Source organism: Varanus komodoensis, unplaced genomic scaffold (genome assembly GCF_004798865.1).
Source record: "Varanus komodoensis strain SLA01 unplaced genomic scaffold, ASM479886v1 scaffold16, whole genome shotgun sequence".
NCBI lineage: Eukaryota > Metazoa > Chordata > Lepidosauria > Squamata > Varanidae > Varanus > Varanus komodoensis.
In genome coordinates, this window is record NW_025335468.1 from 7684582 (window position 1) to 7809643 (window position 125062).

General features: G+C 42.7%; 1 protein-coding gene across 3 annotated transcripts; it reads right to left on the minus strand.

The window, feature by feature from the left end:
• Window positions 1–413: 413 nt before the first annotated feature.
• Window positions 414–105731, minus strand: DUSP8 (dual specificity phosphatase 8). Of its 3 annotated transcripts, XM_044425731.1 has the most exons (7): window positions 105583–105731; window positions 82648–83050; window positions 64689–64827; window positions 17462–17628; window positions 16085–16244; window positions 12109–12232; window positions 414–11409 (listed from the first exon to the last, which is right to left on the minus strand). In XM_044425731.1, the coding sequence occupies exons 2-7, from the start codon at window positions 82876–82878 to the stop codon at window positions 10299–10301; spliced, it is 1932 nt and encodes a 643-aa protein (XP_044281666.1). In that variant the 5' UTR covers window positions 82879–83050; window positions 105583–105731; the 3' UTR covers window positions 414–10298. The 3 variants fall into 3 exon arrangements, with proteins under 3 accessions (XP_044281666.1, XP_044281668.1, XP_044281667.1); XM_044425733.1 differs by lacking the exons at window positions 64689–64827; window positions 82648–83050; window positions 105583–105731 and adding exons at window positions 32144–32303; window positions 34813–35068; XM_044425732.1 differs by lacking the exons at window positions 64689–64827; window positions 82648–83050; window positions 105583–105731 and adding an exon at window positions 32144–32536.
• Window positions 105732–125062: the final 19331 nt, after the last annotated feature.

Below are 125062 nucleotides of genomic sequence, written 5' to 3' on the forward strand. Positions count from 1 at the left end.
TCCATTTTATCCTCACAACAACCCTGTGTGGTAGGTTAGGGCTGAGAGTCAGTGACTGGCCCAGAGTCTCTCATGGCTGAGTAGGAGCTAAAACCTGGATCTTCCAAGTCTCCGTCTGGCACCCATTGCTATGCCAGGCTGACTCTTCAGTGTGTGGCAATACCTCTCCCTGCCTCCTTCCCAGTAGCTGCCATGGCAGGGCTGCAGAGTCGCTTGGATCAAATTCCTCAGGGATCCCCATTCATACCGATTGGCTACCCGTGCTGGCAAAATATTGTTTTGCCCTAAGCACTGTGCCCATCACTGTGTTCTTTTGCAAATGCTGCCATCTTTTCCCTTTTTGTCCCAGATTTTTCTTTCTCCCCCTCCGCTCCACACACATGCATCTTAAAGAAGAAAACTGACACTGGCTGTTAAAACATCTATTAGGAATTTATTACAACACATTGTTCCCAAATACAAAAGAAAGGAAAAGAAAGAGAGGGTAAAAAAGCACTGCTGTTTACAGCCTCCAGTAATAAATAACTACAGTCAAAGCAGGGGCAGAGTGCATCACTTCAGCCCTGCCAAGCAACATCCAAAGTCAGCATTCCTTGAGCAGGCAGAAGGGGACAATGCATTTTGGTTACCATGACTCATGAGAGAGGGGAGGGAACACACGCACAGACTGGATGCAAGATGCCTATCCCTACCCAGCCCTGTCCCACCCCACCCCGCACAGTACTCAGAATTAACTTCTGGAATACACAGATGTCCATTTTCAATCCCCAATCCAAGGGTGGTCCTCGCTAATGAATCGCCCCATCTGCAAACATCCTGTGCACCTCTTCTGTATAAGGACTTTCACAGTTCTGCACCTGTATGAGGTGGACTGACATTGCACCCCCTGCTTAATCTCTGTCCAAGAACGTTTAAAAGATAGGAGAGCTTCTGGAATAGAAATGTGGAACTGCAGACAAGAGAACAAAAGGGACTCTATGCATGCCTCCTGAGAAGTTAGGCTAACTCATTTTCTCAACTCTTTCCAAAAGAATTTTGAGCAGCAATAAGTGATGTGACAAACTGCGATGGGAAGTCCATATTCTGCACCTCCTCCCACAACCCATGCAGCGTTGTTGCTTTTAATGGCAAAACACTGTCTATGGCTGTTCTAAATGAATTCTTACCAAGATTGGTTAGGAAAGTACTGTGGCAGGAAGGTGACTTACAGGAGGCACACAGGCAAAAGGGCTTTCTCCATAGATGCTTTCTGCAATACTGATATTCATTTCCAATGCTAGGAAGGGAAACACTTGCTCCTTTCCTCTGTTAGCAATATAGGAATGTTGAGATAACAGTAACCAGTAAAAACACATTTGGCAGCTTTTGCCACCCCAGAGCCATTGACAAATTTGGGGTGCAGGCGGGAGATGGGAAGTCTCTTCCCAAGCAGCAACAAACCTCAGTTTCTTCAGTACAGTAGAGGTGTTTCAGAGTTGCTCATAATCTGGAACCATATAAAAATACCTGAAAACTTTTGGTCTTATTAGGGCTGTCATCCTAAATACATTTACTTAGAAGTGTTCCGCTGTAATCTGTAAGACTTTAGAATGGAATCACCTATGACCCTCTCTTGCTGTAGATGGGATTTTGACGTTTGCTAATGTGGAAGAGAAACCAGGAAGGGATCAGTATTTTACATTGGCATTATGGACTTAAGTCATGCAAGAAATGCTTTAAGCTTCCATTGTGTCAATGTCCTTACACCCAAGTAATCACTCTGGATCAGGCCAATCTAGATGTTCATAACACTTTGAACTCATAGGATTATGGTCATCCTATGCAGGGTGAGAGAAGCACTAAGGCAAAGGTTGCCTCTGCACTTCTTCCACCCTGCAAAATATCCAGGCAACCAATCTTTGCTCAATGTTATAGTGGGAGGGAAAGAAGCTGAGGCACTGCCAGGACATCTCACATCATGGTGCCACTGGTCTCCTCTGCTCCTCTCCCCAGCCCCAGAACACCCACTCAACACTTTCTCCAAGGTTGCATCTGTGACCTTACAGAAGCAGCTGGCGCAGCTGTTTCCCTACCAGCAGGGTGGAGGGAGGCTGTTTCAAACTCAGAATTGTAGTTCCAAGATTGGAGTGTTGTTTCCAGCATGAGCTAGGAGTCTGAATAATCTTCTGGCCATCCAGGTGCAGTCTAGCTACCAGAGGATTCCACTGTCGGTCTCCTGCAGCCTGTACAGACCAATGTAAACTGAACCCTAGGCAATCTAATTCGTAATGCAGAATGGAAATTCTAGAGGGCAGTCAAATCCACACAGGCTTTCTGATGGGATTTGGGGCCTAAATGCTACATCATTTAAACTGTTCCTGGCAGAAGCACAGTTTCTGGCTTCTGTTACTGAGGGTCAATCTATACTATAGCTACTGATATTGCAATGTGGCTTCAAAGGAAATGTGGACATCAGTTTCTTGAGGATGCAAATAATTTTTTGTTTTGAGTTCTTTACATTTGTACTACAATTTCTAGGGTTACCTGTGGAGAAATTCATCACACTGAAAACGGTTTGTGCTGCAGACATGCTCTGGGATACAAGAAACCTGGAACACATTGCTACTGTATCTCCTGAAGTACTACTTAACCGTATGAAATTATTTTAAAATGCTCTTTCTCCCTACAAACCTCAGTAGATTTGAGAAAGCTTCTGCTTATGGCAGCACTTTGCAGAGTCTACACCTCTCCAAACTCCACAAGCACAGATCCTTCTCTATCGCCTCTGAATCAAGACATCCAATGACCGGGCATGCCACAGTACTGACCAGCCTTTTCCTATGACTGGAGCCAGGGAAGGCAGAGATGGAAAAGGTCTGCATATACTCACAACAGAGAAACAAAGATCAACATACACAGAAGCAAAATTACATAATATAATAAATACTTAAAACTGTAATTCATACATTGCAATTACAACATTGATAGCTTATTATCATTAGCATTAGGATCAGGAGGAAAGCAAGAAAGATCTCCTTTTATAAGGGGTTGATGTCCAGTAGAGGAGACAGAGCACATGGGCTACAGGGAGAAACAAAAGGTAAAGAAATAATAAATAAAACCAGAGATCACACATGAGAGAACAGGTAGAGGGGCAAAGAAGCACAGCACAGACTTAAAACAAAACCCCTTTTTGTCACAAGCAGAAGATGCTGTAAGCCAGAAATTCACAATGTAAGTCCTGGGTGGTTTCAGCCTTCTATTTTTGCATATAAAGTGAAGTCAAAGTGGTACACTGCTGTTATTTATTTTTTAAGACACAGAGGTGGAGGGTTAGTGGCAGGAAAATGGCAGCTCTCCAGAATCTGCCTCCCACAGTAAACTACACCATGGTAAGGCAGGCTTGGATTTTGGGCTTCAAGATTAGTATTATTGACTCCTTAACCCTGTGTTTCCCACAAACATTCAGCTCTACATGGAGCTTGGCTTAAGTCCAGGTTGCAGCATCTGAGGATTGTTGTTGTTGTCCTTACCTTTAAACAAAGTTCAAAGCCCTTATTTGCATCCTGGAAGAAGCTTGTTTCACAGCAACACAGACAATCTAATATTATTCTGATTGCCCACAAGCATAATCTATTTGGAGTTCCCAGACTCCCATTTCTGAATTCATGCATGTGGCTTTGGTTCTCACTAATGCTGCTATTAACTCAAGTGACTATACTACAGACACCCATGAAGATCAAGGGTGGGCAACTTCTGGCCCACTAGATGATGTTGGATTGCAAATCAAAATAGCCATCTGTAAGCAGCTTAGCCTTTGGTGAGGGATGAAGGGTGCTGCAACAACTGGAAGGCCAGAAGTTGTCCACCCCAGTGTAGACAAAGAATTAACATACCAGACCTGGATGCTGCTGCTGATACTTCAGCATCAATGTGTTGGTTGACAAGAACCAGGGAATTAAATGATTATACTCGTAATAAATAATACTATGTTTTTTTTCAAGGTAAAGCTGTACTAAATTGATGGAGTTCTGACTCAGAACCTACAGAAGGTACATAGGTCAAGTCAACACACAATGACAGTGTACTGTGGGTTAATCTCCCTGTGAGGAGCTGTGGTGTATGCCAGATGCACTTATGAATACAGAAGCATGGGACAGGAATTACTGTGGCTTGTCATGTGATGCAACCCTGGTGAGTGGGGGTTACATGCAAGTTAAACCACCATTGCACACCCTGAAAACAAACCATGGGTTCTGCAAATGTTGTTCAACCCTCAAATAAACCCTGCTGGTCAGGCTCACATGACACAAGCCACACCACAACCCCAGCCAAGGCTTGCATATTCATAAAGATGAACATGTGCTGTGGCACCGGGGTGGTTAATCAACCCACAGGGCCTATCTGGCTATCTAACCAGGGCAGAGATGTCTGCTGAGCTCAGTAGAACAAGCTTAGTGGATTATTTCTATTTTCACTACAGGTGAAGATTCTCTACAAGGTACTGTTCCTAATGGTAAGGTAGCCCTATGTGGACCTGGTAAAAAGAAAATATCAAAGGTCAGCAAAAAAGAAAAACAAATTGATCCTTAGAGGGAGGACGCATTTTTTCACCATTTTAAGTGACTCTGTATTACCTGATGTTCTTCTCGCTCTGCTTGAAAATTACCAGATTTTTTTTGTCTATTTATCCTGCAATGTTCACAGAAAAAAGTTCCAAATGGAACTTTCAGCTCAGATTTCCTTTTAGCTCAGATTGGCCTGTTCCCCCAATCCCCATGAAACAAATTATCAGGCAGGCTCACCTGAATACCCACATTATCTCCCCTGCAAGACACCTTTTTATTTTGGGGTGATCTATTTCTCCAGAATGACAGCAGGTGACAGCTCTTCAAAGCCAGCAACTGTTCACTTTCTTTCCATACTGAACAGGTTTGTTGCTCAAGTGTGCAAGGAAGTGGCAGTGATGACTTAAGTCAGGTTGTGAAATGAACGAAGTTTTGTCTGACAGGATTCACAGTAGCACTTTTCTGTAATCCCAGCATGTAATCTTTTTCATGATTCTGTCCTTGGGGTCCTTGGAAAATCTGTACACTGGTAATACAGAATAGCTTTTTTAAAAAGTAGAGTCCAAACTGCAAATCTATGTAACAAAGCAGAGGACAACACTGAGAATATTCTAAGTTTAGAGCAGGCATGTCAAACTTCTTTTAGCTCCAGAGCATTCTTTGAAGCCATACTTCTGGGGGTGGGGAGACGAGATAGGGCCAGAATACTGACAAACTTCAGCTTAAAGTTCTTATTGCCAGTAACAAAGGCATAGGAGAGGCACTTAAACCTTTTAAGCCAGGAAAAGACCTGCACAAAATTTGGGAAACCATCAAGATTTGTGATTGAGGGAAAGGGGTGGAGCTAGGGAGGGGTCCGGCAGCCTGGGATCACCTGATGGGCAGATTTTGTCCCTTTGCCTGAGGTTCTGCATGCCTGGTTCAGAGTATAAGCTGAGAATTATAGACGTGGGCTCAGTTTACAGCTCCAAAGAACGGTACGAATCAGGCTTGCATTGCAGTGATGTCACAATACCTCACAAATTGATCCAAATGCCAAGGAACAGGGTCACTGCATCCACGTCATGGCCAAGGAGGTAGTGTTTTCCAGGCCAATCCCTATTACCATTTCCCAAGGATGCTGACGTGCATCTTTGAACCCATTTTATAAATCCACAAGGCATGTAAATAGCTATTTTTTAATCCCTTGTGTACTTTTGCAATAGAAGCTAGGGCTGCAATTTAGTTGCGGCAGGATGAAACCCTGGGGACGGACTGCCAAGCTTTATACATTTCATCCTTCTTGTTTACTGTGCACAATCTTTTTCCACTGTTTGTGATGGCAGTGCTTCACCTAGATCACAAACTGTTCTTCCCTGTAGCAGCATGTGTTCCCATCAGCAATAGGATGTTCTTATCCTGTTGGTCCCACAGAAAAAGAGGCACTGAAGAGATGCATAGAGCAGTTCTTAATGGGTAGGGCTGTGCAAGGAAGTTGGGCTTTGGGTGCACGGACTGCCATTTTCTACCTATCCTAATTGTAAATGCAGTTGAAGGAGAAACCCTTAATCACAGGGTTGTTGTGATGATAAAATGGGCAAACCCGCATCTGTGCCAGTATTAGCTTCACGAAGTTTGGGACACATATCCAACAATTGGCAGATTTACCACTAGGAACTGAAAAATCACTACTGAGCCACCCTTAAGCTTGGAGTAATATTTACTAGACAGACTGTCTCTCAAAAAGGAGTAGAATAGAGTATTTCCTCATACATATCAGGTGGAAGACTCAAGGAGCACATAACCAAGATAATTTAATACTGGTCAACATATCTGAACCACATTTTCTTGCCACAACTTTGATGCGTGCTTATAGATGAAATGAGGATTCTGAGCTTTTATCCCAGTGATAGGCAACATACGGTCCCCCTAAAGTTGTGGCATGGGCTGACTTACATCATCCTTAACCGGCACAGCCAATAGTGAAATATGATGGGAGTTACAGGCCAAAACTTCTGAAGGACCATATTGCTTGCTCCTGATTTGGCATCTGTGAACATGCAACCAGACTCCAGACAGATTGAACAACAGTTGAAGGGTATAATCTTCTTTGCATCCTAAGAGGGGGTCAATGGATTTGTTTTAATGGCTGAACTCCCAATGTATGAACCCAAATCTGCCCAGGTTCTCTGCCACACTACTTCCAAAACACTACAAAGGTCAGCAGGATCACTTCTGAGCTTGCAGCATCTCATTTGAACATAGCTTGGTAAAATAAGCATCATGAGGTCTCTACTGTGTGTCTTTGTAGAGTACATACAGCAATTTCTATAGTAAGGAACATAAAACCCTATGTAAAAGTGTGTTACTCTCACTCCCTGTGATTTTTGTTTGTTTGCAAGTTTTGAACCTGAGATTGTTATTTTTGTTTTGTGTAGGACTTATTTTTTAAATTACAATTCAACAAGAAAGTAAATGGGAAAATGAACTTAAAAGAATCTCAAATAAATTGTTTTTTTAAAAAGTGACACAAAGAACCCTGAGGTATTGGCTCAAAAAACCAGCATGTGATACAAAAGGAGCAAATGCAAAATTGGTTACATAAAGATGTGCTTTCAGCTTGCAGAGAGACAGCTCTGTGTCTTTGTTCCCAAAGGGTGAAGCAGCAATGCAAAGTCTCAGTGTAGGGTGTTTTTGAACTGATGCCTCTGCTGCCCCCATAAGGGAAGAAGTACAGCACAGCTAACAGAGCAAATCCATGCCGCCCCCTTCCACTCTTCCGTTCTGACCTGCTCATTTATTCTCCTGCTCTAGGATTCCATTTCGTACCAGTGAAGGCCAGTGTAAAAAATACAAAGATCCCAGTGGAAGTCTTTGAAAAATACTTCATGCAGAGGCTGTAATATTTCTTAATTCCTACATACCATATGGACCAGTAGCCCAATCATATGGATAGCCTTCACACCAGCAGTCACTGGGAGATGGAAACTCTCCATGTGATTGGACCCATCTGCACAGTTCGCTGTTGACCAATGTTACTACCCCTCTGGAAAACCATGCATTGCGCACAGCCATTCTTTTAAGCAACCGCCTTGTGAGGGACATAATATTGACTCTGCCCTAATGTGGGTAATGGAAACCAATTCTTGCTCCTTCCTCACTGGGAGCCCTCCTTACAACAAAGCACAAAGCCTTCCTCAACCTGGTTTAAGTTCAGCACATCTGGGGGACAACTTTCCAAATCCTCCAGTCAGCATAGCTGAAGATAGTGGGAGCTGGAGTCCAACAGATCTGGAGGGTGTTGGATGGAGGGCAGCTGAAATGGGTGAGCAAAAGTCTGCCAGTGAAGAATGACAAATTGTAAGTTACTTAACTCATTCTTACACTGGTGGTGGTGTGTTGAATTATCCACTTCTGTCTTGAGTTGGCCTACCCTTGCTCAATGTCTTTTGGCTTCATTTTAAAGAAGGTGCTGGATGAATCCTTTCTCTATTTCTCTGCATTAAAAAAAAGAAATCCTTGGCAGGAGGATTTATTCCATCCAAACAATTCCCAACAAGGAAAGTCAGGTGTGGCTTTTAGAACTAGATTTCTTGTGCTGGAAATATCCAAGCCAAGCCTCTGGTTTTCTCAAATACAAGACGAATAAGATCCATAGTCAAAGGGAACTGCTTACCAAAATGCTAAGAGGCTGTCGGATGATGAGTGCAGAAGGTGGGAACTGAGGATGGACTGCTGCATCCTTCACACTACAGCTCAAACACTACCTGTCCTTTCTAGGGCCTCCTGGCTTGAAAGGCTATTTAGTGTGGTCTTTTGCTGGCTCAACTTTGTCTCTGGGCTGCTTCCTCACTGGCAGATCTGCATTCACTGGGAAATCCATGCTTGCAGGAACTCTGTTAGATGGCATGTGTGTACTTAGACTAAACACAGAATTTATGCTAGAGTACTGGAGCCAAAGTACCAACTCTTGCAATAGTAAGTGGGCACTACCTTGCAATGGGATCTCTACAACAGGCCTGAGGACCTTAAAGGGATTTGTATTCTAGTACCACAAAAGCAGGTCTTAGGTCCGAAAGCTATACCCCAACCCAACCCCTTCCACAAAACCTGTGAGAGCCCAGTTCTAACACTGTTTGAGTAAAAGCAGCATCTGAATGACCATTCACAATAGTCCCCCATTTGTAAGGGCAGGGGATGACCCATTTGTCACCTTAACTCATCTAGGAGATGCCCTGAGCTACTGGAAAGGGATACATCCCCTGGGAATTCTACCCCAGGTCTGATATGCTCCCTCTCTAGAGAGCAATTTAAAGAAAAGGGAAGAAAACTCAAATATAGCTCTGCCGATGCAGCCTGCTGCCCCCTCCTTACTCGAGGACTCCCTTTTCTTAATAGCTACACAAGTGCCTGGCCTCACAACCCCAACCCCACGATCCCCCACCCGAGCCCAGCAGGGGAAAGTTTTATGGCTTTGATTGCAAATGCGATAGAAGTAGGAAGTAGGATAAATAAGCATTAAGAAGGATTCCTGGCTCAGTTTGTGTTGAACATATTCTCACTTTTCCTTTTAAATAAAAGTGCGTACACACGCACACACACGCACACGCACGCACACAGATTTCTCATCCAACTTTTTGGGATGTCTGTGCCACTGATGTGAGTCATAGAATGAGCCACAAGCCTAGGATATTGCTTTGAAACTCTTGTTTCAGATTTAAATACGATACACAGTAAAAACAGAGCTGGAAGTACCGCCCCTACATTGTCTGAAAATCATTGCCAGAATGAACAGCTTCAAATAAATTAAAAAGAAAAGTTGAAATATTATTTGTCTCAATAAAAACTGTAGTAAAACCATTTAAACTTTGTCTTTGTGTTCTCTCTCTCTCTCTCTCTCTTATATTATATATAATATATATTTATATATGTATAGGGCTGCTCTAGTGCAGCATCAAAGAATATTAGCCAGAGAAACACTGAGGAGCATGCTCAGTATGGATGGTGGGTGGGGGAGAGATACAGAGGAAAGCCTCAGAAAATTAGTCCTTCTATGTCTCTGCACCCCAATCAGTGAAGGAGCCACCAATATAATGTCCAACCCTGATGGAATGGAAGGGCAACTCCCTTCCTGTAATGGGAGGGGATGGACAAAATCTTAGTCATTTCCTATAGGTTAGGTAGGAATGTATTATTAACAATTGGTAAAGCACTCTTAAAAGAAAAGAACCTGCTTCCCTTTAACTTCCCCCAATGCAAATCTGCAGCTCAAAACAATAATCTTCCTTCAGGAAAACTTTCAATCGGTGGAAGTCTTACAAATCTAATACCTCCACAGTTTCTCTTTCACCCCATCTTTGACGTCACACCACAGCTCTCCATATTCCCCGGTAAGGGGGTGGGAAATGGGGAAGCACTATCCGCATGCAGAAGCAAAGGATCCCAGATGCAAAGTGTTAATGGACCCTCCACCTGCCAAAGAGGGAATGTGGCTGTGGTTCATCTTGGTGGTGGAGGCAGGGACCAAAGGGGGCACTAAGCATGCACCATTATGTTTCTTGACTTTGGATTTATTTAGCTTCGCCTTCGGTTTTAGCATGTGTGCCCTTTGGAAATGCACACAGGCATATAAATAGCGCTCCCACACCCACCCCTGCTCCCGCTCCCGCCCCACCCGCCCCTTCTTCTCCCCAGTTAAATATCTTTTGCCAGCTTTCCCCCGCCCACCCACCAATGCACGCACACTCGCTCTCAAATCTCACAAGGTGAATGTCAGGACACCTCTATGATTTCCATGCTGCCTGAAAAGCTAGACTGTTTGCTGATTTTGCCCAGGTCCTCCCGAGAGCGGCTCTCAGACAGGGTCTCCTCAAACTCCATCTGGCAGCTCCTTCTCTTGAACTGCTTCTCGGCTGTGGTGTCCTCGTGCCAACTGTGCCGCACGTCCCGCTGCTCCGCTCGCTGCTTGTCCCTCAGCCGGATCTCACAGCTGGCCTGGATTGTGCTGCAGCTGAATGAAGAGTAACTGGTGGCGCTGGCAAACAGAGCCCCGCTCCCGCTGCCTTTGCTGCCTGCTGCCGAGTCCGTGCTGAAGTACCAGGGGTTCTCCGATGAGGGGGTGCCGGGCGATTCCAAGTGCACACCCCAGGACCCAGCAGGGGTTGGGGTGGTGGCTGGCTGTGCCAGCTGCTGCCCCACGCTGGGGAGGCTCAGCCGAAGGGTCTGCTTGAGACTGTCCTCCACACTGGTGCTTTTGTGCATGGCACACACCCCGGTGAAGTTAAGGCTCAGCCCGTGGGCGGGGGAGCCTGCTTGGTGCCTGTGCTTGCGCCTCTGTCGTACTTTGGCCTCTAGCAGGAAGTCGGGCCCACTGGACCAGTCAGGACTGTCAGGAAGGGGAGAGAACTGACATGTACCGTTGGGACCTGAAGGGCTGTCCAACTTGCAGAGCTTGGGAGTTTCCCCTGCCTCTGCAGGTCCTGGGGCATCCTGCCTCTGGCTTGGAGAGTAGGCTGACTTGATGTCCAGGGAGAAGGAGCGCTTCAGCCGGTTGGTGTCTTGGATGCGTTCTGAAGATAAGTGTAGCCCGTTGAGTCCTTGCTGTAATGCCGCAGGTGAGACAACCTTGGGAACCCCTGATGGTCTCTCGGAGTCAACTGAGGAACTTTCCAAGGCTGTGCTTCTTAACAGCTCCTCTGCCTTTTCTGAGGTAGACAGAGTCTGGTGACGGATGCCTTCAGGTGGGTCTTGCTGCGATTCCTCCTCACTCTTTTCCCCATGGGCTTTCAAAGCCTTAAGCAGTTTCAGGCTTCTCTCATACTCTAGGAGCTGACCCAAGAAGTTGAAGTTGGGAGATATGGAGGGACGTCGGTCTTTGACAAACCTGCCAATGCAAAAGAGTAGTCATATTTCTTGCTTGGCTCATTCTCATTTCAAAGGTATGACTTACCAGAGAATGAATGCAATGTGTTACTTTAAAAATTTCTCCCTGTCTGGCAGCAGTGTGTGTAAGCCCAATTTATCCAGCCTCCAGGCTCATACATCTAACTATGAAAACTGCCTGAACATGTTGGGTTTTTCTCTATAGACAGCTACTGTCTCATTCAGATTTTGCATGCTGCCACTTACAGCTAAACAACCACATTTGCTGTGAGCCACAAGATGTTTCAACTACCATCTGAAGGCAGATCCCTGGATCCAGTTAGCTCAAGGCCAGGAGCCAATTTGCCAATGAAATTCAAGTGGCCATCACCAGTGTGACAGTTATACAAACCAAGTTTCCTAAGAAACTGGCAACAGAGAAACTCAGCACTCTTGGGTCCTAGTAAGCACTTGTAAATTTCAGCACATGAGCACAGAGCTTGTGCAATAGTGTTCTGTTGTGCTTGTTACCTAGTACACTTTTGAGATGTGCCTCTCAAGGCAAAACATGCTAAAATGTAGTTTTACAAAACCCCTTTGAAGGACTTGAAATAAAAAAAACCAAAGAACAAAACCTCCATTCACACCAAGATGCCAAGTGTATTCCACTTAGCTAGGCAAAGGACAAATTAGCACATTCTTCCTCTGGAAAGCGACCTACCGGTAGGCGTCGTCAGAAGACATTCCCATGGTCTTCATGATGTATGCAATGGCAATGGTAGCAGACCGGGAGATCCCTGCCAAGCAGTGCACAATCACCTGGCAACTGGATACCTTGGCTTTGTCTGCAGCAGGAAAAGGCACCTTTTAGGGCAATGTTGTCCTTTCTTTATTACTGTTACCACAATGTTTTCACGTAGCAAAACACATACATTACATAAAAATTACATTTAATGAGAATCACAGAAGGTTCAATATAACAACAGTTTTATATTTATCCACAGAATTTCACCAGGCGTTTAAGATTTAGTTGTAATTATCTAAATGCTTATTTCCATATCTTACCATGACTTGCTAGTAATTGTTCTCTAGGAACTCTGATTGTTAGTAAAGGCAATAAATTTATACCAAGTTATATAGGAGAGATCAGATTCTTTTTGTTGCTTTTGTGCTCTTATCTGTTAGTTCATTTTTTAGCTAACACAATCTTCCAGAGATAGATACTACATAGCTAGTAGAAACATAGAAAACAGAGCGAGTCAGAAGGGGCCTCCTGGGCCATCTAGTCTGACCTCCAGCACCAGCCGGCTCTGCTCACGACATGCCCACCATGTGGACATCCAGCTTATCCTTGAACACCAGCACTGATGGGGCCTCAACCACCTCCCGGGGAAGCCCATTCCACACACTCAGGGTCCTGACTGTCAGGAAGTGCTTCCTGGCATCCAAATGGAACCTTGACTCCCTGAGCTTTGCTCCGTTGGACGCATCCTGCTTTCCTCTGCAAGGGAGAACAGGTCTCTACCCATCTCCTTGTGACATCCCCTCACATACCTGTATGTTGCCAACATATCCCCTCTGAATCTCCTCTTTTCCAGACTGAAGAGACCCAGTTCCCTCAGTCTCGCCTCATACGGCATCCCCTGCAAACCGGCCATCAACCTTGTGGCCCTACGCTGCACTGACTCTAACCTGACTATATCCTTTCTGTAATGAGGAGCCCAAAACTGAACACTTTACTCCAGTTGCGGGCGCACTAGAGTCGTGTAGAGTGGTAGTAATACCTCTCTTGATCTAGAAGCCACACTTCTGGCTATGCAACCAAGGGTGGCGTTCGCCCTCTTGACCACCACATCACACTGCTGACTCATGTTTAGCCTGCAGTCAACCAGTACCCCAAGGTCCCTTTCACAAGTGCTGCTCTCCAGCCACTTATCACCTAACCTGTACTTATGACAGCTATTCCTATGCCCCAAGTGCAAGACCTTGCACTTATCCACACTGAACGCCATCCTGTTGTCTCCTGCCCACTTCCATAGTCTGTCCAGATCCTTTTGGATCTGGAGTACCTGCTCCTCAGTTGTGGCCACTGCTCCAGTTTTAGTGTCGTCTGCAAATTTGATCAGCAGAATGTTCACCCCTTCTTCCATGTCATTAATGAAAGGATTAAACAGGATCGGACCCAGGACAGAGCCCTGGGGGACCCCGCTTGTCACTGGCCGCCATCCCGATGATTCCCCATTAATGGTTACCTTCGGCTTTCGGTCAGTCAACCATGCCCTAATCCACTGGACAGTGCTTTGGTGTATCCCAAAACTCCTCAGTTTTTCCACCAGGATATCATGGGGCACTTTGTCAAAGGCCTTGCTGAAATCCAGGTATACCACATCCACCGCATCCCCTCCATCTAGCCATCGCAAAACCTTGTCATAGAATTCCACAAGGTTTGTCTGGCAGGACCTGTTTTTGCGGAAGCCGTGTTGTGTGGCTGTCAGCCTCCCTTCCCTATCTAGCATCACTAGATCTCTTGCTATTATGAGCCTTTCCATTGTTTTTCCTACAATGGACGTAAGGCTAACCGGTCTATAATTCCCCATGTCCTTTCTACTACCCTTTTTGAAAATTGGGACCACTGATGCCACCCTCCAGTAAATGTATATATCAGGCCACTAAAGGTAACTAATGGGATCCACGTGTACCTCCTCCACCCTTCAGAAGCTATGTATATGTCCATATTCCCAGCATATATGAAGGTACATCCCTAATATACTTCATCTCCCACAACAGTATGGTGATGTTTAGTATATATGATTTAAATTTAGCAGGGATAAATAGTCCCTATTGTTACCTTCAAGGAGTTTTCCCTTATTTTAGCTGCCTCTTTCAGGGTCACGTTCTGAGATTGTGAACTACATTTTAAACAAATAGAGGCTTGCTGCACCTGAAAGACTAACACATCTGTTATGGCCCAAGCTTTTGTGGACTAGCAACCACATAATGAAAGTTTGTACCATAAAAAATCTGAGAGTCTTCAAGGTGCCACAAGCCCATGTTGTTTTGCTGGAACAGACTCACTTAGTTATCACTCTAGCAAGTATCCTGAAGACAAAGCTAGCTTACAAAATGGGAAGAGGAAGGGGCAGGGCAATCCTATAGTCCCTAGACAGGATTTCTGGAGTCCCAGCTGTGGCATCAGAAAAGCGCTTTCATGTTGGAAAACAGCTCCAACATTCAACATTGAAACCCTGGCTTCAAGCGCCTCACAGGTAATGCAGAAAGAACTACACTGGCTGCATCTCTGAGGTCTTGAAAGTGACCTTGGAGAAGGGGTTTAGTGGCATTCCGGGGCTGGGTAGGAGAGCAGATTAGCACCAACAAGACAGGGGGTGTCCTGGTGGAGCCTCATTTTCTTCCCTCCTGCTCCAAAGCACTGCAGTTAAAAGTTGTCTGTCTTGCTACTTTGCAGGATGGGAAGAATGTATAGGCATCTTTCAGCTTGGTGCTCCTCTTGTCCTTCATAGCTTGCCATATTCCCCCATAGGATCTTACCCTAATTCATAATACATACCTAAAGTAAACAGAAGTGGCTGCTAGAAACCAGGGCTGCTAATGCTGATGCTTCTAGTTTACAGCAAGGCTGGGCAACTTGTGGCCCTCCTAATGATTCCGGACTACAACTCTCGTAATTCTTGATCACTGGTCATGTTGGTTGGGGCTGAGAGCTGTCACTGTGCAGTATCTGGAGGGTCACTCATTTTCCACTGCCGATTTACATGATGTTAATTTTCTTTAAGGTATGGAAATAAAAGCCAGTCCTAGCTCTCATTAGCTGCCCATGTCATTCTAAAATGCTTTTTGGAGATTGCTGCCAGGTGACATCCCTGTAGGTATGAGTCTCCTGCTTCAGATATTATTTTGCCCATGCATGATACGGGCAGCAGTGAAACACACTCTTTCCTTACACTCCTGCCCTCCATCTGTAAAATTCAATTTGATCCAGAAAAATTAAAAGGACCACTCTACTATTCATTCCCTATGTGTGGCCCATTCAGTACTTAAAGCTATGATCAAAACTGTTAACTTAGTAGCTACTTGTAGCCAGCCATGTCCCTGTTTTACCTGTTGAAAAAGACTGGCTGGACTTCCTGGCCCTCAGTGAGTTACAAATGAAGCTAACTTAACAACTTAAAAACTAAACTAAGTATTCTTTGCAAACATATTTTTTCCACTTAGGCTCTCATCTCCTAAAGGGAATTTGGGGGTATTTCCCCTCACTTCATTTGTTAGGAAATGAGTAAGCTATTGAACCCTCCATCTCAGCTAACCAATAGTTTCTGGAGTGTAAACAAGCATGGCTCATCTCAATAAAGAAAAGTACGCAGATAAATCAGAACATGGTTCTTTTTGGATCAATTGGCTTTAATATCTCTCTGAGACTCTCCAGGTTTACACCAGTCTTGAGTGTTTTGCTGCCTGGGGACTTCAGCACCAGGAAGGAGAAAGGGACAAAGGGCAGACTGGTTGTTTTGCGCACAGCCTGGTTAAAATAGGCTCAGCCAATAATAAAGTATGGGGTGGGGTGCAGGAGAGAGGGAAACCATTCAGTGGCTATCTCCCGGGAGCTTTTTGCAACAACACTGCAAAACTATTCAAAGGAAGCCCTGAACAGCCCCTCTGTGGCTGATCGACACTCTTACCGATGAACTCAATGGACTTGTCTAGCCATGGAAGAAGCTTCTCACAGTAATTGTCGTTGACAGGAATGCGCATGAAGTGACTGTCACAGATGAAATCTGGCTTTGGACAAGAGTTGCTGGCATTGAGGACATAGCTTATCCCATTCTGGGTCATCAGATCCTGTGCAAGAGAGAGAGGAGGAATGCCAGACAGTCAGGCCAGTGCAGGACCTTTCCACCCAGTCTTCCAGAGGGCCTGACTATGCTACCAGCTCTTCCTTTTGCTCCTCCACCTCCTCCTGTGTTGCCTGTCCTGCAATGTATGGCTGTGCTGTCAACAGAGGGTATTTCAGCTACCAATTTGGCACTGTTGGAAATTCGGAAAGATATTCAGAAATCAGTGGCTTTGCCACAATGGAAAAAACGGTTTTTGCGGGACAGCCGATTAGAAAAGGGCAAGCAGAAGTCATGCTGTATGGTAAACACCATGGGAGAGAGTCTGACACAAAGGTGCCTGAGTTACATCTTCTATTTTTTTAGTACTGAAACTCAACACTATGGTCTCTCTATCAAGTTTCCATGGCTCCATTTTTCTAAGTGGGCCCAGTGCAATAAATCTAAACTCAGCCCCTTGGAGCCAGCAGAGCTCCCAAGCCCACATTCCTGGCCTTTTTCTCCCTCATTTCCTTCTACTCCCTATATAAAATTCCACCCCCTTCTTCATTCTGCATTTCTAGTTTAGAAACTTTCACCTAACCTTCCCCCTGAGGAAAGAATGCCTGACTGGCTCCCTCCTGCCTAGGATACATGCTCACTGGTATTTTAACAACAGTTATGCTTTCTTCCTTGTAATTTTGTTATGCTTTTCTTCAAACAAAATTCTTTCCTCATAGCCCAGGCATTATGGCATCTTTCATAAATACACCGTCTGTTCCTTCCCTTCTCCCATTCCAGATATGCACTTTGGGGCCATCTCAAGAGGTTCTTTCCTTGCAGATGTGGGCAGCAGGGCCTACGCTGTCCCACAGCTCACCTCAGCATCAGTCACAGTTGAATGCCAAACTTAATACCTCATCATCTGGCCGTCAGGCTGGACATGGAAGAGCTGAGGTCAATGTTATTCTTTCGTGTAGCTGGCACTGGACCTTGGCAATAAACAGCTTGGCTCCCTTCTTATAAAATCTCTCAGGGTCAACTTTGCCGTCTTGATGTTCCTACTGCTAATATCTTTAAGACTTCAGAGGAAACTCATATACTATGTTTCTGCTTCCCTGTATACCAGTGTCCCAATTAAACAATATACTGTTTTCCATACGGGTGACCACCCTGGGTTACCACTGACGCACTAAGAAAGGCCTCTATAAGACAAGCACATCTCCCTTCTTTGCAAGGGTATACCTTATTTAAGACATCTTTCTGGGAGCCTAGATAGAGATGAGGAAGGATGCGAGTTGGGCCAACATTGGCCACGGGCATACATGGTTGGGAGATACTCATTGGCAGGATGGCTGTGGGTTTCCCTTCGCAGAGTCCTGGAAAGCAAGATGAGAAGGTGGCAAAGCCCCCTAAAGAAATGGAAACAAAACAGACAGAAAAATAATAAAAACTGTGAGCAATCATGACTTTTTTTAATAAGTTGTACTTTACCATCATACTCTAGTTAGAAACACGGAGACTTGTCCAAGTCACACAATCAGCCTGTGACAAAGATGGGGCATAAACCTAATTTTTCCCTACTGAAGAAAAAGCTTCTGTTTACTGGAATTTCCTAGCGAACGGACTTCATAATATTCCATAGTAGCCCCCTAGGCACTTATGACAACATCAAGATGTTACATGTATATAAAAGAAAATTCCTTGGTTCCCATGTCACACACTGGACTTCTGGTGACACGTGTTTTCCAGTCCTATAGAGGGCCCATGAATGTGGATTTTTCTGGAAATAATAAAGAGCTGTGCCTGGAAATACTGTCATGCTGCTCCAGGCACTGGGCTTCTGTTAACAGAGATCATGTCTGTATACATGTGTGGGTATATAATGCATTTCTTTGTGAGGAGAAATCCTTCAAATCTACAACCCTCTCCCACACTTGCCTAGTAAATTAACTGGAATTTCAATAGGATCTAATGAAACAATTCATGACACATTTTTACAGACTTTTTAAGCCCACTCTTGGCTCATTTTAATCAATACCCAAGACCTCTTCTGCACAAGTTTACCATCCCCTTCACTCCCTTGTTGCATGAAACACTTGGGGTTGTAAACTAGTTTATTCATGGTAAAATCCCATGCATGTTTAGACAGAACCCCCCCCCACCATACATTCTGGTTTGGCAATACTGGAAGTTGTATGACTTTGTTCTGTCTAAGCATGCCTAGGATTATACCGATTTAAATCAGTATGAACATACTCAGCGAAAGAACAAAGGAAGCTGTGTTGGGCCATAAGAAAAAATCCAAACTCCAGAATCAGGCCATACCTTTATTAGGACCAATCCAAATGTCACAAAACAATGAGCAAGTTTTTGAGTGCTTTAGAAGAATTCTTCATCAGTCTGACAGAACATTGCCTGGCTTTAGATTTTGGATACTCAAGAAAAGCGCATCAGATTGTGCTATGATTCCATGATATTTGAATAAAGAAAAAAAATTCTTCTAACGAATGAAGGCAAATAATTTACACTGTAGAAAAATAAACATGTTGTCTAAGTCAAAAGACATGCAATAGTTTTAACAATGTGGCCATCAGCCCTGAACACCCATCTGAGTGTGCAGCATTTTAAATCTGAGATTAATGAATCAGCTCGTTGATCATACCCATTGTTTCATTCTTTTTACCTGCTGGAATGATAGAAGGCAGAGGAGGGACTGGCCGTTCACCACTTCACTTCCTATTACAGCGTGTATCTTTCAGGACTGGCTCTCAGTCACCTGCTGATTCCAATGTATGAGAGAGCCTGTGCTGCCTACTGCAAATACCCAACATCTCTCTATTGGGATAAAGTAGTCTTTTTCACAGCACTCTTTACTGTTTTAGATACTGTCACCTCGCAGTTGCATCAGCAAACAGCAGAGATGGTTCCAGCCTGCAGATTTTTAACTGATTTCAAAGAAGCCAAGTTTCTTAGTGACTAGAAGTAGCGAAACACGCAATGCTAAGAAAAATAAATTGAACCTGCAGGGGGTAGATTTGGAGTGTGTGTATATGTAATTCTAGGAAGGCAGGAAATAAATTACCTGCACTGAAATTCAGCCAGGACTCTATGGGATAATTTGACTCTTCTTTTATAAATAGCCCCCTGAGATCTTTAGCAACCACATATGAGCAAGACTTGTCATCTGAGAAACAGCAAGGCTAGCACTTCCCACTGTTATTATGGGCTGGTTTGGAAGGGGTTGATGGAAGAGGGTTGCCTAGGTTTTAAAAATGGCCACGTTATAGGGATCCTTTCTTGGCTTCTCTGGCAAGAAACCCTTGCCAAGAATGCCATGAAAGTACGGTGCATGACAGAAAATCTAGGGGCATTTTTAGAATGTAGCCTCAGTGTACTCACTGGCAAGTCATATGGGGTGCACTATTACCCTGTAGGAAATGCAAATATGATGCTGAATCTTTAACTGGCCACTCAATCTTACCTAAAGTTAGTGTGCCAGTAGCACTATCACTGCACATACAGTGGGACATACAGTGATCCTCAAATGCATATTTGGGCTCAAGGTGGGTCCTAGGCCTGAAAGGGTTACTGAGTTTTAGAATCCCTCCAACACTTTTCTGCAGCTGCCCACTGCAGGGTAAGATATGTAGTAATGCACAAAGCTGCCTTTCAAGGAAGCCATCACAGATTTTCTCATTGAGGAGCCCTTGAGAAGTTTTAATAAACCTTGGAGTTCCCCTAAAGTGTCATTTTAAAGCCGCTGACCTAGGGCATCACTCCCATGATCCTTCAGCAGCATCGATCTGCTGCTGGTAGAACTCATCCCTCTGTCCGTCCACCATCTGCAATTGTTAGCTGATTGAAACACAGCTGCAGGCCTTTGTACTCGAAACAGACCCATGTCACAGTCACGCAGCATCTCAGGAGCACCCCCGCCCCTCCTCTGCCTCTGTGACTCCCACTCATGTCCACAGAGCTCTTTTCCATTTCATGCCTGAGTGGCTAGACAATTAAAGCAGCCCCATGTACTGCTCTAATTGGAAAAGTAAGGCCATAACCGCTGGGTAGCTGAGATGTTTGGACAGAGATGGCAAGATTTCATTTCTTAACAGATGCAGAATTTGATCTAGCAAGCAGCATCTGAATCGCGCCGACCCTGCTCTGGTGTGTAGCTTCAGGCTTATGTTTGCTTTGATTAGCTCCCTAAAATTGCAAGGAAAGAATTTCCTCTAAAACACTGATACTTAATAGCAAGAATGTGAAAGGGCTGCTTTCCAAGCTGATTGTGTTCTATCAGAATGATGCAATTCAACTGGAAGGGCCATCAAAGGTTAAGCATGAGGAACTGTTGGGTCAGGTGCACCAATTTAGAATTCAGTTTGACAAAGTTATATTACAAGGACCTGACATTCCCCACCCCAATTCTAGGCACAGTTTAAAGCCCCATTTTATACGAGGCACTGCTTAGCTTTCCGCAGCAGGAGGCAAAACTAACTGCATCTTCCTCAAAACAGCCTTGTTATCAATGAAGTAAAAGCTGGATTGCAGTCCAACACTTCATGGGTGTTTCCACTGCAGAAGCTCCCAGATAAGAAACTAAACACATTGATCTTTGGTAGGCAGCATTAACTCTCCAGTCAGCTGAACTGCTAGAAACAGTGACGTTTTTCACAGGATCTCATCAAATTTGGAATGCGAAGAGTTAATGTGTCGCCCAACACCACCTCCTGTGTGGCTCTTTCTGGCATGACATCACCCTCTCAACCAGGATATTAAATCAGTATGAATGAAACAAGATTAGCACAGGTGCACACAAGCTCTAAGTTACTCCTATCTGCCTCCTTAACACTCCCTCCCTCTTCTTGCATCAATTTCTCCAGGAAGCATAAATTATGTGGTTAAGAAGAGTATATGAAAGCATGTATAATTTCCCCCTTTCTCTTTGATTGAGGGGGGCACAGAGGAAGATAATTTAAGAGGCATCTGGAAATACTAGAAGGCATCCTATACACAGAAATGCTCTACCCATTGTCATATGAATGTATGAAGTTGTGTTATACAGAGCTAGGTCTTCTAGAGAATAGAATTTTGTATTCTGGCTGGTATAGGCTCTTTAAGGATCAAGCCAACTGTGATTGAAGCATATCTATGGGTTGAAATATAGATCTGTCCCAATCATGCAAAAAAAAGGGAGCAAATGGTCTATTTTAAACAGCAAATTTACAGGTGTAATGTGCAGAACCTGCCCCTTGCCTGCTTACCTCTCTCTACCCCATCTCCTCTTCAAACACTTTTCTCCAGAGAACACACTGCTCTTACTGGAGTCCAGCTGAGGAGGAGGTTGACAAGGATGTAGGGGGTGAGAAACAGACTGTGGATAGCTAAGGTATAGTCTGTGCTATGGATGTCACCTGTATACCCATTTTGCTCTTTTAAAAAGATGGCCTTCTCTTTCTGCATGGTTAGAACAGAGTCATGTTTAAGTATGCAGGTCTGCTGCCATGAAATCTTATTTGCCTAAAATCTTTTAACTGAAAATGCTAGGAACTTAAGTTGGCACCTTCCTTTCCTCTGTCCTTTCTTAATGACTCCTCACAGAAAACCCTGACAACCACCAGTGTTCACTGTATCTATCGGGCAAGAAGGCGGAGAAGATTTAAAAGCCAAAACCTCCCCACAGATGGAACTGATATAGAAATGAGGTTGTGTGTTCATCAGGCTACGGATTGATTTTACACTGGAAAAGATGCATACTCCACCCACCGAATCTACACTGTGCTGTGAACCAGTTGTTCATCCAGGCATCTTGTAAGGGATATGGTGCTGCAATGGTATCTGATCACAATGCAGTTACCTGCAAGATATCCTGGCTGTCTTGTGTCCTGCAAAGACAGCATCTCTAGATGCATTTTACTGGGCAGTGCTCCTCTCATTCATTTCAATAAAAACTCCCAATGGGTTTTGCTCCTTGAGGTTTTAGAATCTTTACATCATTTGACCGGTATTGCCCATTTTCAAAGGAACTTGCTTAAGCTATACAGATGGATTGCAATACCAAGGTTTTTCATAAGTAGCTTGCCCAGATGCAGGCAAACTGGCCTCTACCATCCCTACCCTACCATACAGGCTGTGAGAATTTATCACCTGCACTGTGGGCTTGGCCCCTGCCTGTCTCACATCTATTAAAAGCTTTACCTAACTCTATTCAGCTTTGGCTGTTTGTTTGCTTTGCTTAAAGGAAGAAGAGATGACATCAGAATTAAAGCAGGATACGACCTGTAATGCCATCTTCCCTTCCTGGATTTGTCTGCCAGTAAATCAACTGTCAATTTTGTGGGCAAAAATGCAAGCAAGCATCCAGTGAGGAAATTAGTGCTCCGTAGTACATTGCCCTTCTATCGCACCTTTGCAGGGGGATACAGAGCTAGCAGAGGTACAGAATAAAGAGTAATGGATACTATGCAGAAAGGGATTATTTTTCCCCAAGTTTCACTGGAATAGGTAGGATTTAACTATAGGGTAAAATTGTTAAATTCCCTTGAGTAAAGAGGGGCTTAGACACTTCTTCAGAGAAAGGGGAGGGGAAAAATATAGAATGATAGGACAGAAAAGAGGTGGTGAGGTACATGACAGCAGAATAGCTAGATTTGTGACATGAGTGATGATGGGGCTGTTTTTTCTATTAATATATGCTAGCTGCCTTTATAGCTTCAGATCAAGAAAGAAAATGTAACAAATGGAACCTGGGTCATGTATATTCATGACTCCTTTATTTGTCAGCCTATATTGCCTGGGAGTGGTATTCTCTTGGCATGAGTGGAATTAAGAAAGGGAGTGAGTCTGTTTGTGGGACAGAGTGGGTGGAAAGAGTTCTCAGATTTCTTATAACTGCTCTCTCCAGCAGAAGATCTGGCTGAATCTTTATGGATAGGAGTTGATTCTTCACCCTATTCAGAATTCTGAGACTGGCCAAAGCTGCAGCATTCCAAGAGGTTTTAAACAAGTTCCAGTCCAAATGCGGAAGACACCCTACCTGTTTTATAGAATGTGCAAAGGTGGTACTACAAAGCAGATGTGAGCAGATATAAGATCTATTTTGAAGAGATCTCTTTTAAAAATAACATACAAGAATGTTGCAAGAGATTAGGGCAGCACCTGGATGTTAGCAGGGAAGGAAACAAATTACTCTCCACGCCAGCTCCATTTTTAACACTCAACCATCCTCTCTATTTAAGTGTCTTAAGAAATTCTGGAGGCAGTAAGGAATCCAAGCTCAGGCCATCCTGAAGAGATGAGAGCATGCTCTTAAATGATGTGTAGAAGACATGACAATTTCCTTAACTTTTGTTTTGATTCAGCTAATAGAGGGCTCACACAACCATTCATATAGCACTGACCACTGTGCATGACATGACAGCACAAAAAACTAAAATAAATAAATAAATAAATAAATAAATGGCCCTTTTAAAGGAGCGCCAGAATTTTGACAGCTAGCTTTGGGCACTCAGAAGGAACTGTCAGTGGCTGTCAAAAGAGGGACTGCAAAAGCCAGTTGTCAAAATGATTTTCACAATCTTTGGGGGGTGGGAGGTTTTAATATGCAAAAATTTCATAAGGAGATGAAAACACCTCTGAACCATGATAAGAAGGGAGGAACAACTTGGTCCTGCTACAGTATTCATTGGGATGCTACTGGGGGGACTGAAGGGGAAGGAAGAAAGGAGGCAAATGGTAGGCCCAATCCACTGTTAAGCGACCCATTGTGGCCTATTGCCTGGGTGGGTTGTTGTGAAATTTATCATAACAAACACATATCTCTGCGTTTCTGTGTCAAATTTGGTCATTCATTTTTACTTTGAACTTATTTGGTGGCCCTATACCATCTAATATCTCCATCTACAATTAAGGGATTGCTTGACCCTTGTATAACCTACACTTAGAGGGTTTGTATGACATGGCAACACCCAACTGAGGATTGATATTCAATCTATTTATTTATTTATTTAAAACATTTTAATGCCGCCCCCATCGCAACAAAGCCTCGGGGCGGCTCACAACAATCTAGTGCGCCCACAGGTGTTGCAGCTTGTGACTGAATAATCTGCCACAAGCACAAACTGAAGTTAGGCACACCACCACAGACCTTATGTGGGTCTGAGAAATACTGTGCAAAATTAACATTTTTAGCTCAATACCCCTCCTTGTGAGAGATATTCTGCATTTAACCAACATGAGGTGAGAAAGCTGATACAAATACACAGGAGAGATGTGGCAGATTTAAATATGGGAAAAGGGGAATGTCCCTCACAATTGCAGATCCTCAAGAGGCAAGACTGGGGGCATGTGTTTCCTGATATATTAGAAACAGGCAACATACAATCGAAGAACAGAATGTGCCCATCCAGCTGGAGCTTTCGCAGCCTGCAGATTTCTATTAGAATCCTTCTGAGAACCTCAGATGTTCTGTTTGGTTCACATTTATTACTCAGAACCTTAGGTTATCAAATGTAATGTAGAACTCTCCCATCCTTATGGTTACAAAAGCAAACTTGAAAATAGGAAGCCATTATGTCTGCAGGGCACAATAACTAACTGGCAACAGATAAGATCTCCATGTTTACTTTGCCACACACCATTATCATTTAGTCCATCTTGTGCCATGAGAAGCTGAATCATATATTTTTTAAAATGTACAGAATATTAGCCGGCACCTGGGTCACCCCAATGTAGTTGGTGAAGCAGAATTTGTTTATAGTCATGTATGCCATGGTAACTCCAAGCAAACAGAATTCAGAAATTAATATCGACTGTCCAGGCTTTCTCATAATTGTTGCTAAACATACTGCACAGTTCAATCCTCTACCTTTAATATTCACCTATGAAATCTCTGTATTATGTTCAAGCCTCTTCTAGCATACGAACCTCATCCTACAGTTCTAACACCAGCTACAGGTATAAGCTGCTAGTCATGCCATGACAAAAATAAAATGATTCATTTCCCCTTAAAAGTACCTCTTCATGTATGTTAGCTCTGATAAGGTCAAATGCTATCTTAACATAGGTTAAAATATCCACACAGCTTTGTTGAGACCCAAATTCACATTTTATCTGATCTTTCTTTTGATACTTTGTGATTTCATAGATTTTTTTTAACATTGATTTTATAACTTGAAAAATAGGTTAAAAGTAGGAATTCCCTTTAAAAACACTCTCCATATTAGAACTGTAAATATGCGTATGAGTGCTGAAAGAACACTTCTAGATCGTTGAGAAGATACATCTAGTCCAGTACATAACCAGCTCTAGTAGAACTGGGTAATGCTTGCAAACAAAGGCTCTTTTGTTTCTGGACAACTTGAGATTGCAAATAAAAAAATCCAATCTTGTGTGCATTTTCAACTGGACTCAAAATCTTGTCTACATTATGAATGATTTCTTGCTCTGGTACCAATTTCTGTTCATCACAGAGTTATTTGTTCTAAAAAAAGTTGTAAATAGAGAATTAAAAGGCCTGTTGTATTTCTGATTGGACAGTTACACCAAAATTATTAAATGTACCACACTACAACTGCTAGCCAACTCAGTCAGCTTAACAAGAGCTGGATGGGTATGTACAGCTAGGCATTAAAATGAAGGACATTCTTTGTTTCACCACACAAGCACACACTCCGTTTGCATCTCAATCCAAATCTATGAGGCCACTGTTCTTCCCATTTGCAGTGGCTTTTGGTAAGGTGGTATACGTGTTATCTAGTTTTGTACAGCACCACTTGCATATTACAACATCTGAGAAATTAAAAAAGCTATGATGATGGGGTTGGAATTACAAAACTCCTTCAACAGACACATCCTTCTGCACTGATCCATGCAATCCATATCGTTAACATGTTGATTTGGTTGCCTGAATGTCCCCTAAGAGCATTCCTTACTACATTATCAGAATGTTTGCAGTCTTGAGCACATTTCTCTTACTACTAGAGCCAGAGATGTTACCTTTATTCTCCCATGACAAGAATGTAAGAATGTAAGAAAAGCCATGCTGGATCAGACCCAAGGTCCATCTAATTCAGTGCACATAGGCGGCAAACCAGCTGCTCAAGAACTGGTCCCAATACAGACCATATGCAAACATTAAGCTTTCTGCACCTTATCCCAATAACAACTACTAGCTGACCCACTCATGGTTCTATCAATTTCTCATGTTTGAGTGAACTCAGCTTGTAGCAGCTGTCTGGGGAAATTCTGAAGGAAGTCCTAAAAATTCAAGCAGATGACTGATGTCAATAAAGCTAAACTTGTAAAACTCCTAGATTAGTCCCCTAATTGCTAAGAAAGCCCTTTCTTCTCTAATGAATCAGAGCACAAGAGCACTTAAGGAGTATATAATGCAGGTTCATTTTCAAGTTTCCTTCACACTGTGTTGCCTGGCAACTATTTATATTTCAAGTGCTTAACAACGTTCTGATCATGAGGAAACCATTCTATTACTCGCTTACACTAGGATTCTTCCCTTTTGTAAATATTGCCATTTTTCACAAGCTTCCCTACAGTTCTGTGGAAATTTCCTAGTTCCTAAAGATTATTCTTGATCTAGTTACTACTTTGAAGTCCTAGCCCATCTTCTTTCTGATCATTTAGTTAGTTTTGTACTTTGTGGATTTAAATTCCACTCTTCCCCACTATTGATTTTTTTCTATTATCTTTCACTTGGTTTGAATTTTTCTTTTTCTTCTTATTACCACTTCTATATTACATTTTTGTTTTACCTACTCTTGATTCTGCTATGTTGACATTCTATTGCTGACTCTTTGTCTCACTTCTCACTAACCTGTCTGTCAATCTCCTATCTCTGTCTCTCCCCTTTACTTGGTTCTCAATGGCCATGTGGCAGCAGCATCAGATTTTGTTGCAAGACCCATTCCAAAAGGGTCTTTATACAGCAGTATGTCAGCCTTCATTTGATTTTCTGGCTTTTTCATCCTTCTATTTCTACTCTTCATCATCTCATATTTGGCACTTTTCCCCCTACTGTTAATTCCCACCTTTCATCTTCCTGTTCTCATAATGATTTTCTCTTCTGCTCTGGTGGAATCTATCCAGCTCTTACATTCACAAATTAATTTCACAATCATGCCACTTTATCTTCTTGTGTTTCTTCACTTTGTCTCCCTCAAGAAGTGAAGAGAAACATCTACTTCAGCAGGAGCTTTGAGTTTGGCTTTGGTCTAGCTAGATCACAAACAATTTATCCTACTCTTTTTTGGACAGCAAATACTAATAAATATCCAAATAATGTTTTCTGAAAGAATATTGATTCCTTAATTTTTAATTGAGGTATCTTTCTTGGTATCTACGCTGGATTTATGGGGATCTCCCAAATCCCACAGAGTCTGAAATCACCTGCTAGGCAAGTCTGGGTGATCAAATTTAGTTCCATCAAATCTAATGGATGTCTACTGTAAAATAATCCATCCCAAGCTACAACCCCAGTTTCCCTGACAGAAGCCCCAGCACAGCTGTCATCCTGAACCACTGAGTGTTGATATGTAACTTTTCTTGCCAGCTCCTGCAGCAGATTACCTTCTCAAAAATGATGCCTGTGGGAGAAGCATCTGCAACTGCCCCCCACCCCCCACCCCACCCCACCCCACCCCAAACACAGACTGTCATCCCACTTTATGACCCTTGCAGTTTAATACCAATTTCTCTCTAATCTTTCAGTGGTTGTGTCCCAAATTTGCTAGTACTACAAGTGATTTCCTTTTATGAACATGGAACCAATGTTCATTGCTGGTTCCGCTCCTACTGTTTTAATGCTAGTGTCTATTCCTTGCTTGCTCAACTGCATCAGCTATCATCTTCTGAGTACCCTGGTGAACGTTCTTCATGAGTTCTGTTGAACATCTGGCCTTTATACTGAAATAAACCTACTTACTGTTTCAGCTACAGGCAAACAGAACAAATGGTGCCTATCATTTGGATCATTTAACTCTGTTCAGTGACCTTGTAATATTATTTAACCTACCTGCTACACTTACTGTAAGATTTGTGGGAAGTATTCCCTTCCCCCACCTTCCAGTGGATGGCTATGGATGAGGTGAAGATTGTAATTCACTTTAATGGCTCTTTAGTAAGAAATCAAAGTGATATTTCTTTAAGATTCACTGAAGCAGAGTACAAGGAAGTATATGCTCTTGTATATGTGATGTTAGTATCTCTGTCTTCATTGTTCATATATAATGAGGAAACAATACTTCTTGGTCTTAAAAGGAATCTTATTACAGAAGTGAGTTAAACCCTTGGATGTTATAAGAAGTAGAAATAAACTAAAATATTGAGAAAGATAAAAGGTTTCAGCTCAGGCTGTTAAGAACATGAATAAAGCTTTCTTGTGCCTATAATTAACAGCATATTTAGTTTCCTGATGAACTGAGGCATTTCTTTTTACACAAGCAAATTTGCCAGAGACATCAGAGGCAAGCAGCTGGTTGAGATACTCAATAAAATGTAGAGACTGTAACTTCAAACATAACACCTATCTTCCTTCAGCTCCTCCCCAGATGTCAAAACCATACTATTACCAACTTGGGGGTGGAGACTCTTGCTTATTTCCCCCCTCTTGTTCAGTAACAGTTATTTCAGCGCTGGGACAGATTAAGGCCTATCTTTTTCATTTTTCTGCGCACACAATAGCCAACCAGATGCCTATGGAACCAACCAAAAAGGGATAATTCTACTGACACTGGAAGTAAAATACAGTCATTATGACGCATGGCCATTGCTAGCCTTAACCTCAGTGGACAGGGAGTGAAGCCAGAGGAACATACAGTTTATTTAAGAAGAACTGTATTAAGAATCACAATTCTATGTGGTCCCTGCTGTCAATCTTTGGGGGAAAATTTCCTGTTTCTGACAGTAAGTTCCATTTAGCATCTATGGGGGTTACTTTGGCTTAACAGAAGCTTCATGTGTTTCATTAGAAGCCTAGCCAATTATGCAACTGCTGCTCTTGAAAATCTTACTCAGTCTTCCCTTACTGAATTCCATGGTTTTTGAAACCGTACTTCCCTTCTGCTCAAAGGTCTCCTGTCTGCCACCCAGTCCCTTAAGTGTGAAGTAACAGTCCCAATTTGGTTCTTTTGTTTCCTCACACAGCAGAGAGTTCTCGAGAGTGATCTATATGCTTCGGTCATGTGCAAAATTCTGCATAGCTTTTTACACAGGAGAATTCTTATGCTCTTACCTACCTGAACAAATTAGAGGAAAGCACTGACTGCAGCTTCTAGGGCTGCTTCACACCTGATTTTTTTTCCTGGACAGGTACTCATTTATTTTTGAGTAGGGCAAAAAAGTGTTATAAGGGCAAATATGCTATATTGATAGGTATATTGAACCTTTGTTCAGTTTAGGATAAATAAGGGGTAACTAAATCAAAATGAAAGAGCATAGCTGGGATGCATCAAACCAGAAATAGCAAAATATCATTCTGATGATGCATGGGGCAGGGACACTTGGCAACATCCCCCACATACAAACACACAATTTATGATTAGCAAAAGTCAAGCCTGACTTCTTTTCTCAAGCAACAAATGGGGTTTTATCAGCTTGAGTAGCTCACCCATTGCTGCTCAGTGGTCAAGTCTACATAATATCCTTTTTCGTATTATCAGAACAGTTAGAATGTTCAGTACCCCTCTGAAGCAGCCTCACTGCATTTGCTGATTTGGCAGAGCCAAACATTCAACCTTTTACACCAGTTAAAGCAATACTTTGAAAGGGGAGCAGGTTAGCACTATCTTAGTCTCTTCTGAGGCTGCTGCTCCTGATCCCTCATTTTAAGTGGCTTTAGGATCTTACCTCATTGAGTTCCTATCTGAATGCTATTACTGCAGTGTAAAAGCTCAATAGGTCTTTGCAGCTGTTTCCCCTTCACAACCGCCTGCTGTACTATTGACTCTCACTGCCTTCCTGTGCTGCAGGAACTCATCTCCCTTTTCAAGCCCTTGCACTTTTGCTGGCATCATCAGGTATCTTGCCTCTCACTTCAGCTGTGGGATAATCAATTTCTATGTCTCCCAATTCTACTATTTTGAGAGTGACTTCATGCCTATCACTCACTGACATCCTATCTTGCACCTCACAGTCTCTTCACCCTACTTATATAATTAAACAGGAAGCTCAGTTATTTCAGTTTGATGAACTTCCACCTGCAAATCATCCCAAAATGTACCAACAAAAGCAAGAAATGGAGCTTATTTACAGTCCCAAAACTAACACTCAAGCTACTCTGTCATCTTTCTCCCCAAAGCACTCCTACCCATTCTGCAGTTTTTCCAGGCTATCTTAAGACCCATCCTATGCTAGATACTGATAGCTGTGGCTCTGCTGATCACAGAGAATAGGCTGCGAAGTAGACACAATTCTTGCTTTTACTGAGATAACATGAATTGAATTGCATGCCCAACAGAAGAAAGCATCAGTAAATAAGAATGAGAAAAGATTACATATTCACTGTCCTCATACAAATAAGTTTCATCTTTGAGTCTTTGCCAACCTGGTTATACTTCTTTGAGGTTCAAGGGTTCATGTAAATAGGAAACCAACTAATTAATTCTGTTTTTCAAAACACTGAGGAAAAAATCCTGAAAACTCAGCCCTCCTGAGCTGCTGGTCCAGATTTCCTTTGGTTAACCTGCTTCCCTAGGACCAGCTTTACTGGTTCTAACTAAAGAGAAATGTGTCATACCTATAAATGACTTATTACTAATGACACGATCTCTGGGCAATGCATCTCATGACAAAAAAAGAAAAAAAAGGGAGACCTACAGGCATTGTAATCCAAGTCACATTTTTAAAGAGAGCAGGAGTAATGGGAAAGTTTCCCCATTCCACCATTTGGTAAAGTAGGTCAGTCCAATTTTTAAAGCTGATTTTCATTCTATTTCTCACCTAGCACTACATGCAATAAACCACTATTGAATGCGTTTCAGATAGAGGGGAAAATGCAATCAGTCATCATGCCAAACAAAGCAAACACAGTGGGTCTGAAGCTACAGACAACACAGTGTTTTTCATGGTTTCATCAATTCCTCTTCCTTTCTATTCCTTTTCTCAGATACAATCCTTCCCCCACCTTCCCCTTCCCTCCAGTCCAACTGCACATCCTCTTGATAGTGACCTCTAAAGAAGGCAGCAGTGAATGTATGATGCTTTCTCAGGCACAGAGACGTGCTCAGGAAATTTCCACCCCTCCCTACCCTTCTGCCCTGGAGAAGTGAGCATGTGGTGGGTTACATAAGGAAGGAAGAATCTCTCTTTCTCCTCTAAGCTCCACATTGCAATCGGACTTTAAGGTGCTCTGACTTACTGTGAAATTAAGCTCTTGTAGCTCTGGCTCTCCTAGACCAAGGCAAAGGGGCAGCATGCCAGAACACTGCACAAGCAGGACCATGCAGGATTCAGACAATCACCACTAAATGTCCAGTTACTTGCACCTTTTTCTTGCAACAAGCAGTAAAGTGATCCTGAAACAACAGCACATCTCCTGATTCTTCTTGAGGATGGAAGAGTTACTCCGCCCCACACTTACATCCTATTTCTGGAACATGTTTGTTCAGAAGTAAATCTTGTCTTACTAATAAGATTTCTGTATGCATGCTTAGGATTGCGCCCTGAGCCTGGCAGTTGCAAACACTGCAAAGCAATGGACGGGTATTCTGTTCCTGCTACCACAAATCCTAAACTTGTGCTGTTCTTTTCTGACTGCAAAGTGTCAACTGTCAATTCGCCACCACACTCCAGAGCAGAACATGGCTCAGAGGAAGGAAACTATTCTCTGTGCTCCCCACAAAGAGGCAACCACTCCCCTTCTCCATTCACAGCTCATGCAAATCCCCATTTAAAACAGAAATCCAGAAGACCAACCTCGCATGTCCCTGCTGTCCTTCATCCGTCTCACCCTGATTTTCAGCTTCATCTGCCCCTTGTGCATGTCTGGCCAGAACTGGTCCTCAGAGGAAGCAAGCAGAACATCCAAAGGCATCCAGGCAGCTGGGTTGTGTCTCTTCAAGAGCTACCTCTTGCCCTGGCAAAACAACAGCTGGTGGAGGGGGGAGCCTCCTCTTTCCAAAAGAAGGGAAAGGGAGAGCTGGAGACACCCCCAGATCCAGCTTTTAGAGGAAATAAAAAAGGAACGAGCCAGGCAATAGGACAGAAATATTTTGCTCCTTCTCGGCAGGATTATTTCTCTCCGCTTTTTGCTTCTTGTGTATGTGCAGCGCCAACTCCAGTAAGCCTGAATGAGCTCAGCACATGAGCAACAGCCGTGCTGATCCACCAAGGAGCAGTCATAGCTAACGGGTCAGGCATGCAACCGCATTCCTTACTCAGCACACAGACATGCAGTTTAACTCAAGGGCTACGCTACTGGCATATGGTTTGCTCAGCTGCTTAAAGAGACAACATCCCATTTTTCTCCCCTTCGGCTCCAGCTGCTGTTCCAAATGGCCACAAATGGCAGCTGGCAGGGGCAAGAGAAGCCACCCTGGTGGTGGTTTGACAGGATAATGCATCTGTATTGGAAATGCTAAATTTTAGAACACTGTGCTAACTCCTTTACTGCATGTTCTGCATCTTAGTTCCACAGCACTGATGAAAAACAGGAACAAGTATAATATAGGACACTAGCTTGTACCGCTACATTCACAATCTGTTGCTGGATAAGGGGGCAGCACTGCACTCTAGACTGGATCATGCATTTTCTAACTGTATGAAATTCAGTTTTTTCTTCCTAGTTAAACCCCTCAACATTGTTCTGGATAGGAGCCTCAGTGCTGTTCCCGGGTGCTTCCAGACAGGGAGAGCACCAAGAACAGCCAATTAGATTGCACTATGCAACCATTAACTCTCCCCCACCCCACCACCACTTTAACTGGTTTTTTTCCCAGGTAAGGGAAAAAATGAGAAAACTGATGGAAATTTCTTTCTTTATTTAGACAGCTTATATGCCGCCCCCTTCGCATAAGCCTCGGGGCGGCTTACAATCATTAAAATCCCGCATATAAATACAAAAAATACATAATACATGAGAGGGCTATAAATGGAAGATACTGTCAGGTTTTGTTTTTTTTTTTTTTTACATAAGGCAATTAATCAGCTGATTTTTAGCTTTGCTGCAGAACTGATGGCCAAACACTATGCAAGGAAAGTTTCCTTTCTTGTTTTTCTGCTACATAACCTCTGCATGGCACTGGGCTATAGTGGAATAGCACAATTGCAGAAATAAAACAAATGCTTTATTTCCTCTTTACAATTAAATACTGCTCTTTCCCTGCTCTTAAGAGCTAACAGATGTGGAAGTAAAACTTAAAGTTCACAACATCCATTCAACAACTATAAGGGAATAGCAAGTGCACAATAAATCCTCATGCAGAAAAGGTCTAGACCTCCCATAACATTCTGTAAATGACTCAGGCTGACTGCATAATGAAAGCCTAATTTGGGAACATTCCCTGTTTTTGGCCACTGTTCCATCTTAATTTCATCACTGAATTGGGTGTATTTAACAGCTCATTTCCACCATTACCGTTTGCACACTCATTCAGCTAGACCTGGTTGTTTTTCTTTTTCTTCAATCCTGACACCAACTGTAGGTACAGGAAATGTCCAAATATTTGTTCTAGATCCAAGGTGGCACAACTTTAGTGAAATGAAATGTGGCAGCAATGCTGGTCTGGATACATGCTGAACCACAGAACAATTGCCAAAAGCAACTTCTCTCCTGGGGCTGTTTTAATCATGACAACAAAAGTGGGAAGGGTTAATTCCTCTTCAACTGTGGTCCCAATCCAGAGTAGGTGCCACTATCACTGTTATTTGGAAAACACACTCAATTTGGTCTTAAAATCACTTTAAAGAAGCATTAGATGAATTCAGAAAAGATGGCCAAAAAGCAAAGCTTCACCCACTTTCAGAAACAAGATAGTTGCTGAATGGCAAACAACAGAGAGAGCTGTTCTCTTAATGCCCCATTTGTATTTTTTCCAAAAGTATCTGGCCACTGTGGAAAGGAGGATGGTATACTAGTTTGGCTTCTCCAGTCAGTTTTCCTTCAGATATTTTGAACGACAACTCCCAGCACTCCAAAACACTGGCCATGGAACCTTGGGTTGATGGGTGTTAAGTCCAAAATGTCTGGAAGGCAACAGGATGGGGAAAGCATAACTACATAGACTGGGGATGAGATGGATGACTTGTGAGGCTCCAGATGTTTTGGCCTACAGGAGGGGGTCCAGGGAGCAAAAATGGCCTCCGGATCTCCCAAAGTTGCCTTCTTCTGATGTAGAGCAAGTCTATGGGTCCCCCTGACCCTCCAAAAATGCAAAATAGAGGAGAGGACTTAGAGTCTACAGTTCACTCCTAACACTCCTATTTGTTATCTGATCCCAGTGTGTGCCACCCTTGCACATTTGACTCTGAAAATCCCCTCAAAAATCCATTCAATAGCACCACTGCTGCCCATAATCACTCCTCATGGTCTGCAGAACCTTTTCAAACTTCCTGTCTCAATTCCCTGACAATGAAGCACTCCTTACCTTTTTGAATTGTGTGGCTATCATCTGCTATGGGAATCGAATGTGCTTAGTGTTTCAGGTTGCTATTGCTGTAGCTCTGTTGGAGAAGGCATGCTTTGCAAATGGGGTGGCATAGAAATTTTCTAAATAAATAAAAATAAAAGGCCCAGGTTCAGTCTCCAGGAAGGGTATGGAAATATCCTTGTCCAAAGCCTGAAGAGCCACTACCTGACAGTGAAGACATACTAAGGTAGATGGACCCATATCCTGTCGTGGTGCATGACAGCTTTGCATTTCCCTATCCTGTTAGCCTAAACATCCCTGCTATTAATGCCATCTCTTCCACTAGCTGCCACCACTGTCACCACCCTTTCTACATGGCAAACTGCACATCTGCATCCTGCTCCATTCTCCTATATACTTCATACCCTTTGACACCTAAACAGCTAATATAATGAGACTAGTATGTGAGGCTGAGGCACCAGAATCCGCATCAGCCCCTGTTGAGTCAATCCCACTGCCTTGCTAAGGACTTTATTCAGAATGGATACGTGTTGGAGACCACACTGGCCTAGTATCTCACATCCTTGCTCTATTTTGAAAAGACACTGGCTAAACTTCCTTGCTCTTTCTCTCCTACAATGGGTATTTTTAAGCATACATCTGTACAGTGTTTTGATGCTTTCTAGGTCTGCTTACGACTGAAAAGTTTTGACTTTGTGGAAAATTGTACAAGTTTAGATGTACTGTTTCTTTAAATGCAAAGATTTACAAGGACTAGGAATCCAAAGTTCAACTGTTTCATGGGAGTTCAGTGTTTTTCTCTAACAGTGACATCACTCCAGATGAAGTCACCAGCATTAAATAAACCCTCCCACCTTCCCACTCCATGATTGGAACCAGTGTTCAAATGAGAGTTGTTATTGTAACAAATATGGGGCTGATTATTGTCAGATGTAGGTTGGAGTTTAGAGAAGCATTTTTTTAAATCATGGAACACAGAGTTAGTGTTTAAACGGAGGCAGTATGTGGAAACCGGAGATGCTATTCCTGTAAGCCCCTAAAACCTAGAGGGGTGTCATTGTTGCAGAGTACACTATGCCACTGAGGTGGAAGAACACAGCTTTTGACCATTATGGTTAACTTGGTGTCCTGCACTGAGCAGGGGGCTAGACCCAATGACCCTCTTGGCTCCTTCTAACACTTACTATTCTATGATTTACATTCTGAAGCTGTGTTAAATTTTCACTGGGTAAAGTAGGTTAACCCAAGCAAATTTGATTTCCAGACTGTTTCTGAAAATTGCTTTCTGAAACTATCTCGGGGGGGGGGGGGAGGTTTTTGCCACCATTCTTGTTATAAAAAAAAATAAAAAATCCCATATTTGTAAAATGTGTTACAGCAGGAGTAACCTAGCATTAATACATCACATTTTTCATATATTTGCTGCACTGCACTTCCCACCCCCCACCCCCACCATAACCAAGATAACAATCAGGCAAAAGGATAGTAACACTGACTACCTAGAATACAGGCACCATATACCAGTGGGGATGTCCCTATTCTAAGTTGCACAAGCCTCAGTTTCCTGTCCTTAAGATGGAAATGTGTTGTTTATTTCATTCCTTGCCTTGAAATTAGATCACTGAATTCCTTGGAATAAATACAACGTCTTGTCAGAACATCCTTTGCTCACTATTCCGCACTTGAGTAAGTGCATTATATGAGCGCTTTAAGAAGAAAGTATTTTTGTGGTGTGTTTCCTCCTGCCCAGACAGCAGAGCTTGGGCAAATACTACAGCTATTGCTTGCTACCTGAGGCATGGACTGGCAAGCATTGAGGGAAAAAAAACTATTGGCACAATGAACTTTTGATCATCTCCTTGAAGATTAAAAAAAAAAACCAATTAAAGGGCTTTGCAGGACTGAGATGCTTCTTAGAATTTCAGCATGCTGTATCTTTAACAACAGGGAAGGGATGGGCACTTGGTGGCTCTCCACATAAGTTTGCCTACAACTGCCATAATCCCTTCCCACTGCCTATGCTGGCTAGGGCTAGTTTTTTGTTAAAGGTCAAAGTACCTGCAAAGACACTAGTTTCCCCCTTCCCCCCATAATAGGGCATAGCAGCAATCCAGTTGCTTAACCTTTGCTAAAACAAACGTCTATGACAGAGGAGGCAACTTGGTGACCTGAAAATATTTTGGAGGACAATTTCCAGCCCTTGACCTGAGCTCAAGCTCCCTGGGCTTAAAAGAGTTTTAGTCCAAAGTATATGCAAGGCACCCCCATGTATAGCAATAGCAATCTTCAACCTTTTCCATGTATGGATTCTCTGAACAGATCCTCAGGAAAAAGAGCATTGTATAAAAAAGAAAGAAATCACAAACTGCGCAAATTTCTTTGTTCATCCTTCCCCTCCCTCCCTCCCTGTCTGCCAAGAGTGAAGTGACACAGTACTTTTCAGCATTAGTATCCAGAGGTCTGTGGACTGCTTCTCTATTTCTTCCCCTCACTGCCTCACTATTACTAGCTTCTTGCTCTTGGTCCAATTGTTACAAAAGCCGTTTTGGCAGAGTGGGAGAAGAAAGTGGGTGGGAGTGCATTCCTAAGAATAATTATAGAATCAGGAAAACAAGTCTTCTGATGATAGCATTACTAAAGAGAATGTTATAGAACATAGGCCTGGAATACAATTCGCTCAACCATGTGACCTGGCTCAGTCTCTCTCTGTATAAAGCACTCAGAAACATCTACAATTTTGGCTGGCAACTACACTTCCTGGTGGCCGGCCACTTTGAATGGGGTGAAGAGTAGGCCAGACCCTGCCAACAAGCATAGCTACTCCTTCTAGACATTCCTTTTCCTGATATGGTTCATCTTAGTCTCCTTTCTCATCTCCTTTCCAGAAAGGGAAGGAAGGGTTAGATCAGGTTATGCTTCTCACAGGCACTACCCATCCTTGAAGCTGTTTCAGGAAACTTAAGAACTGGAGGGAGGAAACATGTTAGAAACTAGCCTGAAGGGAAGGGGGGAAACAGCACAGCATTTGTCAACTGTGCCAATTCAGTCAGTAATGCAGGACCTGTTGACTCACTTTCAGAGGGTTTTCCCATGATGAAAACAGGGGCTTTTCAGAATGCCACATTTCAGCCTGGGGAGGGAACAAATTCCTTATGTGACAAAGCCCTCTTGCAACATTTTCAAAGCGGTAAAGTTTAAGGCATGGGTCCTCAAACTACGGCCTGGGGGCCGGATCCGGCCCGCCACAGAGGTTTTCAATGTGCCATGCGGGCACCACATGTGCCCGCCGCCGCCTGTCTGGCCCCCCATGCGGGGAGGCAGTGGCTTGCTTGCAAGGAGATCATTTTGGGCTCACTCAGAGAAAACAATCTCCAAGCGAGCAAGCCGCTGCATCGTGCACCCGCCACGGCATTGCAGCACGTGCCTGCCCCCACCTCAGCATGCAGGTGCCACGTGCCCCGCCCCCACGCCGGCCTGTGTGGCCTGCAGGCACCACCGGCACCTTTCAACTGGCCCCAGGTGAAAAAGTTTGAGGACCCCTGGTTTAAGGTGTGAGGGAAAGGAGCACTTCAGCCCCACCCCCTCCTCATGCACCACCGTTACTGATGGATAGTGAACCTCCTTGCAGCTGAGAACCTTGATTTTTGAAGTTCTTCAATTGTGTGGAAAACTTCTACTGATCCAACTGACCATATTACTCATAAAGTTGCCTTCCATTACTACAGGTGACCAAAATGTACACACAGGGAGCAGAGTGTTCCCTCTCCTCACATGTTCACTTTTAATGTTTTTAGAACACCTGAAAGTGATCTAGATTTCTTGAGAAAGGAGATTTGGATGTCACCTTCTTCCTCTTTCAAGACCTATCTTCACAGCAGTTAACTTAGTTTCAGTCTGGCATGATGTTAGCTCATATTTGTATAATGAATGTGTGCCTAGTCATCTATTTCTTCCAATGCTGCCTTAGAAATACATACCATGTCTTCCTGCACTTGGGTTATTCAAGAAAAGTTAGCCCCTTTCATGCACCTGTTTCCCTTCGGAAACTTAACAGTCTATGCAGAAGCAGAGACTGCTATGCTGGCCTGGCCTGGCCTCCCAAACCCTGAGAGCTGCTCATTTTCTCCTTAGAGAAAGACTAGTTTTGCTCACAAGTTCGTGGGAGATGTCTTTCTTTTTTCTTTTTTTCTTTTAAAGGATACAATTTGCTAACTGAACTGAACAGATGGCTTTAGTTGTAATGAATTACCAGAAAAATCATTTGCAAACAGATAGGTATTTGCAGAAGCTTCCATGGATGTAGGCAAGCTTTCTGCCTACTTAACAGAGTTTGAAAGCAGATCCCAGCACAATTTAAAGACTTGTGTCTCCTATTGGATTTCTGAAGCAAATAAATATTGAATGAAAAGGATTCTTCATATAATACACTTTGGTAATAGAACTGGCTGTTCTCAGGGTTGGTTCTTTGTGAGTTGACCAAGTTTGTGAGTACAATCAAGAGTAGATCTTGTGCTGTGAAGCCACCGACTTTTCTGTATGTCCTGTTTTTTGACCAAAGCCCTCAAAGTGGACACAATATAAGGAAATAGAACAATTCTAATCAAAATTGACAAGCAGTTAACATATACCAGACTCCAATAAGCATAAAAAGCAAGATCATAGTCCCACAAGGGGACCATCCAACTGTGTGACAAACTCCTATTTTCTAATATACCAACAATGCATCTGGGACTCTGAACCTCTGAGGAAAATGCCTGAATAGACAAGTATCCCTATTGCTTTATTTCTTTCCCAGTTTTATTCCCGTCTCTTTATTTATTTATTTTTGCACAATAGACCAACTAATTTAAACCAGAAAGATCTTCTGTAATCTTCTGACCCTATGTTCTAGACTATTAAAAAGCTGAAACAGTTTTGAAATACTTTTCTGACTACCAAGATTACTTGAATCACGAATGGAAGTTTTCTTGCTGCCTTCTCTTATTTTCCCCAAAACTATAATCCTTTTCCACTAAGAAGATAATTTCTAATAGTTTTTTGTGTGATTTGTTGCCTTCCTCCCTGCCCCCAATCCCCACTTTTCCCAAATAAACCTTCTTTACATATTCTGACATTTAGCTTTGTGGATTTAAAAAGGCATATCTTTGATAGAATTTCTCAATAAATCTTTCTAATATGCTAAAATGCATAGTCAATTAAGCTATCCCTCAGATTCCAAGGACAGATCAAGATTCTCCAAGATTTGGTATCTTCTGGGCTTTAACCAAGTAAAACAATTGCTCCTTTGTGTCTATTCTCCCTGAAGTGAGATTGGAGGGAGAGTTTATCTTTTAAGCCTTAGAACCACCCAAGTGTGCAAGCCCATGTGCACATGCATGCACTCACGCGCACGCACACACACACAGAGCAATCACAGAATTTAGGATTTGTCAGGAGATACAGCTTAGCTGGGGGCAGACCTCTCATACCATTTTTCTAGGGACCCCTTATAAAAAGGTAGGTTCTCTCAGTAGAGACCCTCCCAGATCCAACAAAGTAGAAATGGCATTTTGGTGACAGAAGGGGAATTGTAGGGCCATTCTTGAAAAGACCAATCTGCCAGGCCTCAAAGTAAGGGCTTTAATAAGTTCTTACCTCTGGGATTTCTTCACCCTGGTGCATTTCATGCACATGATTCAATACTAACAATAGCTGCTTGCTTGGACTGAACCTAACTGAAATGTTAGGTTTAAGAATGCCTTCTACATTCCAAGGAAGGATCCTTTCCATTGCCTTGAATGGGCTTTAGAGTTGAGATCTTGCACTAGGGCACTAGAGAAACTGAGAACCAAAGTGATGCATCCATGCATATATATTGCATTAGCTCTATCCCCCAGGGCCAGTTCCAGGTTTGTGAGGGCCTCTGGGTAAAATAGCATCCATGGGTCCTCTTCCTCAACAAGTCCACCACTATGGTCGCCAGCTGCCATTGGTCCTCATCTTATCAAGACTACCGCTTGCTTGCTTGCTTGCTTGCTTGCTTGACAGACAAAGAGATAGTGAGCAAGTGAGTGGTGGCACCTACTACACTTCCTCCTCAGTTCCATAATAATTTTTGCTAGAGAGCAAGAGATGACCAAGCAAATTGCAGTGGTGAAGAGGAGCAAGCCCAACCTCAAGGAGGTTCCCCTGATACAGTATGGGCAGGTGTCCAGCCACACTGATCTTTGATGCTGGCTCTGAAGCCTGCGTAAGTTGCAATCCTGCAGTTGATTTCCAGAGACTTTTTCAGGCACTTCACCTTGGGATTGAAACCTACATCTATGCCATTATGCAGGTGTTCCATCTCTGTATAGAAATAGAAGCACGGCAAGTGAGCATACTCCTCCAAATGACGGGCTTGAGAAATCCTTCAGGAATTATCTATTCACTATTCTGGAAACTAGTCTCTCTCTCAGTTCCCTCTCCAGTGCCTGTGATAACAGCTATGGGATGAGGGGCCTAATGTTTTGCCATCACTGGTTGGTGAATGAAATTTTGTTTTCACAAGCCAGGTCTGAGACAAACATCTCCGAGAAAAAAAAAATGACTGCTTAAACTGTTGGAGTAACCCACAAAGCTACTTAATATCATCTGCACTTAACTTTAAAAACAACATTGTGGAGGTAAAATAAGAAGGGCACTTCTATTGGTGAGTTTTTGCTGTACACGGATGAAAATTGCATGTTTCTCCGCAAAGCCTGGCAGCTCCAAACTACACAAAGATTTGCAGTACCCATTTAACTTCCACTTAATACATCCTTGTTAATAATACTTACTGCATGACCAAGAATACATATGTTCTAGAGAAGATTAGCTGCCATCATAGAGGTGAGGTCATTTGCCTGCACTGCTTGCATCTATAGTTGTTAAGCCCATGTAAAATTCCCTTACAGATTCCTAATTACTGCTTCAACTGCAGTTTAGAGCATTGGACCCACACATGAGCAGAGAGACACCAACACTTTGCTGAGATACTGGCCTTTAAAACGTTCCATTAAGACTGGCAGCTGCAGCTTGCTTGCAGCAGCCTCCCCATAGGATTGGTAACAGTGGGTGTTAATGAGGTGCTAATGAAGCCATTTGCAAGGAGACAAGTCCATTAGCTTTAGCTTGTGCAGACTAGGCCTGAAAGGAGTTGAATAAGGTCAAACCCTATTAAAACTTCACAATATATAATATTGTGTGTATCTGAACTGTAGCTTCTGAGTAAGGGCTCAGATCTGTGACTTTTGCCCAAGAAGTTCAGTTGAGACGGTTTTTGTAAATGTTTGTGAAAATCTTAATGCATTCATTCCGAGGTGTCCATTCAGGAGCAAATGCCCTGACAAATGCAAGGAATTCAGGCAAACTGTGACCTTCCCCTCACATAGGGTTTACTTTCCCAACATTCCTCCCCCTGCCTCAGCTATTTGCCCCATAGCTGACTTGGTTGACATGCAAAACTGGGAGCCTGTTCTGAGCACAGAAATAAAATACTAGAGTCACACACAGCCTAGACTTGAAGTACAAAACTGCCACTGACCATGATCTTCTGTGGATGAAGAATATTTTTGCTCCATAACCTGGACACTCTATGGTTAAAATCCTATATGGAAAATAGTTGAAAACTATGCTGGAAATGTCAATATCTCTGTTGGTGGAATTCTGTCCTATTACTCTGGGAGTGTGGGGAGCATCTGTAACGTTTGCTAGTCAAACACCAATGGCTAATGCTTTGCAATACCATTTTCACTGGGTCCAGTACAGATAATTTGTATCTATGCAATAAACCCAAGGGCAAGATAGGGCAAGCTTTTGTTCCACAGGACCACTGAGGTTTCTGTCAAAGTGTAGAGGTTAATGGCACCTTTGGGTTGTTCCTGGCAAAATGTTTTATTAGCACCTCATTAACACCCTCTGTTAACAAGCATTTAAGGAGGCTGCTTCTGAAGCATGCTGCAACAGCAAACCACATTTGTTTCTGTCTACCGTCTAGACCTGCCTAAAAACTACTCCCATTCTTTTATTCATAAGCCATTGTTTCTGTCTCAGTATGGTAAGAAATACTGTTAACAATATACTGTTCTTGCCCTGAGAATTAATAGAGTCATTAAAACAAGACTGGAGCAAGGGCATTAGAAAGCTATACAGGGACTGCAATGGTCATGACCAACCAACAACTAAAATTAAGTTTATTAGCTAAATCCAAACTGTGCCTACCAAACTTTCCTCTAAACAAAATGTCCAACAATGCAAATCTCCTAATTGATATTTTTGTACTGTACTTCTAGGATTGTTGAGTGAAAGTTATGTTGAACTGGAAATGCCACATCCATTCAAGATACTTAATAAACCATATCTAAAATAACCGTTTGATCAGGCACTAAACATTAGTGGGAATAGAACTCCATGCAGATCAGATAGATTCTACAAATCCACATAGAATGGAACAGATGGAATTGGATTACGATGTCAAATTTCAAAATGTTTTCTTTTTGCATATATTCAGCCTCCATATTTGGAATAATTTCCTGCAGCACAATGTCCTCCAACACTAATGTGATAGTGGCCTGGTCTGTACATAATGTAAATCTATGGTTTACTTAGTCCATGGGTTGCTGAATTCTGGGTTGTCATGATGTGTGAATCCAGTTGCAATAACAGATCATGGTTTGTTAGTCATGAACAACCCAAACTGTTCTCACTGCCTTCACTACAGCTGTTTTACTTCATGCTGGTCCAAGCAAAATATAAACAGGTTAGATGAACATTTACAATATCAACAGTACAATCATTGGGTTCTTTTAGTGCCAATGAAGAAAACTTAAAAAAATACTTTTTGCATAGTTTCAGAAAGTTGTTTTCCAAGAATATTTCAACAGTCTAGTTTGGCGCTATGGAAAGTTCTTTGGTTATCTTTATGGGCTGCTTCATGATCAATGGTAAGGAAATCTTTTTAAAGCTATTATCAGAATTGTGGGGCTCCTGCAGTGATAACCTTTTACACTATGGAATCTAAACTTTCTCCTTGCTTTACTTTCTGATGCTTAGCCAATTTCTAATCCATTACCTAACTTTTACTCTCACCCCACCCCCATGGCTACTTAACTTTCTTAATAGACTCCAGAGAAGAACATCTATAGGCCCATTTTAGAAGTTCAAATAAACAACACACACTATTGCTACTGGTTCAATCATTTCCTTTACACATACTTGTAAAAACTGGAGCTCTGCTTTGCTTCATTTACCAGGCACCATTAAACAACGCAGCATAAACAAATGGAAAATTAAATGGTCCGACACAAATATTGGCTTCTGACTTGGCAGATTAATATAATAGTGTTTCTCTATTACTATATACAGCAGCCCTCCCTGTATACTGTATATATATACCCTCAGGAAGCATAGAAAATAAATGGATTCACCAAGTTTAAGGAAAGGGGAGCAGGTGGGGGGGAATGGGCATATATGATATGCTTCTGAAAGACACGGTCTGGGAGTATGGCCAGATCTGTCAAAGCAATGTGTTTGCTGAAGCGCTGGGGGGTGGGGAGAGATCTCTCATCAATTATTGCTCTGCCACATTCTTTCCAAATCATGAGTGTAAATAGATGCTCCAAATTTAGAAAGAAGAGGACTGAACAAATCTAAACATTCTTTGCAGCATTGTTGCATGCTCACAAGGGGGAAGCGAGGGGAATGAGCTCACACGCCTATCTAAGCCAGATGAAAAGCTCTTGATTTCAGAAGCAAGTGAGGGACCTTAGCACAGATTGGTGTTCAAAAGCAGCACAAGAGAAAGAAAAGAACCCATGCTCAGAGCTCTCCTGCTTCATAAGTAGTTCCTTCAGTCATAGACAGTGAGATTCTCTCTAACTCATATGCTGAGCTGAGCTGAGCTGGCTGTAAGACTTCTGTTTTGAATTGCAACCATGCAGTCAGTGCTCGAAAACAGACTACATTTACTCTCATCTTTTATTTAACTCCTACGCCTACTTCATGCAACTTTTAGCATTAACTGTTTTATTTCTTTAAGCCAGACATACTTCCCACTTCCCATCAAGAATGACTTATTCCCTCTTTTTCTCAGTATGGGCACAATGAGGAGAAAAATGTGGCTATTCCTACACTTCTTTGCAATGTCTCTGAAAGCATAAAGGATGTGGCACTTGGAAAGCCAGCTAAGTCCATTTGGTAAGGCAAAAATAGCTATAAAGAAGCCCCAGTAACATCTGCACATCCCTTCAAAAAGCTGATTTGCAAGATACTCAGAGCTGTTGGCAAGAACAAGCTAAGATAACTACACCTGATCTAATATTGACATATTGTGAGTAAAGTACAAGCCCTACAGGAATATCCATGGTACCTCTATTTATTAGTACTTCTACCATTAGTAGTAGAGTCAGTTTTAGTACACTACACTTACTGTAAGTGACTGCATGCATGCAACTGCAGTGGAAGAAAACAATACAGACAAAAGGGGCTTTCAGACTTGCTATTTATTGCATTATCTATGACTTTTAAACCTAGTGTGACACCATATTTCTAATTACAGAACTAAAGGTACCCTGAAGATCATCTAGTTCAACCCCCTCCACTGCAAACTCCATATATAGTCATAGCATCCCTGATAAATGACTTCTCAGTCTGTTTGAATACTTCCAGTGGAGAACTTACTCATGCCCAAGTCATCTGTCCCATGGCTGAGCAGCTCCTATTGTTATGAAGCTTCTTCTAATATTGAGCCAAATCTGCTTTCTTGCAATTTCCACTCACTTATTCTAAAGCAAGAGAGAACAAGTCTGCTCCATCTTCTGCATGACAGACTTTCAGCTCCTTATTTCTATACTGTGCAGTAGCAATGAATCACTGGGTGATTCATTTCATATACAACAATACCATACAATTCAATTAAATTCAAGCATGATAAAAACCATAATAAAATTCCAATACAAAATGTAAAACATTATGAATGAAAACAACTGGACTTGCTAAAGGGGGGGGGACCTCACATAAGCCTCTCTATTACGCCATTTAAAGTCATCAGATGCTTCTGAGAACGGTCTTAACCTGGTGCTGAAAGGACAGCAGAGCTGGTACCCGGCAGGCCTCAGTGGGGAGATTATTCCATAACTGGGGCAGGGGGACAATGAGAGTATCTGAACTTCACTCTGAGGAAGGCCTGAGATGTTGAGTGCAGTGTCCAGGTAGATTAAGTTGGGAAAGGGTTTGTACAGATACTGTGGGCCTATGCTGTATAGGTCTTTTTTAGGTCAAAACCTTAAATCAGTCTTAAATGCATACAGGTAATCAACACAAGTGAGCCAGAACTGGTATGTGCGCAGAACTTCTAGTTCCAGTTATTAGTCTGGCTGCCAAAATTTGGGCAAGAGGTTAGGGGGATGGGCCTTCCCCTTGCAAAGTGTCCCTGCAAAGTAGAGCCCACCGTAAGGGCAACCTCCATTGGAAACGTCATTTTATATTGTGTGTTTTAAATTATTATGACTATTTTATATGTATATTTTAACTTATGTGGTTTTATTTATTGTTGTAAGCCGCCCCGAGGCTTCAGTGAATGGGGCGGCATAAAAATGTTTAAATAAATAAATAAATAAATAAAAAATTGGCTGCATTGCTGCCCTGCTTCTGGCCTGCCAAATAAAGGCCCTGCCAGAGTGAGAGGCAACTGGCTTTTGTTGTCAATCTAGCTGGCAGGGGTGAGAGAGCTTCCTCTTCTTATAGTCCATGCTAGCGTCTTCCTAGAAAGCAGGTGCACAATCTGGCACACAGCAAGCAACAAACAAGTCAAGGGTGAGTGCTAAGGAGACCAGCACATCTTCCCTGGAGCAAGTCCAAGTATGCTTGCCCGTGGCCTGAGGTCTTTCCTATGAGCTTCCCTTTAATATCCCTTTTTCATCTTCTCATCTGTACATTAACCCTACCCAGTTCTTTCAACACTTGTTCATAACACCTGTTTCTCAGGCCCTTCCTCGTTTTGGTTGCTCTTCCTGGACATACTCTAGTTTGTCAATAATCTTCTTAAAATATGACACCCAGAACTGGGCACAGTACTCCCAATGCAGCTGGACATTTTGTAATGAAACCAAGACTTTACATTTATCTTTGTCGAATTCCATCTTGCTAGGCTCAGCCCAATGTTCCTATTAGTTAAGAGCTTTTTGAATTTGTTTTTTATGGAGTTGGGTATTCCTTCTAGTTTTGTGTCATTTGTAAGCCTGTAGAGGAACAGTCCTGCTACATTCTCATATAAGTCATTTATTAAAAAATTAAACAGCCAAAGCCTTAGGACAGAGTCTAGCAGCTCCCCATTCATGACCTCATTGCAGCAGGATGTTGATGCATTGATGAGGGCTTGATGAGTGCACCTGACCTACCAGCCACTGATCCATGGAATAGCAGCAGCAGCATCCAGCTCAGATCTTGCCATCTTATTTATTATATTTATATTCTGTCTTTTTTCCTTTCAAGGAACTCAAAGTGGCCCACATATTTTATTTTTTTTTATTTATTTATTTATTTATTTATTTATTTTTCGATGTATAACCTGCCTTTTTCCTACAAAGGGCTCAAGGCAGCTTACATCGTTCTCCTCCTCCATCATATCCCCACAACAACAACCCTGTGAGGCAGGTTGGGCTGAGAGTCTGTGACTGGCCCAGAGTCACCCAGTTGGCTCCATGGCTGAGCGGGGACTAGAACCCAGACCGCCTGAGTCCCAGTCCCATGCTCTTGACCACTACGCCACACTGGCTCTCCTAATTCTGCTCCTCCTCTCAGTCATCACAGCAACAGTCCTGTGGAATAGGTTGGGCTGAAAGTCTGTCACTGGCTCAAAGTCACCCAGCTGGCTCCATGGCTGAGTGGGAACTAGAACCCAGATTGCCTGAGTCCCAGTCCCACTTTCTTAACCACTACACTGCACTGGCTCTTGTTGACAAGGCTATCAAGAGAAATCTTGCAAAATAATCCAGTATGCCATGATCTAGCAAAAACTAACTCTGTCAAAAATAGCTATGTCTGGTATTACTTGTTCTTGACAAACCCATGTTAATGTATATTTTTCTAGATGCTCAGAGATCACCTAAGCCTTAAAAAAACAACTCTGCTAAAAAAAAAAAAAAGTACAAATCCAGACTCACACGAAACTCCCCATTTTGATCACACTTTTGCTCAAACCTAGGTAACAGCGAATTTGCAGCTGGTTCTTTTAGCATTTCTAAATGAGCATCAGGTGACCTCACTATGACCTCTATCATAGTGACCTCATTTGAACAACTCGGTGACTCACTGTAAGTACTGTGGTTGGTTGCCATGTCGCCTGTATCCACCTTATTCTACCCTGGGTGGCTTTTTCTTCTTCAAACCAACCACCAACCAATGGGCTATTCTTGGGGTTGTTTTTAGCCATAGTGTGTTGTGTCAAAAGCAGCCAGATGACTGATCCCACCATGGACAAAGCTCACGGATGAGTGAAATATGTATCAAAAGCAGCAAAAGCAAAACAAAACAAACCACAGCACAACACACCACAAAACACCATCCTTTGCTGTTCTTGGTAAGTTTGCCAGAGACAGCCCTTTCAAGTGCCCAAATAGCTTTCAAGACTCAAGGTCTCCTTTAAAGGGTTTTTTGATAAGACAATGTGTGCTTTTTGTTAGGAACACACAGCCATATAAACCCCAGACAAAAAGCACCTGTTGCCCTGTCAAAATCTGCAAAAGGGAACAAAGTCATGATAAGCCAGAAAATAGCTTGCTATCATAGCAAGGAAAAGAAAATAAGTAATTTCTGGTGTACCAGCTGGAGAACCCAAAAAGGAAGAAGGAGCAAGAAACCCACACTGAGCCTCAACATTTGTCATGTGCCCTGTGGATTGTACCTAAAACAGCTAATCTGCCATGGCTTATTGCCAGAGTGGATTAGTATGATATGCAAATAAAACCATTGCCAACAAACTCTCAGCTCCATTACATATTTTTGCTAGTTTGGAAAGCAAGGAACTACCATGTTACCAATTGTCTCAAAGGAACAACCTTGCTCAGGATGCAATTCCACGTATGCTTACCTTGAGTTAAGTCCTATTAAACCCAACAGGCACCATTTCAAGTCAAGATGCTTACAACTGAGTGTGCTATCAAACTTTAAATAATTGATTCCATAATTTTTGTGAAGCACCAGAGATGGGGGGGTAACCTTTGCCCATTGATGCTGATGCACAACCTTGTTCTTGACTGTCTTTCCCCCAGCGCCAGGAAAAACTGCCTTTTTCATTCCTATTACTAAAAAATTAGTTCTCTCTAGAGAGGAGCAAAAGACTTTTGCAGATCTGTACAGAAGCCAGTGCTTGGGTCTGGCATGCCAAGCCTGCACCATTCTTGTAACCAAACATAAAGGGAAGACAGACGGATGAGGACTTCCTTGCCTGTATGTACTAGCCTGACACCATCACTGCTGACAGCATGAACTTAAGCGTGCATGATAAGCCAATTATAACAGAAGCAAAGAAGTGTTGAGGGAGGGGCTGCAGATGTTGCTCTGGAATCAGAGGTTAAAGAACAGTCAGGCTCCTGTAGGAATAGCAGAGTGCTGGGAGGGTGGGAATATGTAATGCAGAAAAAATGTTGGCTCATTTCATTTTTCTTCAACGCTTTTTGTGACGTCAGGCAATCCACTTAAATCAACAAGCTTCTTCTTCCTACACATGATGGGTGGCAAACAGGGCTGTTTTCATGTATTTGCAAAACTGTGTTTAACAACTTACCCACTACCTGGGAAAGCAAGAAAAAGTAAAAGATTTCCAGCAATATGGTACATCTAGTACTGATTCCTTCTTCTTTCTTCTACCATCACCACCTATCTCCCTGCTACTGCCCCTGCTCCCACTGGCTGTGGGGGGGGGGGGAAATAAAAGAATTCTGGCCTATTGAGCCAAAAGGAGCTCTCTTTTTATTCCTTGTCTATATTTTGGTGTCCTCCTCACATTCCAAGACACTAAATTTCTTGCAAGTAACAACAGCAGCTGGTTGCTACATGGCATGCAACACGATAAAAACATTAGTAAGGACAGCGAGGCAAACCTATAAAAGCAGTGTCTGTGTATGCCCAAGGCATCACAGTTAAGAGGAGTCAGCGTGAGAAGTAAGACAGCTACAAGTGTTTGACTACCTCCCTTCTGAGGAACTGCAGCAGTGATTCAAATCTTTCTACAACTGGGGAATTCTCATTACATCAGGCTCATCCAGTTTCATAAGCCAATAGATTTTTACTAGCTGTCAGCTACAGGGAAATTCCAAAGGGAGTTTCTCAGCTCAGTTGGACCACTTCGTAACCATACTATAAAGGATCAAGGGTTAGAGATGGTGTGGAGTTTTTTTGTCAGCAAATTCTCTCTTGGTCTGCAGCTGAGATGAGTATGGGTGAGTGGGCCATACCTGCCACATATCCCCTCTACTATGGACCTGGCCATCTCCAATCTGGGTATATCTCTTCATCCAACAAAGTAGAAAGCATATTTAAGAATGTCTATCTGCTTGCCCTTTTCTAATACTTTTTTTAAAGTCCCATTTGACTCAGATGTTCTCCTTCACCTTGAGATCTGAATATGTAGACTACTTCCAGGGTAAAACAAAAGGGCTATGAGTCTTCTGATGAGCAAAGGCCACTTTTCACATAGACTGAGGAACTGGTCTAGCACAAACACTGAGTTCAAGTATAAAATACAGCCACTGCCCGTAAAAATATATTTGAGCACAGGATGCAATCAGTACTATTTGGCCTTATAAATTGGGATTTCTAATATAAATAGTTTTTGTGAAGTTATTGCATCAGGTCCAGCTCATCCAAAAGGCAAACATTATGGACAGAGATCCTAGATGTCTGTACAACCAGCATCAAGCAGTGAAGATTCCTAGATTCAACAGATGTACCTTCTATGCCTCTGTCCTTCGTGCACAGGAGGAAAATGTTCCTGCCCCACTGCACTGGTAGGAAGAGCTGCACCACCATCATCTCCATGCTGTGCATAACCAGGAGCAGCATGCTGGATCCTGATGAGTTTGGTTTTATGTTAAATTATTAGCCTAGTTTTCTAGCTGTGATGGACATTGTTGTAGAGAAAAGAACCTTGACAATGAAATGCACTATGCTAAAAACTCTGAAATAATAAAGGAGATTTTCATTGTCTAGGGAAAGATTTAATGTGAATTCCACTCATCTCCAAATCATTGCAAACTCCTCCTTTCCTACGTACATTCCCTCCTCCACCATGCCACATGTACCCCTTTCACTACTATCTTGCCAAAAAGGGAAACCAAAACTGAAATTATTTGATTTCTTATGTCGAGATTATGTCCATCATGCAAGACAACCCTGTCTTTAAGCACATGACTGGCAGCCACAGGCAAGAGAATTCCATGCTGATGAGGCTAGAAGGCTGTGTCCCTTCTCTGCAGTCCCTTCTTTGGTTTCTCAGTACAGAAACCGAATGGACTGCAAAAAGAACAGCAGAGCACTGCAACCAGGACTTGCAAGCACACAGCACTGGCACGTTTTTATCACTAAGGATGCTACTATCAGCTGCCTGCCCCCCTCCCCACCCCCAAATTCGTAGTTCCCTCTGAGCTTAGTTGCAATCGGCGCAGTATGGGGGGAGCAGGAGGAATGGTTTTTCCAGCATCAGCTTATTTTTTGTTTAACATGACAGATTTTGGGGTGGCTTAATCTTGAACAAGCTATTAAGACCCATTAGCTTTGCAACTCCTAGATGATGAAAACTTCTAGCTGGTCTTTTGATGTAAATCAACACAGCTGCCTACTTTTTGGACTTTTCCTTGGAGGCATGGTAACAGGGACAGTCAGGATGAATGCCTCACTTCAAAATTTACCGCTACAGCACTGTGTGGTGGTGGGGTCAAGTTCTTTACACCTAGCATAGAAAAGTAGCAGACTGCTGGGGCGGGGGTGGGGGAGACTTCGGCATCCTCCTTCTGTCAGCCTCACCCTCACTGCCCCCGGCATTCTTTCAAAATGGCATGAGCAAGAAAAGCACCTTGTAAGTTAATTGGTTTTGATGCTTCAAAGAATGGATTTGCCCAAGCAAACTTTTCAAGGGTCACAACTACAGTTAACATCTCTGAAATATATTTTAGGATAGCAGTGCATTTAAGGATATCTTTGTGCAAGTGATAGATATTATCCATGTCTTCAAAGTGAAGGTTGTCAATATTTTTCCACTATCTTCTTTGCCAGACTACAAGCCCCCTTTAGGCATTTCCCTCACCTGTTTCAATCTTAATGGGTAAGCCCACTAAACATACACAGGTGCTCCCTGTGATCTGGCTCGTCTTGTGATGCGGAACTATTGTAGAAACTTTCCCAATACACAGGCAGCTGAGGATACAATTGTTAAATTACTGAGAAAGGAAACACATGAAAGAAATTTATTTTTGAAATGTTGATTGATTTATTACTTTGAAATGACAACCAGTATCCAAAAAAGGAAAGGGAGCTCAGCTATGTCACTCACTGACATTTCCAAATGGTAATGGATTCATTTCTTCAGTATTGGCACTATGATGTCAAAATCCCTATAATATAAATCATCTTTAGGTTAACCACTCATTAGAACGTATTCACATGGCTGTAAGAGAAAAGCCTGGCCAACAGTCTTCGGAAAAATAATACATTTTACAGGGGCAACTTGTATAAGACAACTGTCTGGAAAGGGAAACTAGTGAGGAGATGGTGAATCTTTTCTAGTAGCAATGGATATATATTACCATCTCCATATCTTAAGATGCATGTATACCAATGCAGGTAACAGCAAAACTGCCTTCAGACCACCCAGGCACTGAACCATTTAGTATTTATTAATAGGCTAGAGGCCATGTTAAAGGAAATTCTCTCTGCATGCATATTAGAAATCTACTCAGCCTGCCTCTTAAGTTTTCAGCAGCTTTTTCTTGTTTTGAGTCATCCTTTCCACATAAAACTCAGCAGCCATGACCCAGTGTTCTACATTTCAGTTCCTTTCCTCCACCCAGCATATTAGTGGTCTGTGTTTGCCATTAGTGAATTGGCGGGCTCCAGGGCATGCAGCTCATGACACCATAGTGAAAACATACATAAGTATCTTTGCCAAAACCTCAGGAAGGAAATTACCAGCAACTTCTGGGAACAGGCTCCCTCCCCTCCCTGAACAGAACGGACTCTCTCTCTGTGTGTGTGTGTGTGTGTGTGTGTGTTTAACTGAGTAAGCAGGTATGTGTGTGAGTTGGGATAAGCAAATATAAAATAACATATTCAGCTTGATAATCTATTATTTCAACGGCCACAAATTCTGCTCAAGACAGAAAGGAATATATCATGAGAGCACTGGGGGTATATTTATGTAGCACTTGCATCAACATTTTTTAACTTCGCATACTGGCATCACCCTGTTTCTCTAACCTGCTTCCTCTGCCACATTTTATCCTTTTAATACTAAGTTAAGCAGATGAATATTACACAAAATACCAGTCAGAAGTTCACTGGTGGCTCTTGGACTACCTTCCACTAAACCCTGGTCTATACATATTGGATTTGTCAAATTACACTTATCTTCACGGGAGGTGGGGATAATGGTGGATCAGTGTGGGCAGTTTAGTCTACAGGGCCAGAATCTCACAGCTGATACTGGGGCACTTGCTCAAAAGAAGACAGCTGCCTTTTCCAGGTGCACTATCCATGCTTCCAGTTGCAGCCTACAATACTCAAGTGAGAGCATGCTGTGGTACACACACTCAGACAATCAGCTTGCCTAAATGCAAAAGGAGAAGGCTAATAGTTTTATGCCTGACTAAAAATTCTGTGTAAATTGCAAGACCCAGAGTGGTATGGTGGTTATTGTTAGACTGGGGGCCTGGGAGATCCAGGTTCTAGCTCCCACTCAGCCATGAAGTTCCCTGGGTAACTTCTGGGCATTCACTCACTCCCAGCCTAAACTATGTCACAGGGATTTTGTTGTGAAGATAAAATGGAGCTATGTAAGAGCTCCAACAGTAAAAAGACTGGATATAAATGCAATGTAATAATAACGTAACAATAGCAACCACTGTAGAAAATTCATACTCACTGCAGCCTGGCAAATTTAGTAATCGTTATACAAAAACTACACCAAGTATGTGTAGACATATATGTGCTAATTAACCACAGCTTCCTGACATACAGCTATAATGCCAATACCTTATTCTAGAAACACTGTGCCAAGGATTGATAATATGAAAATAATGATGTATAATGAAAGAAATTGCATTAAAAATGCTACCTTCAAAGATAATGGGAACCTACAGTTGGTCAGATACACTGATTCATGCAACATTGATTCCAACTAAAAAGCCTGAGCAAGTATTAAGAAAATAGCTCTCTAAAGATGGGATGCTTATATTATAATGCACGAACAGATTTTATGGAGGCATTAATGTGACTGCATATGGCACTGGTTGGCTCAGTTGCCCACCTAGGCAGCTGAAATGGCTGTCAATGCCTCTGGCTAAGGGACACATAGAACATGACAGGGAAGGCAAGAAAGAAGTAGCAGGGGCCTAAGAAGGCAAGTTAGAAAAGACAGGGGTCCAGATGAACAAATAGAAATAAAAAGGCCAATGAAAGAAAAAAGTGAAAAATATGCTGCTGGAAACACACCGATAAATCTTTGACAGTGGGCTTCTAGGTTAAAGACTGTGCTTTGGTTACAGATGTGTCTAACAGACACTGAAATTTATTAGAGACTCTTCCCTGCCTCCATAATCCTTGGGAAGAGCAGAAGGATTCACCAGATGACAGATTTAATCACCTGCTTGGCCTGTCCCCACCTATTCATCAGGCTCATGGAGGACCCCAAGTGTACAGTTTTATGCAGGGCTGCTTGTCCTTGATTTATACCAGTGACCTTGCAGTGGTGGCACATGCTTCACTAACCACAAGCCCCGCTTGCCTGCATCAGTTCTTCTTCAGTGGGGAATTGCTATCATGTGCAAATTGTTCAGAGCACAGTAAATAGCTGAATCACTGCCTTTCTCCTCTGACTGTGTTCTGCAGTGACCAAACTATAGCAACACAGGGCACGGACCACAGGCTTCAAAGGTGCAATTACAGATACAATCTTCCCAGAGTAGAAGGTTTTTTATGAGTTCTCCGGTACTGCACGTAAGCATCTTTAGTCAATACAACATCAGACTCCTACTGTGGGAAGTGCTGTTGCCAAGCAACAGTCTCCACCCTGAATGACTTCAGAATCCACAGTTAAGACACTGACATTTGCATTCTCCTTTTTATATGTGCAGGACAAAAGATTAATCAACTTGTCAAGAGCATACACCAAGTTTGTAGCAGAAACATCTACACATGGGGTAGAATATATCCTGCAATAAGGACATCCAGAGAATGTTTCTGAGAGATTTTTCCCCACATTGCTCACAACAGATTTTCCTTCCATTATATGCTTGCTCAGTGATTAGATATGCTTGTTCCCCTATCAAATGTAGTTCTGTCCCCAGCCTTATCTACACTTTTATGCATTCATGCTACCCACTGAAATACAATATTCCAACAATGCAACTGTATACAAAACCAGCTATGGTGGCACAGACCTAGTGTTAAAACTGAAATTTCTGGTTTGACAAGTTTGGCAGAGCTGTAAAGCAGGGCTCTAGATCAACAGATCTTGTCAGCCTCAGTTCCCATTATATATCATGATTTGAGGGTTTAAACAGCATAGCGTCACACGCTGCATTTAAGTTGCTTTTATTACCCTTTAATGCTCATACACCTATGATAAAGGTGATTTTACACAACAAGACTTTCAAGGCCGTCAGTCCTTCTAGCATTTCAGGAGCTCCCAAGATTACCCTCCCATGCACAATATGTTTCGCTGTAACTGTGGGATGTGTATTAGCAGATACTGACTGGGCTCACACAACCCAGCATGCACGGTCAAGCCATGGCTTGCTGCAGTGTTTCGCTGCCCATAATGGCTGTCTAGTCGATCACATCTAGGAGCCTGATTTTATCACAAGTTGCTGTGATCAGATAAAGAGCTGCTTGGGAAGAACAGGAAAAAAACCAATGCTGCTCGCTCTTCACAATCTTGCCAATGACTGTTCTACCACCTATGCCAAAATGGCACTTTGGAAGGACCATCAGTCATGCCCTGGCTTCTTTATTTTTATTTTTCAGCACTTCAAAAATGCACAGTTGGGGTTGAAAAGTAATTCTTGAACTATTATTATTATTTTCACAAGAACACACTAGTGGCTATCTGATAGGGCAGTTTGCCTGGTCAAACTCCTTGTGTGTTTTGGCTGTGAGAGGCAGCAGCTAAGAGAAATAGGAAACATACAAGGAAATTGACAGCTGAAAGTGCCTATCCATAATTTTCACATGGCTGTGAAAATGTGGGGAAGAAATAACAGAGGAAGGGAAGACCTTCTAGAGCAATTCAGAAGCAAAATGAGAGGGGAATCAAAAGATTAATGTACCACAAGGGGGGTGGGGTCCAATATCTCTCTCTTGGCAAATAGCCCTCTCATTTTTAAGTGTTGAACTGAACTTCTCAGTGCCTTCTATTTTTTCCAACATTTCCATGACCTACCAGCTACTCTAGAAAGGAGAAATATTAATTCCCCAACCCTTTCACAACTCCTTTTCAAAGCTGGTACTGCTGTTGGGTATAATCTGTTGAATGTAGTGTGGGTTATTCTGCAACAATAAAGGCCTTGTGGCTTATTTGTGGGGTGGGCTAGCATGATGTGTGAACTGTCAGAATCCCGGAATCTCAATTTGAGAAGAGAGAATAAAACTTGGGTTCGTGGGAAAGACCAAGCGTCCAGACCATCTGAGGCTTTATTGTATTAACCCCCAAGGTTCCCGCGGTACACTCACAATAATGCAGGGTGCACTACCGGGCAGGCAGAGATGAACCCTGCTGCCAAGCTTCAATACCATTACAGGGCACTTATAGGTACACAGGTACAGGGCAATTGATGACAGAATGCAGAGGTTACAATAAGATTCTGAGCTCATCACGTACAGAACAGATAAAGAAATGTCAGTCAATCACACTGTAACAATGATTAGTATTGACACTTTAGTTGAGTAACTTGAACCCATCTCCAAGTCTGCTCAGACATGCAAATTCAAGCCACTAGAAACTATTCATGATAAGCTCAGACCCCTACCTTGACTCTAAACATTCTGCATGATCAGGGCACATGAAGCCCTCTGGGCTATCAAAAGATTATTGTAAACTGAATTCCAACAATGACTATTTATAATGTATGTTTGGGCTAAAATGGCCTACTGTAGCCTACAGCTAAAGGTGAGAGAAAGGAGTGGGGGGGGGGGGCGGAATGCCATTTTAAACAGTGACAGCTTGGTTTTGAGAAGGAAGACAGGATTTGAGCCCACAATGCAAAGGCACACAGGAGTAATGATTTTCAGACAGAATTTACCCACATTTTCCCAACAGAACCTGCCTAGAGAGAGGAAACAAACATTCCACATTACTGATATGACAAAAGTGACATATCTTTCTACACTTAATCAGACCAGACCCATCTGCAACAGAGCAAGAATCTTCAAAGGACTTCAGTACCCCCTGACCAATATAAAACAGGAGGCATAACCATTTTATTCAGAAGGGATCTCAACCTGGTAATCAGAAGTTACAGGCCCAGCAGCCCAGAAAGCAGAGGTTTCTGGCTTCAAATTGCGAATAGTCCTACACTGCTTTAGTGCACAACAATGCCTGAGGTCAGGTTAACCACACAAAATACCAAAACAACTACCAATGTCCACTTGTTCACCATTTCAGGGGCTTCCATTAGAACTGTAATTCCTTTTTAATCCCGATGTTCCTTTCCATAAAGGTACTTGCTAACAATTAAATCCCAAACCTGTACTTAGCAAACTTTGTTTAGCGTTGTATTACCTCCAATGTACTCTGGAAAGGCTACATACTGCTACATGGACTACTAATGAGATGTCAATGACTCTGAGGAAGGCAGAAAATGGTAACAAAGGACTTTTAATGAGTGCCCCACAGGCATTTAAGCACAGAGCTAACTAAGGCCTAGTTCTTGCTGAGATGGAAAACCTGTTCCTGGGCAGCAATACCTCAGATTGCTGGAACGAGCTCACATGACTGCATGCTTCTTCAAAGAAAAACATTACATATGCATAACTTACCTTGTTTTTTCATGTACAGTATTAATTTATTCTTCATCAGTAAGCCCCCACCTGCAATCTGAAGACTTTTCAACAAAGCCATTAATCTGCTGTACCTACTTTCAGCTCTATCACAGAACTGAGATCTGAGTATCACACATACATGTTTCCTTTCCTGCTTTTCCACTGTACAATCCCCAGGTAGCACCGTAGTACAGCAGACTTGCAAGTGGAAACAATTGCATTTTGTTGCTTTCAGAAATAATGCCCCATTTTGTTCCTTAAAAACTTGCAGAAAACACTGTTTACAAACAAACAAACATATAAAGAACTCATAACCATCCATAAGTACCTCATGCAGAAATTCTCTGAATGGTATAGCCAATACAGAAATTTATCTCCTTAGTGAACTAGGCCTAAGAGCCATGCCAAACAGGACAAGAGGAGCCAAGTTTGTTATTGAATATATAGGTGGTCAAATTTTAACATCAAAGGAGGTGTGTGGGGGGGGGGTGACAGGATTGTTTTCCTTTAATAGAGTCAGTTGCTACACAGGCTAAATGTCCAAGCCTATGAGCAAGCTGCCCATAAGCCTTGCTTCAGATTATGCCAAGAGCACCTTGTCACTGTGTGCTGGGAAAGAAGACAGGCCTAAGAGCTGCCTTCCTAATGAAATGAATGAGAGCTTTAACCTTCCTCTGCTTTTCCCCTTCTTTGACCACTTGGAGGATTTCATTCATTCACGCCTCTCCCTGGGAGCTCCCTAGCATTGTAGCTGTACACACTCCACCAAAGGGCTATAATTAGAATATCGTGCTTCCTTAGCCACTTCACCGCATGGTCTGTGGTTGGGGATAAGAGTCCCTTAGGGACCCTGATTCATTGCAATGAAACTCCCACAGTCACCCTCCTTTTCCTCTTTCCGAATGAATCCATTGATTAATTTTTAAGAGTTCTGGAAAAGGGCCCTGCTCATTCAGTCACTCTGCACACACTAACATGGCTAGGCACAGCTGAACCAAGGGCAGGGTGGGGAGAAGGTATTAGGACTGTAGCTGCCTTCCCTGCCGGCCTACAAGTTATTTTTCTCTGAGGTTGCAATTCAGAACAACAAACTTATCTGGGCATATTTCCCACTGAAGTGATTGGGGCTCAGTAAGCTTGCAAAGGCATTCACTGTCAATGTCCTATTCTCTAATCATACCTCTGCTGGCTGCCTGTTTCACGGAAGTGACTTCAATGAAGGATCAGATAGCTGTGGCACAGGTGAGAAAGAGACACATGCAGAAGCGAGTCTGTGGTGATGTGACAAATGAACTTACGTATTTCTCAGTAATCTTGTGATCATCTGCACTTCCTGAGCTAGAATCTGTCAATTTCAGTTTCCATATTTTTCAAACTTTTTGAAATAAAAAGGTTGTTCTGTCCCATTTCAGCATCTTTTTCTGAATTGTAGGATACATTTTAATACAAAATCTACATGAACATTCATATGCATTATTATATGCATATCTTTCAACATATTTTTTGCATTTACGCTTGGGTAAAAAAAATTGTGATAAATTTGCCTAATTTATGACTTAGGAGAAACATCTACAAGAATACTGGGAGAAAAAAAGCACATTTTAGAAGAAATATGTTTATATGTTTCTGTGAGTATTCTGATTCTTTTTGATTTTGTGTGCATTTCTTTTAATATGCATTTCTTTTTTATTGGACAACTGTACTGCATAATGCAGTTCTCCTATGAAACATGAAAAAGGTATTTGCTTTCTGATTCCTGTACTGACTCAGTATGTACAGCTTAGAGCCAGTCCATATTACAATGTGGATCAAACAAATTTCTCCCTCATTTCTAACTGGGGGTAGCAAGGGGGTACATCGATTTCTGTGGATGTGAAACACTCCCCTCTGCTGGGCAAATTAGACTTTGTACTAGCTTTTCCTTTAGTCTTATGGAAAAATGCCATTTATACACCCATCCTTCCTCAGTGCATGTACCCACAGAACAGTCAAAGTAAAGAATAGTCATGTGACCAAAGGTAGAACTGGCAGCTACAGCTATTCCTATTTCCTTTGCAGCAATTCATTGCACGGCCACGTGCCCAACACGAGGCTGCCTTCTCTCCAGCTTGCTACTCTGTACCCTGCATCTGAGCAGGAAGATTCATCACAACTAACAGCCACTGGTGGACTCATCCTCCTTGACTTTGCTCACCCTGCACCCCCTTAACAGCCATCACCACATACTGCAGTAGCAAAGTTCCTACCAGGTTCATTAGCGTGTTGTTGTTGTTGTTAGTTGCAAAGTTGTGTCTGACCATCGCAACCCCATGGACAAAATTCCTCCAGGCCTTCCTGTCCTTCACCATCCCCCAGAGTCCACTTAAGCTCACACCCGCTGCCCCAGTGACTCCATCTAGCCATCTCATCCTCTGCCGTCCCCTTCTTCTTTTGCCATCTACTGTTCCCAGCATCAGGGTCTTCTCCAGGGAGTCCTTCCTTCTCATTAGGTGGCCAAAGTATTTGAGTTTCATCTTTAGTGTCTGGCCTTCTAAAGAGCACTCAGGGTTGATCGCCTCTAAGACTGACTGGTTTGATTGCCTTGCAGTCCAAGGGACTTGCAGGAGTCTCCACCAGCTCAAAGGCCTCAATTCTTCGGCACTCAGCCTTCCTTATGGTCCAACTTTCACAGCCATACATTGCAACTGGGAAAACCATAGCCTTGACTATAAGCACTTTTGTCGGCAGGGTGATGTCTCTGCTTTTTAGTATGCTGTCTAGATTTGCCATAGCTTTCCCCCCAAGGGGAAAGCGTCTTTTAAGTTCTTGGCTGCAGTCCCCATCTGCGGTGATCTTGGAGCCCAGGAAAATAAAATCTGTCACTACCTCCATTTCTTCCCCATCTATTTGCCAGGAAGTGAGAAGACCGGATGCCATGATCTTAGTTTTCTTAATGTTGAGTTTTGCACTCTCCTCCTTCACCCACATCAAGAGGCTCTTTAGTTCCTCTTCACTTTCTGCTATTAGAGTGGCATCATCTGCATACCTGAGGTTGTTGATATTTCTCCTGGCAATCTTAATTTCAACTTGTGATTCACCTAGCCCCACCTTTCTCATGATGTGCTCTGCATATAAGTTAAATAGGCAGGGCGACGGTATACAGCCTTGCCGAACTCCTTTCTCAATTTTGAACCAATCAGTAGTTCCGTGTCCAGTTCTCACTGTTGCTTCTTGATCCGCATACAGGTTTCTCAAGAGAGAAATAAGATGGTCTGGTACTCCCATCTCTTTAAGAACTTGCCACAATTTGTTGTGATCCACACAATCAAAGGCTTTAGCATAGTTAATGAAGCAGAAGTAGATGTTTTTCTGGAACTCCCTAGCTTTCTCCATGATCCAGCGTATGTTGGCAATTTGATCTCTAGTTCCTCTCCCTCTTCGAAATCCTGCCTGTACTTCTGGTAGTTCTCGGTCCACATACTGCTGGAGCCTAGCTTGTAGGATTTTGAGCATCACTTTGCTAGCATGTGAAATGAGTGCGATGGTGCGGTAGTTTGAACATTCTTTGGCATTGCCCTTGTTTGGAATTGGAATGTAAATTGACCTTTACCAATCCTGTGGCCACTGTTGAGTTTTCCAAATTTGCTGGCATATTGAGTGTAGCACTTTTACTGCATCGTCTTTTGGGATTTTTAATACCTCAGCTGGAATACTGTCGCCTCCACTAGCTTTGTTGTTGCTCAGACTTCCTAAGGCCCATTTGACTTCACATTCCAGGATGACTGGCTTGAGATCAGTGACCACCCTATTGTGCTTATCAGGGACGTTAAGCTCTTTCTTGTATAGTTCTTCTGTGCAATCTTGCCACCTCTTCTTAATCCCTTCTGCCTCTGTTAGGTCCCTGCCATTTTGGTCCTTTATCATGCCCATCTTTGCATGAAACATTCCCTTCATACCTCCAATTTTCTTGAAGAGATCTCTGGTCCTCCCGATGCTATTGTTTTCTTCTATTTCTTTGCACTGTTCGTATAAGAAGGCATTCTTATCTCTTCTAGCTATTCTCTGAATTCTGCATTCAATTGGGTGTATCTTTCTCCCTTGCATTTTGCTTCCCTTCTTTCCTCAGCTATTTGTAAAGCTTCCTCAGACAGCCATTTTGCTTTCTTGCATTTCTTTTTCTTTGGGATGGTTTTAGTTGCTACCTCTTGTACACTGTTTAAAGATGGCAGTGGTTACACTTCTTAAAAGGCCACACATGGATCCTGAGGATGTATACAACTACTGTCCTATAGCCAACATTTCCTTCCTGGACAAGGTGTTCGAGTGAGTTGTGGCTGGGCAGCTCCAAGTAGTCTTGGAGGAAATGAATTATCTAGAGTCATTTCAATTGGGCTGAAAGTGTCCTTTCAGCTTTAACCCAGTCGCTTCATTCTTTCTGGCGCTACTAGTGCTAGCCCTCTGCTCTTCCCCAGTAGCACACTGGACACACCTTCTGACCTGAGGGGCTCATCTTCCGGCGTCATATCTTTTTGTCTTTTGGTACTGTCCATGGGGTTGTCATGGCAAAGATACTGGAGTGGGTTGCCATTTCCTTCTCTAGTGGATCAGCTTTTGTCAAGAGCTCTCTGCTATGACCTGTCCCTCTTGGGTGGCCCTGCACGGCATAGCTCATAGCTTCATTGAGCTACACGAGCCCCTTTGCCACGACAAGGCAGTGATTCTTGAAGGGGTTATTAGCACATAGCAGCCTGCTTAAACACGGGGTAGCAACTGTTTGACTAAAAGTAACCACCTATACCTTAAAATTCCATAAATACATGAAGCGGTACAATTATATCCACTTTCCAAATTATACAACTTATAATGTAATACATTTCACTTTCCTTGAGTAAGTTAATATTTGATAAGTATTCTTAAATTTCAGCTCCCCTCATGTTTTTTCTCCCCTTCCCTCATATAGTCCCCTCCCTGATGGTTTCAGCATTTCTAGAAATTCACATTCTAGGTAAAGATATTACCTTCAAAGCTTCAAATGACAATAACAATGAAAAATTGAATAAGACAATATTATTAACCCCTATTCATGATTCCTAAACTGGGTAGAGCAAACAAAGGAAAGGGGGCATGCTAACCCTGACCTGCTCAGTTCTAACATTTGTGAAAGACTTGCATGGAGAGCTTCCACAGGTACAGAACCGTCTCCTTTTTTAGAAAGTTGCCTTCCACAACTAGAGGCTATGAATGCAACAGCGAAGGTGGCACAACTAGTGTGCTCTCTCTGCTCATGTGCTCAACTTAACCGTTTAAGGGAATGCCTGAATGCCCATCCCATCCCATTCCAGAATACATGTCCATCTTCAACATACACTTGTGTGCAATATAAGAGGGTAAGCAGGAGATTGTCTCATACATTTCACAGGCATTGCTTTAAACTGATGACATGGGCAAAGGCATTCCAAAAGATGTGGCTATATAATTGCTAGAATTTCATAAGAATACTGCATTGCATATTTTCCTCTTATCTTTTAAATTACAGGGTTCCCAAGCTAGTTAAGATGAGGTGGCACCATCACATACCCTTGTCTTAACATCAGCTATCACTTAGAAGTTCCTTCCATATGAAAAGTTGCTGAGTCTGGAATCCCAGCTTATTTCCTGTTCGAAACAAGCAACTTATCTAACGGCACATCAACTCTGCAACTTTCACTGCAGTGAAAATGGGGGTCTCTTCCTGTTTCAGAGCTGTTTTTTTCTTTAAAAAAATCCTTAGAGATCTCACTCCATTTCAAATAATGTTACCTTTTTGGCAAAAAAAAAAAAAAAAAAAAGTGGGTTTAGGAAGATACGTGGAGTGGCTAGAGTGAAGCGATTTCTGGGTCTACTTAGGTTGCTATTTATTTCACGGCCACCTGAAACCTGGATACAGTGAAAATGCTTTCCAAAGATCCCTCACACATTGGTCCTAGTGACATGACACATTATGCCATCCCTCAGAAAATCTCCATTCCTAGTAAATTCTGGAATGACAATTTTCCAGAGCTGCCAAGGACTGCCAAGATTACCAGTTACAGATACAGGGCATAAATCATACTCCGAGAGACTAGAATTAATATTTGTATTTATTTCTGTACTGCCTGGTAGCCAATATTGCTATACCCATTATTGCCATCTATATGAATGCAGGCAACAGTATCATTCACTCCAGCAGCACTTCCGCCTTCGCTAAAATGCAGCAGCACATTCCATTTCACTCCTAGGAAGGTAAGAAACACCACGCTCGATCAGACGAAAGGTCCACCTGTTCCAACATTCCATGCACACACTGCACAAGGAAGGCGACGGAGGCAAAGTGGTCTACCTGAAGAATACTTAATGGCAAGGAATGACACTCAGTGGCTTTCTAGCGCTGGTTTACCAACAAAACGTAAAGTCCTCAGAAAAGATTTCTTCCATACTCAAGCTAATCAGAGCATGTATTTATTTCATTTATATCCCATCCATCTTCCATCGTGAAACTCAATGTGGCTGCATGTGGTCCCCCCTCCAGCACTAAGCAGACCCAGTCAGCAAAGTGGCTCTCTGATGTGCTTTCTGACTGCACTCACTGGAACACTATCGGTTTTCCCTGTACAGCTAACAATTCCTACCTGTGAGGATGGACACATTGTGGAAACAGCTGTCCAGCTTGCCAAGGAGAATGGAGAGGAAACTGTCAGGTGACAGACCACTTGCATCCCGTGTGCTCTGGTCATAGACCACAACATCTTGGTGCTTTTCTGCCTCTACCTGCAAGACAAGCAAAACAAAAAAGCTTAGCATGGATGGAAAAGTTAATCTGTAAATGTTACTGGTACACTGCTTTCAAACTGAACTGAGAAATGGTTGTCTCCACTGTCCCCAGCTGAGGGGTACAATGGCTCCCTACATTCTTTTATGTGACATCTCCTGATTATTCTTAAAATGGGCAGAAGAAACAACAGGAGGAAGATGGATAGATCAGACAGATGGATAGATGGAGGAATGACATGATAAAGCAATTGCAGATATGTGGCTGCACCAAATACAATGTAATTTCTTATTCTGGCTTTTCTAAGAAAGTATATGAAAAATTTGCTGCCCATCAATTTACCCTGCCAAAGGTAGAGTGCAGCATCTACTTCATGCAGATGATTTTGGGTATCATGAAAGGAAAGCAAGTTTGTTAGCTATTTAATGCATTACTGACCTGGTTTTTATGTCAGGGATGGGGAGACTTGACTGCGATTTCTTGTATCCTATGCTGAAATAACTTTTCAGTGGTTTTGGGCACTAGGAATATTGGCTAGAGAATGGTAGTCATGTCCCTTCTCAGGAGTTTATAAAACTGAAACTTGACACAAGGGAGGCAAGAGGAGGTAGTGGATGGGAAATTCACATTCAGTTCAGTTATATGGTAGTTGGAATGCGTTTCAAAGAGAGACAATGGGGTTAATACAAACCTGACAGATGAGTCAGGTTTAGATAAGCGATTTAGAAAGGAGGTATGATATAGGAATTGTGGAAGAAGTTTCAGCCTCCAGGCATGATGATTAGTCCAGAAAAAATGGGAAAATTGTTTCAAAGATCAGGCAGCCTTTGGATAGCTGAGCACAGCAGTGCTCATCATGGACAGGGATATATCCGATATGAGGAACACAGTTACTGAGTTGACGGCTATTTTAGATGCTACAAATACATGGAAGCAAATGAAGTACATGTGTCACACACAGAATCATAGAATAGTAGAGTTGGAAGGGCCCAAGAAGGCCAATGGGTCCAGTCCCTTGCAGTTGCAGGTCATCAATTTACACCATATCTCACTTCCTTTGAAGTGAAGTCTACTGAGTCAAGCAAGAACTTAGGCACTGCTCCTGTGGGGAGATACACTGCATCGCAGATCTCTGCAAGAAGGTGGAGCTCTCTGCAGAGACAGCATGCAAGGTCCTATCACATATATTACATGAAAAGACGCATCCTCTAACTGATTGACTGTAAAACTGAAAGCCACCACTGTAACTTCTCCCATGAAAATTAAAATTGGACAACCAAGGCTGAAATGTACACAGAACCCCTCTCTTTTGAACCCTCATTTTCATGCTTCCAACCTGTACCATTATCATCTCCTAGAACAGTGGTGGCAACCCTATGGCACGCATGCCACAGCAGGTGAGCCAAGTAGCCCCAGCATCACCCCAGCAGCCGAGCACTGGATAACAGCGCACATAAGGGCCATGCGTATGCTCGAAAAGGAGTAACGGCACCAGGCAGTGGCGTCATGAGCCGCAACTCATCCGAGTTTTTGCATGGCCCATCAGTGCTCTGCCAAGGATATAAATGTATGTATGTATGTATGTGTTTGGACTGGCTTTGAGTTTAAATACATTCATTTTTATTAACACAAGATTTTAGCTTTGAGTTTTCTTATGAAAAATTGAAATTTAATATCTAAGATTTAGCAAAGAGAATTAAAAAGCTGTATCACTGAAAGCTCTTTTATTGTGTTTTTCTTTTAAGACAAAGGACGTTAATGTATGAATTGTTTTTTCTAAACTAAAACCTCAGTATTCAGGTTTTATTGCAGTGTTAGCACTTTGTGATAAATAAGAGAGTTTTGGGTCACAGTTTGGGCACTCGGTCTCTAAAAGGTTTGCCATCACTGTCCTAGAATATCAGAGGTACCATTTTTACTAGATCATTTGTTAAATGGTGACAGTTGTCAGTTTTCCGAGGGAGGGAGGGAGGGAGGGAGGGGGGGCGGGCAAGGGGGGAGCATCTAGAACCCACTCAACAGGCTAGGGCAAGTTGAAAGCAGAAGAGGAAGACCAAATATGGGATGGAACAGTTTCATAAAAGTAGCCACAGCCTGGGACTTTACAGAACTGAGTGGGGCTGTCAAGGACAGGACATTTTGGAGGGCCTTCATAAGGTTGCTGGAAGTCAGAGATGACGTGACAGCAGATGACTACAACAGGTAACCCAAATGCAATGCATCCTTTGCACCCCTCTGAAGACACTTCTTGGCCTTCATCAGCAAAGTTAAAACTTTTTCACAAACAAGGGCAGTAACTATGCACCTTCACATTGCAGAGCACATCTACTTTTATAAGCTGTTCTTTCCCATCTGGCCAGCAATCCATTATTTTTCCAGTTCCTCACTGTATATCTAGATGGCACAAAATGCTGCATATTATAAATGTCCACGTGTGTTATCTGGATGCATGTCATGCATATGTGTGTGTGCGCATGCGCACAGGTTAAAGCAGGAGAAGATTTTCTTTAACACCAACACAGGTACACAGATCTCATTCAGATACACTGCACAGCTTTAGGAAAGAACGCATGGGCTTCACTATCATTGGGTTTGCAGAAATGCATCACTGATTCCACATAGAGACAAAAGGGGGTTCCTTTCGATGACAAGGCTTCATGCCATACCTAAGGAATGGCCTGAATGACACCGGCAAGGAGTGCAAGGCACAGTCAGAGACTGCCGTGCCTAATGAAAGGTTAATGCATTAAAGACTGATGAAATCCTCACAGTGCCACGGCTGAATGCATCCTCTGAATAGGCTGATGGGTGGCATACGCCGGCCTTCCAAGCTGGCGGCCTTCTGCCCTCTGGCGCAAAGCACATCTATCATTCTGCTGTCATAGGAAGGCAGCTGTGGTGAAGCAAAGCCAGAGAGAGAGAGAATGCAGCCAGCCAGTTGGGGACAGGAAAGGGCTAAACAGCTCTTTCCATTACATTCCAGATAGCTTGACAGCAGGAGTATGGATCAGCTGTGGAAGGCATTTCAAATCAAGCCAGTATGCACACCAGAAACTACATGTACGGGTAACAAAACTAAAGATGCCAAGGGTTCTCCCAAAGAATCTTGAGAATTTTAGTTTGCTGAGGGACTCCAGTATTCTTCCTTCAGAATCCTTGAAAACAACCACCATTCTTAGGAATCCCAGTTCAACTTTGTGGTCAGATATGCCCTCTGTGGTTGTAACTTTATAATACATGGGAGATCTGCAACTGACCTGTAATTTATTCATGTAAAAGGAATTCTATGCCCCCTTGGGAGCTGGATAGGGGTTGTCATGCAAGGGAGGCTAAGGGAACATCTAATCCTTTCCCCAACACCGCAGCCCTGATCCAAATTGTCCTGGAGCTTTGATTAGCAAGAGATGGGATAATCATACAAGCATCAGTACTAGTGCCTATAGAATTCCCCCTCCACAGCTAATAAGGAGGACAACTTTGAAAAGTGCTGTGACACAGCAGGCAAGTGTCTGTTAAAATGAGGCAAGTGGAATTCAGATTGACTTTGTTTTTGTTTTGCTTTGTTTTTCATTTGAACCTCAAGATTCACCAAATGGAGCCAAAATAGGGGCTCAGAAAGGCACATGAAGACCTGAGGAACAAATTGCTTCTGAATGAAACTGTGTTCATTACTGGAACTGTAGTTCACATCAGAGTCCTTTCATACAACAAATATACACCTGTTTTATCCCACATTTCCTTGATTTTAGCAGCTTAATTTGGGAGGGGAAACAGCCTTTAGTTTTTGCTACTATTAAACCACTGGGGGTTGGAAATCCTTGCTGATCTACCTGGAAATCTCCTGGAGATCTGCCAGCTGATCCTGATCTATCTTCTGCCCATTTTAAGTCAGAAGAGGTACATGGGAATTCCAACCATGGCTCTCCCCTTAACATTTAGGGACATAGTAAGAGCTGTGTTGGATTGGCCCGGTCCATCTAGTGAAGCATTCTGCTCCCACAGTGGCCAACCAGCTGCCTGTGGGAAACTCTGACTGCAATATCTGGCAGTCATCACTACATCTGGTGGAAATGAATTCCATAGTTTAACTCTGTGTCATGTGAAGAAGTACTTCCTTTTATCTGCCCTTAATGGTCCACCATTCATTTTCATGGGATGATTCTTGGTTATAATACTACGGAAGGGGAGAGAAAATGTCTCTTCCTCCTCACTATGCATCATTTTGTATACATTTCTCAGGTCTTCCTTACACATCATCTTTTTTCAAAGTTAAAAAGCTCCAAGTGTCATAGGCTTTCCTCACAGAAGGGTTGCTCCAACCCCTTAGTTATTTTAGTTGTCTTTTTTTGCACCTTTTCTAACTCTACAATAGCCTTTTTAAGATGTAGCTACCAGAACTATATATAGTATTCCAAGTGTGGCCACGCCATAGATTTATATAAAAGCATTATTACACTGGCAGTGTAATGTTTAATTACTATACTAATGATCCCCAACCAAAAATTTGCCCTTTTCACCGCATCACACTGGGTAGGCCTTTTCATTGAGTTATCAACCACAACCTCCAGATCCTTTTCCTGGTCAATCACTGCCAGCTCAGATTCCATCCCATACACATACAGTTAAGATTTTTCCCCAATACACATCACTTTGTATATGCTTATAGTAAATCATATGTGCACATTCCTGAAGTCTGAAGGGATTCTTTAGCAACTCTTTGCTGTCCCTTTTTGTTCACACCAGCTTAAATAATTTAGTCTTGTCAGCAGATTCTTAGTTGAAGCTTGGCCCCAAGATTCATTGGTTCAAGTGTCAGGTATGTCAAGTACTGATGCTGCCCACCAATAGCCCAGGTAGTGGACTGAATCTGACTTTGCAGTACACCTCAAGTGAGCAATTGCTTTAGGAACCTGTCTACACACCCATCCTGCCCAACACAACGCTACTTTGGTGAAGGGCGTATTGTTCCACATCTAGTAAAGCACCTAAATTCCTGGTAACCTACAGTCGTATGTTCTTTCTGCCATGGAATAGATAAGGAGTCCTTATTGCTGAAACTCCATATATAACACCAGTGCTCCAGATTTCTCTCACTCTAAGGAGAGATCAGTCTACAAGAGCACTGACAAGTAAGTTCTGAGCACTATCTGACACTGATCATCCCACTAAGGCAGGAGTGGATACGTCAAGTCCCAATGCTGAGGCATCATGGCTCGCATGTCCCATGATCCCTCTCACTGGCAATACAGGCTAGGTCTGGTAAGAGCTGTGGCCCTTCTGATGTTCTGGCGTACAAGTACTCACCTCTCTATTAAGAGAACTGAGGTGCAGGATGAAGGGGCACAAAAGATGGCACCTCCCTGAAGCTGAAAGAGGAATCTCTGAGATTCAGCATAGTGCTTTTCCTGACATAGAGGTTCTTCTGGAGCCCCTTTTGACTCAGGAGACAGGCTTCCGCTGGCCCATAAAATTAAGTACCCTTCACATGAACGCAAGGGCCAAGGTAAGTTTGCACTTTCTTTGTTTTTACTATTCTGCAAATATATAAATACCCTCCTTTCTGGTCTGGAGCCAGTCTTCTTCCTAACATTATTTTATGCATACAAGAGCCTAAGCGAGCACAAAAGCATGGGACATTCTTCAGTGCCACACACACAAAAGGCATTTCCCTTGCAGCAAGGGCAAGGAACATGTAACCCTCCACGTGCTGTTTGACTTGATCCGCACCAGCCAGCATGGCCAATGGTCAGGACTGATGAGAGCTGTAGTAAAGCATCTGGAGAAGCACATGTTCTTCATCCCTGCCCTACAGGAATAGCTTACATTAGCACTTACTTGCCCAAACGACCACAGTGTTGCTAGGCTTCATCCAGGAGAAAGTTTGTTTACCTTCAAATGCTCCAATCAAGCAGTACACAAGATATCTGCAACTACTTCCAATTCCCCTCCACTTCACTTGCACTACTGCAACATCCAGAATACAGGAACATTTCTCTCCCTGCCTTTTCAAAAGATATTTATGTAATTTAATGGAGGACACATGTTTAATATAGGAAAGGTTTGGACAAAATGGCTTGGCAAAGCTAAACGATGGACTAGTCTAAAATAGCCTGCTGACTCTCATTTTCCAGCTTTCTGGGAGAGCTGATTAGATTAGTGCGCAGGTGTTAGCAACATGCCTGTCTTAAAACACATACATATGGACAAGTTTGTCCTGTTTAGTCTGTTGTCATTATGCTGAGCTAATGGACAGTGAAATGCAGCTTATTTAGGGGAGGCACAAACTGAAGAGAGTTTGCTCTAATCAAACCATGCACTTGGAATTAGTGTACATCCTACAGCACTTTCAAAAGCCTTTAGAATTGACAGTGGCAACTCCCCCCCCCCCCAGCAAACCCCACATAGAAAGGGTGTATATATAGTTAATGTCTATTAATCCATCTGGGCTGATTCTACTAGAATGTATGTGACATGGCCATGTGCAGAAGACACAGCATTTAACCTTCAAGAGCATACTGTTACACTCGCCAAGATAGGAACATATCGGATTTTTGTATAATTCCAGGAATTAGACATTTTAAAGGCCCATGAAAGCCTAAACAAGATGAACAACAAGAAGAAAAACCTACATCCCACACACCTTTCTCTGGACACAGAAAAGTGTGCAAAATCAACTTGCAAATCCACAGAGAAAACAGATTCGATTCCAAGTTGTTTCGAGTTCACTGGACCCTGCTTTACCATGTGCAGTTGCCTGGCAACTTTCAACACATCCCTTGCTGATTGACTTGTGTCTGGCTGCCAGCATGAAACTTGAGGGATGCTATTGATGCTAATTTAGCCCTCAATTATGACTGTCAAAACAATCCGCTAAAAGAGAACAGCAGAAATAAATGCCAGGCATGTCATGCCTCACTAAATATTTCCAGTGGAAAGGGATTTTTGGTTTTGTCTGTAGTATTTGAAACTTAAGAGGGGCAGGAGCTGAGTTGAAGGGAGAGATTATGGGACATTAAGATTGGCTAAGGAAGAATTGCCTTCCATATGCCTAAACAGAAAACACTCTCAAAGGCAGGACTTCATCCTGAAACTCAGAATTTGTCCCCAAAATACAGAAGGTGCCATTTTTATTTTTATTTTTCAAAGAAGGACATTAACACTTATTCCAAGTTTTCAGTATGAATCACCCAGTTAGAAAGGACATGCAATACGCAATGTTTCAATGACCACACTCAGTTTGTGCCTGAGGATCAGAGAAACATTGGGAAACTAAGGTGCTGCTACTGCAGGTTACAAGAAAGAATGCACTTGCTTGGGCATTTTGACATTAGGCTTGACAATGCTTTTCCTGCCTGTGTATTCAAACCATAGTTGGAAAATACGATCTGCAGTGTGAATACAAACACCTTCAGCTCATAAATACTGCAGTAGGTGTTTATCCTTGTCACATTATCTACACATACCCAAAAAGGGCAAGGAAGGTAATCCTTCTAGTTTTATCCACAAGGACAAAGGTAACAGGGCAATGTGCACTGGTGCTACAGGTGGAAGGACTGTTAGCAGTGAAGGAAACAACAGCTTTGGAAGCAGAATTATCCCACAGTAGGATTTAGTGTTCCTTCCACATGGGAAGCTTTGTTTTGGGCATTACTGAAGGGTTGCTGAGCAACGGCAGATGGATGCGACACGGTTTATATCTTATTAAAGTTATAAGGTTTCAGGCAATAGAAATGCCAGACAAGCACTGGCAACACACAAGCAGGCTACATCGAGTAAACAGTGAACTGCCTGGACAGAGTTCAGAAGCGGGGAAGAGCGGGAAGGGGTGTGGATGCTTTAAATACATTTCAGGATTGCTTTAACTATAAAAGCAATGAGTGACAGCTTACATGGATCCCTGTTTTAAGAGGCATGGTGGCTAGTGCCCTATTGCATAGGAGTCCCAACAATTTATTTTTACTGGCTCCTGGAACACTTCTGTGGCTTAGAGTTGTAAGCTCTCAGCACTTTCCCCTTCTCATCCATTAACCTTCCACTCTGTCTCCATCTCAGGCTTTATCATCTACCTCTCCGTTTAGAAAGAGAATTGCTCTCCATACCCTTTCTCTTTAAAAGGCACTTGGAATGAAACAAAAGGCATAGGAAAAGATTTACCCACCTAATTTCTGTGTGCTATTTCTGCGCTGCTATTAAAGGCACAGGGCAGGGCCAATAACAAGAAGCCGTCCACCTGACCTACAAGGCCTCTTTACTTGGGAGGAGAGACCCTGGCTCAGTAGTAAGATGCGTGTTACACATGAAGAAGTTCTGAACTGGTCCAGTGTGTGGTGTTTTGCATAGCCGGGCAAAGAAGGTCCCATGCTCGAATCCTAGAAAGCCACGGCCAGTGACAGCAGCCAGTAGCGGCCTAAACAAAACTAGTCTGACTTACCGTAAGGCACCTCCTGCTCCTAAAGAGCCACAAGACTACCACACTTGTAACCATCCAGATATCCTGGTCTATAGCTCTCATGACCCCTTACCATTGGTTATGCTGGCAAGGGCTGATGGGAATTGTAGGCCAAAACAACTGGACAGCGACAAGTTGTTCACCCCTGCATTGATAGCTGTGAGTTTTCCTCCCACTGCTGCATTACAAGGACTCTTGCTAACCATTAAAGACACAGGAACACTGTTCCCTTTTGCATTTAGCTACCCCGAAAGAAAGTATGCATGTCACCAAGACCCCCATGAGAGCAGTTCTGCACCTACTATGAGCAGTTGCTCTTTCAAGATGTGGCAGACAAGACCTCACAACTGTTTAAATAATCATTTTGTGTGAACCCAAAAAAATCAAAGCAAAACCTCCCAATTAGTGAAGCGCAGCATCTTTTAACTCAGAGTCCCCTTGATTTGCCCTTGCAGTCAAAAGGCTATGACCTACACAGAGCTACATGAAAGTAAATGTCACTGAAATCAATGGGATTTCAACATCCACATGACATTTGTTCTGAGTTGGCTTTCTCTTAATCACAGGACTGATCACCTCCCTCCCTTTCATCTTGCTAACAAAGGAAATGAATTGCAGCCTCCCAACTTAATGCCCCCCTCACCCCATTAGCAAACTACAAGCATAAAACAGACCAGGTTCTCATGTAACAACAATTCTGAATGCAGGTTGAGTATGAGTTTTCACTGAAGTATGAGTTGTCATTATGTGCAAACTGTACATTAGGGTTTAATTATGGGTTGCTATCCACAAACCACAGTTCACAATCCAAAAACAAACCATAGGTTGTCCCTCCTGGACTGCTCATGATTAGCAACCCATAGTCAAACCATAGTGCAGGGTTTATACATAGTTGCAGAATCATAAACTGTCATTATCTACAATTCAACAGCAAGCCATAAGGTTGTTGTTTGTGAAACAGGCCACAGTGTGCAGAACTGGCAGTTCAAAGTAGAGCAGACACCTGTACTCATCTGGTGCATGCAGTGCCAGTCCCGTATCTGACTGGAGTGCTAGGGCTTGTACCTCCAGTGTGTAGGTCCTCTGACTGTACCTCCAAGGTACAGGTCCCCTGAATCTGAAAAAGGCAACTCAACAGGCTGCAAGTCTCAAATGAGCTACTGCACAATCATCTCGTTGGAACTAGCTTCCAGAATAACCATGCAAAGGACCAGTCTGCATGACAGTAAAATACAAGCTTCCTGTTCATGTACCAATCCAAATTATATAGAACATACATAAAAACTGGTCTCCCCTCCTCTGTCTTCTCCTTGGGAGATCATTCTTTCTGATCATAAACCAGGTGGGCCTCTGGCTTTACCTACAATACTGTTCAGTCCCAACTAGTGTTTACCCTTAAAGAAATAAAGGATAAACTCAAAATGGAGGCACCTTTGAGGATCTCTGCCCCCCTTTAATCCTCCCCAGCTTCAAATTCTGTTAGCAGCAAACCAGAAAGGAGGGCAGGAGCCTGTCAGAAAGAATAATGGGGTAGGACAATTGTGTCTATGTCATCACCCTTCCTGCCATCTGCTGCTCAGCAGCAGCTCCACTCACCCCTGCCCCTTTCCCGTTAAAAACAAAAAGACCCCACATAATAACATGAGGGTGATTCACTGCCCTGCTGCCTTCCACATGTCCATTCTCCTCCCAAGGAAATTGGGAGACGTCTTGCTGCTGACAAAGGAAAGTCAAAACTGGTATTCTAAACATATTTTTCTTTACGACACAAGTGTGGAGATGACCCAGGGTTGAAGGTATGTCATGGGTGCAACCTGGTCTAGGTGTGAGGTAGACTGCCAGGGTGGTGTGGAACTGGAGAGACCTTGGCTCAAGTCCCCCCCCCCACCCCCACCCCGGACATGAAACTCACAGGATGATTTTGGGACAGGCACTAACTCTCAGCTTAACCTTACCTTGCGGCATTATTACGAGTATAGAATGGAGGAAGGTCAGAAGCACTGCTTTGGCTTCCCTGGAGGGAAACATGGCAGGCTGTAAGTTGGTCCGTGTCTTGCAGGAAGTTTTAGAATATAAATGTGACAAGGGAATAAACTGCCACTTCCCTGAGGTCCTCACAATCAGTGCTTAGATGAATATACTACCTGAGCAGGCCAGAGGAAGACCCCAACCACATACAGACAAGAGATTAATTCTATGGCTGCAAACTTGACAGGGAAGACTGAAGCTAAGACATGGAGTGACAGTCCTTCAAGGGGTGGCTTAGCATTTGGAGGACTGTATTAGGACTTGGACAAGCTGGGTTCTAGGTCTCATTTGGCTAGGGCCAGTTAATTACTCTCAGTCTAACTTGCCTCACAGGATTGTTGCAAGGCCAAAAATGAAGAGGAGGAGGTCCATGTAAATTGCCTTGCATAGCTTAAAGAAGAAAAAAAGGTGGGGTATAAATGTAATAATAAATAAAATATAAGTGAGGTATCTGATGCTAAAGACAGCAAATATGTTAAAAATAAATGATTAAAAGGGGCTGTATAAATTCCATGCATATTTTACACAAGGACCAAATTTGATAATGCAGAAATCACTATTCTGAAAAAAAGTTTCCTTTTTTCCCTGCTCCCTAAATTAAAATTTCCTTAGAGTATAACACAATATTGTAAGATAAAATTACAAACCACCTGAAAACAAACAAACCTTATTCAGACCTTCACCCTTCATGCTATTATACTCACATGAGGGGAAACCACAGGGTCCCAGGATCATGCAGGGTTCCAAAATCACATGGGGTAATTGTGCAGGTATACCAGCTTTCATCTCTAGGGTTGGAGATGCAACGCTAGGATTATGTGATTCAAGGGTTAAGAGGCAATAGTGCAAACAGGAAATGTGGCGCTGTTCTTCCCCTTATTTTTATCATATGGGGGTGAGTGCCTGAACAGGGAAACTATTAAGGTAAAAAAGCATCTCTGAAGTCTCCATTGCAATAAAAATAAGTTTGGAAATTGTAGTATGAAATGGTGAAATGGCAAGAGACAATAGTAGAGATGCATAATGATTTGGAGGTAGGGCTCACAACATCTAGCATGCAATTAATATATTGCAATTGGTTTATTGTTCCTTGCCAGGAAGATGTGATCTTTGCATCTTTAAGCATAACAAGACAGGCTATAGCTGCTGTAAATTATATTCCTTTATTAATTGACTCTCCAACTTTATTAACTCCAGATTCCCCATCATTCTCCATTAATGCAGTATTAGAACAAGGCTGAGCTTCTGACAATCATGAACCCATTTCTAATTTTAAAGATATCGATCCCATGGGAAGATGGGGACCACCCTTCTCCCCAAATGACTGTTATGTTCAGGATGAAAGGGATGGAGCTTCTACTCTGTAAGTGCTGCTCTATACCTCAGCAGCATCCCAGTTGCAGCACAAAACACAATGATCCAGTTTGCACATCATGATTACCCATGATGGGTAGTCATGACGGAGAGGGGCAAGTGAGCTACCACTGAGCTCAATAATTCAGGGATACTCTGTCTCTGGGTTGTCTCACATGACATCTGAATCCAGACCTATGGGTTGTCAGAGGAGGACATTCCAAGTTGTTCTTGATCTACAAATGTCACAATTGGACATTGCACAAAATAATACAGAGACAAGTTGTCCTGGTTTATCTCTACAGAAACAGGTGGGTGGCAAGCTCTACACTTACTTGCTCAAGACTATCTAGGGTTTAAACAATAGTGGGTAGCTGTGATACATGAACCAGGTTTTTATGTGAAAGCTTACAAGGATATGTTGCTCACTTGCCCTCTCCAGTCTTTTCCTGGTCCTATGGACCACCCAACCTTGCCACCTACTATGACCCCACAAAAGATACAAGAGTGGAGCAGAAGACAAATAACAGTAGGTTGTCCTGAAAAGAGATCTGATAACCCTATCCCTAGCACAGGGTGAGTGTCATGTTGAGAAATGTCCTTAATTGTTCATCCCTAATGTTGTCAGGGAGGTACAGAGGTGTAATGGATAACAGAATGTTTGATGTACACTGGGAAAACTGGGTTCAAATCACTACTCAAGTCATAAAGTTTCCTGGCTGACACAGGTAAGTCATGTCTTTCAGCTGAACCCATCTGATATTCCCTTTGGAGGAATATGATAGAATAAGCAAGTTATACAACAGAAATCTCCACCCCTGTTCTTGTGGACTTACCCTATTTCCCAGGGGAACTAATTAAATTGCACCCAAAATCTCACAAGACATTCCTCCTATGCTGTTTTAAACCACTCACTTCTGCTTTAGTTCTGAAGTAACAGCAAAACTATCCAATGTGGGGAAGAAGAGATTAAAAAAAGCAGTGCAAAACTGCTTTCCTTGTTTCTCAAACATTATGGGCTGTGTGTGTTGTTACATGCTTAAAACATCCATTCTAATATATATGTCCTTGTGAATACCATTTATTAAAACACAGGTTTTGTGATTCTCAACTATGTCTCCCACTGAAAGCAATGATAAACAATTTTTGATTGTAATCAAAGAGGAAGAAATAGGATGTGTGAATATAAATTTAGTAGGCATATCAGAAAGAATATATTTATATGCTGTGTGATTAGTTTACAGAACTCACTGTCATAGTATGTAGTAACAGTCAATATTTTGGATGGATTTAAAAATGATTCCTATTGGATCAATATAGCCCTATTTGAAGTAGCATATACCATGTAAATACAAGCAAAATATGCAAATATTTTAAGTTGGCACAATGAATACAGGCTGAAGAACTCATCTGCAAATATTACACATAGTATACCCATACTTACAAAAGCTACCAGTATCACTAAACAGATGTAATACAAAATACTATTGCTTATACTGAGATCCTTTGGGATGTAGTAAAATAAACACAAAAGGCTTAAAAAAGTGTCTGAGTACATGACATGTGTTGACAAGTGCTTTTTCCTGTGAAACCCATCTTGAAAATTTCCCCAAGTACATTTACCAATACTGGGTATTTCCAGGCAATTTCCCCTTTAAATTTTCCCATTTGCATTGTTATCAGAACACAGAAGGAACTCTGAAGTGTTTGAATTCAAGCCACAAAGCAAAAAGCATAAGGTAACCACTACCCTATACTAATTTCCTAGATTTTTCAACTGAACTGCATTTTAAAGTCTGTTTCACAAATGAAAACCATTAATCTTCATAAAGACATTTCCAATAAATGGAAATTCTGTGGTTATATGGCACCTGCACAGAATCATGGAATCAGCTTTACAGATGATCTCAGGGGCCTTATTTGGGGATGTCTCCTTAACCCAAACTTTACATGCAGAGGGGCCAAAGCCTCTCCTGTCTCGTAGGGCTACAAAAATTCCCAGCTAAACCCCAGTAGAGGTGCTGGCCAGTCAGTGTTGACTGTACTGAACTAGATGGACCAGCGCCTTGCCTCTCAGTGTAAGGCAATTTCTTATGTTCCTAACTTACCTCTTGCCCCAGTGATAGTTACCATAGAAGTATCTAATTCTCCCATATTTTAGAAAATACTGACAAGCTATTCTAGGTCAAAAAGATGTCTCAGGATTTAACTTAACTGTAGAATCTCTCTCACACACACACTCACGCCCTCAACATAGGGGGTATCTCCATTGTCTAAGAATCTAAAATGGAAGTGTGTGTGTAGGGATATTACACGGTTGGTTTATCAGTAGCTTTAAAAAAAGACACTCAAGAATCACCCTCCAAAGCTTCTGCCTGAAGCATCAGTAAGAGAGACTGGAGGCAAGGAATATCTTTTCTCACACATTCACCATCACACAAACACACACACAAACGCACAATCCAGGAGGGGTGATGTCACTGCTGGCCAATTGCAATGAGCCGTATGCACACATGCAAAGGGAGGGGCAGATGAGGACTCCACAGATGGCTCCAGCTGGGCCTAGCATTTGATTAATCGCTTGAATTACCCTCCTTTGCTACAAAATAATAAAAAGGGGGGAGGGGAAAGCCAGAACAAACACTAAAAAGCAATCCAGCTGCTGAGAGCTGCCCAGAAATAGAGTTTGAGGGAGGGTCTATTGTGAAAGGATGGCTGCTGAACTTAGAAAGACTGTACTTAGGCTCTAGAAGAGAACTGAGTCTGTATGTCATGAGGCAGAAGCCTGGTTTCTTGATCTTCTATTGTCGAGCTCAGTGGGCAAAGGTTTAAACTGCTGGATATGGTGTACCTGACAAGCAAGGGTTTTCCTGTTTACTGGCCTTGCTCCTGTGCCAGATATGCTAACCCGTAGCAGCTAAAGATTTTCCTACCATGCAGATACTGCAATAAAATAGTTTCTGCTGTTACAGGGAAAGGAGCACGGCTGGTATAAGGAAGCCGATAACAACATGTCTCCAGGCCGATACACACTTATCTTTGTTTGTGTACTTGAGAGTAAACTCCAGCAATAAATTCCTTTGGATTGAAATCTCCTAATTTCATGATGTCACCCTCCTTTTCCCTTTCATCTCTCTTCTCTTATGCCCACAACATGAATAAGCACTGCCCATTCAGACTGCTTCTGCTACAGGATACAGATGGACAGACCTCTGACTTGCAGGATCATTGTTTTCCACTAGAACCTAAAGGCCCATCAACCAGAGCTATATGCAAAATAGTGTCTCAGGAAAGGAAGCACAGAATTAGAAATGAGGTGCCTTGAAACACATAGCTCATGGATTTGCTTTCAGCGGCAGAACTGGAGCTTGCACAAAATCCTTTCATGTACAAAATGGCTCCTGTTCCCCACATCCAGTTTCCTGGATGTCGGTGTCCAATGGGCAAAGGATTTTTGCTGTCATTACTGTTAAACCACTGGGAGTCAGAAAGCTTTGCTGCTCTATAGGAAATCACTTGGAGATATACCAGTTGACTCCACTCTATTTTTTCCCCAGCCCTGCTACATAAGATGATCGAACAGCTCTAATTCCAAGGACTGAGAGTGTGGCTGCTTCTAAGTGTCATAATTGAGCTTTGCAGCTACTTCAATACACTGGTACTTTACTGGAGCACATGCCTGGCTTGAGGGGAGTATATGCTGGGGTTGCCTAGGGTGCCACTATTCTATGATCCTAAGCCTTCCATACCAAAGATGAAGAGGGCTGTATGCCAATCCCAGGGAACGTAGCTCAGCAAATCTGATGAATAGCAAAGTGGCTATGAACACAGGATACAGCAGACTCTGGAAAAGGAGGTTCATAGACTAGATCAATACTTTTGATAATGGAGCAGAGTTCTCTGAATTTCAGTTCGAAGGGAGGAAGTTGTGTCAGGAGCAAATCTATCCTGCTTCAGAACACTGACAACGAGACCACAGCCCACCAAAGACACACAAGTGCAGACAACCTTTATGTTCTTTCCCTTTGTATAGCCAAAGGATGGAGAATGATGGCTACTCCCTGCTCCCCTCTGCACATGATTTGCTCTGCATGCCATTATTTTCATTGACATAAATCCTACTTCAAAGGATTATCCCTGTTAACCCATGGCTCTTGAGGATAGATTACTCATCAGGCAATGAGTTCAGGGAGACACGAGGAGGGTGAATGGCTGGAAACACTGCCTGTACACTGAGATTTCTTCCACAGTAGTAGAAGTGCTACAGAGACACTACTTTTCTATTATTAACTTGAAGCAAGATGAAAGCAAAGGTTCTGTACTGCACTTAATATAGTACTGTATTATTGAATGATATGCTTACTCATGGCCAGGATCGTCTTGTTATGCTCACTCAGAACCCCCATTCAGCAAAGGTACTTTTCAATGTTAATTAAAAGCTTTCTGTTTGCAGGTTGAGCCTGTTTTTTGTGGTCCACTGAGTGTCTGTGGGATTACTGATTAATAGCCTTCTGTTCACCCCTCAAATGCCTCTCTTAATGGCCCATATTGACAAATTCTGTTCCAGTGAGGGCAGGGGTGGGGTCAGTTGGTGATTATATGACCTCACATTATTCTGATTATGACACTGCATGACAAAAAGGGGGAGGCAGTTCCATAGAATTCCCTGGAAATAAGTATATGAGATATTCGATCTGGTATCATCCCCTCCCCCTGCCATCAATTACTCAAATTATATCTACCATTTTGTTCCACGGTGTGTCATCAAATCATTGCAGGTAACCAATTAATAAATTACAGAGCTTCAATCTCACAATAAATTGAGGAACCCAGTAGTTACTTCTGACAACTCTGTCCATTTCCCCTACTTTCTGACTTACAGGTCCACAGGAGAGCATATCTCATAACTTCTATTTCTCTGCCTCTATCCTTTTATAAAAATGATGTTATTCTAGCTATTTGCTCTCCTTTCAATAAAGAGGTTGATTTGATTTTAATAATATAAATTTTAGTAAGAATGATCCAAAACAGAGGTTTCACACATACAAATCCAGCAACACTGAAAAGTGGCCCCTCTCACATGTTCTTGGGGGTTTCTTTGAAAGGCAGCAAAAGTGTTCATTCATACGAAGAAGCGTTGTTCACACTAGGAACTTGCTTCACTGCCTTCCCTTATATCATCATGTAGCCAAACCCGATTGGCTACAGAGCATCATGATGCCAACACATTTACTACATGATCCCACATTCTGGAGTGCCCCTGTGTTCTCCCAGAGGCAATATAAATAAGGGAAAATGCGTTAAAATAGCAGAGCAGAAGCAAAACACTTGGCAATGAACAGAAATGAAAAAAAAATCCTGAACATTCAAACCATGGAATTTGGGAGCAAACATTTTGAATCAAGAAAAGTAATACTACCCCCAAAATAAAACAGGTGAGCATTTGATGCTGACCTAATGACCTAACAGTGAAACACTATGCTAATGTTAACTCTACCTGATTCTCCTCTGCCCAATCCATTTTTTGGTCTAAGGTGGAAACTATACATTGCACGTAATGGGGCGATATTTATTTTTAAATGCTTTATTAAGCAACTGCTATGGCTGCAATTTGAAGTGGAATTTTGTGCATTGGGAGAGGGGGCCTCTTAATTCTTTCCCCTGGTACCTTTATTTGTTCCTAAACAAGCGTGGAAGCATTTAGGGGGAAACAACTTTCAGCAGAAAAACAGCATGAGAAGAAAGGATTAAGAAGACCCTCTCTTCTGTCCTACTTTGTTCTTCCCTTTGAAAGTGCGCCTTCAGCAGCTGCATTTGTAAAAGCAAGGAAGCATATGAAAAGGAGCACTGTGAAACATACGGTCCCAACTTAACGCAATGGCGTGCTAGGTCACTTATTGTAATGCTGCTCTTTAGGGTTGGGATTTATGGAACTAAAACTGAGTTACAGAAAGATCTGGGGAATCACCAAGGGGCCAAGTTCAAGTACCTTTATATTGGAGGCTGGCTGGATGAGCTCTGTGATGGATACCTTGTCTTGCTGAAGCCTTCTTTTGACCAGCTTGGAGCAGCAGATGTTGACAGAGCTGAGGACATGCCAGGAGTTGTACTCCACAAAGGAGCGGCTGTCAATGACCAACATACCTTCGGCCCCACTCCTCAAGAGGCTGGCAAGCTTCTTGGAATCCATCACTTGGCGTGGAAATCTGTCCCCGGCCATGGCGGACTTGGCCCTTCTGCAGCAAGTGGGAGAAGGGAGGAAATGCCCGGGGCTAAGGAAGCCAGCTCAGGTCTTCCAGAGGTGAAGGGGCTGGGGGAAGGGAGAGGCAGCAAGAAAGAGCCAAATTTTGCCACGCTGCTAAGGCCCTGTATGGAAAATCATTGTGCCAAACCTGTTGGGAAGTAGAGGCAGAGAGGAAGAGGGAGAGAGAGGGAGAGAGAAAGGAAGAAAAGTAGTCAGATGTTGTAAGTAACCAAACTGGCGCCATTTTATTCTATGCAAGGTTTTCCAGAACTAAGCTAGAGTTCTAAAGAAAGCACCAAAGTGCCATGCATGGCTTAATACATCCTTTATCCCCATGTTGTTGCCCTACAATTGCAATGAACTGGAATGCCCATTCCACCAATGTGGCTTTTGGATGATGGAAGTTGCAATCCAACACTTCTAGAGGGCACCCAGTTGGTGAAAACTGGCTTAACAAAACTGCTATACAGAGACAAGAGAATAAAGGAACGCTGATAGTACAGACAAGACTGGACTGAGGAATATTACTGTTTTGAGTTTTTGACTGTGATGCTGAGCCTCAAGACATCATTTCAACATTATAAATTAAAAAAAATATTTTAGTGGAAGCCTCACTGTTCTCTAATTCCATCCCATTCTACAAAGTGCAGGGGTTTTCAAACACATTCCTCTAAATTTATGAGGAACCCAGTAAGATCCCCTGTAATAATATTCAGCTGCCGAAGACTGTGTTATACATACCACTCTCAATTCCATCCCAACCAAGAACTCTAATGGCTTCTAAACTATAGTTGAAAGCTGGTTTACAAATCCTGGCTTGTTCAGAACTCCTCCAATCGAATGGGAAGCAATACCTGGCTTGTTTACTTAGTCCCATGAAGAGCGGAGCAAAACCACTGTAAAAGACTTGCTCACACTGCTCTTATACAAATCTATGATGTGACTTCATGTATAATACTGTGACAGTACTGGTCACCATTCCCAAAAGTATATTGTGCAGTAGCAAAGTGAGCAGAAAAGGATGACTAAAAGAATTAAGAGGTTGTAGTATCTCCCCCATGAAAAAAGCTTACAACATCTGGGATTTGTTTAGCTTACAAAAAAGGCAAGGAAGGGGAAACATGATAAAAGTGTACAAAATAGTGCATGTTGTGGAGAAAGTGGACAGGGAGTCATTTTTCTCCCCCTGTCATAACACTAGAACATGGAGCATTCTTTGAAGCTGACTGGTGAAATAATCAGGACAGATCAAAGCAGCATTTGCTCAGATGGTACATAGTTAAACTGCGAAATTCACTTCTACAAGATGTAGTAACAGTTGCCCATTTGGAGTGCTTTAAAACGTGATTTGATACATTCATGGAGGTTATAAATGGCTACTGCTCCTGACTGGCTTTATGCTACCTTTCAGCATTGGAGGCAACGCAGCAATATATGCCTACTGATGGGGAACATGGATGAGAAGATGCTGTTGCACTCACATCCTGCTTGTAGATTCCCATGGGCAGCCAAGTTGGCTACTCCGTGAACATTATGCTGGACTACACAGACACTTGATCTGATCCAGGGTGACTCTTCTTACCTTATGTTTTTAACAGGCCAAATGTGAATGCAGTACACAACCTTTCTGCGTAATAAGCCAGAATTGATGGCTTACTGTGACAACCAAGGAAGGCTAATGGTTCTTGCACATGCAAATTAAATCAGAAGAAATATAGGAATTTCTCACCATACTGAGATTTGCTGAAAAGTAATGAACAGAGGAATTCCCCTTCATAGCTTTTACCTGGCAAGTCACAGCACACCTCTTAAAAATTTGCCTGGCCTTCTTTAATTGCCAATGGGGGTGGGGGGTGTTTGTGTGCATAAAACCTTCAAGCAAAAGGGTTTTCAGTACTTCATTTGAAAGAAAAAAAGGTAACAAAAGATACACAAGTGTCTATTTCAATCACATTTCTAACCAATTCCTTTGCACCAATGACTTGTCATTGGCATATTATCATCTGCCCTAGCCCGTTTGTACTCCAGTCAACTTAGTCTACTTTTAAAATTATGGCTCTTTTTTTAAAAGAACACTCATATTTTCTGGGTTAATATCCTGCTATCATCCACCTTTGCCTTTGAGCAACTGGCTTCTCTGTAATGTGAACGCTGATAATCAACAACTAATATAAACGAAACCATTTTAAGGACCAGTTCAGATACAGGCAAAGCCTCATTTGCTCTTCAGGATTCATAACTAAGATTCTGTGGCCATCCTCTTCACCACTACCACACTGTACTTAAACCCCCATGATTCCTTCTTGTGAGGGCCCCAAGGCAACTGACATAGCTTCATTTGATCCTCACAACCACCCTGTGAAGTAGGTTAGGCTAAGAGGGAGTGACTAGTCGAAAGTCACCCAGAGAGTTTTCATGGCTAAATGGGGGCTAAAACCAAACTTCCCATGTCCCAGTCCAACAATGTAACCACCACACCATATTGGCTCCCAGTGTACATTCTTTACATGCCTGCTCAGAGTAAATCAATGGGACTTGCTCCCAGGCAAGTGGGCATATATACTTATTTTTTTATTTATTTTATTTATTTATTAAAACATTTTTATGCCGCCCCATTCACCGAAGCCTTGGGGCGGCTTACAACAATAAGTTAAAATAACATTTTAAAATATATACATTAAAATACAAATATATAATATAAAACATACAATATAAAACAAGCCACCCTGGCCAAATAAAATTCAATAATATTAACATTTAAAATACTGCTTAAATAAAAAGGTCTTCGCCTGGCGCCGAAAAACAAATAACAACGGCGCCAGGCGGATCTCTCTGGGGAGCACATTCCATAGCTCAGGCGCCACCGCTGAGAAAGCCCTCCTCCGAGTAACCACCCTCCTAACTTCTTCCACAGAGGGCTCCCGGAGAAGGGCCTCTCCCGCCGATCTCAGGGGGCGGCTGGGCATATAAGGATGTAAGCGCTCCTTATGCTGAAGCAACTCCCAGTAAACTTGCTGCTTAGACCCGCACACAATTATGTCATGTCATATCTGACTACCTGAACATGCTGCATGAACCTCAATTCTTGTTATGAAAACTCCAGTAAACCTCAGATCAATTTTCCCTGGCCTGGTGCCTCCAAAGGCACTGGACTGAAACTTCCGTAATGACCTAGGGTGGCTGGGAATGATAGGACTTGTAATCTAGCACAACTACAGAGCATTAGGTTGGTAAGGGATATGTTAGATCTTCACACACACGTTAGATTGCCTTGAAGTAAAAAGGCAAAGAAAGAAACCATGAAAATGATACTAGAAGCCAACATGTGAAGAAGAAATCTTTCTAATGAAATCTCAATCCATAATATCACCTCCTTGGTGTGTATTATTTATTTGTATGCTTGGAGAAAAGAGCCAATTACAGCAGCTCCTTTGGCAGTTGGCCCATTGATACCATCAGAAGTGGCTCAATATGGTCTCTCTGTTGTCCATGTTTTACTATTAGATTCGCTCTTGCACTTCAGGGCAAGCCTTCAAAACTAAGACAACCCTAATTAAGAGTGGTCTGAGAGGGAAAATGGAGGTTTCTGCTACCTTTATGTCACACTTCATTATGTGCTTTCTGTCTTGCTGAGGATCCCCTGCTGTACCTGAGCAACAGAACTGAAGGTAATCAGAAATGATGCAAATTAATTGGCTTCTTCCCATCCCCCTTGCATTCTTTGCCCCTTCAACTCATCCTTTTTTCTCCACTAGGTATGTGTGCAAAACTAGCTGTACATTTCTCTTCATTTCTTCAAATTCCATTCAGGAACAATATGAATTTGAAACAGATAGACAAAGGGGACCAATAAAAAGACAGATAATACAAGTAATGGAATCAGAATGCATTATCAGAATAAGATGGTGGACTAATCAGATACAGGACTATCACCCAGCAGAGGAATCTGATTGCCACACTTGTGGAATTGCACACCTTTTGTTGCACAAGTTTAAGAAGGACAATAAAAATGGTTTCTCAACTACTGACAGGACCCCTGACATACTGTTCGGGAACTTTGAAGGGACTGTCAGTGACTGCCAAAATGAGGACTGCAAGAGCAAGTTCTCAAGTCAGTTTTCACTACCTCAGGAAGAAAAATAAAATGATAAAGCCAAAAATGGTTTATGATCATGGAGGGAGACATCCAGCCAGTGCCTGCTACTTTCAAGTGCTACCTGGGCACTTGTGGTTAAGCTGGCATTTCTGGACACTCCAGGAGGCCTGGCAAGGGCAAGGGGTGTCTGCTGCTCCTGCAAGAAGAATCACTGACCAATTCTCTCCATGCATGATGAGGTCACTTGCCCAGTTCCAGATGATATGGCAACCCATCATGACTACAACCACCCCATCTACATCCCATGAGTTGTCAAGACTGCTTTTTGCCCTCAAATTAAGGAACTGTGTGGGAATTGGCAAAAGTTCACACTACACAACAACCCCTTGCTGCCTGGCAAGAACAGAAATGGGTTTGTAAAACATGACCAGATGAGCTGTCATGTTTAACGTACCCAAGTAATACATTCAGCTTGGTAGAGCCCTCATAACACAGACATGGTTAGAAACAATGAGACAGTTCTCAAGTTGAAATAGATGACTTCATATCCTCTTTAGATGCACAATAGAGTGGCAATAACATTATTTCTTCAAAAAGTTTGCTATAAAATTCTTTAAGCTTTACAGTGGAAAGTTTTCAGGAGAAGAATCCTATAATTTCCCCTTTCTTCCTGATCAAGCTGCCATTGAAAACTAACATCATCTTTGGAACTGACAAAAAAATATGTTTTACTTGACCCTTAGATAACTTGATTTAAACTTACAATTTAGCCTCAACTTGATTAGTAATTTAGCAGAATGTTCAATCTTTGTAAAAAAAAGAAATGTTAATTATCTCCATCACTTGGTTGTTCTCAAGGTGAATAGAATAAGGAGACACCTCTTGCATAAAAACAATTCTGATATGATGATACCTTTGTGGAACTGTCTCAGAACTGCTGCTGAGCCCACACAGAGGTAGGGGCATATCCACAAGAGGAGTGTACACTGCAAGAACTGTGAATGGAGGCATCCATTCACACTGTGAACCTAGTTTAAACATGACCCCAGAGAAGGGGAATATATAGATGAAGTCCAGAAGTTGCTGGACTGCAATTTCCATCATCCTTCATCAGTGCTTACCACTGAAGGGAGCTGGAGTCCAAGAAAATCTGGAAGACCACCCATTCTTGCCCTACATACTCCCGAGACAATTGTGTGGGAACCAATCCATGTAAGCCTTCCAGAAGTCTAAGTACGATATGAGCACGAGGTAAAATTAAGGGCCAAGTGATACCTTATTTGCTCAGTGCAGTGAGGGCAGACCCCTAACTCTTAAAGGAGGGGAAAGGTTAACCTGGGGGCTAAATTTAGGGTTTCAGGAACAAAGCTATGTATCTCTTTTATCAGTTTATCAAAGCCACAGTAATCTCGAGTACTCCTGAAGAACATTATCATAATCCTTTAATTCCATCTCTCTCATGAATGACTGTAATGAGGAGATGGATACAGGGGTTAACTTGAATGAAAATAATTAAGCAGGAGGCGCCAGGCCTCAGCTCCAGGACAAGCTTCGGGCAGCTTAACATGGCTATTAGGGCAACTACAGGCTGTCTAAGGACAGCATGCAACCTCCACCGTGCAGTGAGGGAGGGGTGCGGAGGGAGCCATGCCAAGAGAAGATTACACTCTTTGAAGCTGGAAACCAGCTGAAGGTGGAAACCAGGCATCATCAGCTATACTATTTATTATTAACATTCCTCCAAGGAGCCAAAGGCAGTTCACATTATACTTCTCTTCCTTTTCTTCTCCACAACAACCCTGTGAAATAGATTAGACTGAGTCAAGCTTCATGGCCATGTGGGGACTGCAATGTGGGTCTCCCAAGTAACTGTTCAGCACTCTAACCACTCTATGCCACATTGGCATTACAAGCTCAAAGCTGTGTGGTTGCATCCCAGTGCATCAGCCATGGGCCTCTCTTTCTCGTTAGCATTCAGTACTACAAAAAAGTATTGCGTGATGTCACCATGCTGCAATGTTCTCCACTTCTAGAAGCAGCAGACAAGCAGAGGAAGAAGAACTGCTACTTAAATAGAAATATTACTGCATTAATAGAAGTATTACTTTCCAATCACGAGTAATATATTCCTCTATACTCCGCACTAGTCAGACCCCATCTGGAATACTGTGTCCAGTTCTAGGCACCAAGATTTAAGAGAGATGCAGAAAAATTAGAAAGGGTCCAGAGGAGGGCAATAAAAATTATTCAGGGTTTGAAAACACTGCCCTGTGAGGAGAGACTGAGAGAACTGAGCATGTTCAGCCTTGAGAAGAGAAGACTGAGGGGGGACATGGTATCCCTCTAGAAGCACCCCCAAGGCTTTCACAAAGAGGAAGGTCAAGATCTCTTCTTGCTGATGTCAGAATGCAGGACACAGAATAATCAAGTTGCAACAACCCAGGTTCAGGAAGGTTGCTTACCTGTAACTATCGTTCTTTGAGTGGTCATCCATGCTTTCACAGACTGGTGAAGGGGCAGGTACTCTGCCCATTTATACTAAGGGGGAGGCAGGTGCGGAGTTCCCACCAAAACCGTTCAAGCTGTAAAATCTTCCCAGCAACAGGCACTGCGCAGGCACAGCACCCATATATATGTGATGCACAGAGACCACGACAAAGAACAGGATAAGCTTCCTCACTGTCAGAGCAATACAACAGTGGAACCAGCTGCCTAGAGAAGTTGTGGGCTCTCCCACACTACAAACACTCAAGGTCAGACTGGACAATCATCTGAGTATAATTTGGTGTCCTGCAACAGCAGGGGGTTGGACCCAATGGCCTCATGGCCCCTTCCCACTCTACTATTCTAAGTAGTAAAATGGTATCACACTTTTCCTAGTACTACATTTTACAGGGGAAAAAGGTTTGTTCTACTATTTTTCCTGGGAAGAGCATTGCCTTTATAATGGATGGTTCCAGCTTTAGGCTAAAATGGTTCCTCTTTTTCTGGTTAAAAAGATGTTTAGCAAGAGGAAAACCAACCGACAAATGCCTTGCTTAGTTTTCAGGCACTCAGCACCACTGGAAACCCACAAGGGAGGAAGTCTTCTAGGGGACTTTTTCAGAAAGCTTGGTCAGTTAGAGAGACTGCAAGAGCCATATGGAATACAAGGGTAAACAAATAAAAGGCACAACTACCCACTTCTGCTCAGCCACCTCCTTACAGGAAGGTAAGCAGTAAAGCCTGGCACACTGGGGGAAAAAAATATTGAAGTCCAATAATGGGTTTCAGTCTTTGGTGAGTAGGCATTAATGACAGAGTAGGGACAGGCGAGACATGACAGCATCTACACATGTGCAGAACTGGGCTTTGATCCTTCTTTCTTCTGCTGAAGATGAGTTAGGGATTTAAATTGTATCATGGAAAGAGGAAGCTAAAGGAAAGAGCTTAGCTCAGTCATACAGCCCACACTCTTGAGCCTTAGAGGATGGGTGCTGACTCTATTTCAACCTGAGGGAAGAATTCTATTTTGGAGAAGCTCTCAAAGAATGCATTACACTGGTGGCAAAAGAGGTGCTGCTAAGAGCAAAAATATAGCATATTTCAGTTTAAAGCTTAAACGAGAAGGCACTTCAACCATCTAGAATGGAGAAGAAACGGTGCTGAAACTGGGAAACCACTGAATGATTGGCAGTTGGAGAGAACAGGGTCAGGCCAGTAACAGCAGCATAGCTTTCTGGGGAATCCTGGACAGGCCAGATTTTCTTCTGAGGGCCTGAGGTTCCACACCATAAAGGGAGCATTATAAGCATGGGCTCAGTTTACATCACCAAAGAAGAAAGGTATGAATCAGGCTTGCATTGTTGTGATATCACAACAGCAAATACAGATACATGCAGATGTTTAGGATCAGCAGGACATTATGCAGTGGCACAACAAAGCTGGCAAAGATTCATTGCCCTGCTTTAGTGACTGAACTAAACAACCTGGTAAAAAAGAAACTGAGAAAGGTCTGACAAATTGATAAAACTTAGTACAGAAAGATACTGAACCTACTTCTGCTCTTTGCAGAGATGGGAAGAGAATGGAATATTTGCACATCCCTTCCATCACTGCATGAAGAGCAGCAGGCACTCAGAAGCTACTTCTGTTTGGGAGTCTGAAACAGGCAGCTCCACATACCCCTCAAAGATTCTTTCAAAGGGGGTTTCCATGAACCCCCTTTTTCCATGCCTCTTTGCCATAAAGCAAGCAAATAATGGGCACAGACTGGGCTCAGACCTTATCAGTTTCTGACCCTTAATCTAGTGAGCTTTCCTTAGTCACTGCCTGAAGATAGGTTTGCTATTATCTGTCCATTGGATGCAATGCTTGCCTCTTAGTAGAGCAATTAAGGGGTAAAATGTAACTGTGTGTGCAAACCTTCAGAAAAATAGTTCAGGGCAAGGGCTGACAGAAAGTAATTCTTGGTTCAACCTACAGGAATGGCAGTTTATTATCTGCCGGAAGGATTACCAAAGCAAGTAACTGTCAGCTTAGAACCTGAAATGCTGGTAGGATGACTTAAGCTATGCAGCTCTCTACATTCTTATTAAGATGTAAATTCCAGCATTGCAACTAAAATCCCACACCCCCTTCTTCTTTCAAGTGCTTAAGTGCTTAGCAAGCTGCACTCTTACCACCCACTCTGTGCCATATGAGGAATCCCAAAATCACAGAACTGTTACTAAATTATTCATATTTTTTTTGCAGTAGTGGCAATCAAGGACATAAATCTTATTAAGAAGTTAGCGCCTTATGTTTCCATGGCAATGACACAGATCCCAGGCAACAGCTGTACCTTGGAGCCTGTGCAGATGTTAACCAGGATTGTTATTACTGCAGTACAGGGACAAGAGATTTTTCAAGGTGTCTCTGCTTCTAGGTGACTTCCCACCTTTGAATGATGTACTTGCAATAGGTTGGACTAGAGATGGATAAAGATACCACATTTGAGTTAGTCCAGATTCTCTGAGGATCAACTTGATGCTCATCTCACCTTTCAATTCCTCAGGTTCTTGTGATTGTTGTTGAGTTTACACAGACAGGACAACTGCACAAATCAAAAGCAGTTCCCACAATTAACCAGGGAATTTGTGGGAAAGTCTGATAATTTCTCAAAGTTGCACAATTTCCTGTTAGCCTAAAACATGAAATTGCATTTTCTGTTTAAAAATTGAGCCAATGCAAACAGCTTTTTCTCTGAAACATGCACAATTTTTGAACATGAGCACATGCTTGACAATTTGAAAGCATGTTTGGAGAGAGTGTTCTTGGGCTCCTGCCTGTGTTCAAGGTTGCAAACATAATATGCTAGACAGTTTTATGAGTACAAACCAAGTCCTCATAGATCCCTAAATTGGGCATCCCAAACACTAATTCACTATTAAACTAATCCTGCTTTAGGCAGGGAGGGATAATCCTAACCCTAACCCTCATCTGCCTTAGGATCTAAAAATGTCTTTGATTATCTATTTCAAACAATGGACCTTATCCACTCTGTTAGGTGGAATTCTACTGCCGGACTACCTTTCTTTCTGCACTAATCCCTGTAATCTCTAGGACTAATTTTAAAATGAAAACCAGCATGCAAAGCAGGTACAATTAGAAAAAAAATAGCACAACATATGCACAATCAATCTTTTCATAATGCAGCTTCTTACTGTAGATTTGGTACGGAACGTAGGTTCCCTAATACAGAATTTCAACTTTCCTGCTACTGAAGTTGCCCCTACACTCTTACCATAGCTGCTACCTGTTATACCCCTTAAAAATTTTAACTCATTTTCCCAATAAGTTAATCTAGTGCAAAGTTTCATCACAGTCAACTAGTAACCTACAAGTGGGATCCAGTTACAAATACTTTATTGCTATTGATCTTACTTGTGATCCAGTGATCTTACTAACTTTATACAAGATACATTATTACATTGCATTTCCATTCTGCCTTTTGGCCTCTTATAAGGAACACAAGGCAGGTGACATCACTCCATGTTATCCCCACAACAGCCCTGTGAGGTAGAGGTAGAGCTAAGAGTCTGACTGGCCCAAAATCAACCAGTGAGCTTTGTGGCCTAGTGGGAACTAGAACCTGCATCTTTCCAGCCCCTACTCCAAACAGCTCACCACTACACCACACTGGTTTAGTGCTTAGTCACCCTAAAAAAAGGTATCTAGCCACACTTTCAGTATAGTGTAACACTCGCTGCCCTGTCAACTTTTCACATTGCAAGAATCACAGGCACTCCCATTCTAATCTGGCATCTTTTCAGTCTAGCATTTAAAAGGTCAGGGTACATATTTGTATGTGACAGTATACCTGAATCCATGTCCTTTATAAGTATGATAGTCTGACAGACAGTCTGTCTGGTAGATGCCGCCAAATTAGTGAACTACTTATTTTAATTACAAGATGCGTCAAATCCCCTTTCATTGAAAATGGCATCCAGACCACATCATTCTTTTATACTAAAATATAAATTTCCATTTGATTTTAGATATTTATAAATTAAACAGTGAAGCATTACCACTTACAATGGGTCAGTTTTACAACAAGAAGTTTGTTCATGATGTGACCCTGTATTATTCTGTAGAACTGTTACATAAAATTCTTAAAATGTACATTTTTCTTAAAAGAAAAAAGGCATTTCTGGCTTCTAAATCAAAATTGAGAGTGGTCCCTTTTAGTAGTTGACCATCCCTACCCTAGATAAACAAACAAATGCCATTTATGTCTGCGCTTTTGAAACTACGGGTTCATTTGGAAGATTTTTGCTTCTAAAACTAATATAGAAAGGGCCATACAGGTCTTCTCACTTGATACTGCTCCAAATCCTCACTGCCAGTTAAGCACTAAAGAAAGTCAGATTTGTAATTCCACTGCTACAGCATGCCATCTGTGCAAACAGTTCTTAATTTCTCAGATCTATAAACAAGGCCAGTTTGCATTTGCAATACACCAGCATATCACAATGGCCACAGGACCAACTTCTAGACAAAGCTTCTTTCTCATTCTGCAGTATCTTCATAGCTTATAGTATCAAAGACATAAAGCCTAGTTCTCACCAACAGAAGATCAGGAGACACATCAGTTTCTCAACCATATTGCTTAAGACTACAGGTGTGCATTGACATTTACATTTCAGTACTGCCAAAAGCAAATTTCTCTGGGCAGTTCACAGAACAGAGCTAAAAACCTAAGGTATAAAAACAAAACTTATAAAAAGGTTTTCAAAGCTACTAAACTAAGCAAAATCAACATTAGCATGATCTACAAAGCACAACACCATTTCTTAAAACTAAAGAACTAAAAAGCCCAAGAATGTTAAACTATCTTTACTTGGCACCAAAAAATCCCAAAATAGATGCCAGACAAGAGTCACTCGGGAGGGTTCTCTACAACCGGAGTGCCAGCCCATCTTTTCTTTGGTAGCCTTCTCCCTAATGTAACTTGGTTGAGAATCCAGAGGAAGGTCTCTTGAGATTATCTTGGTGTTCAAGCAGGCATACATGATCAATGTGACCACCATACCCTCCAAAACCTCAATTATTCCCTGCTATGAAACTATGGGATGCCTATAACATCACTTGTCTAGGCACCCATGTGACAAAATATCAGTAAATTATGTGCCATACAGATAAGCTGGTTCCAGGTCTACTGAATTTGGCATTTTATAACATTACATGGTTACTTTGTGGCAGGCTATTAATTCTCTTACTGAATTTCGGCCAGGGCGACTTATTTTATAATGTTAATTATATTTTTTAGTGTTTTATATTTTTAGTGTTTTATATTTTAATTGTTGTTTTGTAAGCCGCCCCGAGGCTTTGGCGAATGGGGCGGCATAGAAATTTTTAAATAAATAAAAATTGGTAATGTAATAGTGCAAATTTGAATTAATCTATAGGCTTCGTTTTCAGGATTTACAACATCGCTATTAATTTAGGCTATCCAAACATGGATGGTTTACAAGAACCACGGGAAGTAGATGCTCATGAGCATTCTAGACAACCAGAGTTCTGGACTTCTATTTGACATAAGCAACTGTTAAAGCCTATTTCATCTTAGAACCAAGGGGATTTCTGGCCTGGTTTGCTCATAATAGCAAACTTAGTAGCTAAACCACGAAAAGCCCAACAAGCCTGAACAAAAGCCATATGCTTCCCACTCTCTCCTCCTGCTGGCATACAGTTTCCCATGTACCCACTCCTTCTGCTTTTAACCAACCAATCCTTTGTAGTTTGTGGAATGTGACATGCAAATCCAAAACCTTGGGTGATTTGGGGTGGAACAATCCAGCAATTAACCCATGGTTTGTTATAGGGTTAACTGTTGGGTTGTTTAGTCACTAACCAACCCAGCACTATGTGTTCATGCATCATACTCCATGACCTATGAACAGGCTGATCAAAGGTTGCTGAATAAAAGTGGAAGTGAATGGCATGCTGCTGGCTCCCCCGCATCCCTGAAAGCCCATGTAAGCCAGCTCAATGACCTTCAAATGTAAGCTGGTAGAGTTATTTATCCATTTATTTTTATTAAATGCATATAAAAGTCACCCATTGGAATTATGCTCTATTAGGATTAGAATATGAAAAGCTGACTATGGTGGATGTATGTCATTTATCAGTTGAAGATCTGTCCAACAATGTGCAGTATTAAACTATGCTCATATACCAGGGGGTTCCATCGCTGATGCAACAAGAAGCTAGCATTTCCTAAAGCAAGTAGAAACAAGCTGAAATGCTACTTTACAAATCAGGAAAAAATAGCAGAATTCACAGAAGTGAGTTCCACTGACTTGTCCCATTTTGGAAAGGGGTGTTTTGACTGTTTCTATGGAATGCTAGTTTCCTGCTGTGCTGATGGTGGGCTCGGCTAGTGGAGAGGCAGCATTGGATACTGCCCTTAAGTTGATCACAGGGCTTCACAGGGATGTAACTATCTGGGAATTTGAAGGGATCTGGGAATTTGGAGGGATTATGTACTCCTCATATTTAACACATGCAAAGGATGAGCCTGAAGATGCTGGACCAAGACTATGCTATATCCTACTCTTGGATATTTTGAAGGATATGTATTTGTATTTCAATTGTATGTATTTATGTTCTGTTAAACAAATTTAAAAGGGGGAATAAAAAAAGCTAAGTCTTTTTGTGGGAAGGGGGGAGTACATTTTTTCCATCCCTAATATCCAGAGCAATGTACATGTACTGCTAGACATAATGGTATATGACCATGTTTCTTCTTATACTGCAAAGTGTTTCATTTTCCCCAACTCCAGTTTAAAGAACAAGGACAAAACATTCCAACACTGACAATCTCCAGAGGGACTATTAACCTAACAGCTGGCAAAATGGGTCAGCTTTTCCTAGCCGGAAAAAAGAGGCAAAAGATACACTCAAATACCCACTCCAAAGATGTACACCTTTTGGGGAACACAGAAGATATTTCGGAATATTACTTGGGGGCATACCTCATGCAAGCGACCACTTCATACCTGCATTTTTAGGTATACCACCAGAATGTTTTAACTGTGCACTCACAAGAAAAAACTGTCAATGCCAGTGTGGTATAGTGGTTAAGAGCATGGGACTGGGACTCAGAGGATCTGGGTTCTAGTCCCTGCTCAGCCATGGAGCCAACTGGGTGACTTTGGGCCAGTCACAGACTCTCAGCCCAACCTACCTCACAGGGTTGTTGTTGTGGGGATAAGATGGAGGAGGAGAATGATATAAGCTGCCTTGAGCCCTTTGTAGGAAAAAGGCAGGATATAAATCGAAAAAAAAAATAAAAAAAAATAATTGCAACAAACAAATGCAGCCTGTAGGTACATCAACAGCTAAGATTGGCTCTAGTTCTTTGTCTAAGTGTGCAGCAACCACAAGCTAAGGTTACCAGCCTTTTTTTCCCCTTTTACTGGACTCTGGCCCTTTGCCTTTAACCACAGTTTGATCTACATCATCATTTATTTATTTATTTATTAAAACATTTTTATGCCGCCCCATTCGCCGAAGCCTCGGGGCGGCTTACATTAAGTTAAAAAATACAAACATTAAGTTAAAATGCAAAAAATAACAATATAAAATAAGTCGCCCTGGCCAGATAAAATCCAATAATATTAACAATTAAAATGCTGCTTAAATAAAAAGGTCTTCGCCTGGCGAAGCAGGTAATAATACCTATCTTCATGCCAAAAAACTCCCCAACCTTCACATGCTGATTTCTGCAGACCAGACTGCTTTTAAAGACATGGGAGCTGGCCTAGCCACTATTTTCTAATTTTGACAAAGCTACCTCCTGTTCCAATAGAGCTCTAGTAGGTCAAAGGAAAGTTAAGAAAGGCAGTTAAGCCAACAGGATTTTTTGGTACAACAAAGCCCAGCTTGCTGGAAAGAGCAGCCCAAGACATGTTGCCACCTGAGGCAAAAGGTCCCTCCCTTGGCCTATTCCATTTTCCAAGGCCAACAAGTCTAGCAGTTGAATATTCACAGCTAGTGACTGACCAATGTCTTTCACCACATCAGAAGATGGCAGCATGGCCTTGAGGGTGTGGAGCGCACCACATGACGCACAAAGCTCTGCTGTCTAGCACTTCATTGCCACTCCCCAGCAACTACCACCTGAAGCAGTCCTCTCACTCCACTTCATGATTCCTTGTAACTAGAAAGAACCAGCTGGGCCATATGCCTTCTTTTAACATCACTTTCCAAGTATGACACCTCACCTCATTCTCTTCTTCATTGATTAACCAGGCCCTCATGCCAAAGCTGACCTGTGGCCAGGAGTCCCGATCCCCCTAAATTGCCTCTGCCTTCCTTTTTTCCTAACAATTTTAAAACAGTTTTCAATGCTCCCCCCCCCCCCCCCTTACTGGTCACCCCCAAGAACTGTTAGGCCTGTGCCAGAGCTAGAACAAGCTAGGATAAAGAGCTGCAACTGACCTAAAAAGAAATCACTTGCTTAAAAGGACAGACAATATTTTGCATGCAGAGAACATACAGATTGGTTTTGAAGCACTACAATGAATTGAGTCAAAAATACTTCAAGTATTCAAATGTCCAAAGATCTCATAATTTAATCTATTGTTTAATTTCTTGTAGATCTAGAAAACTGAGTGCTGCTTCTCAATTTTGGGAACACTGGCTGGGCAAATCCAAAAGCAAAGAACATTTTAAGTCAACTGCAGGAAGCAATAGTCCTCCAAAACTATTTGCAGTTTCATTCTTTATCAGGGAAATATATAGGATTTTGGGGGTTTTGTTTTGTTTCAAGAAGTTTTACTGGTAGCTCGCCTTTGCAAATGAAAAGCAAAACTAAAATAAAGATACATTTTTCCAGACAAAAACTATGTTGTGCTTAATAAAACTAGTTCACGCATCCATTTAACTATTTTCTTTGCTTCTTAATTGTTAAACATGTATTTCTTGTGAGCTATCTAGAACTCTGCAGATAATATGTAGGATATAGATATTTTAAATTTAATTGATTTGCCACCAAGGCTTGCAGAGAGTAATGAAATTGTGTTACATTCCTAAATATAGGAAACAACATTTTAAGAAGCACAACTATTTTGAATTTTCCAGCCTTGCCTATATAAAACACTAGTTGTGCTGGATCAGACCAAGGTTCTCATCCAGTAGTCACCCAGATGTCTATGGAAAATTCTCAAGTAGGAAATGAGTGCAATAGCAATTTCCTAGTTGCATTTCCCAGCAACTGACATACATAAGCCCACTGCTTCCAATACTCCAGGTAGCATATAGCAGTGGGATGATATACATTGAGCTGCTACCATGCATTTGAGGTCCAACGTAGTGTAGCAGCTAGAATGTCATTACTAGGACCAGAAGGATCCGGGTTCAAACATCCACTCAGTTAAGAAACTCACTTGGGGAATTGAGGCTCTCTCTCATATTAACTCAGGAACACTATCAGGAGTAGAAAGGACTATTGTTGAGTACTCAACATTTGCCACTGACGGAGTCCAACCCTGTGAACGTAGCATTTATCAATAAAATAGAAAAGTGTATGTATGTGATAACTGTTATGTGGACTGGATTTTCATTGCCATTCGCATTTTATACACTCTGAAGCAAATCCATATGAAGGGTTGTGCTAGTTCTTATTTTCTTAATCAAAACTAGCTTAGATTCAATCAGTATTTTTTTCAAATGGTAACTTAAAAGAGAGTTATTCACACCCAAAGAGATAAGAGATTCAACAATGCACAACTTTAATTCCCTTTTTTTGCTAACCTTATTTAGCATTGCACTAGAAATAGGGCCAAACTATATGTTCCCTTAAACATAGTCAGTAAAGCTATGCAGGATTGTTTTCTCCACTTTCCTGCAAGCATGTGCAGTTTCAATTTGGACTGGGACCATGGCACTTCGGGAGAAGACAGCCTGAGTTTCCCATCCATTTCCCTCCCCAAATCACCCCCACGGAAGTTTGGGTTAAAAAAAGAAAAAAAGCTCTCTCTCTTTGCTGGGCAGGGGAGGGGTATTCACATTTCAGGATGAAAACGGGTGACAGACAGGTTCTAAAAATGTCCAAGCTTTAATAATGAGTTCCTTCTTGATTAACCCATTCATTAGCAAGAGGTATATTAACAATTTTTTTCTGGTTCCTTTCCTGTAAATAGTTGGTGGGCAGAAGTTACCAATATTGGCAACATCTAGGAACTGCACCTACAGAACAGTCTTGTATATCAAATTAGTTCATTATGAAGCCACCCAAATTCAAAGGAAGCTGATGGCAGGGCAGTGAACGATCGCGTATCTTCCAAGAGCGATAAAAAAGAAAATTGCCATAATGCAAATCAACAGTTCAAAACACAGAGTAGTCAATTCTTTCTTATAGACACATTCATTCAAACCAATGCCTGCACAAAGCTAGTGACAAGTGAACATGGTCTACATTTCTTGCTCACTCCTCAGTATCTCTTTATCTAATGGGAGGCTTGGAACCCATTTTTTACTTCTACTTCAAGAGATTTCATTTCTATGTATTTATAAGATTTTTTCCTCCCAATGATAAATTTAAATAACAAAAGTAGATGTAAGTCAAACTATTGATTTAGGATATTAAAACAGATTTCTGATGCAAAGTTTTCTGCAAATCTCATACCCCAGGTGCTCAGTGCAGCATACATTAAGAGTTTTGCAAAGAAAGCTTGTGAATACACAAAACAAAACCAAAATGAACCCTGTTGCCATGTTGATCCCCCAAGACAAGAGTGGGCAGAAAGTAGATCACCAGATGGTTTGGACTTTAACTCCCAGCATTCCTGACCACTGAACACACTGGCAGGAGCTTTTGGGAGGTAGAATTCCAAAACATCTGGAGATCTACTTTTGGCTGACCCTTATGCATACAAGAAAAAATAAATATTTTAATTAAAACAGAGCAATAATGAGCTAGATAATAATGTAATGGATACTGGAACTGTTGATTAACTCAACTGGAATATATCTGTCCAATTAAGCTTTCTAAGGGCACAATTCTATGTTTGTTTACTACATTTTAATATTGCCCAATAGCTGAATCTCTCTGAAAGGTTCACAACAGTTACAGCCATATTATTTTTTCTTGTTTAGACAAGAAAAAATCCTATACTTCCCAGCATTCCCCACCTAGCAGTTGCAGGAATGTGTCCTTAGAGTCTCAAAATACCAGTCTATACTTTTGCTACACAGAGCACTTGATTCACTGTATTTTCTCCTCAGTTTCTCAATTCAGCTTTAACAGGAAAGATGCAAGCCTCTGGTACTTTATTACATCAACCGTCCATTAAGACTGCCATAAGAAACCACTTTGCGTCTATAGGAAAACTGCCAAAGGCTGTCTACCTTTTACAAGCATTTGCTTTCTTCAGGCGTGCTTGCCTTCCATTTTCACTAATATTCTAAGGGATTTAGTAAATTACCAACAGTTAAATCACCATAAATGCCACATAGAGATTCAATTGTTCAACTACAAAATAAACTGTTAACGCTTCTAATTCCTTCAGATTTAAAGAAATGAATAATGATAGTAGATATGTACTTGTACCACACAACTTATTGTCATGTGGCTGCATTTGCTCCATCACAAACCTGAACTTCCTGCACTTAGAAATCAAATCTGTATTAATATATGGCACACATATTGTATATAATGTTTGACTGTCCAAGCACGCTGACAGAAAAGGCCTTCAACTCCCAGCATGCCCCAGCATTTTGGTCTTGCCTCTGTATGAACAAGCTCAAGGGCGGTTTGCTTTTTTACATTAAAATGTCTTAAACCCAACACTCTGATGAGGTAGATACTTGCTGTAGATACTCCTCATTCTGCTCAATGGCACTCGGATCCATAGAAACAAGTCTCAATGAACCACAGAGACATGTTGGCTTCTTATTATGTTATCCTACTCCAAATAGGCATATGATGGCATCAGCATTTTCAGCAAACTCTGAATTGGGTAAAATAGCAAGGGCAAATATAAGGCTTGAATAATTTGTGTGAGTTTGTCCAGGTGTTTTAACTCCCAATCATTAGGACACAAAGCACCGTAATGGGTCAGTTTCTGACCAGTGCTAACTAGTGCAAGTATGGATTTGCATGTTAGCTGCAAAGTGCAAAGCCTTTGTATGCCCACTGCAGTAGAATTTTTGCAGGGCACTGCAAATCAATACGCACTAATCTGAATATAAACTAGATAGAACCACATTTATAAATAATAACTGTTGTGTTGCTCTTGTTGACATATCACACATCTTCTCTATCCACTTAAATGGGCCCTTGAAATTAAATGCTAAAATAAATTAGACTTTAAGTAGCACATGACTGTTTTTTATCTTATTTGCTACAGCAGATGAACACAGCTGCTGCTTTTATGGAATCCCCAAAGCTTGTATAGATTTCAGCATGTAAAATTAAAAGTCCAGGACAGGGATAGCTGTACAAAGGTTCAGTCCAAAGGACCATATTCTGTTCATTCCCTTCTGCTCTCAGTATAAACCATTACCAATTCAAGGCACTTTTTTCAAGCATCATTCTATGTTGGGTGGTATTTCTGTGCAATAGTGAATGACACTTAAAGAAACAGACCACCTGCACACAACTCTTTCACAGAAATGTGAATGTAATGTGTAATGCTTCATTCCTCTATTCCAGCTTTCCCCAACCTGGTGCTCTCTTAATAGGCTTGGCTACAACTCCCCATCATCCCATCTGGTGGTTGGGAATATTGAGACCTGCCATTCCATTCCAAGAAATTACCAGGGTGGGAAAAAGTGTTCTATCCACTCCACTATCAAGCAAAACTCTCTCGTTTTCACATTTCTCCAATCCATCCTGCTGGATGGGTTGCAAACACAATGAACCACCTCCTTTTAGTTTGTTTTTTGTTTTGTAAAGCAGCATGACACTCCCTATTTGGAGTGAAACACATGTTTATTAGGTAGCTTCTGTGCATGACTTTCCCCAGTGACCTGCAGGATGTTTGACTGGAGCACCAAACTGGAAGTGCTGAAAATTGTACCTCCAGGAAGGGCTATCTACCAGCCAAGAAAGTTGCTCCAATGGTGCTCAAGCCTTCTCTCACCTCCACCAGTTGCAGGTAGGCATTTGGATAGTAAGCACAGGGAATGTGGCAGCTCCATATGGCTTGCAGAAACAAATTCGATGCACCCATACAAATAGATGGTCACCCTTTTTAAGACTAGGATGGTATTCCCTCACATCTCAGTCATACTGACTCTAGGCTTTCAGGATTTCTTCTTCTTATGGTATACCCTTAAGAACATGTTCTTGTCGTGTGGCATGCTGAGGTCTTGACTGGCCAGCCAAGATCCTAGTCAAGAGAATGCCTAACAGTCCTACAGCCATGTAGGAAGGTGTAGTTGGGGATTTTCCCAATCCACAGTTTGCTTTCTCTGGTTGTTTGATAAAACATTCCCAAATTCCTGCTTCATCCACCAGTTATCTTGCTTTTCTCTCAGCAGATGAGGTAGAATGAGAATGTAAACAAAGGGCCTAGGGAGGAAAGAAGAGTGGGAGAAGGAGTGGCTGCATCCTTTTGCAACTATGGGACTGATCTAGAGCTAAAGAGGCAGGTCTAATCTCTACACTGGAGCCTAGCAACCTGAGAGAAGGATGATCCATTTTTACCTCTTCCAAATCAATGAAAGGAATAAAACTGGAACAAGGTCCAGGTTGGGGGAAAATGCAGCCATATGTATATTAGTGTCACATATAAGTTCTCAAGGTTAGCAGCATGCAACTAGCACCAGGTCTGATGAAACTAACACTCTTTTCAAAATGGGCCAGTTTGCAGGGCATGCTGCACTTCACCGTGGGTTGTTTAACTCACGACAAGCTACAGTGCATGTAGGCAATATTTTCTACATGCAGCTCCTACTCAAGGATTGCCAAGTGATGAGAACCAAAGTCTCAAAGTCACCAAAGTCTAAACAGCTCTCATCCAACCATTCAATACACAGAGGGTCCTGTGAGGGTTCTTAAGCCCTTGCATACCCCTCAGTAACCAGGTCTGTACAACCCTGAATAGGAGGTGCATTGTTGAAATATCACCTGCACACAGAGCACCTCATTGTGAATAAACAATCCTGGATGAGCCTGGTGTTTCACACAAACCTGTTCATGTTCATATTCTCTCTCACACACACACACTCAAAATAAATGGTGCAAACACCACAGCCCACAGTCAAGTTCTGGATTGCAGTGTCTCAGTTTGTGACTTCCCCCTCATCACCTATACTTGTCCATTTTGGCCAACAAAGATCGGCTGCATTTTTGCTAAAGCAATACCAAATTAATAATGAAAGTAATTTACTGTAATACTGGAAAAAGCAGGGGCTTTCACTTAAAAGTCTTTCTAAAACTGGCAATAGCATTGCACAGATGCCCAGAAATAAGCTAAAACAAACTTTGTGGTACACCGGAAACACTTCTATAATGGAGATATAAAGAGAAGTGTTTAGATTTCAGATAAGTTGAGAAGAGTTGTTAATATAATCTATACTTGCCTAGAACAGCTTTCTTTCATGCCCTTCAGATGTTTTGAACTGTACCTCCCACCAGCCTGGTTAAGGGTTGTAGTCAAAACCTGTTGTAGTCAAAAACCACAGAGGGCACAACACTGCAGAAGCAGGCCTAATAACCACCAAGCCTGGCTTGGGGACTTTTCAACTGCTATTATCATGATATAGAACATCCCTGCACCTTCTGACCAAAGGCCCCTGAAAAATGCCAGTATATCCTCTACCTTAGGCATACCTATACAAATATTCGTATCTTTCAAAAATGCTTATTTCTCCATGGCTGCCACTACAGCCCTAGATTTAAATGAGCTGCAGGTTCTAGGTGGGGATGAGCGATCCTTTTGCTACCGATACAGGTGAGTTGTCTTATCCCCTCCTATTGCATATGTGTGGGGGGGGGGGGGGGGCGGTTAAGCCGTCAAATGCTGAATCACAGTACAAACACGGTTGTTGGCAGGAGCTCACGTTCAAATGCCGTGTGGTTGAAATGGTCTTAGCATGTTTAGATTCACTCTGTTTATTTTTAGCTGCTCTCTAGAGGCCCCTAGCCAAGGTGAAAATCCAGCAGACGCTTCTTGCCTAGATTTTCCTATATTGTCGAAAGCACCGGGCGGTAAACCTAACTCTTTCCGCACCAGGAAGCCACAGGGCTGTTAACACCAGCCTTACAAATAAAACTGGGAGAGCTTGAGATCGCTACCCCTTCTCTCCCGGGGAAAAAAATTAAGAAAGGAAGGAAGCCCACTAAATTTTCCACATCCAAAAGAGAACCTTGAAGTTTCTCCCCCTCCGATCTTGCCCCTAAAAGCCTCGTGGCATAACGACAACCTCTTAACAACAACGGGATGGGGGGGGGGGATACCTCACACACGCCATCCCATTCGCAGGCGCGCACGCACAAATACAAATACTTCCCTTCGTTTTGCAGGGTGTCCTGCTATTTTACTGACCCTCATTGCCATGGGACTTTCCCACCCTTGTTTTTAATCCTCCTGTTAGTTAAATACACGTCATAAATAAGCGATTCTCTGGTTGCAGCCCTCTCCCTACTGCACCAAAGCTCTCGCTGCTGCGGATTTCGCTATGCACGGAAGAGTTGCTCGTACTCTGTTCTGCAGGAATTATGCAAAAATACGAAGACAAAACCCTCTAATGTAAACTCTGCTATCAGAAAGAAGTCTTTTCCCCCGCCCTAGCGAACTCCCGATAAATTATGATGCACCGAATTTATACACAGTCACAGGTGAAAAAGCTGCGGTGGCATCACATACATGATTCCATATGTACGCTGTTTATGCTGAATGCAGCATGCGGCGTTTGTATCCTAATGTGGAAGGTGCAGTGAGCCTGCTAAAATCCCATGCACGTTTTAATTTCCATGCACGGTTTCCAATTTTTATATTAACTACCGTACTGCACCACTCTGCAGGTTTCTTCAGCAACGTTTGGAAGCTTAGTCCACCACCATCATCACCACCCACTCGAGTCATTCCTTAACATTTTGGAGCACTTACCGTCCTGGCACTTGCTCTACAGCCCGGGATCAAAGCCTGTGCAATGCTCCAGCTGATTGCAAATTTCTGCACATTCGCCAAGATGATTAACCACAATTACGAGAGGATCAGATGGGAAATGCTCTGAAATTGCTGGGGCAGGCGCTGATGATGCAAGTTCTAGCCCTCTGCAAACACGCACACGCAGCCACACTGAAATGTACTCATAGTGCCAGCCCTGCAACTAAGGGCAGGCATATCTCTCCATAAGGGGCGCGGGGTGGGGGAGGTTAGCACAGATAAGCATTAACAGGGCTGAAGGGATCCAGGAAGACAGAAGGTTGCACTTTAGAACTAAAAATGAACTGAGGATGAGGTCATGCCATGAAAAAAAGCACCTGACGTCACCCCCAGCCAATCAGAGAGGGAGGCTCAGGAGCAGGATGACGTCAGCCTCTGATCCTGGGGCTTTGGGTGCAGATTAAAGGGAGACAGGCAGGCAGAATTGCAGTTTAAAAGGGGCAATGGCCTAGATTTCCCTTCTCTGCCTCATACCCTTCCAGTTTTGCAAGCTCTTAAAAGGGAAATGCTCCTGCCTCGGTGAGAAAGCTGGTGCAGAGATGCAGCAGTGTAAAACAAGACACTCTTTTCTTAATCAATGTGGCATTTATTGTTGCAGGACGGAAAGGGAGGGCAGGCTGATTTCACCAGTGTACAGATAAAACCCATTGCCCGGAAAGAGGAACTAGAAAATGTAATTACTCCACCTCCACTGGTGCCAAAGGCACTGACTACTAAATAAAGCAGATTTAAGATTTCAAAATCAGATTTGACCTCCAATACGAAAGTAGACCTGCACCAAAAACAGAGGTGTGTTTTCTACATGAAAAGAAGCATAAAGGCCAGTCCTGATGCCCAGTTCTTATGAGGTTAGGTTAAGAGACAGGTAGATGATGATGATGATGATGATGATGATGATTGGGTTACATTCTCACAATACCTAGATATGGTTGGCACTATAGAAACATGGTGGAATGGAGAGAATCACTACTATCATCACCTCCACATATAAACTCTCTAGGAAGGACCTGGAAGGGTAAATTGGAAGAGGTTTTGCTCCATATATCCAGAGGACATAGTTCAGAAGTGATGAGCATGACAATACCAGGCTCAAAGACTAATTTACTACTTGGAGCATGCTACCATCCCTCAGACCAGAGCTCTCAGGGTGATCTTGGGATGGATAATGAAATCAGGGAGGCCTCCAACCAAGGAAGTGTTTCAATAATGGATGACTGCTATTGCTCTCATGTTGACTGAATAAACGAATGTTCCAGTCACAGTCATTAAATGTCTAGATGCCCTGGGTGACTGCTGGGTGACTGTGCCTAGAAACCAACCATAGAGGAGATGATCTTGGATTTAATCCTAAATGGCATCACCAAGGAACTAGTATGAGATGTAAAAGTTAAACCAACTGGAAATGGTGACCATAGTGCTAACAGTGGAAAATTGACAAGGAAGTCCAACAACGGTCACATTTGACTTCAAAAAGAGGAAACTTCTGTACAATAATGGAAGTAGTAAAAAGGAAGTTAAAGGGGCGATCAAGAGGTTAAATCCTTTCAAAATGCTTGGAGGTTACTCAAAACCACAATAATAGAAGCTAGGCTAGAATGTATACCACAGTTTAGGGAAGATAGCACTAGATTCAAGAGGTCACCAGCATGGTTAAGAGAAAGTTCAAGGAAACTATCAGAAAAAGGACTTCCCTCAGAAAAAGGAAGTCTTATCCAAAGGACAAAAATGAAAGGATCACAAAGTTGCTTAAAGGAGATCTAAACAGAGAATAAGAGATGCAGAAAAAGCATTCTGAGGAGCTTATCGCTAAAACCAAGACCAACAACATATTTTTTTTTAATCTGCTTTTACTGAAGAGAATGGAGGACAGACACCTGTGTTGGAATTCATGTTTTCAAAAAAGGGAATCTGAAGAACTGAAGGGACAAGAGATGAAGTTCTTAACCTTATTGACATATTGGAAATAAATGACCAAGTCCAGATGGAACTCATCCTTAAGAATTCAAATACAAAACTGTTGACTTTCTGATAAAATGTAGCATCTCCCCAAGACTAGCCTCTGTTCTAGGTGACTGAAGAGTGGCCAATGTGACAATTTTTTTGAAAAGGGTTCTAGGGGGATCTAGGGAGGAAGACATCAGTTGGCTTAATGCCTGTCACAGGTAAATTGGTTGAAAGCATTATTAAATACATGATTAGTAAAGATATAGAAGGGCAAGCCCTGCTGAGAAAAATCAACATGGCTTCCACGAAGATAAGTCCTGTCTAACTGTTTACAATTCTTTAAGACTGTGGATAAGCATGTGGTAGTCTGTTCTGGTAGACATTTTTTTAAAAAAATTGGTCTTCCAATAAGGCTTTTGAGAAAGGCTCCAAAGAAAATTTAGCTGTCATGGAATAAGAGGAGAGGTCATCTTATGGATCAGGAACTCGTTGAAGAGCAGAGAGCAGTGTGTAGAAATAAATGATGAATTCTCCCAACAGAGGGATGTAACAGGCCCTGCAACCATGTTAGGTCTAATACTTTTTCACCTGTTCATAAATGATATGGAATTAGGAATGATCAGTGAAGTGGCCAAGTTTGCTGATGACATCAAATTATTTAAAGTGGTTAAAACAAAAAGGGATTGTAATGTCCTTCAAAAGGATCTTTGCAAACTGGGAAATGGGCATCAAAATAGCATTAAATATGGGAGAAAGAGCATAAAATTTTATTTATTAGATTTATCGCCCACCTTTTTCTTATTTAAGAATGCAAGGTGGAGAGATGGTATGGAGATGGTACTTAATACCAGATAAGTTAAATCAAATTGATGATAAATATTCTAATATATGTTAGAGATGTGGGAAAGGGATTGGAACTTACAAACATATATGGTGGGATTATGATAATATACAAAAGATGGTGTTAAACAAAATTAGAGAAATTTTAGATATAAATTTAGAAATGTCACCAAAAATTATGTTATTGCTGTTGATTGAAAAACAAGATATAAATGAAGTTAAGAAAGAATTGATCTTCAGCTTGATAATGGCAGCCAGGTTAGTGCTAGTTAAATATTGGAAACAGAATTGGGTTATGCAAAGGCATGAATGGTATAATGAAATATGGAATATGGTAGTTAATGATAAACCGACAACAGAAATAAAAATTAAAAAGGGTCAGCAAAAGCAAATAAATATAATGAAATTTGGGGAGATTTTGTAAAAGCAGTATTGATAGAAGGTAAAGGTTGTAAGGCTAATCAAGATTATATGAATTTTTGGAGGGGATATTGGCATAACTGTAGTATATTATATATTGTTACAATACATGAAATGAAATGGAGGTATTACTGGTCTCCTGGGTGGTGGAGGCACAGTGTTATTTACTTCTTTACTCATTAGTTGGGTTTTATGTGTTATATTATCAATATTTTGGATGGTACATATTTGTATTTCAGTTGTTTGTATTTCTGTTTTAATTTTTTTTCTGTATTTAAAAAAATAAAAAAGGTGGCTTACATCATTTTCCTCCTCAATCTTATCCCCACAACAACCTTGTGAGGTAGGTTGGGCTGAAAGTCTGTGAATGGCCCAGAGTCACCCTGTTGGTTCCATGGCTGAACAGGGACTCGAACCCAAGACTGAGTCCCAGTCCTGCTCTCTTAGCCACTGCACCACACTGGGCATCAAATGGCAAATGCTGCGCACTGTAAGTCAGTGTAAAGTGCTGCCTGCTGGGACAAAAATCCCGCCTTCAAATATAGGGTGATGGGACCCGAGTTCAAAAGGCATCTTGCGGTTGTGGTGGATGGGTCAGTGGAAAGGTCAACCCTGTGTGAGGATGCTGTGAAAAAAGCATATTCTGTGTTGGGCATCATTAGGAAGGGAACTGAAAATAAAACTGCCCACAACATACTCCCATCATTCAAATCTATGGTATGACCACACTTAGGATAGTGTGTGCAGGTCTTGCCACCACAACTAAAAAAGGATATTTAGGAACTGGAAAAAGTGGGGAAAGGAACAGCCGAGATGATCAAAGGGCTGGAGCAATTCCTTTATCAAACAGTCGCTTTGATGTTGTCCTTTATGTAAATTATTATTTAATTATGTTATTTAGACATGTGATTTTATTGTATTTCAATTTTATGGATTGTGAGCCGTCCCAAGATGCCAAGGCATAAGGGACGGCATAATTTTTTAAAACATAAATAAATAAGGGAAGTTTGTATTTGTAACTTCTTAACTTAGAAAAAAGGAAGTCAGAGTGGGGAAGCTGAGAGAGGTCTACAAAATACAGTGGTCCCTTGGCTCACAACCTTAATCCGTTCCAGGACTCTGGTTGTGACCCAAATTGGTCATGAGCCAAGTCAAATTTCCCCATAAGGATCAATGTAAATAAGGTTAATCTGTTCTGTAATCATGTTTTTAAATTAGAAAAAAGTGAAGCAAAGTGACAAAGAACAACAAAGATCGCAGCCATCTCCCCCCCTCACCCCGAGCACGAGCGTGGCCATCTCCCCCCCCCCCAGCACGACCGAGATTGTGCCTGTCATTCTTGCACATGCCCATCATCCCAGCTTGCTGGGGGTGGGGGACAGCTGGGCGCGATTGCGGGCGCACTGGGGGATGGAGAGATGGTAGTGATCTCGGCCATCTCCCCCCCCTGCCCCAAGCACGATCACGGCCATCCCCACACTCAAGGGGGTGAGGAGATGGCCGTGATCGTGCTGGTTGGGGGGAGAGATGGCTGAGATTGCACCCATCTTTCCTGTAGGAGCACGTCCGTGATCACGCACATCTTCCCTGCACGAATGCAACTGCGATCATGGCCATCTCCCCACTTGGAGGGTGGGGGAGATGGCTGCAATCTTGGTCACCACCCAATGTGAAGTTTGCGATCCACATCAAAATTTTCATGACATTTTTGTTCGCAACCCGATTTGGTCGTGAACCAAGGTGTTAGTGAGCCGAGGTACCACTGTAATGCATTTTATGAACAATATGTACAAGGATGCTCTTCCTCCATGAAACTAGAACCAAGAGTCATTCCATGAAAATAAATGGTGGAAGATTCAGGGCAGATAAAAGGAGGTTCTTCACCCAACACATTTTAAACCAATGGAATTCACTTCCACAGCATGTAGTGATGGCCAACATTTTGGATGGCTTTAAAACGTAATTGGACAGATTCATGGAGCAGAAGGCTTTTAATCCTGGTGGCTATATGCTGCCTCTGACCTCAGAGGCGGTGCAACGATGCAGGGGACCACAGGCAGGAGGATGCTGAAGCACTAGTGTCCTGCATGGGCAGTCGGTGGGCTACTGCATGAAAGGAATGCTGGACTAGAAGAACGCTTGGCTTGAAGCAGCAGCATTCTTACTATGTCCTTAAAGTACACTTCTGTGTGCTGTGTGCTGCTTTTAGCATAGCTGTTAGTCCAGTTCTCTTTGTGGGTGAAGCACAGCTAAATCTGAGTTCCAGTTCACAGCCATCCATAAGCGTTGCCGCATCTTTACAACCTCTGTAAACACCACTGTTGTGATTCCTCCCTCCACCTTCCCCCTTTTTACACAAACACCCCTCGTCAAAATTTTGCTACTCCCACTTCCCCTTGGTGTTTGACATGTTTTGGGGAGAGTCTCACCTGTCACAGATACTACAGTCAGTCACATTTTACCTGAGATGTGCAGACATAATCCTATAATTCTATTAATCCCAAAAAGCATAAGGAATGTAAGATAAGGAACGGGGAGTAGGTAAGGGAGAGGAAGTTCTGTCCCCAATTTAAACTTTGTTCAAACCACAGTTTAATACATGTGTGACTCTTTCCATTATATATACATAGGCTTTTAAACTGTGATAGTTTTCTGAACAGAGATTTTTATTAGTAGTAGTAGTATTTTAAAGTCTGATATCTTTCTTTTTTCCTTTATGGCACTCTTCCCCAACCTGGTGCCCTACAGAGATATTGAACTACTAATCCCAGAATCACACAACCAGCTGAAGATTGTAGTGCAACACATCTGGAGCACACAAACTGGGGAAGGCTGTTGCACAGTTATTCTAAAGAAATGAAGCCAAACCTTTCTAGTTCTCTCACTCTGCTTTGCCTTTAGGTTTGATCACCCACAGAATGGACATATCCAGCAGCCAAGGCAAGGAGCATTTATTATTATTTACTTGATTTATAAAATTGCGGCCAATGGTCCCACACGAGACTGACTTAATTTGTCAGTGTTGTAGAGCTTGTCGTGATTCCTGGAGTTCTGACATGTGGGGTGGGGGTGGGAGCAGGATGGATAGCCTCTTATTTTAATTTTCTTTTATTCTGCTCTGCTTAATTTCCAAAAATTCCACCATGGAATTTTGAAAAAGCAAGAGTGTATTTCATAACTTCAAACAAAAAGAATTTGCAGAAGTGTTTTCCAGGACAGTTAAGCTACACACACACACACACACACACACACACACACACAGAGAGAGAGAGAGAGAGAGAGAGAGAGAGAGAGAGAGAGAGAGAGAGAGAGAGAGAGAGAGAGAGCGCTCCATTCTTCACAGTTTCTGGCAGAACCAGGTCCTATTTTGAGTGCACACCAGCCTGGTGAGGTAGGACTGTTTGCTCCCACAGGCTTCCACCATTAACTGCTGCAGGCTCCCTTGTTCTTCTAACTAGTGAGGGCTGTAGCTCAATGGCAGAGGTCCCCTGGCACACTTTGTGGAATCTTTAGATAGGGATAGAAAAGCCCCTGCCTGAAACCCTGGAAAGCTGCTGTTGCCAGTCAGTGCTGCCAGTGCTGAACCAGATGGGCCAAGGGTATGACTCATTATAAGGCAGCTTCCTCTGTTCCTAAGATCTATGGTGAGGGAGGAAATCCAGAGGTCCAGGCCAATTACCTGCTTGGGAAAGACAGTGACTGCCTCAGTCACGGACGGGAAACCTATGGTTCTTCAGATGTTTTGGCCCACATCAGTCACCATCCCTTTTGCTGACAAAGGCTGATGGGAATTGTAGGCCAAAATATTTGGATGGCCACCAGTTTCCTGCCCCTAGTCTAGATCCTTTTGTCACCAGGGGAAGGATTGCTTGCTCTCCATTTATCTTCTCTTAAAACAGCAGGGAGCAGCATCGCTTCAGGGAGATTCCGTGGGTTGGCTAAATATGTTCTTTGGGGTGGTCGCCAAGCTCCCTTCAAAGCCTAGGCATAAACTGAATGGAAACTTTTATTAAAAGCAGCCTTCCCCAACCTGGCACCCTCCAGGTGTGCTGGACTGCAACTTCCAACATTTCTAGCTATCGGTGGCACACACCTGGGAGGCACCGTGTCACAGGAGGCTGATGTAAAGGGTGTGGTGAAGGACAGGGAAGTCAATCCTGAGGCTACATCTGGCCCACGGGGAGACCCCATTCATCCCGCTGGGATTCCACAGTTAGCCACATCCCTTCCCCAACCACCACTTGTCTGCTGCTTTCCCGGCTTCTGCAGATTTCCCCCCAATGTAAGAGGCTGGAATGTCTCTTCTAAGGCATATTAACAGTGGGAGCATAAGCTAAAATATGCTGGTATTGAGGGCATTTTGGTTCCATCAGATTTGCACTTGCCACTCACAAGCTGCCCTCCTAGTCACAGCTCTTTGTCGCCAGCGGTTTTCCAGTCCTCAGGTCCAGCGTGCCCTTCTGCCTCTGTCGAATCCCTTAGCCCCCAGCCCACCCTCAGCAGCTGGAAGTTCTAGCAGCCCAGTCCAGAACAGGCTCTAGTCAAAGGCAAGACTTCTTTCAGAGCACTTCAATTTTCAGTGATGTAAGGCTTATTTTCTACTTGTTTGCTAATGCTGTTGTGGCCTGAGTTGATCTGCAGGGGGCAGGATTACAGGAAGGGACCCCATTTAGGGAGGGCAGAAAATAACCTTCCCACCCCTGCCTTTTTCTGAATGAGTTCACATGATGTGATTATTTCTCAGGAGCACCTGTCTTTCTGGGCCACTTACTTATTTTATATTCCCGTTAGAAACCAGCCCATTCCTTCTAGTTGTGTTGGATTACAGCTCCCATCATCACCATCCATGGTTGATGGATGTTGTAGTCCAACAGATCGGGGGGTACCATGTTGGGGAACAGTCTAATATAACAACCAGATATGTCCGTGTAATCATGTAATCTTTTGATGGCATTGCTAGAATATAAAGTGCAACTACAAGAAATGCTCTTTAAAATACATTATATATGAACTGCGAAGAGAATTTTTACCCTTCAATTTTACCTCTTTATCCTTAGCCTTTAATTTTGTTGACACCTGAAATGGTGACCCTGCGTATATGATAGCTTTGTAGAGTGGGAGGGAGCATTCATAGTTGAATCCAAAAAAGACTTCTCCACAAGCCATTTATCATATGCTCATTATTCCCAACCCACACTTGTTTATGGCTTCTTTAGATAAAAACATGACCCTCTAGTTTCACTTCTGTGTCTCATCAGCATATTCAGTGAGGGTTTTTTAAAGCACAGGAGAAATGTGGCAATTAATTTTAAAGGTGAATTTAGCTGCTTTTTTTCCGTGTGTATTTGTGCTATTTCTCTGTACCGCAGTGTCACCTACAGGTTATATAGCAGAAAAGCAGGAAAGAAAACACTTCATGTAGTGCTCAGATCTCAGTGTTGTGATTAAACTGAAAATAGATGCAGTGGATTAAGAGCCACATATAAAAAAACAAGGAATTGGAGCAGTTTGTTTCATTGCTGTTTATTCTGAGTTTTTGTACATGAGGCTCTTAATCTGATGAACCTACTTTTGGTTTTGTTGCAGAACTGAGAACTCAATATTACCCATAATGTTTTCTTTCCTGTTTATCTGCTATATAACCTCTTGGAAGCACTGTAGTATAGAGGAAAAATGCAAACACTTAAGTTAAAAAAGGTTTCTTTCATTTTCACAATTCAATACCACACTTTCCTTGTTCTTAAAAAAATACTGAAAATTCTGTTTGAAAAACAGAAGTGACACTGGAGATTTGTGATGCTATCTAAAGAATCAGTAAACAGCCATGAGTAGGGAATGGCACATGCACAATAAATGCCTTGCCTGGAAAAGCCCTCTGAAAGCTGATTGCTTGTGTTTAAGGTGTATCCTGGATTGAATAGCTGCTTTTTCGTCTATGCCATAGCAGGAAACCCTCGGGAAATTTGCTTTGAAATTATTCCCCCGCTTCCTTCTGTGTTAAAAGCACATGGATCACCATGCAAAAACAGCCTAAAAGCCCATGTAATGTAGCTTCTGTGTCAGAGGGCAGCCAGACCCTCAAGGGTACTTGTGATGATGGAGAAAAGCCCCAAAACAAGTTCAGAACTAAACCAATTTGACATGTTTAATTCAGCCTGTGTTTTGTGTTATATTGTTTTCTGAAACACATGTATGAAAGGCTAACAACATGGGTTTGGCCTTGGCCTCGGTTATGTTGTGGTCATTACAAAAAGGTGTAGACATAAGCCTTTGATCTGTACAACCCATTTTTCCTTAATCAGGCATCACAACCAGAAAAAAGAGTCATTGTTGGGAGTTGCTGAGAAAACAGTGATTCATGTATGTTCGGCAAATCTGAGATTTTGAGAGTTAAGAGACAGAGCTAGGTAATGGGTTTTGCAAAACATTATCACTCAGCTGTTAGTTTTGGAATTTTGGCATTTGACTATTCAGAAAAGATATGAAAGCCAATCTTACATAGATATCCAAGAAATGATCATGCAATTAAATGACCACCTCATTGATTTCATTGGAACTTAGGTGCACATAACATGCAAAATAGGTTATACCTATTTTCCTGCAAAATGAACCAAGTAATGAAGTCACGGTAGTCCATCATTTCTCCCTTGCACCAAACAAACAGGGATTGCATCCAGTGACAGGTTTGCCCTGAGCACAAGCCACCTTGGAATCTCCTGCAACCTGCCTGTAGTTGACTGGTGCTGTACAAAATTGTGGCTAGTCTTGTGGCAATCAGTTACGGTACCCCTTTTCCAGAAGCTTCTTTCACTACGAGCAAAAGAAAAATGAGCTGAAATGGCGTACTGTGGTTGTGTGAGTTATGGTTAAGTTAGATTGGTTTTACATTTAAATAGAATTGAAATGGATGGCATTGGGGTGGGGCAGAAGACCATATCTCCTTTCTTTCAAGGCTGAATTATGTGTGCTTCAATGTTGGAGATACCAGATGAGGCATACAGCCTTTATGAAAGCTGAGAGTGAACACGAGCTAGCAAGGGGCGTTTCCGGTTTAGCTTCCATATAGCCTGAAATGCCTGCTCCTGCCTAATAGTAGAAGCTAAGCTAAGCAGGAACAGACCTGGTTGCAATTCGGATGGGTGACCTGAGTCCTGCACTAAGCAGGCGGTTAGACCTGAAGGCCTGCTAGGCCCTTTCCAAGAGTCTATTGTCAATTTGTTGCAGAGAAATAGCAAATGCCTCCAAAGAGGGCATGTATTCTCATGCCTGCCTGACAATCAGGCTCAGCAAGGGTTGTCTCCCTTCCTTCTCTTCTCAGCCTTCCCGTGTGTTTTACGGAGGACCCTGCAACAGAGCCCATTTTGTTTGCCTTCCCTGCCACAACTGCAAGTCCTTTCCCGTTCACTGCAGCCCAAGTGAAACACTGAGGGGACTCTCTCACTTTAAAACTTGCACCCCAAAATATGCACAGCTTTCAATGTTTTCACAATGTTTTTAGTTGGATATGCACAAGTATGCACTGCCATGGCTTCAAAATGGGAAGCCTCGCCTGGGCATAAACCAGGGAAATGTCTGCTGATCAAGAGAAGCAGGCTTCCCTCATGGATATTGACCCAGCGGGGCTGCCAAAGCTTTATTTTTCACATTGGTTTGGCCTGACAGCTGTCAAAAGCTGACCTGTCATGAGAAACCAGAACTACAAGTGATCTTTGCTCATAAAAAGAGGGTGACCATCAGTGATGGTCAAGCCCTTTCCTCCAAGCCTCAAGTCAAGTCTCAAGACTTTCCTTTCAAATCCAAATTGAGTCTTAAGTCATTGCAAGAAATTTTAGAGTCAGGTCTCAAGAGGCAACTTTAACAGAAAAAAGGGAGGTGGATGGGGCAGAGGTGGGGGAATTGTATGGCCCCTGTGCCAGAAAGAAGGGCTGAACGCTTGCCTTGTCTTCCCTCATTGCAACCCCCTCCCCTCTTTTGCTCCTGACATTTTCCGCCCTAGACATGTGAAAGTAGAACAAGTGCATATTTGTCCGTCCCATCCCCCCCGCTCCCCCCCCCGGCGGGGCTCAAACACTTGCTAGCCCCCTGTCCAATGCAGCAAGCCAATTAAAGCAGGGGCTGCTGTCATTCTGTTGCGTGTGCCCCAGCCCCTCTCCTGGCTGGCTTGGCAAAAGAAGCTTTCCTTCCCTGCTTGGTCCTTGAGCCTTTGTCTCAGGTGAGCTGTTTCCTGACAGGAATGTGGCCGCCGCTTCCTCCCAGTGTACAAAGCAATGTGAATGAGAGGCATACTCTGCTAGAGACAGACGTGGGGACATCCCCCCATGTCCGGCTGTGCCGTGGGCTGAGGAGGACACTGTGGCATCATCCCGCACGTGTGGTGTCGCAGGAGAGTGTGCTGGAGATGTGTTCTTGTCATTATTAGTTGCCTGGCCTTTTCTTTGTGTGGGCAGCTCACATACCCGCAGAGAGAGGTTGGCATGCAGGCACTGTCACCAGTGCTGGTCCTCATTGGTTGGCGTGGGTGGTATCCTCTTGCTACTGGATTTGTCCGGATGTGCTTTTCTTTCCCCACCCCTTCCTGGGCTGAGCACACAGAGGTTAGCGAATGTTCCACCACCACGGCAGCAACATCTCTCCCCACCCCCCGGCATACCTGCACTAGCGGTGTAGATGCAGGGTATAGGACCTATGTGTGCCAAATTTTGTTGGACTCCAACACACATCAACCCCAGTCGGCATGGCCAATCTCCAGGGATTATGAGACCTGCACTCCAGCAATATCTGGAAGGCCACAGGTTTCTCACCTGCGGGGCATAGATTGCTCTGCCCATGGTTTTTTTTTTTTTTTTTTAATGCATGATAGCTAAATGGAGAAATGGTATTTTGCTATAGGAGCTGTACCTGAGACAAGTAACTGGGGCTGGCTGTCCCTTTCAAATCCTGCCTTTCAGTGCCCTGGGCCACCTTGCTGCGCACTACTGGAAAAAGACGGCTGCACAACAAACAAAATACTTGCAGAAATGTCATTCCTCCTGCTTTTTGTTTTTTGTTGAGATGCTTTAAGTAGAATGTGGATTGCTCTGAAAAGAGATAAGATGCTGACTTTTATCAGGCACCTCCTTCCTTGAATTCTGATGCTTGATTGATTCCATCTTAATGGTGGAATTTCCCCGCATCATTAAGATATCCCTTTGCTGCTTTTTGTCTTTCATCTGGGAAAGACTAGCTGCAAGAAAATAAAGCACTCTGCTGCTAGAGCAAAACGGAGCTCCTTTTCTCAGGAAGTGACCTTCCCCCTTAGGAAAATAGGGCAGAGCACCCTTGTAATTTAGCTGTTCTGCATAAAACACTGGGCGAAGAATGCCAGTGGGGGCAGGCCCAAGCTGACCTTGAACTGCTTTGATCCTCCCTCAGACTGTTTGCAGATGAACCTTGCTGTGCTAGCGGTTTTTGCCAGGACCCCGGTCTTGAATAGCACTTGGGGCTCTGACTCAGACCAGGAGGGGCTAGCCAGACCCTTCAGCCTAGTGTGGTACCGGAAACCCACCCAGGTCCCCACGCAGGTCACATCCCGATCCCATTAGATCAGGGGCCCTTCTTGAGCCTGGGAGCCTTGAGTTTGGGCTTCTGCAGCCTATACCTGCAGAATTTTTCCCCACAACCTTGCAACGAACTGATTCCTTCCATGCCAGGAATACAAATCCCCTTGTTGACAGGCACCACTCCTCCCATAACTCAGGAGGTGAGACAAGCTTTGTGTTCTTCCCCTCCATTCAGTCAGACTGCACCAGTGAGCCTCAGGGCCCACTGCATTCATCACTACCAGTCTGACGATGTGGTTCGGCTGTTCTGCACGGTCAGTAGGGAAGTCTGCCATCACACGAGTGGACCTGCTTGCTTGTGTAGACCAGGCCCGAATGTAAAGCTGGGGAGCGGCACTGTTGGCTAGGAGATTGACAGGAGCGTGGAGGACTTGCAGCCCTGGCGTGGAGGACTTAGCTTCTGCCCTGGAGAAGGGAGTTGCAAAAAGGCTTTGACAGAAGAAAACCCAAGGCTGAACCCACCAGGGAGATGGCCAAGAGAGGCATCCCAGGAAAGGTGAAACCTGAGCCTAGTGGAAATAAAAGCCTGCGCCCGTTCGAGCAGCTGTTGACTGTACAGAAGCCATCGGACTCAGGATACAGGCAGATAATGATGGTGCAGGCAATCATCCAGGACCTATTTCTAGTGCCATCCACAGTTTACACCAAAATCTCAAATAAGCCCCCTGGTCTCCCTGCCACACATATGCACTTATTCCCTCTCATTGTTTGACACTCCAGCCTCCAGTTCACACCTCCATTCTCTAGATTTACAAACAGGACATAAAAGCGCACTTCACCTCAAGAGGACAGGGCTGTCTTAAAAGCATGGGCCTGATGGGCACTTGCCCGTGGGCCCCATACTAATCTGTGTATGTTAACCCTTGGAAAATTGGAAAACTGCCAAAATTAACAATAGTTGTAGTTGTCAGAGGGGCCCCAGTACACTGCTTTTCCCGGGGCCCACAATGCTGTTAAGACGGCCCTGCAAGAGGGCAGAATAAAATCTGACATTCTACATAGATAAAGTACAGGAACAACCCCCCCCCCCCCGTTTTTACCTTCAGAACTAGGGTTGGAGCCAGATTCAGTTACAGAGGAGACTCTGAAATCAACTGGGCTTGTTATAACTAAGCCCCGTTTATTTCAATGGGCCTATTCTGACTAAATCTGGATCCAACCCTCACTGTAGCTGTTCTATTAAGTAAATTTTATTATTATTTTCTACAAACTAAAAAAAAAGAAACTAAAGAACATCTGTCATCAGAAACATCAGACCTGCTGGGTCAGCCCCCCATTTTTTTAATAGCAATTCGTTAATATATTCAAATCTACGCATAGTCCCGTTTCTCTAGCCAATGATAAAAAGAGTTGCAAGTTTGATAGAAGTATGTATCCTCTTTCTCCTTCAGAGACAAAGTCAGCCTGTCCATTTCAGCGCAATCCAGAATCTTTTTTAAAATCAGTTCATCAGTGGGTGGTTCTTCACTATTCCAGTGTTGGGCAACTCACTGTAGCTGTTCTGATTTACAGTGACAAGGTCCCACAAGACTACAAGGATTGCCAAGGGATGAGTCTGCTGGCTGAACTTGGGCTCCCACCTCTCCATTTTTTCACCAAACGGCAAGAAAGAAGACTGAGATGAAGTCCCAGCGTCACTTCTGCAGCCCAGGTGCTACATCTGCAGGTAGGACTTTGGGCCAGAGACAGGCAATGCGTGTTCCTCCAAATGCTTTTGCCTATCGGTCCCGCCAGCCCTAGCCAGAAAAGCTTATGGTGAGTGATAATGCAAGTCTGTAGGCCAAAACTTTCGGTGGTCCACAAGTTTCCCACCCTTGTCTTAGTCTGATGACTATGATTCCTCAGCCTTTGTTGCTCTGCTTATAACATGCAGCTGGCATCAATGGTCTGAGGCCTTGGTTGCACCTGATGCAGACAGCTGATCTCTGTTACTGTTAATGGCAAAACATGCACTTCAGCAAGGTATGGGTGACCCCATCTGCTAAATCTCCCTCTGACCCATTAAAACCACTGACAGTTGGTCACAGTGCAGGAGCTGCTCAACAATTTTTACCTGTGGTTTGGACTGAAACCTACACATTCCCTCCTTTTGCTCCTGCAGGCATTAGGCTTTAAAAGGGGATTAAGCAAATTCTTGCAGGATAAGGCTATCAAAGGCTACTAGTCGTGACAACCATATGCTATCCCCAGGATTGCACATCACATGCCTCTGGATATCAGTTCCCTGACAACAACTGCAGGCAAAAGCTATTGCCCTCATGTTCTGTGATCATGCACATCTGGTTGGCCTGATTCTATGCTCATACTCCCATGAATATTACACTATTGGAATACTACTTGGTGATGGGGAACCTCATGTGTGGGGTGGAGATCTGGCCTTCCAGGTTCCCATGATGGCAACACCCCCTTCACCTGGCCCCTCCTCATTCCCCCAACCACCAATCATTTCGTGGGTTCCCACCTTTTGTACAGCTTTCCTCTCATTCTGGAAAGACAGAATGCCTTCTTCCAGCTGAGATACTGCTGTCAAGATCTTTAAGCTAAATTAGGCTGGAGTTTTGATTTTGATTTCTTTATTTTGGGCCCTGTCTTTTTGGCCCCACTCACAACTGGAATGCAGCACCAGAAAGCAACTGAAAGAGCTTTCCTGCTTGAACCTTAGGTAAAGCAACATTGAGAAAGGTGTTTGTTTTGGACCAAATTCTGTGGGTGAGGGAGCACGAACAGCCTGGTATTCTTTAACACCAAGCAATATAAAATACAGAGATGGCTATATATTTGCCAAAATGCAAATCAAGATTACTTACCAATGCAAATGCTCCTGGTAGATGGTGCTGGATATTACTGCTGCTGATGACTATTCATGATCATAAAGCTAGTTAGCATATCTGTGAGTTGCTTATCCTTTCCCAGCAACCCATTTAATTTTGCTAAATACCTGCCTTTCATATGCTCTGCCATCTACTTTAGCTAGTGGAGTGACTCATACAACTGCAATTACACAAACCTGTGCTAAGGTCATGATTATCTAATGCCCTGCTCCAGGTGACTAGGCAGGTGATGTCCAAGTCGGGGCATGCCCTCCCTAGAGATGTTTGCATAGTGCCTACTCCTTGGTTGTTTCCACTCCATCCTATTCAGGCTTACTCACCAGCAAAACTGGGCTTGCTCCACACTCCGGGCAGGATGCATAGGACTGCACAGGATACATAGGCCTACAGGTTCCTGTAGATGAGTCTTTGGAGATATATAGTAAGGCCATCTTGTTTGGAATATTGTTTAATCTGCACCGGTTCTGCTTGTTTGTTTACTTTTAGGTTTTTTTTGAAATGCTTTTCTGAAATGCTGTTTATTTCCTTTCTAGCAGAGCATGGTCTGAAACACCATGTTTCTTCTACCATGATGGGTAATGTAGCACAGAGTTTCCAAGGCTGTTGCCCATGTAGGTGGGGAAAGCTGTGGGCCTCTCGATATCGATACACTGCATCCCTAGCCAGCATAGCCCATGACGATGGAAGGTGCAACCCAGTGCCCTGTGTCCCCTGTCCTCGGGCCAGACCTGCACCCAGTTTGTTTCAGCAAAGCGGCAGAGTCTCACAGACCATCTGACCGGGCTCTGTTAGCCTCCCTGGAGCACTGAGCTGTGAACAAGCCAGAGGCATTTAACGCAGTGAGTGGATGGGGGACGACTGCTTTCAGACTGCAGTGGATCAAAGGATGTGCAATGGATGCGTAAGCAAGGCTGCTACACAGCAGATTGCCGACAAAGCTGGGGAGAGATTTGCTGACACCAGGACCAGAGCGCTCTCTCCCAAATCCTTACTCTGCCAGAGGATAGAAGAGCCAGCGAGGGAACAGCCAAAGCCCAGGAGCAGAGCAGAGCCTTTGCTTGCAGGTCTGTTCCATCCCTGCTGCTTGAAGTCAAAGGAAGAACTCAGACACACCTTCTGTGGAGAACCACTGCCAAGCAAAATGAGGAAAACTGTGTCACCAGGTCTGATTAAGCACGCGCTTGCTTTTTTAAAGAAAAAAAGTGTGGAGGGGAGTTGAAAGATGAACTTTCTGAAGATGCAGAATGTTCTGAGGAGGTCTACCACAAATTCGCTAAGCACTTAGAGGAAGTGTAGACTGATGTAGTTGGTGTCAGTGAGAACCAGTTCCTCTTGTTTCTGTCTTTCCCATCTGGAAAATGATGGTCTTTGATGATGATTAATTTCATTTGTATGCCACCCAACAGCCCAAGCTTTCTGAGCAGTTCTCAGAAGCTCAGAGGATGTAATGTTCAAATGCAGAAATTTGGAGAATGAAAAACAGACTAATAAGTATATCTAGTACTAAGACAGCCATCCCTATTTGAGATCGGAGAGCCAATGAGCTATAGGCTGTGGCAAAGTCCTGCTGTATCGGCAAAAGTTTGACTCTGCCAGCAGAACGCTCTGCTGGTATAGCTCTTCCACTAGTGAAGATAATGGGAAAACCAGGGAATAGCCAGATCATGGTGAATTCATGGGCAGCTGGCAGGATGGAGAAGCTCACTTATGTTATATCCTTTACATCTCCAGGCCATGATTAAGCCCCCACTGATGGATGAATTTTACATTGGCCTCAGAGTAGTTCAAGAAATCCCTTCTTTAAATGACTGCAGTAGGAGGAAAGAATAGAAAAGAATTGTTCATGTATCAATTGCTGGCAACTGACCTGCTCATATCCCAACCAGTGTGGTGTAGTGATTAAAGGTGCTTGAGCAGGACTCAGGAGATCCAGGTTCTGGCACTCAGGCATGAAACCCACTGGGTGACCTTGGGCCAGTTGCTTGTAAGAAGTCCTTGTAAGAAGAATAAAGGCAAAATGTGAATGTGATACTGATGACAGAGCATAGAATATGATGGAACCCTGCACTCAATCACAACACATCACCAGCATATAAACTCCGCCCAGAAAAACCACACTTCAGAAGGTAGGCTGCATAGCATGGGGCGAGATCTCAGTAGCATCAGTGGGTCATATGAAATATCACAGTTGTGACTTTCTTCCATGTGTCCCTCCCATTCCTTTTGCCCACTGTGCAAATCCTGTGTAGGAATAGAGTGTGTAAGGTCCAGGGCATGGGTGGCAGGCGACCACAGTCAGGATGCAGATGTTGGGTGGAAACTTGCATCAGGCTTGGAATGCCAGAGGCAAGAGACACAGCTTAGAACAGTCCAGGGTCAAAAGCCAGCTAGACAATAAAGCTCAGGGAAACACACACTCTGAGAGCACAATCCATGGGAAGAGAGTCATGTTCTGGCCTGCTGATTCCCCTAAGTGAGCAGGTGAGGTCAGGGAGGAGGGGTGCAGGTTCCTGGGAAGGCAGGGCCAGGCTGGAGACAAGGATGGGAGCAGGAACAGGCAGGAGCCGGGCAGGAATCAGACAGGCAGGCCCCAGGTGGGTAGGCAGGCAGGAGCAAGGAGTCAGGCAAGGCGATGCAAGAGCCCAAGGCGGCCCCCAGGGCAGCTCGCGTCGCTGCAGCAAGGAGCAGCAGTGCAGTGTGGCCTTAGGTGCTTCCGGCTGCACGGCACCCTTGCCACACAGCTGCTCCCTGCAAGCTCCTGCAAGGGGGTTCCTGGTTCTGCAGCCACCTGCAGGGGGACCCTGACCCTGACCCTGACCCTGACAAAGTCAGGATTGTTGCCAGTGGTTTGTCTTTGCACTCCCAAGGTGAAGGATCGTACTAAGTTTCTAACTCAAACCACTGTTGGTCTTGAGAATCTTTGGCAGAGATGCAGAATCCCTGGTTTGTGGCCTAATTCAGCCCACCAGGCTTTCCAGTGTAGCCTGGAAAAACCTGATTGGGTTTCTTCAGCAGGTGGGGCTTAGCTTCCCAGCCCTGCCCTCTCGAGGAATCCTTAGCTACTGTATTTTTCGCTCTATAAGATGCACCTGACCATAAGACGCACCTAGTTTTTAGAGGAGGAAAATAAGGAAAAAAATATTCTGAATCAAATGGTTTACTAAACTATTTAATAAACTATAACAGAATGCAGTAATACCGTATTTCAACCTTGTAAAGTGAACAGCAGTCAACAGTGGCATTAAGAACCATCATCACTGTCATTAACAAAAGAGAGACTTTAAAGTTCGAGTACTCTTCTAGTTTTTGTTGAACCCATAGAACTCATCATCACTAGAGTCAGAATTTATGAAGCTCTGTTGCTCACAATCACTGACATCACTTTCTTAGTCAGTAGTGGAATGATTGAAGGAATCCGCAATCTACACCAGTTATACAAGAGCTGCTGCAGACAATTCAATAACAAATCTAAAAAAGCCAGTAATGTCCACGCTGCCCTACTAGTAAATAATAGAAAAAAACTTCTGACAAAAAATGAGATACTGTACGGTAAATCAAACACACAGTGGACTAAGTAGCCTTTGAAGAATAAACTTCATACACGAAGGTAATGCTGTTCAAATATCCACTGATCATAAAAGAAATGGGTCTGATCAACTAACAGATAACTGATCCATGGAAAGCTTCCTGATAATCACAGGCACATTCCCCATCACTTCCCCATGGGCTTCATTAAAAGACGGGTTGCCATTTGAAAACACACAGGTCGGTGTGTGTTTTCAAATG

Bases quoted from the DNA above. Each gene is read 5' to 3' on its own strand.
- DUSP8 (XM_044425731.1), bottom strand. From the start codon at position 82,878: ATGGCCGGGGACAGATTTCCACGCCAAGTGATGGATTCCAAGAAGCTT. The intron at 17,629-64,688 runs GTAGGAATTGTT...CCATTTCTTTAG, and splicing joins CAATGTGTCCATCCTCACAG to GGGGCTTTGCCACCTTCTCA. The intron at 11,410-12,108 runs GTAGGTCGCTTT...TTGCATTGGCAG, and splicing joins TCTTCTGACGACGCCTACCG to GTTTGTCAAAGACCGACGTC.